Below are 144,179 nucleotides of genomic sequence, written 5' to 3'. Positions count from 1 at the left end.
TTAGGGAAGCACGGCATTCGTTTGTGTCGGCAGCTGTTAAAGGCAATGTGAGCGTCCATTCCCATTGGATAACGGAGAATTGTACACCCGGAAGTAAGTATTCTCCTTACTGTCGATTGATTTGACAGTGATATCTCCATTACTCATCAACTCAAAAACACCAGATTACCTTTGTTAATTAAACGACATTGATAGGTTTAAATTGTGTACAATGCTTTTGTGTTTTTCCCCTTCAATTCTGAGACAACTTGTTTTCTCTGAAATGTGGAGCGCCAAAGAGACTACACTACCCACAATCCCCAGCTATTGTTGTGACGACTTCTGTCCGCTTTGCGACAAAACCTTGTGATAAGTCAACAAGCTCTGTGATTGGATGAAACATAAATAGGTGATATCTGCACTACTCATTAACTCAAAAACACCAGATTATCCTTGTTGATGAAACGACATTGATAGGTTTTAGTGTACAATGCTTTTGTCACGTTTTCCCCTTCAATTCTGAGAAACAAGTAGTTTTGAGTTTTGGATGGCCGAAGACACTACACTACCCACAATCCTCAGCTATCTTCGCGAGGCGAGGTCACGTAGTTCACGTGATACATCGCTCGGAACCTTGAGACACCAGCAAGGTAAGCTGTAATAAACTCGACTGCTCACTTAATTTTCGACAATATTCAAATATAACACAAATAAAATATTTGGGTTATGTATTCAAGTCCCACCCAGGCAGCAGGATTCGTAAGACAGTACGAGAAACTTAAAGAAAATGTAGTCTGTAACAGTTATTTTCTTTTTTGTAATAACGGCTCATTTAGAAGCTAGCATTAGCCACCGTTTGGCTAGCTAGCTGTGTTAGTACAATGTCGTAGTCATCAAAGGAGCTAGCACTGTTAGTTGTATCGCTCATCAAAACAAAGAGGACTCTCTGGAGCGAAAGTATTTGTAATTATTATAATTTATTTATTATTTATTACTTAGCGGGAGTGTTTTACGTGTTCGGTGTAATGACGTAAAATGGCCGAGACAACTTCTGTAGTCCTATTCAGCCACATGTTAACAACCATCGTTTTTCAGACACGTACTGTAAACTCTTCAAAAATCACCAGCGGGGTCACTGCTGATGTATTTAATGTCTTAGAACAAAACGTGATCTGTCTCTTCAATTTGTGTCAAACACAGACCTTATTTGGAGCTATTTTCCAAAATCCTATGGATAAATTGCATCGCTTTTTGTTGAAGGAACCGGACGTGCTAAAAATGCTAACTTACTTCCGGGTTTTAGGACGCGTCACTGCGGTTGCTGGTCATTTGTTTTTTTTACCATAAGCTGTCATCAAGAAGGAATGCCATCATTTAATGTCATGATGTTTATATGTGAACAAATTACACAGTACATTAGAAGTCAGTACACATTAGCCTAATTATTAACAGAATGTTGCTCAATTTTGTTCAAAATGGAGTCACTTAGCATTGGCTAAGTACAAAAACCCCACTTGTCATTTGTGTTTGAATATATTGAATATTCACATACATATGAATATATTAATTTGATTCAAACCATTGGAAGTTTGCGCACTATCTCAAGTATTCACAGCATATTTGTTACGGTTTTGTATTTATGTTTTCATTTTCCACCTTTGTTTTGAAATGTTTTCCTCCTTGTGTCTTCTCTGTTCCTTCTTCCTGTGTTTGCCTTCCTGTCGTTAGTTTCCCTGGTGTGTCTGATTGTGTTCACCTGTTGCCCTTGTGTTTCTGCCTCCCTTACCCCAGCTGTGTCTTGTCTTGTGATTACCCCTCTCTGTATTTAGTCTTGTCTTCCCCTGTGTGCCTTGTCGGTTCATTGTTGGTTTTTCCTGTCTCCCTCCATGTTGGTCACGATCGTTTTTTGGTATTGTATCTTCCTCGTGTTACCTATGTGTTTCATGCCATGTTATTTACGTTCATCAGCTTTTTTTATTAAAGCTCACTTTTGTTTTGAAACCCGCTTCCCTTTTAATCTGCATTTGGGTCCTACCTTTTGCCGAACCTTAACAGAATGAACCGACCAGCTTTGGACTCAGCAGACTCGGATCGTTTTGCTCTACAGGCAGAATGTCTTGGGTACTCTCTGGAGTACATTTTTTATACTTGGAATGGCGCCTCTTCTAGACGTGGTAGAGAGGCTGCGTTGAAGGAGGCACGTCAGGAGGTTGATTGCCAGCCCTGGCTTAGGAGCATGTTGCCTGAGTGGCTACAACTTTTCACAAGTAGTCCTGAGGACTTGTCCGAAGCCTCTAACCCTTTCCTGGGGTATGACCAGGCCTTGGGAGGCCCACAGATCCTCCAAAGAATCTCTAGGAGACGCAAGACCAAGATTCCAGCCCGTGCTCCAGTGGTTCCAGCTCCAGTTCTGGTCCCAGCAGCCATGGTTCCAGCCCCAGTTCTGGCCCCAGCAGCCATGGTTCCAGCTCCAGTTCTGGCCCCAGCAGCCATGGTTCCGGCCCCAGCAGCCATGGTTCCGGCTTCAGTTTCGGCTCCAGTACTGGCTCCCCGGCCGACGCCAGCCCCCCGTGTTTTGTCAGTGGTTCGGCCCACTCCAGCCCCTCGTGTCCTGTTGGTGGTCCGGCCGACTCCAGCACCTCGTCTCCTGTTGGCTCTCCGGCCGACGCCTACCCCATGTCCTGTACCGTTGGAGGTCCCGCCGACTACTCTTCTGCCGGGGGTCCTGCCAACCCTATGTCCTGTGCCGTTGGAGGTTCCGCCGACTACTCTTCTGCCGGGGGTCTTGCCAATCCTATGTCCTGTCCCGTTGGGGGTCCCGCCGACTACTCTTCTGCCGGGGGTCCTGCCAACCCTATGTCCTGTGCTGTTGGAGGTCCCACCGACTACTCTCCTGCCGGGGGTCTTGCCAACCCTATGTCCTGTCCCATTGGGGGTCCCGCCGACTACTCTTCTGCCGGGGGTCCTGCCAACCCTATGTCCTGTGCCGTTGGAGGTCCCGCCGACTACTCTTCTGCCGGGGGTCTTGCCAACCCTATGTCCTGTGCCGTTGGGGGTCCCACCGACTACTGCTCTGCCGGGTTTCCTGCCAACACCAGATCCTGTCCTGTTGGGGGTCCCCCGACACCTGCTCCGCCAGATTTCCTGCCAACACCAGATCCTGTCCTGTTGGGGGTTCCGCCGACACCTGCTCCGCCGGGTTTCCTGCCAACACCAGATCCTGTCTTGTTGGGGGTCCCGCCGACACCTGCTCCGCCGGATTTCCTGCCAACACCAGATCCTGTCCTGTTGGGGGTCCCGCCGACACCTGCTCCGCGGGGTTTCCTGCCTACACCATATCCTGTCCTGTTGGGGGTCCCGCCGACACCTGTCCCGCCGGGGGTCCTGCCAGCTCCATGTTCTGTTCCGTTGGGGGTCCCGCCGACACCTGTCCCGCCGGGGGTCCTGCCAACTCTGTGTCATGTCCTGTTGGAGGTCCCGCCGACACCTGTTCTCCCGGGGGCCCTGCCAACTCCATGTTCTGTTCCGTTGGGGGTCCCGCCGACACCTGTCCTGCCGGGGGTCCTGCCAACTCTGTGTCCTGTCCTGTTGGAGGTCCCGCCGTTGGGGGTCCAGTCGACACCGGCCCTTGCTCCGTCCGGGGTCCCGTTGACACCGGTCCATGTCATGTCCAGGATCCCGTCTACGCCTGTTCCGTCGGCTCCGGTTCCTCTTCGGCCGACAACGGGTCCTGCCCGGCCTCCGGAGTTGTCCCGTCAGCGCCTTCCTGCCCGTCCTCCGGAGCTGTCCCGTCATGGTCTTCCTGCCCGTCCTCCGGAGTTGTCCCGTCAGCACCTTCCTGCCCGGCCTCCGGAGCTGTCCCGTCGGCGCCTTCCTGCCCGTCCTCCGGAGCTGTCCCGTCATGGCCCTCCTGCCCGTCCTCCGGAGTTGTCCCGTCAGCACCTTCCTGCCCGGCCTCCGGAGCTGTCCCGTCAGCACCTTCCTGCCCGTCCTCCGGAGCTGTCCCGTCGGCGCCTTCTTGTTCGCCATCGAGCCCGGCCCCCTGAGTGCCGCGGTCTTCGCCCTCGAGCCCGGCCTCCTGAGTTCCCCAGCCGCGGTCTTCACCCTCGAGCCCGGCCCCCTGACTCTTCCAGCCGCTGCCTTCGCCCTCGAGCCCGGCCTCCTGACTCTTCCAGCCGCTGCCTTCGCTCTCATGCCCGGGCCCCTGAGTTCGCCCGCTGTGACCTTCGCCCCTTTTTGGACTCTGCCTTGCCCCGGGGCCGTCCGCCCGGGACCCCTTCTGGGCCCGTCCTCCGGACCCCCTCCACCCACCCTTTTGGTCCTGGTTGTGCGTCCCTCCTCCGGGCCCCCTCCGCCCACCCTTCTAGAGGTTTTGGACTTTTTGGGGTTTTCTTGGGACGTCTGGAATCCGTCCCTTAAGGGGGGGGGTTCAGTTACGGTTTTGTATTTATGTTTTCATTTTCCACCTTTGTTTTGAAATGTTTTCCTCCTTGTGTCTTCTCTGTTCCTTCTTCCTGTGTTTGCCTTCCTGTCGTTAGTTTCCCTGGTGTGTCTGATTGTGTTCACCTGTTGCCCTTGTGTTTCTGCCTCCCCTACCCCAGCTGTGTCTTGTCTTGTGATTACCCCTCTCTGTATTTAGTCTTGTCTTCCCCTGTGTGCCTTGTCGGTTCATTGTTGGTTTTTCCTGTCTCCCTCCATGTTGGTCACGATCGTTTTTGGTATTGTATCTTCCTCGTGTTACCTATGTGTTTCATGCCATGTTATTTACGTTCATCAGCTTTTTTTTTTATTAAAGCTCACTTTTGTTTTGAAACCCGCTTCCCTTTTAATCTGCATTTGGGTCCTACCTTTTGCCGAACCTTAACAATATTAGACTGTATCTTCTATCTCTCCAATTGCATTTAATATAGAGCATGAACTTAATAACATATTTGTGTATTTGAGAAAAAATTGATCAACTGACAGCAAACATTTTTGAGATAATCCCTCCGTTTAACTTTCATTTGCAGAATGACAAAGCCCAAAACCCAACTGTGCCCCTCCTGCCAGGCAATAGTATGAAGCTGCAGCGTCGGAGGCTGCACTCTCAGGACCGCACTCTCAGGACCCTAGTTGTTTTGCAACATCGCCATCTAGCGGATTGGATGACCGCAAAAGTACAACCAGCGAGTATTGAGTCTCATACACAGCGAGTCTCTTTAGACATTGTAATTACTATTAACCATCTAAAAATGCATGAAAATGTTTTTCTTACTGAAATTAAATTATTAACAAGTTGTTAATATGTTTTTGTTTTTTTAATAACAAATGTATTTTGTATGTCAGGTGTAAAAAGATAGTCTTTTATATTTGTCTTATCAAATTTGACATACAACATAAATATATATATATATTGTAGTAATAATGATATAATTTATTTATAATTGTAAATGTATATTGTATGTAGACATACATTTAGATGTATATTTTGTTAAAACAAAACAGTTAATTTAGTTTTTGGGAGAAGGGGTGGGGTTAAATAAGTGTAAACTCCTTTGAATCAATTTGATACTGCTTATGTTTCTACAGTATCATAATTATCTTGTTTCATTTTATTATTATTATATATATTTTTTTTATTGTATTACACGTTCGAAATAAATCAAATCAAATGTGTCTTTGAAGAGGTGCTAGATTACTCAAAAACAACTTTTATGTGTTTATGCACCAGACTGCAAAAGATAAACATGCAATTTGACGAGAGGCATTTCAGTGCAGAATACATTTGTATTTATTGGGCACAATTTCCACACTGTGGATTCTTCACTGGGGTGAGGCGGGGTCTGCTGTTCCCTCAACCACCAGAAAACAGCTCCAGCTGCAGTACCCCGGGAAGCGTCAGCATTGATTGGCAGTGGAAATGAAATCCTGGTCTGCAATTTAATGCACATCTGTGAATGGTATACCCTTAAACATAAGAACATAGAATTGTAGTATTATTATTTTGTGATCATATTATTTTAAAGTGTAAATTATGAATACCAAACATCTGAATCAAGTAACTGGTCACCACAAACAAATCATAGAAGGACTTGTTTTGATTTATTGCTCAAATGGAACTGATCATAACATTCAGGCTGCTTTTAATGCAGACACATTGCAACTTCATTTGCATTTCACAAGAGAATGTTTGCAAACTTTACCTTCATGGAGAACTGCACGGTTGAAGTGGCTCTCTAAATGGGTTTGGACCTTGCTCAGTTTGGCTGGGTGGAACACATTTGAGGCAGAGAACGGGCAGTGAAAGACTTCGCAACATGTAGTGCATCGTTGTAAGTCGGGCAAGGATCTCCCCTCTTGGATTGAAATATGCATCTTGAAAAAGAGAGAGCCTAATTGGTCAAACTGAACATTTTGAAATACTTTCACAGACAGACATAAATTAGGCCTAATTGTTAGATTCTGACACGACAGATTCTAACCTACAGAATAGGCCGACATAATAACTGACTAAAACACCTCATGCAATATTACAAAACATGTCAAAATGATGAGACTGTCTGATAAACAGTAAACAGGCAGTCAGCACAGTTACGATTATTTACAATGAATTCAAATAGTAATACAATGACTATTAAAGAAGCATTTACACTGAAGACAGAACTTATATTAGGCTACTGCTGATTTAATGTAGCGGACAGACAGATCATATTGACATGCTTTTGTCATCCTTTGAAGTTTAATTAATTAGCTGACTATAATTAATGATCAGGGTTGGGAAGTTTACTTTTTTTAAATGTAGTAGGTTACAGATGACTAATTACCCTGTTAAAAAATGTAATACGTAATGTAACTGACTATGTAACTATTTGTATTGATAATCTAATGTTAATTATGGTTCTTTTATGTTTTTTGTGAGTCACTTTGGATAAAAGCCTCTGCTAAATAACATAACCATAACATACGGTTTCATTGACATTTAGCACGTGTTGCTTGTATTGCTGGCCAATTGAATACACCAGAATAGTTGTTAACTTTAAACAAACAACATGATTCACATTACTCACACTCTTACTGTAATTAGTGATTAAATCAACAATTAATGTAGGACACCTAGTTGGGCTTGCCAAAATCACGCTACAGTTTCATTAAACAAATAATCAAATATGCTAACGAAGCTAATGCTTTTGCTAACAATGCTTTTGCCGAAAGCTATAGCTAACAAATAATTGTTTTTAGTGCCTTTAGACTATCATAGTTAATGTTAGCTAATCACAATTCATTTCAAGACACCGGAATTGTTATTAATGTTAAACAAATAAAACTTTAAAAGCACTTCACACTACTCACACTCTCTGCGTTGTCGTTCATATTCATGTCTCCTGCTCACTAGGTGGCGATGTTGCAAAACAACTAGGGTCCTGAGAGTGCTGTCCCAGGAGTGTGGTCCTGAGACTGCAGCCTCCGACGCTGCAGCTTCATACTACTCCTGCCAGGCCCCAAATTCCCTTGGGCGTAAAACATGCGTGGCGTGTGTCTGCCCCCTTCAAATAAATAAACTTTTTTTTTTTAAAAAGAAGCGCAATTGAAGGACTCTAGCTGGGGGGCTTCTGTGAAGAGCAACAGGAACGCCAGCAGGACCGTTAAGTCGGCCGAGCTATCTGTGAGTTTAAATGACTTATTATTTAAGATGTTTGGCCTCTCAGACGATTACATATCTTATTTGTCAAACAGCCTTGCCCTCAGTGAATGTGAAACCATTTTTCGGGCTTTAACAAACCAAAAGATTTGTATCATTGATCAATGTGCCTGTTACACACACTCACACTTGTCACTTACACTTACGTAATAGGTAATGCATAAAATATAATACAAATATTGTGAAGAATACACAAAGCACCATAGCTGCGAAGAGCTGAGCAAAAAAATACTTGCAAAGCCAGTGAAGTCGAAGCTTTTGAACTGGTCCTAATCAGCCTTGCTTCACTAAACTGTATGCAATCTTTTTCGCTCCAATTCTTGCAGGTTCTTAAACTACCCACCCTTGGCTCCAGCCCGGTCCTTTTCCTCTGCAATAAGGGCCGCAGTGGGGAGATCCGTGGGGATCTGGTCCACCATTTCGGTAACACTGATGGGGTCGAGATCCTACTCAAAATGAGGAAACTCTATGAGTACCTCCTGAAAAGTAAGATCATCCTTGTACTTTATTATCTCATTGTGTAGTCGTCCATGGGCTTTGTGTCAATGCATTCATCAAATTCACACTTCTGTTACATCTATCCCGTTATATCATTAAAATGTCATCCCCCCCCCTGAGCCTTTTTTATATAATACAACCTATGCTGTATTATAGACAACCCGGTATCACGGCAAGACGTGAACATGTGACGATCTACCATGCTGGGAGACGTGAATATGTCACGGTTTCGTCCCTTCAAACGTGACAGTTACACGGTATTGTTAACATGGCCCAACCAGTGGAGAAATACCCGGAATTGCCTAGCAAATGGTCTACCGCGCCTATTGGTCGGTTTTTATTGTCAAAATTAGATGTTTTTAATTTATTTTTTAATCGTCACACTCGATTTTGCCGATTTTCTTGTTGCCCTAGCTGGTCGACACCTCTTTTAGCAGAAACAAAGGCTACATTAATGTATTAAATCGATGTTAATCCATGTGTGTGGAGGTGAGGATGTGGAATTAACGGACTTGACGTTGTGCGATTGCGTTGCCAGGCAACATTGTCGACGGCGAAATACTTTAATGTAAATTAAAATGTAAATGTGAAGGAATGTGTGTAATGTGGTGATTGACATTATTCACCCACGGATCTATGGGTTGGGGGTATTGTTCCGCACAGACATTTTAGTTAACCGGACTCCTGTTGATGTGAAATCCAAAAACATTTAAAAAAAATAAAATACTTTATTCCGAGTTTGCTTGCTTTTCTCTTTGGAGGTCATCACATAACGGCATTGTAATACACGGCTCGGCTGCATTAAATATGACATATCTGCCGTAGTTCTGTATTTATAGAGCCCTGATGAGAAGACTTCTGGACAAACAGGAAGCACTGCCGCCAAAACTGAAAACGTGACGTGGATCATAAATATATCAGCAATTAAACAACATCTTACATTTCTTTTCACACAATACGTCTCCTTGCAGTATCAATACTAATTCGGCTGACTTTTATATTTGATCCAATTGGTAGATAGGCTGTATTTACACCATAACCGTGCACAGCTGATCGAAAGGCACATCTAGTGGTTAAAGCACGTTATTGAATTTTATTATTTTATTATTTTTCACAAAAATGAAACCATCAATAGCAAAAACAGAATTAACTGTCATTAGTAAACCACTCAAATAAAAAGATCATAAGTGGTTTTGTTTTACATATATTTTAAGGATAATAATAGCAAGATCATAAGTGGTTTTGTTTTACATATATTTTAAGGATAATAATAATAGCAATGTAACACTGTCTATGACACTTACTGTATAACACTGATTTGAAAAACATACAGAAAAAACGAATTCACTGCCCTTAATAAAGTATTTAAATATACATTTCAGGTGTGCTGTTTTGTTTAGATCATTAACATCTGGAGCTCTTTTTGATTGATTATTGACCAGGTCTTGTCAAAACCTTTATTCCATATTCAATATCCATTACTAAACAAAACAGCAATTCTACTCCACTACAATTCAGAGGTTAACCTTGTATTTTTACTCCACTACATTTATTTTAGTTACTTTGCAGATTCTGATTGTGAAATATAAACAACCCTTAAATCAGGCTTTAGTTACACCTGAGTAAAATTCAGGGAAAGGTGATTGTCAAGTGCCAACAATCAGGAGAGATATTTGATAGTTGCTGCTTGAAAAGACTAAACATTTATCTGCAGATCCCTATAAAGTATATTCATTACTCGTTATTCTCTACTAATAGTTAATTAAAGACTGTATATAATGGCTATTTTGCATATCCCTTTCAAGATTTCAAGATTTTCTAAGGTTCATTGGCATATCATATACACAACTAATTCAATAACGTGCATTAACCACTAGGCCGTGCACACAAGGTACACACAGCCATAATAACTTTGTATTATTAGTGTAGGACACTTGTGTATGTATAACATCTGAAGATGTGTAGTTTTATTCATGTTTTCACATAATTGTACAGGATATTGCTATATTATTTCACATGTTTTACTTCTAATATCTGATTTGTAAAACATCACAGACAGAAAGGTATATCCGTCATTTAACAGTAAGCTATTGAAATTCTGAATCCATAGATGTGTCTCCCATCACCCAAATCCCCTGACTATTCTCTCAACTCAGTATTTACATTCTTATATTCAAAGAAAATCAGTAATATCTTTAAAAACGACAAGTCCTTTTATATCAGCTGTGCACCGTTATGGTGTAAATATAACCTATCTACCAATTGGATCAAATACAGATACTGCAAGGAGACGTATTGTGTGAAAAGAAATGTAAGATGTTGTTTAATTGCTGATATATTTATGATCCACGTCACGTTTTCAGTTTTGGCGGCAGTGCTTCTCATCAGGGCTCTATAAATACAGAACTGAGGGCTGGACCATTAGCCTTCATCGGAAGTCTGGTGCTGTTTTGACTATTTTCATAGGAGTTACGATAACATCGTGTTTTTTGGCATGGGTTTCCATGGAAACGGCATATGGTGAGATTTCACTTAGAGCTGTTGAGGCATGGACCGGTGACATACAAGTGAAGATTGGGGGACGAACGGACCTTGTCCATTGGAGTTACAGCGACATCGTGTTTTATGGCGAGTAGGGTGCATCAAAATACACTGTTCCAGCATATTGATCTGTCTGGGTGCTAAAAGTGTTACCATCCATGCAAAAACAATAAATGCAAAATATTTGTGCGATACGTGGTGATTTAGAGGTGGAACGGCACATCAGCTTTTACGGCAAAAGGGGGTAACCAGCACCCATTGGGGAGCCATGATAAAGCGGTTCATTTTTTATGTCGTTCTCTGGTGCCATCACTCTGGGCTTTGATTTCAAGAAGATGAAACAGCTGCTCCACCGGCGGAGAACACACCCACCCGCAAGCGTAACCCCTAGATTCCACCGGGTCCATCTGCGCCCGGTAGGGTATGACGCCGGAGGCCGGACCAAAACCGCGGCAAAGCCGTGACGCGACGCAGACGGACCCGGTGGAATCGAGGGGCTGCTACAGGTATTAAGATGGTTTGCTCTATCACAATTTACCAGAGGTGGGAGTAAGTCCTACATGTGCAAGTCATGAGCAAGTCTCAAGTCTTGACCTACAAGTATCAAGCAAGTCCCAAGTCACTGTGGTGAGAGTCAAGCAAGTCAAGTCAAGTCATTGCTCAAGTCAAGTCATACGAAATTCTGATGAATAAGCCCAGTTTCCGCATTTAAATCAGTTAAAAGACAGTGGTTATGAAAATGGATTTAACCCACACTATGATCTTCATTACATACACAGTTAATCATTTGAAATCTGATTTAGACCGATGACAATCATATTAATCCTAGAACTGCAGACAATATAGCTAGGACTCAATCAAAAAGTCTGTTCAAAAAGGCAGAATTCCAGGTAAGAAAATCATATATGGCATTTGCCATTACACATATTTAATTTAAATTTCTGTTAACACTAGAACCGCCAACAGCGTCAGCACCTACATAGATATCATTTTCAAATCATTTAATTTGTTCCTCTTCATAATTACCTCATAAACTAAGTAGGACGATTTAAAACTCAGTTAATTGGGTTAATTTAGAAATTGCTTCAGTTTATCATCATAACGGATCAAAAAGTTCAGATTCATTTTACAATAATTCAAGGAATGATGCACTTCTACAAACAACAACAACATAATTAAAACATTTAAACAAACTACTAAAAGTAGATGAACTACATTATTCAAAAGTTTACAGTAACTTCTGATAATAAACACAGGGGAAATAAACGAGGCATCTCTTTTCCTCTCTCTCTCTCCCTCTCCTGACAGCCCGTCAGTATCAGGGTTAGTCAAAATGAATCCCTTGGCGGTTCTAGTGTTAATTTACCGTTTTGTCTTCTCTTTGCAATGCTTAATCGATTTGAAACCAAGTCTAACGTAGCTTAAACTTAACGTTAGCTTTCTAGCTAACGTAGCTTAAACTTAATCCAACATAACATAATCCTCGAATCCAAACTTCCAAAGGACCAGACAAGAAACAAGGAGGAAAACATGAAACAGGGAGAACAGAACAGCAAAATAAACCCAAACCTAGACATACAAAACTAAAAACGTGACATAACATAAGAATCGTGACAGAACACCCCCCCCCCCAAGGGACGGATCCTAGACAGCCACCATTTCCAAAAGGGTGGGTGGAGGGGGTCCGGAGGACGGGTCTGGGTCGACAGCCCAGAGGCAAGGCAGAGTTCATGGAGGGGGTCTCAGGCGGACAGTCAGGGGGCCGGGCTCGAGGGCGAAGACCACGGCTGGGGAACTCAGGAGGCCGGGCTCGAGGGCGAAGGCCGCTGGGGAACTCAGGAGGCCGGGCAAGAAGGCGGCGACGGGATAGCTCCGGAGGACGACGTACGCCGCAATGGGACCCCTCCAGTGTCAGCTGAATCACCGGAGCACTGGGATCGAGAGCAGGAGCTGGTGGGACCCCTGGCGGGACAGGCGTAGACGGAACTCTGGACGGAACATGGGCTGGTGTCAGTGGGACCCCGGACGGAGCAAGAGCTGGTGTCGACGGGACCTCCAACAGGAGAGGATATGGTGTTTGCAGGAAACCCGGTGGAGCAGGTGTCGGCGGGACCCCCAACAGGACAGGATATGGTGTTGGCAGGAAACCCGGCGGAGCACGTGTCGGCGGAACCCCCAACAGGACAGGATCTGGTGTTGGCAGGAAATCCGGTGGAGCAGGTGTCGGCGGGACCTCCAACAGGACAGGATCAGGTGTTGGCAGGAAATCCAGCGGAACCCCCAACGACACTGGACGTGGAGTTGGCAGGACCCTCAGCGGAACCCCCAGCGCCACAGGACATGGAGTTGGCAGGACCCCCGACGAAACAGGTGTCGGCTGGACCTCCAAAGGCACAGGACATATGGTTGGCAGGACCTCCGGCAGAACAGTAGTCGGCGGGAACTCCAATGGCACAGGACATGGAGTTGGCAGGCCCCCCGGCAGAACAGTTCTGGAGCCGGAACCATGGCTGTATCGGCCGGTTCTGGAGCAGGGACCATGGCTGTTTGGGTCGGTTCTGGAGTCGGAACCATGGCTGTATGGGTCGGTTCTGGAGTCGGAACCATGGCTGTGGGGACCGGAACTGAAGCCTGGATCATGGCTGTGTGGGCCGTTTCTGGAGCCGGAAACATGGCTGTATTGGCCGGTTCTGGAGCTGGAAACATGGTTGTGTGGGCCGGTTCTGGAGCCGGAAACATGGCTGTGTGGGCCGGTTCTGGAGCCGGGATCATGGCTGTGGGGACCGGAACTGAAGCCTGGATCATGGCTGTGTGGGCCGGTTCTGGAGCCGGAAACATGGCTGTGTGGGCCGGTTCTGGAGCCGGAAACATGGCTGTGTGGGCCGGTTCTGGAGCCGGAAACATGGCTGTGTGGGCCGGTATTGGAGCAGGGACCATGGCTGCTGGGCACGGAACCGGAACACGGAACCATGGCTGTGTGGGATGGTACTGGAGCATGGTACCATGACTGTGTGGGCTGGCACTGGAGCACGGAACCATGGCCGTGTGGACCGGTACTGGAGTGCGAGCTGGCTTCCTGACCTTGCGTTTTTTAGAGGTCTTTTGGAGGCTCCGTGGACCTCCAAACGCCAGACGGGATCCCAAAATAGGGTCAGAAAATGGAGACTGGCTCTCAGGGCTACGTGAAAAAACTCTGAGGGTCCTTCTCAGGTCGACTATTTTCATTTCCTCGGTCCTCGGTCCTCGGTATCACCGGAAGTTGATTTGTCTGCGCCATCTCGAGTAGCGTCCCATGACTCTTATTTCTGCCGAGGACCGAGGAGCGAGGAGCGATAATGGAGGAGCGATAACCGAGGAACCACCAGACCATCCTCCGGTGAAATCCTCAGATACTCTCCCCGCCCCCTTACTGTGTATCGCTCACTGATTGGACGATGCAGTGCATGCACTGATCTGATGCTTCTTGACATGAGAGCAGTTTCCCAACGGAGTGAAGAAAACACATGAAACTCACTCCTCAGTTTATACTGTGATTTGTTTCAATGAATGCATCATTTAGTTACACATATGTGATATATCTGAACAACAAAGTGGTCAAAAATTATTTTATTCATTTATTGGAAACATTTTCATGATCGCTTTTTCGTTTTAGATTTTCATTTATTGTCATTTCCATTCAGTCAGTCATTAAGTGCTATTTAACATGTTAATGTGCTACATATCCACACAAACAAAGTGTGCAATCCAATGATTAATGAATGTTAATCTAACTGGGTTTTGATAGATAACATATCTCTTTTTCTTCTCTGAATTATTTTATTTCTATTGTGCACTCTAATCAATATTAATCCAACTATTGTTCGTTTATACATTTTAAGAATGGCGTTTATCTTTTTTGAGATTGAGTTCTAATTTTATTTAATGTATTTGGGTCTACAACAGATGATACAAATGTTTGTGTCAGTAAATGTGTACTAACCTGGTACTAACAGAGGCGGGGGTGTGTGTGAAAATAACGGGGACAGAGCTGCTGTCATACGAACAGCTGTGCGGCGTCATCACAAACGGACGTCGCTTCACGTGACGCTCCGGAGGAAAGGACGTCCCATTGCTCTTAAAACTCATTTCCCTGCTTCTCGTGGTTTCCTTGCGTCTCTCCATGCTTCCCTGGTGGGAGGGACTAAACGCAGGGAAACGACGCAAGTGAGGGACGCAAGGATTCCATTTAATCAACCTGAGAAGGACCCCGAGACATTCAGGCAACGAGCTCCTCAACCATGGCATGTTAAGACACCTCCATTTGTGCCTTTTTGAGGATAGCCTCTTTGTCCCTTCTTGACGAGGTTCCACTCCACTCGGCATAATAACATTGAAGAGAAAAGTCTAGATCGAACAGATCTAACTCAAAATCATCAATATCCGCTGGGTCCATATTTGGTCGGTTCATTCTGTTAAGATCACTGTTACGGATTGCGGAAAAGGTAGGACCCAAAAGCACACTACAAAAAGGTAAAGGTCTATAAACAAAAGCGAGCTTTATTTAAAAGCTGAAAAAACAAAAACATGGCATGAATCAAAAAACATAGAGAGTGCAAGGTAAAACACACAAAACTCACCGTGACCAACATGGAGGGAGACAGGAGAAACAAACAATGAACCGACGAGGAAACACAAGACTAAATACAGGGAGGGGTAATCAAGGAACAAGAAACAGCTGGGTAAAGGAGGGAGAAACACAAGGGCAACAGGTGAACACAATCAGACAATCAGACACACCAGGGAAACTAACGACAGGGAGGAAAACACAGGGAGAAGGACCAGACAAGAAACAAGGAGGAAAACATGAAACAGGGAGAACAGAACAGCAAAATAAACCCAAACCTAGACCTACAAAACTAAAAACGTGACATAACATAAGAATCGTGACAATATGGATGTTAAATTCACAAATTAGTCTGAATAATCTTAAACAAGAACAGGATCTTGAGCCATGATGCCTGTTTTAAAAATCATGTTTTCATGTTATAGTAGACCTACCTTACATGAACCTGTTTGAAACCTTAATGACCCCATGATGTGATTATTTATATCTTAAAACCTTTAACAATTATATTTAGATGTTCATAAATATCTAAATGTATGTATAAATACATGTGTAGCAGTTAGACAAACATAATTAATAGATGATCTCATTAATACCTATTTTATACTTACTAAAAAATAAAAATAAAGTTTACTAAGCCACCTTTTTGTTTTAATTTATTAATTTGACAAAATGCCTCTCTGAAGAACCAGCACCTTACCGTGGTCAAGAGGTTTGTGTGCCCTGACTTTGATGAGTATGATCCAGAATCGGACACTGAAGGAGACAAGGTTTTGGTGGAAGTGCAAATATCTCGGTTGCAGCAGGACCTTTCTGAATGGTTAGTTGACACACTTTTGTCCCTATTTATTTTACGTTAACTCTGTTTGTTGTTACGATGCTTGCTACTTATTCCGTTCATATTTTGGCTAATTAGCAAGAATGAAATGTGTAGTTTGTAACGTAGAGTTTGTAACGCAAAAACAGCAGTAGACTACATATATCATACAATAAACATTTATTCATTTATTGACTTCTTTATACAGGTGTACATGTGGAAATTGCGCCACAATGCCTTCGGAACCTGAGAATGTGTGCTGCATTGAGATACCACAGGTAACATTTGTGATAGCTTCACTAAGTTCTCTGTTTAGAGAATACATTTTTCACATGTCATTCAATATATGTTTATCTCACTAGGTGTCAAGACGGATGCAGGAACTTGAGGACTCGGTGCGTTGTATGGTGGACCATCCTGGTTTGGAGCCTGTGTGCCTAAATGTGTTCTCCCTGCAGAATGCATTGAATATATACAGAGCTGAATATGGAGACTACAGATGAGGCAAATACAGCAGTGAGTGGTTTGTTTCTTTTGATTGAATTTGTAAAACGTATGCTAATATTGTTCATGAAAATAAATACTGGTGTATATGGTTTTATGCAATCTTTCATTTCATTCTGTCATTGTACATGGCGTTACTATTATATTACATATACTACACAGCAATGGCATAACACACCCATTTGTTGATGACAAAAAAAGTCCACACACAACCTTATGCTTTTGAAATCAGCATATACTTTACCCATCCAACATGAATAATCATGACACATTTGATATAAACTGTCGGAACTTTATTGTTAAAAGCAAAGGTTCTTTGAACCCATAAAAATAAAGTAAATGTACTTGTATTTTACATAAATGACATAGGCTTTTCACTAAATATTCTTTGAAATTATTTCAGGCGTCACAGGTATCTAGCCTACAGAACTTTTGTGAGCTGGTGTTGGGGCTTCCTTGGACACAGGATCAGAGTGGTGATTCCGGCCTGCGTTGTCCTCAGGATTCGCAGGGAGTTTCCTGATCCGCAAAATGTCTATGTTGGGTTCAGACAGCAGCCAAATTGAACCGTGAAGCATAACCTGCGATGACCTCCTCCCTGTCAGGTCGCTCATATTGGGAACTATTGATAAATCGTGATCTTCTCGCTCCCAGGAAAGAAACTTAAAATAACGAGACTAATGGAGTCTCTGAAAAGGTTCAAATGGGTAGTTTAATTAAGTAACGTGGTTAAAGAACAAGCATGGGTAATGGAGAGACAAAGCCGGTGTTGTCTTCAGGGTGCTGCAGCGAAGGAAAGAGAGCGAGCTGTCCTCTCATCCCTTTTTATTCTCTCCTCGTTCTCTCCCGCTGTGCAGATAGTGGGACCTCCCTTCTCATCTGCGGGTTCGATATCGCGAGAGAACAGATGATTTCGACATTGGTATTCTCTGCCTACTTCCTTAAGCATTTTCTCCTCCTTATCTCTGTGATGACTTTCTATTTAATACCTTATAAACAGCTGTAATCGTTAGTTTAGAAGTCCTAAAAACACCTCTACGGCACAGTTCTCATTTACGGAAACTCCCTCTGACGTCATAGCTTCTCACGTGTGTGTAAACACTACGATCAACTGTACCTTCATTTAATATTCAGCAGTAATAATATCTCGACGTCTATAGATGTAGTGTTAAAGTCCGTACGTTTTGGTGTGTAACACTTCATGTCATTTTCACTTTACATTCAGAAAACGTAATATTTAGTCACATGCTAACCGGATAAAGGATTTTCAGAATAAAAGCTTGGCATTGATTTCCTGAGAACTTCCGGGTTTTTCCACAATAAAACAGCTTTAAACTGACGATATGTTTTAGACTGAATTATGCTGTTTAACATTGATTTTAATTTCTAACAATCCCTCCTTTCAAGGTGTGAACACAATACTAAAATTAATGACTTCTTCATCTGAACTTTGCATAGTACATAACTCATATTAAAAACATACAATCAGAATGTAATGGTTTAAATAACCATCATCAAAAATACAACAAATACAAAAAATACTTTGGCTGGTCTTCAAACATAAAAGTTTTCCCTTGTGCATAACTTCTAGTTTTAATCATTCAATATAGCAGCAACTTGTGGTATTAGAACATTTCTTACTCCCTCCTTTCACAGAAACCGCTCCCATACCACATTCAGTTGTTAAGGCACTTGTTATACAAAGCATAAAAACATACAATTTAAAAATCGCATCACTAATAACAGTATAAAACATAAAAAAGAAACTATTTTAGAATAGTGGAAAGAAAAAGAAAAAACACAAAACTTGGTGTAGGAATGGTATAAAGTAAATAAAAAGTAAACTATCTTGGAATAGTGTAAAGTAAATTGAAATGGATTCACTCCATTTTAGTATTGCAGCTGGTTCACTTTTTCAAATGATTTCATCATTTAAAATATCAGCTTAGCTGGACATTCATTGAACAATCTCATCTCTGAACATCCCTATCATTTAACATCATTCAAACAAACTCATCATTTTCATCTATATCTGTATATGGGTTGGGTCGTCTTGTTCTGCTAGCAATTGAAACTGTTCCCTTATGAGAAATGTACCCTCCCCCCTTTCATACTTTTTAAAGTATGAAAGTAATATGTTCTCTAGAAAAGGCCGTGGTGATCAATCGGTAAGTTAGGGTGCGGGTACATGGAATGCAACTACAACATCTAGCACTCCCCTGGGCACCCCTATGCTATCCTTGTACACTGTGGAGCCTAAACTCCCTCCTTTGACTGGTCTCTTAGCCCTACTGGTTTTGGGGTGTTTCGCCATGTTGATTAACTGCCCCACTGTCATTGGTACTGCATATAAAACATCACTGCCTGTACAAGTGCACAGGTCCCAGTCCAATCCTGTGGCAAGACTGCGTACAAGGTTTTAGTTCCATGATACCATCAAACATCTACTCTGGGATACGGCATTTCAGACAGTCATTTCTGGGAGAAGATTTTGGTCAGTTACAACAATTGGAGAATTTCATCACTTATGGTTCCTACTTCAGTACCTTTGGGTGGTCTGTTCTAATGCAGTGATAAAGTTCCTTAAATGGTGTGAAAACCGGTGGAATATCAATAACTCATTTCACTAATTTATCTTCAATTCTAGTCTACTTAAAGAACTATGCTAACCCCTTTAACAGTGTGTGGAACCTTGGGTGTCCGAGCATGTAACAGTTACTAATTTTCACTTATGGCGGATATGTTTCTACTTTAAATAACATCTCTAAATTTCAGGTCATCCCTGATTAAATGGATGACCATCAGGAGGTGGTGCCGCTTGTCTTTTAAACTCATAATTTGGTGTCGTGCGCTCCCTGTGAAGCTACAAGTAAGATTTAAAACAACTGCTGGGTGGGTTGAGTGACCCCTTCTCCCTAAACGATATGGGTTGTCAAAAATATGCATCATTGCAATGAGTGATCCAAGGCCCCGCATGTATTACTCCCAATTATATTGCTTTTTCCAAAATTAAATTTGCAATCGCTCTTTGCCCAGTGTCCTTTAAAACTCTACATCTTGGACAAACAAATGTTATTTCCACCTTAACAGTTCTCCTATGGTAATAACTATGCTACAATGGCGAAAACAATACTTTAGATTGGGATACTATATTTGGCTTGGTATTAGCTCTCCCTTTAACATTGTCCAACAAACACAGATTTGTCTGCTCTTATAGAGTGGTCACTAAAACTATCCCTTTAGCTGGAGATCAATATTGTAACACATTAGATCTCTACCAAATTCACCCATGAATAAAATGTCTTAGGGAATAATTTGTTTACATGATGGAAAGATTGAAAAATATGTTCTACTCTGTACTCCTAAGTCCCAAAACACTCACTGCTTAAAGTGTAAAGTGTGGTGAATATTTCCATCATGTCTACCCCTTTATCTCACAGTACCCTCAGTGTGTTTTAGGATTAATTCCTCATTTTACTTTAACAGTTTCTTCTTTATTACTATTTTAATTTGCCAATTTATTAATTCATGGCTAATAAATCTTTTTGTCTTTTCACATTTATCAAATCAATTCAAGTTTGTTTGTGAATAAGTGTGTTTATGTATAAACTCACTCACTCCCGTTTTCCTTTTTCTCCTCCTCTTGTTGTCTCAAGCCACGACCCCCTCACATTCTGTTAGACCATTGCCAACTCCTCTGGTTCTGTCTTCTCAGGTTCTGTCTTCTCCTCAGGTTCTGTCTTCTCCTCAGTCCACCAGCTCTTGTATCCTTCCGCTGGTACTCTTTTCAGTGGCCCAACTGCTTTGCATTTCATCTCCTTCTTTACAGTCTCTTCGCTGTTGTATGGAGGACGTATTCCGCTCTCATGTCCCACACTCTGCTCTTGTGCCAAATCTCGTGGCTCAGCTTGGAACTTCATGTCCTGTCTGGAGGGACTGATGAGAGTATGCCTCTTTATGTCAGCATGCTGTTCTGGTTCTGGATGCCTCGGGTGGAGATGGTTCTGGATGCAGTCTTGTCGTTGTTGGTTCAGCTCTGGTTCTCTGTCTGTTCGATGGAGAAGGAGGAGGAGTCTCCTGTAGTGAGGTCTTTTGTCTGATAGGGGTCGTAGCAGTCTGACAGGCAGAGAGAGAGAGAGAGTCCAGGTCTCGGGACGTATTACCTATAGAAATTCTAACACACTGAGGTAAAGTAAATCCAACCTTCTCCACTCTATTTTCTAATCATAATATCTGTTTTAGTTGTTAAATGCCATCTAAACACAATTAATTGATACTAATAATTTTACTTTATCCCTAAACATTGCTTTCAGCCACTGTAACACATCTACTCCAAATAACTCTTTCAGGAAACCATTTTCTTCTATAAATTGAAATACTTACATGTTTCAAGCACCACATATTTCACACACTATAAAAGGACGTCGAATATTTTAAATCTCACTATTACTTAGAGCAATAGTAACTTTTGTGACTGGATACATCTGTGCACAGTCGCCACAATCTGTTGGGGAATTTTGTTCATAGAGTTTGTACATACAGTTGTCCTCGTGGGTTAGTACCCTGTTTCTACTGTAATAACTTTTCAATAATTGTGCTCAGGTCACCAGTCAGTTGTCCATAGTCTTAACGGGGGGTGTTTCTGGTACAGACTAAAACATGGATCCAGTGTATTTGGAGATTCCCCTAAATTGTAAATCCCCATCACTTAAACCCATCTCATCATTTGGTACAATAACTGCATATAGGGGGGTGAATCATCTTGATTGTAACCTCCTCATCTTTGGGAACGAGTATTTCTAACTCCTCCTCTTGTTGCTCAACTGATCTTTTGGCTCTGGGGATAAGTGAAAATCTCTGAAACACAGCTGGTGTTTTGTTAGTGATGTGGGCATTTTCTACGAGTGAACTAATGGATCCATGTCTTTCATGATATTGTACCAGAAAGGTGCCAAGTGTAATGAGCACAATCAACAATGCTATTCTGACTCTTATCCTTAGGGGACCCCACAATTGCTTTGGCTTTGTTCTTGAAAATAATCTCTATTTTATCCATGGTTTTGTCAGTTACAGAATGTAAATGAGTCCAAAACTAACGTATACAAAAATCGGAACAGAACGTGGTTCTTTTTGGTGTAAAACAAAAAATAAGTTTTCACTTTAGTGTGCAATCTTATACAAATCTAAAGACAATTCGTCTTTCCTGGTTCTATCTTGATCTTATTTCTATTTATTGTTTTGTTCCAGCTCTGCCAAATCAGTCCTAGCTTCCAATACTTCTCTGGAAGTTGCCAGTGAAGGGTGACAATGTGTGAGGTGGTGTCAATTTGCTCCTTTTTCTTTACCTTTAAACCGGAGAGCGTGTGAAGTTCATTACAACTTGTCACGGTTCCGACCACCGGGGATCAGCCCACTCTGTTTTGGGAACTTTCACCCTCACCCAATCACCTGGCCGAACAGGAGTCTCTTCTGATGTCTCGTCTGGTATCTGTGCAGTCTTTCCTAGCCTGTGTAGACAAAAACTTGGATAATATTACTCAGAGCTCTGACATATTCATCCACTTCTATTTGTCTAATATCTAAAACTGGACCACGCCCTCCTTTGAGGAGGCCCAAGCTTTGGTATACCTTTTGTTGTTATGCGACCTATTGTTGACAACATGTTATTATTTATCAACTACAACGTTACCGAAATCCATTATCTGACTAATCATGACCTTCCCTCCTTTGAGCATAAAATGCTCAATTAATATCGCAATGATTACTCTATTATGAATAGGACATGGAAAACCCCTTAACGTCGTAGCAAACACATAAATCCTCTGTGTACCCACAAGGCGTACAAAGATGTTGTGTGATGTATCGTCTTCCAATGGTATAAATGCACATTGACTAAAAATCTGCCATTAGCACACAAATATAGTTTACTTCTTGTTAGTTCAATAATGGCTTTTGTCATGGTACTATGTATCAGTGTTGCTGCGAAAAAACCACACTGGTGTTGCTAATACGTCTTAATAGCTCTAGTATTAGAGATTGGCTGACACTGTTAAACAAACAAATCATGACAAAATAATATGTCTTTAAACTAGTGGGAAATACGAACTACTCTCACAGAGGGTTGCACGCAGAAGAACATGAAGGGCTGATGTCCCTCACTTAAAAATAGATATTGCCTTATGCACTACTTTATAAATCAGCAAATTCACTTGAACATAAATAAATGAAGACTGATTCTTGAAACTGTTGTAAAAAACCCTACAACTTCTTCATCCAAGCTCAGTGTTATGTTATTTAGTTGGCAGCTCATGCCTTAAATCAGAAACTTCAGACCTATTATAAAAATGTGTTTATGAGAGAATGTAATCTGACTCCATATATACCTCAACTTAATAAATGAAGTTCCCCTTTAAACACAGCCCCGGTCTTCTGACGGGGTCTATCTATGTACTGGCTGGTAAATGTTGTGCCAGTTTCTGTCACACTGTCACTGTTCTCCCGCTAACAGTCACTCTCTAGTTCTGCTGGGTTCTTGTTGACTTCTTCACTGGTTTGAGACAAGCGATCTTATTGAAACACCTCCCTTTGTAGCCAGACTTCACCACAGCAGAATCGAGTTTCTGTTTTCAGGTCTCAACAGCTCCACATCAGGTGTAGCCTGAACTGCCCCTTGAACTGCAGTCGATTTAAACAGGAGGACTTGGTAAGGACCCTCCGTCTTGGGCGAGGACTAGGCTTTCATCTTCATCTTTTGGGCGAAAACCCATTGTCTTGACCTCTCTAGCTGTGTGGGCACAATAGTTTTCTGTGTGGGGGAACAACATCACTCGTAATCTCTTTCCTTCTCATAATTACAAAAATAGTCTGCTAAATGTTCTACTATGTTTTAATCTTCTCATACTAATCTGTGGATGATTTATATTTAAATGCAATATGCTACTCACTATTGTTAAATAACATTCAACACATTCATGTTTGGAAATACTATTCCTCTTTGCCATCCCTGAGACCCCCTGCCTCTGTTATAGTCATGGAAACCTCCCCTGGGGTAACTGTGTGGAGGGCCGTTGTTTGGTGCAATGTTCTGCGGACACTCTCTGGACCAATGTGTCAGCTGACCACATTTGAAGCATCCTTCACTTTGGGAACCTCTTGCTGTTGATTGAAAACGTCCTCCTCCTCTGCCCCTTCGTTGTATGGGAGGGTATACCTGTGCTTGCGGCTGTACTTTGGTAGGCAGATATGCAGGTGTTTGCTGTTGAAGATACTGTGGTGCTTGTGGCTGGACTTGGGTAGGAAGATACACAGGTGCTTGCTGTTGAAGATACTGTGGTGCTTGTGGCTGTACTTGGGTAGGAAGATACACAGGTGATTGCTGTTGCTGGAGTTGTGTGGGACATTCATTGGACCAATGTGACGTCTGACCACATGTGTAGCAGCCACCATTCTGGAAACGTCTTCCTCTGAAACTTCCTCCTCCGCTTTGTTGGTTCTGCATTTGATTCTCTGGTTCTTCCTGAGTTTGAACTGTTGGAGGTGTTCGCCCTGCCTTCTCTGGTTATATGGCTATCTCTGAAAGCTTCTCCTCCCTTCTCCTTGTCTTCTTCCTACAAGCCTCAATGTCTTTCTCAGCTACCTGTATCTTCAAAAGTCTTATCTGTAGCGCTTCCCGCTCTGTCTTTTGTGTTTCTCTTTCTCGTCGTCTTTCTTCTGTGATTTCTTCTAATCGTCTTTTCTCTTCCATCAGCTGTTTGGATTTACTGGTTAGCACTCTTACTTCATACTCCAATTCTTTGACACTTTTGTCCGTGGAGACTCCATTGAACTGCAATACTTCTATAAATCCAACATTTGGGGAGGGAGGAGGGACTTCGGCCAGGCTTAGATACAGCTTTGGAGTTTGGATAACTTGAGCGTCTTTAGTTTTTTCTGCTATGTCTTCCCTCACTGGCAGGTCTGCTACTTGGACCACATTTATGCTGTCTGTCAATAGGCTGGCATATTCCAGATGGAGTATTAGACTTGTAACTCTTATAAACCTTTGTTCAGCTTCCCTCCATACATTTAGCTGTTGTAGGCATTGTTCCTGTTCATAGTCGAGTACTGCTCTTCTATGGGCTTTTGTTGGTCCAGGTTGATCATCTGGTGGAATCAACCCTCTTGTTTGCCATTGTTTCAACAATTCCTGTATTTGATTCCCTACTTTCTGTCTTTCATTCGGATGTGTTGTAGCATCTGATCTGATGTTTACCCTTTCCTTGATGTCTGCAGTTGAGCCTGGCATTGCGAATGCTCTTAACTTGGTGTCTTTTGGTGACATATTTCTTAAGTAGTTGGATATAGTTATTAAATGTATCAAAGATGAATCACTAATCTACTGAATAGTACCTTCGCTCCTGATAAAAAATATCCTATGTCATCCGAACTTAACTTCAATATCTGGGATTCTTTTTTTTTTTTTTTTAATTCTTTTTTTTAATTTTTTTTTTAAAAGATTAATAAAGTAAATAAAAAATATGCAAATCTTTTTTTTTTTTTTTTTTTAATTGTACAGTGGCTTGGCTTTGAAATATGCAAATAGAAATCTCGTAAAAATCTAGCTTTATTGTGTATAGTGTATTAGTGCATAAAATTATGCTGATGTCATAAACTATGTTTACTTCAATTGTGTGGTGTTTAGATATTCTACAGTCTAGGTTGAAAGACTATTATGTAAGGTTTCTTATCTTAATATCAGGAACCACCTGTGATTCTATCTATGTGTGATGAAGTACGTGTTCATCTATAACACTTGAAAGTAAACTTTAGCATAATTATAATCAATTGGTGTTGTATTTATACGTTTGTCTTTTTACCCCTATTTTTTGTGCAACAATTCTGTACAACCAGCAGAGTGCGCTGTTGTAATTTTTCAGATTTTTCCACCCTTAGTAGCTCTTCTAAAATCGGACTTCTTTTTAACAAGAAGCTTATTTTCTTAATAACTACCTTTGATATGGGAAAGAAATTCACTTTATGATTAAACAGTCAAACTTAAACCAGCGAATACACTTGCAATCACAATTTTTAGGATTAATGGACAAAGCATAAAACAGCCATCAGCAAACACAATTTTTAGGATTAATCAACAAAACATATCCCAGCCAAACCACATTGCACAGTATAAGCATAAGCAGGTAAAACTCCTTTGCAAGGACTAATATTTCAAAAATCAGATTTGAGCTTTTTAGAAAATACAATAATCCTTTTCTTCAAAAACCAAACTCCAACGGTATAGATAACCTGATTCAGCAAAATGGAATATCTAATTCCAACTTTGACTCAAGAAGAATGATTTTTTCTACACAATATGTAGGTCATGAATATTGAATTAGCCTCATGTGAGTGAAACGGAATGGATTTTAAAAAAAAGACAACAACTGGTCCTCTGAATTTGCATTTCACAGAATGGCGACTGCCATGTAATTGTTTGTCAACATGAGGTCAAAACAAGATGGCAACTGATTTCAAATGCTGACCTGGAGAACAAAGAGTTTTTTGCAAGAAGAATGGCTGTCTCTGAGGTGTTGATCTCAACAAAGAAACCTCATTCCAGGCTAAACTTCAGAGCAGTATAACAGCACGACGCTCTCAATATGCTGAACAATTTAAACAAGTTAATACAAAATAGTTAGAGACCATCAAAACTATTTAGCCTATGGTCGTCTGGGCAACTCTCACGCTATTATGCGACCAAATGGGAAGCCAGTCAAACACTATTAGAAGAATATCGTCTATCTAACGCACGAGTGCCGCATTTCTTTCCGTAATGCACACGCAATGATTAAAGAGTATACTTCAGACTTCCACAGACTCTTATCACCAATTAAACAAGAGACCATCTCACTTATTTGGGACAATGAAACAAGACGATTCCATCTGATCTTGAGACTAAAAACGAGACGATTCCATCAATTCTCTTTAACAAGAAGAGTCCATCTTTAACTTGCTAATAAAAACGAGAAAAGATACTATCTATTTCTCTGTCAAGAAGATACCATCTGTCTTGAGAATATACAAAACGAGAAGAGTCCATCTATAACTCGTCAAACACAATATAATATATAAATACCGGCTTAAAAGCACATTAATATATATCCGGCTTGGAAAACACACACATTATAATCATGCAGTTAATTAATGAACAAAGTAAAAGAATAGAGACTTACCCTTGCTTGGTGTAAAACAACGCCACGTGGTTTGGTTTAAATTTAGATATTTAACATTAAATTAACAGCTGTTCTCAGGATGTCCTGCACGCCACAAAACACACAAATCTAAATGGTTCTATATAAGCTATTGAAGAATTTGATATAACTGGCTTCTTCTTACCGTTTGTATATGGGCCCTTGTGTGTCTTTTGGTTCGCGGAATCTCCGTCGAAACTAGCGGTTTCTCTCCCAGTGTCGATATCACATGTCTGGGGCACCAATTATTGATAAATCGCGATCTTCTCGCTCCCAGGAAAGAAACTTAAAATAACGAGACTAATGGAGTCTCTGAAAAGGTTCAAATGGGTAGTTTAATTAAGTAACGTGGTTAAAGAACAAGCATGGGTAATGGAGAGACAAAGCCGGTGTTGTCTTCAGGGTGCTGCAGCGAAGGAAAGAGAGCGAGCTGTCCTCTCATCCCTTTTTATTCTCTCCTCGTTCTCTCCCGCTGTGCAGATAGTGGGACCTCCCTTCTCATCTGCGGGTTCGATATCGCGAGAGAACAGATGATTTCGACATTGGTATTCTCTGCCTACTTCCTTAAGCATTTTCTCCTCCTTATCTCTGTGATGACTTTCTATTTAATACCTTATAAACAGCTGTAATCGTTAGTTTAGAAGTCCTAAAAACACCTCTACGGCACAGTTCTCATTTACGGAAACTCCCTCTGACGTCATAGCTTCTCACGTGTGTGTATTTATTTAGCCTTTATTTATACAGGTTTAAAATCTCATTGAGACACAAGGTCTCATTTCCAAGAGAGACCTGTCAGTGGTAACACTACCACACAAAGTTACAGACAGACAGGACACCAAACACAGAGACAACAACAAAATACAACATCGTAAAAAAAGCAGTCACCGAAATCCACACAGCAGTCAGTTAAAGCAGGTGCAAACACCCACAGATGATTTCTCCAGCTTTTTTAAAATTAGTTTAAAATCCGTGATGGGTATCAAACTGGTCAGCTTAAGTTCCTGCTGAAGTGTGTTCCAGGTCGAGGGGGCAGAGTATGATATGGCTTTTTTTCCAAGCACCGTGCAAACTGAGGGGACGGACAGAGTGATGTAATGTTGAGATCGTAGGCTATAGCTGTACTGTTTGTGTGATATGTAAGTGGATATGTAGAGGGGCAGCAGTCCAAGCATAGCGGTATAGATGAATTTGTACCAGTGCAGTGATCTGCGCATTGATAATGATGTCCAGTTGACTAAAGAGTACAGCGTGCAATGGTGTGTGAGGGGTTTACAGTTTGTTATGAACCTCAGAGCCCCATGGTAGACAGCGTCCAGCAGATGAAGTGAGTGAGCTGAGGCGTTCATGTACACAACATCCCCGTAGTCCAAGAGCGGCAAAAATGTGGCAGCTACAAGCCGTTTCCTCGCACTTGTGGAGAAGCAGGCCTTATTTCTAAAAAAGAATCCCAGTTTTAATTTCAATTTCCTTAAGAGATTGTCAATATGCTGTTTGAAGCAGAGATTTTCATCTATAGTGATGCCTAAGTATCTGTAGGTGTTAACAGCTTCAATGGGGTTATGCTGTGCAGACATGATGCAGGGAAGAACAGTTGGTAACCTTTTCTTATTGGAAAACAACATGACTTTTGTCTTATCTGAGTTTAACACCAACCTAAGGTGGAACAGATGTGACTGAAAAGTGTCAAAAGCAGACTGCAGACGTTCAAATGCAAGGGCAACAGTGCTAGCACAACAGTACACAACAGTATCATCTGCATATAGATGTACAGAGGCATCAATGCTTTTACCCACATCATTTATATAAATAGTAAAAAGGGTCGGTCCCAAGACCGAACCTTGAGGAACACCTCTGGGCACATTAAGAAAGCTTGAGTGTAAACACTACGATCAACTGTACCTTCATTTAATATTCAGCAGTAATAATATCTCGACGTCTATAGATGTAGTGTTAAAGTCCGTACGTTTTGGTGTGTAACACTTCATGTCATTTTCACTTTACATTCAGAAAACGTAATATTTAGTCACATGCTAACCGGATAAAGGATTTTCAGAATAAAAGCCTGGCATTGATTTCCTGAGAACTTCCGGGTTTTTCCACAATAAAACAGCTTTAAACTGACGATATGTTTTAGACTGAATTATGCTGTTTAACATTGATTTTAATTTCTAACAGAACACAGGTCCTCTGGGATGGGTATCTTCAAAAGCTCCTGTGTGAATGGTGCAGGGTCCACAAAGACTTGGTCGAAGATGAGGTCCATCAAGTTGGCAACGTAGCCTGTGCAATATAAAAAAAAGCAAAACAAATATTTGGTTTAGATTTGTGTATGCATGTGAAAAAAGTGTAAAAGAGTGTACTCTTTTACTTCTGCCATTGTTGTTGTAACGCTGCAGTTTCTTTTGAAAGAGATTTGAAATGTGAAATATCCAATGTAAGGTGTACATTTTGTTGTGTAAATAGTTGTATAATAAATATTTTAAACACTTACGGAATGTGTACGAACAGTACGGTGCTTCGGTGGGTCAGTCTGACATGCAGAATCTATCATCACAGATAATCTGCTGGTAGCATGTGAGGTGCTGGCCTGTAAAGAAGAAAACATAGTTAGAACAAAATCATCTCAACTTAGTATTCAGGATGAGAAAATACTATTTGGATAATTATAGTCTGAAATCCCAAAAGATGGGGGCTAAAACTGTCTATTTAGCAAAGCTCTTTGCTTAGCCTTTTCCAATCTGAGTTAGTTTGGAACCGTAACGTGCATGCTGTGTTTCTGACAGGATACAGATGATGTGTTGGAGAGGGGCTGAGCTCAGTAGACTGACTGTAATGAGTGCTAGCCACTAATTAGCCTGTTGCTGGAGGTAAGGCCCCGTCAACAACAACAACAACAACAAACCAACAGTGCTTTAGCTCGGTTTTACTCGTGGTGTGTCTCCCCCCTCCCCCATAGATCCTAACAGTCGTGCACACACACCCCCATTTAAATTCATGTGCGCTAACAAGTGAACACATAAAAGCTTTTACATATAACGTTGCAAAAAACGGCGTGTCTCATTAGCGTAGCGTAGCTTACAGATCGATGATATCTGATCATTCTTACAGACTACAATCACAAAAGCTTGTACATATAACGCTGCAAAAAAACGGCACTTAGCTACAGAAGATTACGTTTGTTATTATAACTTACTTTATATGATTTTAGAGGATACAAAATACTAATAAATACGAGAATAAATACTTGTGTTATCTGCTATGGCGTGGCTTTACAGCCTTCACACAGATCGCCATTGCGGCAGTATGTCTGAGCATGTTATCAAATGCCTGATAATTAAAATAAAAGCAAAGACAGCGGAGCGTACAAAATAAAATAAAATGTTACAAAAACATATAAACACCTAACCGATTACTGTTCGGGTTTGAGGCGACATTGATACGGTAAAGCTACATGCTACATGCTACATGCTACAAGCTAGAATTGCTTTATCAGGAAAAACACAGCTAAATAAAAACGTACAGCTTCCAAATTGGATGTGGCCTCACTGGCCTGGTCCCGGATGGTGGGTATTGATCCCGGTTGTAGCCTTAGTTTGGAGGCAAATCCTTCTTTGACTTGAGTGAAGTTCATAAACATGTCCGGGGCAAAATGTTGTGAACACACAAGCAGAAATCTGCTGTAGTCTTCTGGCCCATGTCCCTGGAAAATAAACTCTAGCCACAGATTCCTGTCTTTTTCCAGAGATGGCAGTGCATGCAGTACCTTGCCCTTGTCTAGATTATTGCAGCCAACAACAGCACAACGTTTAACTCCCTTGGGCAATGGCCGTGGCCGTGGCCCAACCCCACATTCCCCTGATAGGTGGAGAGTTGGCCCAAGCCGTAGCGCCACCGTCCTGACGTCAGTAAAGTGTTCAAATCTGGATACGTTTTTATCAGATCCGTTGCAGCCCCGTTTTTAGAGATTTGGGTATGGAGGAAAATAGAGAGGGTTGTGTTTTCTGACACTTGGTGAGTTCCCTGGAACACCGGGGACACATATTCATGTATAAAAGACGTACAAAAGTGCATTTTGCATGATAGGTCCCCTTTAACCTGTTAAGCCAGAGAGACCCCGGTGCCGGGGCACTGCCGCAACATCTTGCAGGAAACAGTGTCTGAGGGCATGTTCATTTAATAAACTATGAATGTTTTATATCCATGTAACGGGAAGAAACTCATCTAACTGATAATTTTTTTTTTTTTTTTCAAAATAAAACCCACAATGCTAACGCTGAGCCTCTGAATTAGCAACGAGCGAAAAATGCTAACAGATTACTGCACCAAAATTCACTCACAAAACCTTATTATTTATCTTTTCTGCATATCCATGACATCGTCTCACATCGTGAGGTGACACAGAATCGAAGGGTACCCTCATTATCACTCAATTATACGAACTTGCGACTTTATAAACAAAAACAGACATCAAAACATGTGGCACTAGGTAGCTAAAAATGCTAACATGGTTTACCTTGTGTCGTAGTCTGGTCAAAAGTGGTCTTCAATGGCATTAAAACGATGAAAACGCTGCTGAAGTTAATCCATAGGTTAATCCAATGTGTCCCTTTGAAATGATTTTTGATAATCCATGAGCAATAAAACTGCTTTTCCGTTTCTAGATGTCAGAGCTAGAGTATAGGTTCGCTCTGATGCAAAACTGCATGCGCGAAGCCCCCTGCTTTTTGTGGTACCATGTTAGTGAGTGGGGAGATTCCCCTTCTATTCTATTGGCTCTAACGGTCAGAAAGAGATGTCAATCACCAAAATCGACCAATGGGTTCCAGAGAAACGGTAAAACCCCCATTTCCACCCAAATCACGTCAGAGGTGGAGTTTTGTTTGCTAAACCTCTCTAAAAAGGTCAAATGTCACTTGTTTTGCATCAATCTTGATACAGGGTACTTATTATATGTTGTACTTTGGATTCCTAAAGCTTTTAGTCTACCTTACCATCATCCAAGGGTAGTTTTCACTATAAGTAAAAAAGAATCTTTGGACGGACACTATGATTTACAGTTTTTTACTATGTTCAATCTGAATTTTCTTTAAAATAAAAAACATCTATATTGTTCTGACTTTTCTACATCCAACTCACAGGTTTATCATTACTTTGAGAAAAAATATTATTAATTTAACCCTTTTAGAAGGGAAGATATGGTCATTTGTTCTGGGAATGTCATTTTCTAGCCTGAGACCTGAAAAACAGGCTCAGGGCTAAACAGGTTAACAATAAATAAACAGAGGACTGTGACATACATTCAAATACAAATATAGAAGAAGATATAGAATAAATAAGTTAACTTACAACAGTGATAAGGAAAAGAAAATATATATATATACACATGGTTGGTATTTAACAACAAGGGGTGTTATAGTCTGTGTTGTAGTGTGATATTGGTATTTATGGAAACATTTTACACCTTTCCTTCAAGTATTATACATTTTAGTTACTTGTGGGGTACTTAACATGAATAATCACAGTTACTATTATTTTACTCCATCACATTTCAAAGAGAAATAGGCTATTGTTATTTTAACTCCACCACAGTAATCCATCATCAGCTTTACTTTTTAGATAAAGATTCAACTCATAATTGATCAGAACAGGCTTCAAAATACATACATTTGTATATATTACCAAGTGGTTTCATGTACAACCCACAAAAGTATCATGCTAAATTAAACTCTGTTGCTTGGATATCACTAGATCCTGTTATCAGCGTAATATAAAAGTACATAACAATTAATTTGTAAATTAGCATAATTACTAGCTAGCCGCTAGCTGCTAACTGCCGCGGCCGCCTCGTTAATATCAAATCCATCATAACAATCCAGTACCATGCTGTCATGAACGCACGGTGCTGTTAGGTGTACGCAAATTGACATGCTTGATGTGAACGAGCCTTTTGCTCTATGAGCGCACATACGGGTACTTCTCAGGCATGACGGGTAATCTGTGACGTTTCGCTCTCTCAAAAGTTGGGCCATTTTGTCTTCACGTACCAATGAGCAGCTCTCATAGGAATGAATGAATGATACGCTGTATCCAGTTCTTATTATACATCCATGGGTCCCGTGGGTTAGATCCGCGTTCATAATGCAGAGGAAAATAACTCTCAGAATAACGTTATTAGCACATTTTACAACTTGAGGACCGAATGTTTTTAATAAGGGCTATACAAATGTTCATACTGGGTAGTTTATTTAGTTTAAAAAAAAGTATCCAACGATTTACAGACGTCTCTTTCCCAATGTTAGTCAATATGAAAAAGTCTTTCCGGGCCCAGCGACTGATACGGAAGTGTAGTACCGCCGTTTGGCCACAACGAATATTTTCCTCAGAGTCCGGCGCACTTCCTGGGGGCTTGCTGCAGCTGGGTGATATTGCACCGCTGTGCGCGAGACGTGGAGGGAGGGAGGGAGGGTAGAGAGAGCATCGGAACTTCACAGTCTAATCTCCCGACCTGATCTTTTTATTTTGTATTCAATCAATATATTTTTGGAAAGGGAAACTGTGCGCAAACAGCAGTAGATATATATTCATTTATTTAATAAAGAAAATAAAAATAAGGGCAGTTTCTCTGGAGGAAGAAAAAGGGCAGGGGCTCAAGCACACTTTGATGTCTATGTGTGCACGTGCCTGGTTGGGAGACTCCCTGGTTTAGGGCAGCTTCAGGACCCACAATCCCTAACCCCCTCTTTTGAACCTTAATTATGCCAATTTTAATAATGCAAATATAAAATCAAGCATAGCCAGAGTCAAACACTGATATCACAGCTGTGATATTACAACACAAGCAAAGCACATGTCATATTTCAGCATCAATCAAAACCAAATCAACCAACCATGGTTTCTACTTCCCTTAAACAATTTGAAAGTCCAAATGATCAACTACTGTCAGCCTTTTCCAAGGAAGGGTGTTTACCTTACTCTAAGACCAAGCAGATACCTTCAGAGACCACCAGAGAGACCAGGAATTGGGTCGAAATGTACAAAGTACAAACCGGTTTTATTGGGTTTTTACAAAAATAGAGGATTACAAGATCTAAAAATGTAAAAGAAAAATACAAAGGTTTTGCAAAGACACAAGGTCAAAGGACAAAAAGCATAGAACCCCAAAAAGGACCCAACCTCTCAAAAAGCCCAAGGCCCAAAGGCAAGCCCCAAAAAGCCTTGTTTCTCTTCACTCATCCTCTTTTATAGTTTCCCCCCTCCTCCCTCTCTACATCAGGTGTATTCCCCTTTTTCTATCTTTGAGTAAGAAGGAGGTAACATAGTTTCAGCTTTTACTTAATGAGCAATTAAAAATGTAAAGTTAAAATCAGACAAATGAAGATTATAGTAATGATATGCAATTTTAAATCAGAACACATTGATCATGTCATGTTTAGAATTAGATTTCTCTCAACTCAATTTAAAATATGTACACTTAATTCTTTAGTTTTTTCCCAAAACAAACTTAATAAAACTGTCTCTATTATCTCTAAGTTTTGTTGGTCCAGGATGTTGGTTCAAGTCTTTTAAGCAGTTTATCTGCATCCTGTGTGCGTTGTCTTCCTCAACCGTTTTAACCGCTCTCAAGGTGTCAAAAACCACAAGGCCTTCCTAGAATTGTGGTGGAAACTTTATGCTTGGCTTGTACATTCTAAGATGCACAATGAGCATAGTTCAAAAGTTCAGGATGTTCTATGTCTGCTTTCATATGTCTAGTAAAACATTTCTGAGAATTACTTAACCAAACTAAACCAAACTAAAGCCAATTTAGCATTTATTTATCAATGGTACATTTTATCGAGGTAGTTGAGGTCTATCACGGCCACTTAAACAGCAGGTCAAATAGTTTTTTATAAATGTCAACTGTGGATCTTTGTCTACCCTTCTGGCATTGAGTTATTATAAACTGTCGACTAAAACTTCAGTCTCAGTCACATGACACCAGTGGGCCCAAAAACATATTTTCCCATTGACCTACAATGCGAAAGAGACATCTCTGAATCATAAATGTTTTGGATGAGTTAACATCACAGCACAAACACTTGAAAATCCCTAATTCAGACCATTAGGCCGGATGTGGCACTGCTGTGATGCATCGGATTGGAGGCAGGGCTTAAGGAAAATGCCAATGCGCATTCTCTATTAGCCAAAATGATGGATGATCCAAGTCCTTTTTTCCTCGAGAATCAGGCCATTTTGGCTTTTCATTTCATTTCAAACCTTTATTTATCCAGGTGTATCCCATTGAGATCACTGATCTCTTTTTCAAGGGAGACCTGGCTTCATGTGGCACTGAGCAACTTTCATAGTTATAAGCAGGGTTCTGGGTATCGCTACGTGGGGATACCCAGTAGCCACGCCCAGAGCTATGGCCGCACCCTCTGCCAGCCTTTCAAGAAACAAAAGGCTTGTTTGAGACGAGCTGCGTCTCGCCTCGAAAGTAGACGAGAATAGCCGATCGCAGCCGGGGGAGGTCTCAAAAAGCTTGCCTGAAGTCGGACAGCTCGGAGTCGGCTTCTTCTTCTTCTTCTTCTTCTTCTTCTCTCGGGTTTTGGCGGATTGCAAACAACTTTAAGGTGCATACCGCCACCTACTGTACAAGATTGTGTATCACCATATCATCCTATCACCACTTGTGGAATTATACCACTGTATTTACGTTGTTTTAAATTCTTCCAATCAATCCTGTTTCACTCAAATACTTAAGAATGGCCTTCCTGGTAGCTCTTACCCCCTCACCTTCTGTTCCCAGTATCCCCATCAGGCTCCACTCCCATCCTGCCTCTCTGACCCTGTCTTTTAGTTTTTCCCTCTCTGTTTTGCACATGTTGCAGTGTAATATGATGTGTTCCACATTTTCTTTCACTCCACACCCCCTGCATTCTTCAATTTCGCTTTTTACCATTATAAACATTGTGCCGTTTAATCCATGATCCAGTCTGAGTCTAGTGATGGTGATCTCCTCCCGTCTGTTCCTTTCTGTATAGATCTTTGTTATGACTGATTTCTGTAACTTGTGGTATCTCCTCCCTTTCTGATCTTCCTCCCACCTTTTCTGCCATATTTCCATACCCTTCTTCTTAATTATTGCTTTTCCTTCTCCTTTCCCAAGTGAAACTGGTATTGCTATTTCCTTCTGTAACGCATCTTTTGCTAACTTATCAGCATGCTCATTCCCTTGAACCCCCTCATGTGCAGGCACCCAGCATAACTGCACATCTATTCCCCTCCTCTGAAGTCTCAATAAGCAATGGTTAAGTTCAATAATGAAATCTTCTCTAACAGTTATTGTCGACTGTATGCTTTTCAAAGCAGATAGTGAGTCTGTGCATATCACCACCCTATCAGGTCTGACCTCTTCAACCTATTGTAGCCCAATAATTGCTGCGAGTATTTCTGCTGTATAAAAAGTTATGTGACACTCGTTTTGAGATTGATATTCTGGTATATACACGCCTATCCCCACGCATTCTTGCTTCTTAGATCCATCTGTATACATTTTTAGGTAATTGTAATACTTTTCGTTCAGGTACATACTCGTTTTAATTCCAACTTCATTTATTTGCCACTCTTTTTTCCTTACTATGATACTCACATCTATATTAGCTTCTGGGGAAAGCCATGGGGGAACACGGCTAAATGGGCTTGCTTTGGCAAATGTGATGGTCTCCACTCCATATGTCCTCGTTCTCTCCTTACTTGTCCAGCCAAACCCACGCCCCTGGAACTTTGTATATTCCCAGCAATCCTGTAGTATTCTGTTTGTGATATTTTCCTCTCCACTTCCTTGTAGCCTGACCCAGTAGGCCTCTGACAGAGCAAGTTTCTCTCTTCTAAAGAATGCACAAATGTGTTTAATCGTTAATGTCAGATATGTACTAAGTAAATACATTTGTTCCTGCTCAAGATTAGATTCAACTTTATTGTTATTGCACAGATTACAGGTACTGAGACAACGAAATGCAGTTTAGCTTCTAACCAGGAGTGCAAAAAGCAGTAAAGTGAAAAGTAATGTACACAATCTACAGAATAAAATATAGAATGAATTGAATGATGAATAAACAGTGAGGGGTATGAATACACTAGATATACAGAGTAGCCTATGAGCAGAACAGTATTAACAGTGTGTATGAATATGCTAAAATATATAAAGTATGACAACGGTAAGCAGTGCAAGTATTGTATAAAATATATAGATATTAATTTCATGATGATAAACATTGTGGAACAATGATGAAAAATGTGAATGGAAGTGACGACGTAAAACTGACACAAAACAACAACAAACTTTTGCCGAGCCAATGGAGAGTTTCATCCCCAGCACGGGGTAAAAAACACCAATGAGCGCTCAGCTCGAGATACCAGCGAGCCGTTTCCCATCAAGCATTTCGCTTCCGCAGCCCGTGGAGAGAAACTGCGCCGCCTCGCCGCGCCTCGCTCTCAAGTCTGCGGGCGTCTTTGTCCCGCGAGATTTCAACGTCTCATGTAGGCGAGCCTCCAGAGCAAGTCGGACAAAATGACTAACCATCATGCAACGCACTAGCAAGACGTTGATCGCAATTGCGCAGGTCTGCGCAGGTCTCGCTTGTCTCAAACAAGCCTAAAGCTTCCCAAACGAGGGTGTGTGCGAGGGGGGCGGGGTAGTTTGCACACATGCGGCTGCTGCATGCAACACACACACACACACACACACACACACACACACACACACACACACACACACACACACACACACACACACACACACACACACACACACACACACACACATCTACCACGACTGTTTAAATGGGTAAACGTTTTCCGGACTATTAAATTGGGATCGCGGAGAAATGCTCTCCGCAGACCCATGCTCACAGCGTTATAAACCTTTTTCTTACTCAATAGAGAGGCGAAATCCCTCCCTTTCCAGTGGACCTCCATGGGACCTTATTTCGGAAAAGTTATGCATTGAAGTCAATGGAGAGAGAAAGATTATCTTTCGATCCCGTTTGAATTGTGCCACGAATTACACATATGATGTTTGTCAATTTGAAAGATAATTTTACAAGTCAAAAAAATTAAAATGTGTCGTAAAACTGTGAAGTAACACTTTTTTTTGTGTGAACCGCTCAATGAACTACATCTCCTGTCTCGCACCACACACCAAGACGGCCGTCACGTTGGCACATTTCACTTCTTTCTTTCAGAATGAGGCGAAAAGTATTAAAAGAGGTGAAAATCACTACAAGTCGGGGCATGTTGAGAGCTGTACATACACAAAAGGGGAGTTAGTAGGCTCGTAAGAGCCAGCATGCGGGACCGGGATTCTGGGATTTGTAGTCTTTCTAGTTGCATGTTTTTCATAGTCTTATATTTCAACAGTTTTACGACAAACTGTGACTTTTTTGACATGGAAATTATTATTTAAGATTGACAAACATCATATGTGTAATTCGTGGCACAATTCAAACGGGATCGAAAGATAATCTTTCTCTCCCCATTGACTTCAATGCATAATTTTTCCGAATAAGGTCCCATGGGGCGGAAGTAGAAGGGCGGGACTTCGCCTCTCTATATCAAGCCACACGTATTGTTTTTACTTCGGCTGTGAGTGTTTGTGTGTGCTCAGGATGAGTTTCGCTTGTTCTCGCTGTATTTGTTTCGCCGACACGGAAGCCCTGTCTACTCCTCACAGCAGCTCCTCACGAGCAGCTGCACGTCGCGTGACCAATCAGAGCTCCAACAAGCCTTTTAGGACAGAGAGTGAATACCGGTGAATGCACATACTTTACAGAGATGCTGTATGAGAAACCAATGTGAGTTTGGAAAATTGCACGGTATAAATCTATTTTAGTATACCTCAACAATGGAATTGTGATCAGTAGAAATGGCCATGACATGGGACCTTTAAGCCCCACCTCCAATCTGCTCTTTTACGTCTCAGGTATTTGAAGGAGAGGGAAAATAGCTTTAGATTTAGGCTATTTGCGCATTTCACAACTTTTAAGATCTCATGATTAAGAGCTATTCAAGTGTTCGGTAGTTGATAAGCCCCAGAAAAAATATATGCTGATTTAGAGACGTCTCTCTCAAAGTCAAAGTCAAAGTCAGCTTTATTGTCAATAATTCTACATGTTGTACATCCAGAAATATCGAGATATCGTTTCCCGCAGCCCTACAGTGTGACATATATACATAAAACAAAAAACAAAAAGGGCCTAGATAAACATGGTATACATTAAACAAAACAAAGGGCCTAGATAACCGGGGTATACAGTTTAAAATGTTAATAATACAATTTAAGTGTTCAAAGTACAGTTTCAGTGCAGTGCAGTAGCATGGGAGATGGGCAGAAAAGTGAGTTAGGGGGTTAGAGTCCAGGACCATTTGGGGCAGGGGAGAAAGGTCGGAGGCAGGGTGGAGAGTTCAGGGGAGAGATGTCAGAGGGCGGAAGAGATGGAGGGAGGGGAGAGAGTTCAGCAGCCTGACCGCCTGGTGGAGGAAGCTGTTGCCCAGCCTGGAGGTGCGCGAGCTGAGGCTGAGGAACCTTCTTCCTGAAGGCAGGAGGCTGAAGAGGCTGTTGGAGGGGTGGGTGGAGTCACCCACAATGCTGAGTGCTTTGCGGGTGAGGCGGGTGTTGTCTATGTCCTGTAGTGATGGGAGTGAGGCACCGATGATCCTCTGGGCAGAGTTCACTATGCGCTGCAGGCTCTTGCGGTCGGCGGCGGTGCAGCTTCCGAACCACAGCGTGATGCAGCTGCTGAGGATGCTCTCTGTGGCGCCTCGGTAGAAGGACAGCATGATGGGGGGTGATGCTCTGGCTCGCTTGAGCTTCCGGATGAAGTACAGGCGCTGCTGGGCTTTCCTCACTAGAGCGGTGGTGTTGTTTTTCCAGGTGAGGTCCTCAGTGATGGTCACACCAAGGAATTTGGTGCTGGTCACCTGCGTCACAGCAGCGCCGTTGATGGTCAGGGGGAGTGGGGGTCGACGGTGGGTTCTCCTGAAGTCAACAACTATCTCCTTTGTTTTCTCCAGGTTGAGGAAGAGGTTGTTGTTTTGGCACCACAGGGCCAGCTGGTTCACTTCCTTCCTGTAGTTAGTCTCATCGTTGTTACTGATGAGACCCACCACAGTAGTGTCGTCTGCAAACTTCACGATGTGGTTGGTGCTGAAGGTGGGTTTGCAGTCGTGGGTCAGCAGAGTGAAGAGAAGGGGGCTGAGCACACATCCTTGGGGGGCCCCCGTGCTCAGTATGTATATATGGGTGTCTGAGGTGTTATTGTTGACCCGTACAGCTTGTGGTCTCTCTGTGAGGAAGTCCAGCAACCAGTTGCAGAGAGAGGGGCTGGGGCCCAGGTCTGTAAGTTTTTGTACGAGCTGCTGGGGGATGATGGTGTTGAATGCTGAGCTGAAGTCTATGAATAGCATTCTGACATAAAGGTCCTTAGCCTTAGTGTTAGTGTCCAAGTGTGTGAGGGCTGGGTGGAGAGCGGAGGAGATTGCATCCTCTGTGGACCGTTTAGCTCGGTAGGCAAACTGAAACGGGTCCAGTGATGGGGGGAGGGTGGATTTGATGTGCTTCATGACCAGCCTTTCGAAGCACTTCATGATGGTGGAAGTTAGTGCGACGGGGTGGTAGTCGTTGAAGCCGGAAGGAGATGACTTCTTTGGCACTGGAATGATGGTGGTTTCCTTGAAGCACGAGGGAACAACAGCCTGGCTCAGGGAGGTGTTAAAAATGTCTGTGAGGACATCTGTGAGCTCTTCCGCGCAGTCCTTCAGCACACGACCAGGAATGTTGTCAGGTCCCGCAGCCTGACTGTATGTCAATGGGAAAAAGTATTTTTGGGTCCAATGACTTAACAGACTGACAGGGGAGTTGAGGTGTGAGGTGCATGAGTTGAAACAGACATAGTGGCCTAATTCCAAACCACACCTTACCCACTCCCCCTCCGTGATGGAGTGAACTCCGTCTGTAGTCGCACTCACAGCTGAATGAGGCTCCTTCTTTCAGATGGATGGTGTAAATACAGCAACAAGCTTTGGGACAAACTCCCCTCTCTCTGGCTGAAACAGGAAATGCTGTAACTTTTCGTAACAATGGTTTAAAATCACCATCTCTCGGACAAAAGATAATTAATAATAACTAAAACAAAACTGAAAAAATCTTTAAAGGCGTTCTTTTTTGTAGATCTCTTTTTTTCAAATCTGATGTTTATAAGCTGCTTGGTTTTTGCAACAGTCCCTGTAAATATACACAACTTTATAATTAAATTCACAAGTTTACCGTTTTCTACACTAGACACGGATATATGATCCTGAATAAAATAAAAAACGAGGTAACTTCTGTATCACAGTATTTAATGTGTATCTTCTTTAACCAGGGTCCCCGCGGATCCTTAAAAAGTCTTACATTTATTTTTTGATATTCAAGGTCTAAAGATTTCTTTAAACGTCTGTAATTTTAGGAGGGGAGGTATTACATTTGATCTGGGGCAGAATGAATGAGTGTGTCTATTTCTTGTTAAATTTTGCATGTTTTATTTGACCAGTAACGATATTTTATATCCTGCAACGTCCAATACCTATTTGTTTTGTACGTGAAATAGGTAGGCGAGAGCACACTCCTTAGTAGGTGGCGGTAGAACGCCTCGTGTTAAGGTAGAAGAAGAACGTGTTTATCCAGCTTCAGATTTGAAGGCTGCCGCGGACAAAAAGGAACACAACGCTGAGAACAGGTTTAACAATGGGTAAATGCAAATGTCATGACAAGTGGTTGGGGGACGACAAGTATCGTGGCTGTCTGAAACCGTCCAGCTCCTATGAGGCGCAATGCGAACTTTCTCGGAAAATCTTCAAACTTGGCACAATTAGGATGCAAAGCATTAGATTCGCACATGAGATCGAAAAAACACAAGTGCTATGCTGGTACTCAAAGGAGTATAATGCCCATTGAGTCGTTCGCTAGCGCTACTTCTTGTTTGGCTGTTACAACAACTAATATATCCGCTCTGGCAAAGTCTTCAGTGCCCACTTCCAGTCAGACAGCATTCAACTCTTTTTCACCCACAGCCACGTTGAAGGCAGAAGTGCTGTGGATTTTTCATACAGTTAATCGTCACCAGTCATACATAAAAAATGTTTTTTGTTAATGCGAAAGCAGTCATGTTGGGTAATGTGCACTGAATATTTCTTGTTATTCAAATGCAATAAAACTCAGTAACGGTTTATACTGTTGTCTAAATCATCGATTTTTTTGTATTGGTATTATTTTTCCTTTTAGAGGTCATAAAAAGGTCTTAAAACTCATAAAATGTGTACTTAAAAAATGTGCAGATACGCTGTTTAACACAGTTTACCAGTAGCCTGAATAGAATTTATATTATGTGACGTGATTTTTGAAGACCCCCATCACCCCAGCAACAAACTGTTCTGTATGCTGCCGTCTGGCAGGGGCTACTGCAGCATCCGGACCACCAGACTCAGGGACAGTTTCATCCCACACCTTTTTTTTTAATTAGTTTTATAGTTTTATGTCTTATACAGTATATATGTGCATTGTTGGAGGAGCCTGGGATTTAGGATTTTCATTGGCGTAACTACACTCTTGTCATGTCTAAGAAACTTATTGTGAAAGTTTATTCTTTATGTTAGTTTTTGTCATGTCTTTCTGTCCTGTGCTTTATGTTATGTTGAATAGTAATTCTCCCTCTCATTTCAGACCTCCACGCTCCCCGCCCCCTTCTGTCTCCTGCGTCTGTGATTGTTTTCCCCGCCCTGATTGTTTCCATCTGTTCCCATTTACCCTGTGTATATATTCTGCTAGTTCCCTCCTGTCCATTGTCGGTTCGTTTCCTCATTCAGGACTTTGAGCAAGCGTACTCCACAGACGTGTTACGTATCTCTAAGCTTCAAAGTTATTGTCATTGTTTTTCCTCGAAAGAGAGTTATTGTTTTCCCTGTTTTGTTACTGTGTATATTCCAGTAAAGTCTTTATTTTGAACCTCTCCTGAGTCTGAGTTTGAGTCGTGCATTTGAGTTCATGCCTCAGAGTTCACTCCTTGACAGTACGAACTGACCATTAAAATGAACTCAGCCGACTCAGACCAACTAAAGAACGCCATCCGCTCTCAGGGCCAACGTCTTGGGCAACAAGAGGACCAGATGGCCGCCATACAGCACGGAGTGCAGCACCTAACCAACAGTCAGGCGGAATTACAATCATCGGTGACTACTCAGGTGAATCTGCTGGCAGCTGAGGTTCAGCGTGTGCTCACTCACCTGCAGGCTGCTTCTCCTCCGGTTCCAGCGGCGACCAGATCCGACCCCAACCCGGCTACGGAGTCGCATATTCCTTCCATGCGTCTGGGTCCACCCGAGAGGTATTCCGGGAGTTCGGAAGGCTGCCGGCCGTTCATCGTACAGTGTGAGTTACACTATCGACACCAACCGGCTGCTTTTCCCACGGATGACTCCAAAGTGGCTTTCATGATCTCCCATCTCTCCGGTCGAGCAGCAGCGTGGGCTACGGCAGAGTGGTCCCGAGGCTCTCCCATCTGCGGGTCTCTGGACGACTTCATAGACACGATGAGAAAAACTTTTGATCAAACCACTCCGGGCAGAGAAGCAGCTCGGGCTCTGATTAAGCTGCGGCAAAATCAGCGTAGTGTGGCTAACTACGCTATCGAGTTCCGGACTATTGCAGCCGACAGCGGCTGGAACTCCGCTGCATTGTTTGACGCATTCGTCAGCGGTCTCTCGGATCCTCTACAAGACCAGCTGGCGCCTCTGGATCTGCCCGCTGACTTGGACTCCGTCATATCCATGGCAATAAGAATAGACAATCGTTTGGCAGAGAGGAGAAGGAATAAATTCAAGGATGCGGTTGGTCCGTCTCTCCAGAGGAGACGCTCGCCGCCGGATTCCACTTCTTCTTGGAGGCCCCGTCACCCCTCACCACCTGCGTTCCAGACATCAGCGCCCCCTGGCTCCGTGGAGGAGCCAATGCAGTTGGGCCGTGCTAAGCTGTCTATGGCAGAACGTCAGCGTCGGTTAAAGGAGGGTCTGTGCTTCTACTGCGGTCAGCGCGGACATCCACAAGCTGCTTGTCCGGTAAAAGAGGAGGCTCATCAATAAAGAGGAGGACGTTGGTGAGCCGAATCTCTTCCTCTGATTTTCCTCCTCGCACCCTGACTCGCATCCAGGTAAAAATCAGAGACAATGTTTTTACTCGTGGTGCTCTTATTGACTCAGGGGCAGACGAAAGTCTAATGGATTGGGGTTTAGTATATAAAATGAACATAAAAACTAAACCTCTACCCCAGCCTCTTGAGGCAAGTGCTCTTGATGGACGGCTGTTGTTCAAAGTGACTCACCAAACAGAGCCTTTAGAAATAAGATGTAATGATAACCATCACGAGACAATGTCATTTCACTTATTCAACTCAGCCCAACATCCTCTCATATTGGGTTTTCCCTGGTTGAAACTTCATAACCCTCACATAGATTGGCACTCTGGGAGGGTGGAGGGGTGGGGACAGACTTGCGTTGATCACTGTTTAAAACCGGTTGCAGAGATTGACAGGAGATGTAACACTGGGAGTGTTAGACAGGATACTATCTCTAAAATATATCTTCCTGATGTACTTTCAGTCCCTTCCTGCTATCACGATCTGAGTGAAGTTTTTAGTAAGTCCAAGGCTCTGGCTCTTCCTCCTCACCGCCCCTATGACTGTGCTATTGACTTGATTGCTGGGTCTCCCATTCCTAAGGGTCGACTTTATGCAATTTCAGGACCTGAGAAAGAGGCCATGAAGGATTACATTGATGCCTCTCTCAAAACAGGGCTTATTCGTCCTTCCTCATCCCCAGCAGGTGCAGGTTTTTTTTTTGTTGGCAAAAAGGATGGGTCTCTTAGCCTTGTATTGACTACTCACCTCTCAATGACATTACGGTTAAAAACTGGTACCCCCTTCCTCTCATCTCGTCCGCTTTCGAGCAGCTTCAGGATGCCAAGGTTTTCACCAAGTTAGACCTGCGTAACGCTTACCATTTGATCAGGATCAGGGAGGGCGATGAATGGAAGACGGGGTTTAACACTCCTTCAGGCCACTATGAATACCTCGTCATGCCGTTTGGACTGTCAAACGCTCCTGCAGTTTTCCAGGCTATGATCAACGATGTGTTGAGGGAGTTTCTGAACCGGTTCGTTTTTGTCTATCTGGATGACATTCTGATCTACTCCCCTGACCTTGACACCCACAAACAACATGTCCGCCAGGTTCTACAGAAACTGCTCCTAAATATGTTGTTTGTTAAAGCCGAAAAGTGCGAATTTCATGTCAAGACAGTCACTTTTTTGGGCTTCATCATTTCCCCAGGTCAGGTTAGGATGGACCCAGCGAAGGTTAGCGCAGTAGCCTGCTGGCCTACCCCTGACTCTCGTAAGAAAGTGCAACAGTTTTTAGGCTTTGCTAATTTTTACAGGCGTTTTGTGCGGAGCTTCAGTTCTATTGCAGCCCCTCTTCATGTCCTCACGTCCCCCCAGGTGCCTTTTGTGTGGTCTCCTCAGGCTGAGGAGGCTTTTTCTCGACTCAAGAAGATGTTCACCTCTGCTCCCATACTTACTCTGCCGGATCCCACTCGCCAGTTTGTGGTGGAAGTGGATGCCTCCAACGAGGGGGTGGGAGCGGTACTCTCCCAGCGCCAACAGAAGGACAATAAGCTTCACCCCTGCGCTTTCCTGTCCAGGAAGCTCTCCCCGGCAGAGAGGAATTACGATGTGGGAAACCGTGAGTTGCTGGCTGTGAAGCTAGCGTTGGAAGAGTGGAGGCATTGGTTGGAGGGAGCCGAGCATCTTTTTGTGGTCTGGACTGATCACAAAAATCTGGAATATATAAAGAAGGCCAAAAGACTGAACTCCCGCCAGGCCAGGTGGACTTTGTTTTTTAACCGGTTTGACTTTGTTCTCTCTTACAGGCCGGGGTCTCAGAATGTCAAGCCTGACGCTCTGTCCCGTCTGTTTGACCCTGTGCCTTCAGTCAAGGAGCCAGAACCCATCATTCCGTTAAACCGTGTGGTAGGAGCACTGACTTGGCAAGTGGAGAAGGAGGTGATACGAGCCAACGGGGGAGCTCCTGCACCCAGGGGTTGCCCGCCTAACCGGCTATTCGTTCAGGAAGCCGAGCGACCACAGGTGATCCACTGGGCTCACACGTCGCTACTCACCTGTCACCCCGGAGTCAAGAGAACCATGTTCATTGTTAAACAACGTTTCTGGTGGACATCCATGGAGAAGGAGGTGAAGGAGTATGTGGAGGCGTGCCCTGTCTGCGCTCGCAATAAGACCTCTTCCAGGGCGCGGATGGGATTGTTACAACCACTTCCTATTCCCAACAGACCCTGGTCAGAGATTTCTATGGACTTCGTCACAGGCCTGCCCCTCTCTAGAGGTAACACCACAGTTCTCACGGTAGTGGACCGTTTTTCCAAAATGACACATTTCATTGCTCTGCCCAAATTGCCCTCAGCTAAGGAAATGGCTGAGGTCATGATGCATAATGTTTTTCGTCTGCATGGTTTCCCTAAGGATATTGTCTCCGATCGGGGGCCCCAGTTTGTGTCTCGTTTCTGGAAGGAGTTCTGCAGACTCATCGGTGCCACGGTCAGTCTCTCGTCTGGATACCACCCGGAGTCAAACGGCCAGACAGAGCGCCTGAATCAGGAACTGGAGACTTGCTTGCGCTGCCTGGTGTCCCAGAATCCATCCTCCTGGAGCGAGCACCTCACCTGGGTGGAGTATGCGCACAACATCCTTCCCACGTCTGCCACGGGATTGTCCCCGTTTCATTGTGTTTATGGGTACCAGCCGCCACTGTTCTCAGCCACGGAGAAAGAGGTCACGGTTCCGTCTGCCCACGCTATGGTCAGGCATTGTCATCGCGTGTGGGCTGCGGCAAGAAAAATCCTCTGCAGAAATTCAAAGCTGGTAAAACGAGCAGCAGACCGAAGACGCCGACCAGCTCCTGTATACCAGCCAGGCCAAAAAGTCTGGCTTTCTACGCGGGACCTTCCCCTCCACTTACTCTCCCGCAAGTTGGCTCCCCGGTTTGTGGGTCCTTTTCCCATCACCAAGGTCATCAACCCGGTTTCAGTGAGACTACGGCTTCCCAGGTCCATGAAGGTACATCCCACCTTCCATGTGGGGAAATTGAAACCCCTGAAGGAGAGCGCCATGGTTCCCACCGCCAAACCACCCCCGCCTCCCAGGATGATCGATGGAGGTCCAGTCTATACAGTCAAGACACTCTTGGCTGCAAGGAAACGGGGTAGAGGGCGACAGCTCCTTGTTGACTGGAAGGGTTACGGCCCTGAGGAGCGGTCATGGATTCCTTCCCGTTTCATCATCGATAAGAGCCTCATTGAGGATTTTGACCGCCTCAACTCGGAGGAGCCTGGGCCGTCAGGAGCCGTCCCTAGAAGGGGGGGTACTGTCATGTCTAAGAAACTTATTGTGAAAGTTTATTCTTTATGTTAGTTTTTGTCATGTCTTTCTGTCCTGTGCTTTATGTTATGTTGAATAGTAATTCTCCCTCTCATTTCAGACCTCCACGCTCCCCGCCCCTATCTGTCTCCTGCGTCTGTGATTGTTTTCCCCGCCCTGATTGTTTCCACCTGTTCCCATTTACCCTGTGTATATATTCTGATAGTTGCCTCCTGTCCATTGTCGGTTCGTTTCCTCATTCAGGACTTTGAGCAAGCGTACTCCACAGACGTGTTACGTATCTCTAAGCTTCAAAGTTATTGTCATTGTTTTTCCTCGAAAGAGAGTTATTGTTTTCCCTGTTTTGTTACTGTGTATATTCCAGTAAAGTCTTTATTTTGAACCTCTCCTGAGTCTGAGTTTGAGTCGTGCATTTGAGTTCATGCCTCAGAGTTCACTCCTTGACAACTCTAGCTACTGTGCATATGACAATAAAGCCTTAAGTCTTGAATCACTGACACCAACACCAAGCCAACCATGGTTTGAATTGAGATAAGGGGCTGTTTTTTTTATGAAATTGAATTAATTGATTTAACCATAAGATTCAAGAAAGAATACATGTATTTATTAGAGCCCTGACAACAGAACAACCCTGTATTAGCTTCATGTTTTAAACAAATCAGAGACTCAGGATTTGAAATTTTCAGGAAAACATTCACAAACAATTCTTTAACTTTTCTTTAATAAGTCATTCAAATTCAAAAGTATGTTTATGACAACACATTTTAGTTTGAATACATTTTTTTTTTTTATCTAAAACTGCACCCCAGACATTTTGTTGTCAAACCCTTTTATTTGTTCAGGGTTGTTCAACCACGACTTAATTTAAAATAAGTTGCAAACTTTGTATTTTTTCCTCAGACTGAAGACCTTTCACAATGACAAACGTGTAATGTTTACTGCAGCACGACGTGGATGCTTTGCTGTGACATTATCGGCGGTGTTCAGTCCATGAAGGTAACGAGTTTGCCCGAGTGATTTTAGTAATAGATACGTGGTGAAGGATCATGATAATTCTGATACATTTTACAAAGAAAGCAATGTCCATTCTGAAGCAAACTCTTCAGGAAAAGAATGAACATAACAATTGAATCAAAAATATTTATTTACACAGGACATTCTCAACCTCACCATTATAAAACTAATAATTCAAAACACATAGACGTGTATGCTTATATATATTTCTTTCCAAATGAGAGCATTGAAGCATAACAATCTGTGAGACCATTCAGTGTGTGTATGTGCATATAACAACGTGCTAGAACGCTTATTATGTGTATACTACTCAAATAAACAACTAGGTAAGTGCTCTTAGTACGACTCGTAACTGTTACACATCCATCCCCCAAAAATATATATTTTAATCATCCCAAAATGAAAATAAACTGTCACAATGAAACAAATCAACCAAAAAAAAGTCAGTAGTCAGTGGCGACATCATTCAGTCAAGAAAAACGTTATTCAAATGTTGTAAATCACAGCAACCCTTGTAATTTCTAAGCATAAAGTCATAAATGAGCACAAAGACTATGAGGCTGATTGGTCGGTAGTATGCAACATTAGTAGAAAACCACAGGCATGCACTCACGCAATCAATGCGCTCATAATGATCCACAGGTGGACATAAAAAACAATATATAATATTTGTAAAACCAAGGTCTAAAATTGGTTCCTGTTGTTGCTGTTGTAAATATTTGTTTGTTTTTGTTTGTGAAGTTGTAAAAAGGACGGAACTTGGTGGAGTTGCATGTTCGTCCTGGTCTGAATCACAAGGCTAAAACACAATATACACTTCGCTTTGTTTAACATTTTTAGACATGGGTCGGCACTTCTGAGTGCCATCGTAGTTCATGTAAAACAAGTCTGTTATTGATTTTATTCTTCTTATGCTTCGCCGGCTCTCGGGTATAACTTCAATTTAAATTACGAGAGCCACCAATTTGGCGTTTGCCAGCTAGCTAACATTCGCTAGCTAGCTTGATGGGTAGCCAAGGTAAGCTAGCTAACTAGATAGATATAGTGTACGTTGGCTAGCTTTATTTACAGATATATATATATATAGATAGATAGATAGATAGATCGATAGAGAGTCGGACGGACGGATGGATAGAGAGATAGATTATGTTCACAAGCTAAATAGAAAACGTTCCCTGCTGATATGTTTCGGTACTTTTCATAGTTCCTCATAGCAGGTGCCGTCTATAACACAAGACTCTAAACAGATTTTGGGCCGTTGTCATGCATCATCCGCCAGTCACTAACAGAGGATGGATGTCGAACTGAAAAACCATGCAATCATCGCAGAGTAGCTGTAAATGATCTCTAATCAAATCTATTGTTTTAATGCTGCTAGTGCTAAACCAGAAGAACTAAGACATAAGCATTTGAACCAGATAAAGTCAATAAGTAGTGTGCCCATGTTGAAATCAATCCTTGAAGGGAGACCACATGAGACAATGTGGATAGAGTTTTCCTCATTGGCATCGAGGATAGGGTTCTCAAAGATTGTGCTACGGTTCTCTCCCATCCTTCACTCCAGCACTTAAGAAACCCAGCTTGCCAGAACCCAACTACTACCAACCAATCACACTCCAATAGCCATAAAATGCCTAGAAAAGGCCCAAACTTGTTGTTAGTAAGCAAGATAAAGATTCCTTCTGCTGGTTTTACACTGCTTCACACAACTGGTAGAAGGATCATTTAAGTCACGTATGCCAATTAAAGGCATGAGGAAGAATGTCAGCACCCAACTACAAAATAGATAGATAGATAGATAGATAGTACTTTATTGATCCCAAATTGGGAAATTGTTGTTGTTACAGCAGCATAAAAGGCATGTTACAATAAAACAAAAGTACAAAATATACAAGAATAGAAAGAAAAATAAAATAAAATGTCGAAATAGAAAATATACATGCAGATATTATATATATATATACAAATATATATATATATATATATATTCAAAATATATGGAATATGGAGTATAAATATTGAACAGATTATAGAGTAAAATGTACAACGTGGTTTTATTCCAAGAGAAACTATGGAGCAGAGAGTTCTCTTCCAGCCAGAGGTGATTTATTGTACAGAGTTATTGCAGTGGGCAGGAAAAAAATCTTATGAGGTTAGTAAATGGACACGTTTAATAGGCATCAAAATACAAACTATGTATTTTGCTATGAAAGAGTGAATGTAAACTCCACATGATGACTTAAGAGACTCAAATGTTGTCTTCTTTAACAGACATGCATCATCGATACATACTATCAGGGCCGGTACTGAAGTGTGCCAGTCGGACAATGTGGGCCGGTCGGATAAGTCACTAGCACCCCCGTCCCCCGTCCGTCCCCCTGTCGACAATTTACTAACGGTATTTACTTGCGGTACCGAGGTGGGCCGGCGGTACCGAAGTGGGCCGGTCGAGAGTCCCGGGCTGATTTGTAGTCCCAGTCCGCCCCTGCATACTATATTGACTCATAACATGTCAGGGAAAGGGGCGGACAACGACTTCATTTCTGTCTCATTCAGGGAACGTTCTTCTTTTGTTTTGGGACCAACAGGATCACTAACAGGACGCCACAGCACCAACAGACGCTGTTGAGGACAGAACAAATTGACAAAAGACAAACAGAATAATATTGAAAACCAATAATAAAGCAGAAAAACTGTAAGCGGGTTGTGTTGGTGCTCTTACTTGTCTGAAAGAGCCCTCTGTGAAGTAGATCTTGCTGACAGCCCAGATGGGTATTGTGACCACAGAGGAGATGGCTATGGCCCAGCCCAGGTTGTAGGCCCAGTTTGGGTACACAGAGCCGTCGCTTGTTTTCAGAGGCTGGAAATCCAGAAAGAAGCCGATGAAGCAAACCTTGAAGGAAAAGCAGAGGAAAACAAATCATTGTTCTGTGGAATATTTTGACACAGTCTACCGACATTTAGGTAGGTATTCCTCCTTTTGAAACATACATCCCTGTTTTAACAAATTAGAGGTAGCCCAAATAGGCAGTACGATCCAAGGGGGCTAAGCTAGTCTGCCATACAACAGTGGTGATATATTGTCAAGATTTAGTTGTCATAGAGACATTTCTTATTATTATTATTCAAATATCTTTATTGATTTTCCACATATAACAAACAGCAGCGCTCAACAATCAAAAATGCAGCACACACAGAAAGTTTACAAAATATCAATTGACATCCAGAAGAGCTACAAAATATGCATATAGAAAATAAACATAAATTATTAAATTAAAAACGACATGGTTAAATAACCAAAAGTAAAACATAAATGAATAAAAAACAATGTGGGGTGGGGGGGTTTGGCTACGTTGTTTTAATGTTAGAGAATTTGTTCTCAAAGTAGGACAGAAATGGTTGCCAGACCTTATAGTACTTTGCGATAGAGCCCCGGGAAGTGTGCTTTAGCTGCTCAAGTTTAAGATGGGACATTACTTCCTCTACCCAGCGCTTATGAGACGGCGGTGCAGCCTTCTTCCAACTAAAGAGTATCAGACGTCTAGCAAGTAGGGTAGAGAATGCCACAGCCTCAGCCTGATCAGTTGTTATTCGTGTCTCCTGTGTGACCATGCCAAATAATGCAGTCAATGGGTTTGCATCCACAGCCGTGTTACACATGTACAAAAAGGTTTTAAATATACCAGTCCAAAAAGGGGCCAGTTTTGGACAGAGCCAAAACATGTGACTTAGGCTGGCCGGGTCCCGACTGCACCTGATGCAGGTTGGGTCTAAACCTGGGTAAAATGTGGCCAGTTTACTTGCAGATAGATGTAACCTATGCAAAACCTTAAATTGTAGCAGCCCATGTCTAATGCACATTGAGGATGAGTGGACAAATTGAATTGCTGCCTGCCAAATAGTATCTGATATAGTTATTCCCAGCTCTTCCTCCCATTGCCTCATTAAGTGATTAACCTGTTAAGCACTGAGCCTGTTTTTCAGGTCTCAGGCTCGAAAATGACATTCCCAGAACAAATGACCATATCTTCCCTTCTAAAAGGGTTACATTAATAATCTTTTTTCTCAAAGTAATGATAAACCTGTGAGTTGGATGTAGAAAAGTCAGAATCAATATAGATGTTTTTTATTTGAAAGAAAATTCAGATTCTACATAGTAAAAAACTGTAAATTATAGTGTCCGTCCAAAAATAATTTTTTACTTATAGTGAAAACTACCTTTGGATGATGGGTTAGTAGACTAAGCTTTAGGAACCCAAAGTACAACATATAATAAGTACCCTGTATCAAGATTGATGCAAAACAAGTGAAATTTGACCTTTTTAGACAGTTTTAGCCAAAAAAAAACACTTCTGGGGTCATTTGGGTGGATTTGACCTATCTCTGGCCCTCCTTGGTCGATTTTGATGAATGAAATCTCTTTATAACCGCTAGAGCCAATGGAATCAAGGGAAAGTTCTATACACACCAACACGTTAACAAATAAGGAGTGAGAGTGACGCGTGACCAAAACCGTGGCTACCATTAGCAGCTAACTTTTTCGCTCCGATTTTTACATAAAAATGGAATTATGGATTATAAATAATTTTGTCAAAGGCACAGATACATTATTAACCTATGGATCAACAGTTGTAGCCTTTTTTTTTTTTTTCGTTTTAATGCCATTGAACACGTCTTTTGATCAGATTGACAGCTACGGTGAGACGATCTCCCGTAAAAGCTCCGTAAAGGTACGTGTTGTGATGTCTGTGTTAGCTTCCCCTGCCGCAAGTTCGGATCGCTCAGTGATGATACTATACCTATTATAATCTGTGGAGTCTCAGCTTAAATCGGATATATTGTATGTGCAGCTACGATAAGTAATAAGGGTATCTTTATCTTGAGTTGTGTGCTAAAGTGCGTTAGCATTTTTTCGCTTAGTGCTAATTCAGAGGCTTGGTATTACCCTTGTGTTTTGTTTTGGTAAAAATGGTTCATATCTTCAGTTAGCTGAGATTCTTCCCGTTAATCTGGTGCTACACATTAATAGTTTCATAAATGTTAAGAAGCCCTGAGACATTGTCTCGAAAAAAAAACGGTGGGAGGGGTCCAATGGGGGGAGCGTCGTCCTTAAGAGGTTATTAAGCGACGGAGCGGCGACCCTCTGAATATTTGAATATTGTCATATAATACAGACACCAGACCCCTGTCACAGGGATCCATATTTAAACAGTCATCAATCCAGGTACTCTGTGGGGCTGCTAGAGAGAAGTGGGTCCTGACATAACTACATATCTGCAAATATCTGAAGAAACATGACTGTGGGATATTGAAATCCTTCTTTAACTGTTCAAAAGAAATAAAGTGTCAATTTTTTAAAAGATCTTTAACACACCTAATCCCTCTCCCATGCCATAACCGAAAAGATGGATCAGTGAGAGATGGAGAAACATTTACATTTGCCAGAATTGGGGAAGCAATAAGTGCCTGTTTGTGTTTGAAATGAATTCTAAACTGAGTCCATATCTTTAGAGAGCCTTGGATGACTGGGTTATTCGTCCAGTAGTTTTTACTCAAGGGTAGTGGAGTGCAAAGTAAAGAGCAAAGTGACACTGGATTACTTGAATGCTGCTCCATTACAGACCAAACTGGGGATTCATCCGTCACATCAACCCAAAACATCAGCTTGTGGATGTTGGCAGCCCAATAGTAATACAAATAATTGGGTAAGGACAAACCACCCTCCCCCTTTGGCCTTTCCAAATACTCTTTCCTAATTCGAGGTACAGCTTTATTCCAAATAAAAGTGGAAGTGCATTTATTTAATTCCCTAAAGAAGGATTTAGGGATGAAGATTGGGATTGCCTGAAACAGAAATAAGAACCTGGGCATGATCGTCATTTTAACAGAATGAACCCTGCCAGCTAGTGACAGGGGGAGGGTCGACCATCTCTCCATGTCCAGTTTAGCCTTATTAAGCACTATTTTAAAAATGATTGTCCATCAGATCTTTGTATTTGTAAGTGACACAGACACCTAGGTATGTAAAGCTGTCCTTACACACAGAGAAAGGGAAGTTCTGAAATGACATTTGACGTGCTTTATCATTTATGGGGAATAGAACACTTTTACTCAGGTTCAATTTATAGCCCGACACCCGGCCAAACTCGGCGATAAGTTCCAAGGCAATAGGTATAGTAGCATGGGGATCCGAAAGAAAAAGAAGAAGATCATCCGCATAGAGCGACAATTTATGCAATTCTCCCCCCCTTTGCACTCCAATTAGACTAGCGGTCTCTCTTAACAGTATTGCCAGGGGCTCCATAGCAATATCGAATATCTGGGGGCTCAGTGGACAACCCTGTCGTGTCCCACGAAAAAGTGGGAAATAATGAGATATTATCCTATTAGTTCGAATTGAAGCTTTAGGCGCTGTATAAAGGATCTTGATCAGCCAACAAAAAGTAGGGCCGAAGCCGAACTTCTCGAGCGCAGTGAACAGGTAATTGTATTCAATCCTATCAAACGGCTTTTGTGCATCCAAGGATATAATAAGTTCTGGTTCGACATTGTTGGGCTGGTAGATAACATTGAACACACGGCGGAGGTTGCATGAAAGTTGTCTACCCACAATGAAACCAGTCTGATCTGGATGTATCAATTTAGGCATCATTTTCTCAAGCCTCCTTGCTAGGACCTTGGTTAGAATTTTATAGTCGCAACATAAAAGACTAATCGGGCGATATGATTCACACAACAACGGATCTTTATTCTTTTTGAGTAATAATGAGATAGAGGCCTGCGTCATAGTTGGGGGAAGAGCCTTCCTAACAAGGACCTCCTCGAATACCTATACTAATAGCGGCAGTAGTTTAGGAGCAAATTTCTTAAAAAATTCACTTGGATAACCATCAGGGCCTGGTGCTTTTCCAGGATTCATTTTTTTAATTGCGTTGTCAATCTCTGTTAAAGTTATATTTCTCTCCAGTCCAGATTTGTCTGATTCATCCAAGGAGGGCATTTCAATTTGACTAAAGAAGTCATCTACTAATTCCTTGCTACTTGCCCCCGAGGTGTACAGATTCTCATAGAAAGACTGAAACTGGGCATTAATGTTTTTTTGGTCTGTGACAATATTACCTTCCTAATCTTTTATTGCAGATATAAAACCTGCTGTTGCTGACTGTTTAAGTTGATGGCACAAAAGCTCCCCATGTTCGTAGAAATTAAAGCGTGATTTTAAGTGAAGATCTACTGCGTCCCCATTGGACAGAGAATCAAATTCTGTCTGAAGCGAAATTCTCTCCTTGTAAAGATTCTCCGAAGGAGATATTGAATGTAATCGGTCAATCACTTTAATCCTATCAATCAATTCTGTAGCTCGTTTGAATTTCCTTTTATTTTCACCAGCGTTATAAGATATCACTTGCCCCCTTACATATGCTTTCATGGTTTCCCATAGTGGGAAATAACTTATCTCTGGGGACTCATTGGTTTCGAGAAAGAAATCTATTTGTGTGTTTATAAAGTCAACAAAGTTTTTTTCCGCAAGCAGTCTAGGATTAAGGCGCCATACGCGTTGGCGGAGTATATTTTCCGGAAAACGGAGCTTCAAAAGTACTGGGCAATGGTCTGATATGACTATACTGTTGTTTTCCACCTGTGTAGTTATGGGAAATAGTTTTTGGTCTATTAAAAAACAATCAATTCTAGAGTAGGTTTGGTGTACTGAGGAGAAAAAAGAGAACTGTTTGGAAGTCGGGTATTTAAATCTCCAGGGGTCAATCACTCCGTAGGCTTGAAGAAATGTATTTATGCAGCTTGCTGATTTATTAAGTGTGGTGACCTTACTGCCAGAACGATCTAGTACAGAGTCTAGGACACAATTTAGGTTCCCCCCCTAATATTAATTCATGCGAGTCTAGGCCTGGCAACAGTGAGAAAAGATTCCTGAAGAAATCAACGTCATCCCAATTTGGGGCATACTCATTCGCAAGCACTACTGGCTTATTGAACAGTTTACCTTGAATAATTATGTAACGACCATTTTTGTCCCTTATGGATTTTGACTCTTCAAACTGCACATCTCTGTGCAGGAGAATAGATACCCCCCTGCTCTTGCTATTAAAATCGGAGTGGAAAACCTGTGTAAATCCTGCTCTTTGAAGCATTAGCTGGTCTTTATTTAATAAATGAGTTTCCTGTAAATATGCTATTTCAGTTTTTAATTTGTTTAGATGAGAAAACACCTTGCTTCGCTTAACCGGGTGATTCAATCCCCTTACATTCCAACTCACCACCGTGGTGTCTGCCTTGCCTATACCTTTATCTACAGATGCCATCGATATGGTCCTTCAATTTATGATACTGCATTGAGGAGTCCCTGAGCTTGGTAAAAGGGTTGTAGCCAAAAAACAAAAACAAACAAAAACAAAACAAAAAAGGGTGGGAAGGGGAGGATGAGCACTTGTACACATACATTTTCACAAACATAAAACACAATGACAACACGACAAACATTATGCTTGTCTCCCGTATGGAGACTGCTTGCACTTCCAGTAAACCTCTTCTCCTAAACTGCTTACCATGCGAGCCCCCCATGGGAACTGAACAATTAACTCAATATAGCTCCTTCTCTTCAGCTGACCAGGCAATGCTGAATATAGCGACATCCTAGTTTGAAATATCAGCAATGTAATGTAACAGCCCTGAACATGTTATGCTTCAATGAAATAAAACGTTAATGTCCCATATGGTTACACAATGATATTATTGTCCGTGGCGTGGCTTGCCTCAAATTTTTTCCCAGCAAGAACAATAAAGAAAAAATAAACGTTATCAAATGGGAAATCCTGAGAATTCTAGATAGGGAGAAAGAAAATATTTCCCAAACATAACCACATATATTGTCCGGCCGAGTTGTTTCTCGTCTCCATCTACAGCATATGGAGCTGGAATTTTAGCCCTTGGCCAATACTCACCAGAACATGTCCATTATGAAGCCTTGCGCACCACCTTGTTAAGAACTAACTCCTTTGCCAGTTTTGGATCGCTGAAACTTGCCCCGCGGCCCTCCGATGTTGTGATCATCAGTATGGCAGGGTATTTCAGGCCGTAGCGCACTCCCTCGCAGCCCCGCAGCAGCCCTCTCACCTCGGTAAAGGCTGCCCGCTGTTTACTCACCGCCTGAGTAAAGTCCGGCAGAAGCCGGATCTGGTCACCGTCGGGGGTCGTCACTGATTTCATCTCTATTGCTTTCTTTAGCAGCGATTCTTTTTCGGAGAAATAGTGGCATTTCACAATAAAAGCCCGCGGTGGGAGCCCGTCTTGTGTCGCTCTGCTGCGGAGAGCGCGGTGCGCCCGGTCCAGGGTCGGGGGCTTGTCGAGACCAAGGGAAACTTTTAGCATATCAGCCACAAACTGAGATAGGTGCTTCCCATGCTCCCGTCCTTCCTTCACTCCTATAATGCGGATATTACAGCGACGTGACCTTGCCTCCAAATCTTCGCAACGGTCCCTCAGTGTGGCCAGTTCTTTTTTCATACCAGTAACATCTGATGTAATGCAGGTGATTCGGCCCTCGGTTACTTCAATTATTTTGTTGACACTTCGTAATTCCGTCCGAATCTGGGTAGTCTGTATTTGGAGTTCCGCCGACTGGGCTATGGCCTTTTCTTCAATTTTCGCCACCAGGTCCTGTTTAAGAGACGCAATAGCGTTAAGTACCACGTGTTGGTCGTTGATGTCTGCGTCGTCTGCCAGGTTAGCATTAGCGCTAGCCTCCGCCACCGGCTCCAACTTGTTGTTTCCCTGCCGATATTTCGGCATATTTACTCAGCAATCGTCTGGCTATGGATATAACTTGTGTATCAAGTCGCTTGGAGTCAGTTCAAGTGGTTTTAACCTGTTAAGCCCTGAGCCTGTTTTTCAGGTCTCAGGCTCGAAAATGACATTCCCAGAACAAATGACCATATCTTCCCTTCTAAAAGGGTTAAATTAATAATCTTTTTTCTCAAAGTAATGATAAACCTGTGAGTTGGATGTAGAAAAGTCAGAATCAATATAGATGTTTTTTATTTTAAAGAAAATTCAGATTTTACATAGTAAAAAACTGTAAATTATAGTGTCCGTCCAAAAATTCTTTTTTACTTATAGTGAAAACCACCCTTGGATGATGGGTTAGTAGACTAAAAGCTTTAGGAATCCAAAGTACAACATATAATAAGTACCCTGTATCAAGATTGATGCAAAACAAGTGACATTTGACCTTTTTAGAGAGATTTAGCACAAAAAACCCACTTCTGGGGTAATTTGGGTGGATTTTCCATATCTCTGGCCCCCCTTGCTCGATTTTGATGGTTGACACCTCTTTCTGACTGTTAGAGCCAATAGAATTGAAGGGGGAGTCCCCCACACACACACGTTGTGAAGAGAAAAGGTGGGGGCTTCGCGCATGTAATTTTCAATCAGAGTGAACCTATCTCTAGCTTTAACATCTGGAAACGGAAAAGCAGTTTTAATGCTTATGGATTATCAGAAATCATTTCAAAGGGACACAGACACATTAGATGAACCTATGGATTAACTTCAGCAGCGTTTTTATCGTTTTAATGCCATTGAAGACCACTTTGGAGAAACTACAGAGCCAAGGTAAAAATGTTAGCATTTTTAGCTACCTAGCGTCACCTGTTTTGATGTCAGTTTTTGCTTATAACGTCGCAAATACGTATAATTCAGTGGTAATGTCGGTGTCAATAGATTCTGTGTCACCTCACGATGTGAAAAGATAAATAATAAGGTTTTGTGAGTGATTTTCGGTGCAGTAAGGTGTTAGCATTTTTCGCTCGTTGCTAATTCAGAGGCTCAGTGTTAGCATTGTGGGTTTTCTTTTAAAAAAAAAAAAAAAAGATCAGTTAGATGAGTTTCTTCCCGTTACATGGATATAAAACATTCATAGTTTTATTAAATGAACATGCCCTCAGACACTGTTTCCTGCAAGATGTTGCGGCAGTGCCCTGGTACCGGGGTCTCTCGGGCTTAACAGGTTAAAAGAGCAATATTCTGACATTAGTCGTTCTCATGAGGAGCTCAACAAAACTCCGTCTCTACATGGCGCTGCCCTCACCGGAAGTCTCATAGAAACATTTCTAAAAGCGCTGAGAGTGTTTATTTGGGCCTACAATTGTGTGTGCTAGTCGTGCATGCAGCCTGTTGCAGTTGCTCCTCCTAGACTCTTAATAATTTCAACTTTTCACTTTCTTATTCAATTAAATCTAGTTGACACTTGATATACACAGAGCCTGGATAGACTCTCCCCACCTTCCTAAAATTCACTATAGTTGTATTCATCACAGGTATGCATTCTACTTTCTTTCAGACTTGTGTGTAACTCACAGTGCAGATCAGAGGGGTGACGTAACGCCAGCACACAGTGTAGAAGACCCCCGGCCTCTGTCCCGTCTTGTCTTCAAGTGCATCACATATCCTCTCAGCCCCTGCATTATTAAAACTGTTTGTTAGTAACATTTTAAAAGGACAGGACCTCCTGCTGTAAAATAACGATGTACGTCACACCAATGGATTGGCATTTAACAACTTATTGGAACACAAACATTTTTTATGAAGCCCTAAAACTAACATGAGACAATTTAAGGCTAATAGACCAAATAAAAAAATGATTGTATGGACACATAACTACAACTGGCAAAGGCAGATTTATCTAAAAAATGATCTACTATATCAGGGGTGAGGAACCTCCGGCCTCCGGGTCGTATACGGACCGCGAGCCCATTTGGTACGGCCCTCAAGGTAATTTATGAACACACGCAAAAAAGAAAGAAATTAAAGAAATCTAGACCGCAAAATAATTAAACAAGCGAGTGCCTGTTTTTCCCGGCCAAGGTCAGGGTTCTTGAACACAACACGAGCCTAACGTGTCATCACGTGGTATATGTCTCGTCTGACAGGGGTGCAGTTCTGACGGAGAGCACCAGAATGCAGCTCCGGCACTTCAGAAATTGCAGTACCCATAAGGAGCCGTACACATGCCGCAGTTTTTGCGTGGCTGTGTCTTTAGTTGAAAGCCCAGTGGCGATCTGTTCATCTGTCATACTGATCAGACAGTCAATAACTTTGTTGTTATTAGCATCTGGTTAGCTAGCTATGCTAACGAATATAAGAAGCTTTTTCTACAACCAGTGAGGTAAAGGCACATCTTTATATGATCATTATAGTTGTAAAGAAATAAGAGAATAAAGTAAACAGGTATAAAATACTATATGACAGTAAAAAAAGTTGTTATTAATAAACAATAATACAGTTTAAAAGGAGAGTGATTTGTAAAATATCCATAAAGAAAAAGAAAATCTGCTTACAGGTCTGTTTCATATGGATGTTGAGAGATGTATCCATAGATCTCCTAATGTTGCTCTCAAAGTGCACCAGATTGATGCTTTTAACTTCAACATTTTAAAAAAATCTTCCCGGGGGAGCATGCCCCCGGGACCCCCCTAGAGGAGGTTAGGTCCCCCCTGACTTAAATCATGTTCACATGGATAGGAAACTAAATACATTTGCACACATCTTGTGTCCATATCTTTCTGTTTTGGTGGTCATGCCACAACCGTGCACGTGCATGCATACACGAGTCATGTTAAGATATCTGGATTAACCTGTTAAGCACCAAGCCTGTTTTTCATGTTTCAGGCTCGAAAATGACATGCCCAAAACAAATGACTACAACTCAACTTCTAAAAGGGTTATATGAATAATTTCTTTTATCAAAGCAAGGTTACATCTGTGAGTTGGATGTAGAAGTGTCAGAATCAATATAGATTTTTCTCAGTCAGAATAAATTCAGATGGAACATGGTAAAAAAAGGTAAATTCTTACCTCCGCCTAAAAAAAAAACATTACTTATGCGGCTTTCACACCAGCGCTTTTCCCTTTCTAGCTCCTAGCGAGAGCTTTTCTGGTTCAGCTCCGGTTTCCCTTTTCAGCTCCCGCTCTGTTCACACTGCCCAGAGCTGCCGCTGCTGCGTCATGACGTCACAGTTTACGTCGCTGATTTTCTCCCACAACAACAACGGGCCGGGGACTGCGTCGGGTCGATGATCGTGTTGCTTTTAATCATACGAAGCCAGATTAAATTAAATAACGACTTCTCCAACCTTATACTTTTCTCCAGAGTGCCGTGGTTCATTGTTTATTAATGTGTTTCAGCGGCATTTACCGACCGCTGCAGTGCTGGCTGCACTTCCACGGGAGTTTATTCTCCCGTTAGCTCCGGGTTAGCTCACACGGCTCTAAAGTATTCACTGTCTGACTGTCACACAAGCAGCTGATACATATCCCCAGTTCCCCTTAAGTGAATGTGTGTCAGTCTGAATTGACGCTGTTTGGCATCACAACGCTGTTATGAAAGTTTCTCTGGTATAACATGGGTGATGTTAGCATAGCAACCGAAGCTAAACTGACTACTTGCTAAGCCGTTTTCTACAGGCACATTTTACCGGCGTATTTTTCATTATGATTCTACTTGTGATAGTCGGACATGACAACCTGTACAGCCCATGTATCTCCACAATGATCAATAACAGCGAACGGATGGTCAAAGTAAGGTTTCCTGCACGCCTCGACGTAAGAGACGTAAGCGACGCCGCGTCATAGCTCCGAAGCTCTTGCCTCTGGACCGACAATTTTTTGGAGCTGGAAGTGAACCGCATTCCGGAGCTATGACGCGCCGCCGCTGCGGTGTGAAAGGGGCATTATAGTGAAAACCACCCTTGAATTATGGGATGGTAGACTAAAAGCTTTAGAAATCCAAAGTACAACATATAATAAGTACCCTGTCTCGAGATTGATGCAAAACAAGTGACATTTGACCTTTTTAGCCAGGTTTAGAAAAAAAAACCCACCTCTGGGGTTGATTTGGGTGTAAATGGGTGTTTTTACAGTTTCTCTGGAACCCATTGGTCGATTTTGGTGATTGTAATCTCTTCCTGACCGTTAGAGCCAATAGAATCGAAGGTGGGTTTTCACATAGACACCAACATTAGCACAAAAAGGTGGGGGCTCTGCGCATGCAGGCTTGCATCAGAGTGAAGCGATCTCTCGCTCTGACATCTGGAAACGGAAAAGCAGTTTTATTGCTTATGAATTATCAGAAATCATTTCAAAGAGGACACAGACACATTGGATTAACCTATGGATTAACTGCAGCATCGTTTTTTATCGTTTTAATGCCATTGAAGACCAGTTTTGACCAGACAAAGACCAAGGTAAGCCATGTTAGCGTTTGTAGCTACCTAGCGCCAAATGTTTTGATGTACGTTTTCGTTTATAGAGTCGCGAGTTTGTATCACTGAGTGTTGAAGTGGGCACCCATTGATTCTGTGTCTCCAGACGATGCTAATCGATGGGTTGGCTGTGCATCTAGGATAAGTAATAAGGGAGTTATGAGTGAGTTTCGGTGCAGTGATAGGTTAGCATTTGTTCGCTCGTGGCTAATTCAGAGGCTGAGTGATAGCATTGTGGGGTTTTTTTGGAGAAAAAAAATTAAAAAGATCAGTTAGCTGAGTTTCTTCCCGTTACATGGATATAAAACATTCATAGTTTATTAAATATTAAGATTCCTTAGACGTTGTTTCCTGCAAATGACGCCTTTATCCGCCCGGTACCGGGGGGGCGGTGCATAAGAGGTTAAGAGGTTGCTTTTTCTTTGCACAGCACGAAAGAAAGGCAAAATTAATGGGCTGTGATTTTAGTATTTTTAAGCAGAGGTCAATAATTTGTACGGCCCTCGGAGGATGTTGAAAAAATTGAAATGGCCCTTGAGAGGAAAAAGGTTCCCCACCTCTGTCCTATATAAAGACATTTTCAGGTAGAGAAAAATCAAGTGTCAATGAGCAGCATGTGGTTTATGAAAGGATATGTGCTGGACTATTGGCGTGGGTAAGACACTGTTATCATCAATATGAACCAGCTGAGATTCCAGAAAAGTTTCTCTATCTGCCCTTTCGCATCTCCACATTACAGTTACACTACTTTAAGGGTGGTTCTACATATTGCCTCTGGATGTAAATTATAAGGTGTGTGAAATTAAGACCATTGTTTTTATGGTTAAGAGACAGAAAGGGTTCCTAAAAAGGTTTGGTACTTTTAACAAATGAAACGTTTTAGATATACTGTATAGCTGGATATTAAAATTGCATGTGGTTAACTAAAGCATAACTGAACCTTGGTACTTATAGCACTTACCGAAGGCCCAGCCAACAGCCACACACTGGACCAAAGACACAAATAGCACACATATCCCATTGGCACCATAGTAATCAATCAGCTCGAACTGGTATACTCCTCCCTGGGTGACACAGAAGAGGTAATGTCAATTAAATACTCATCCCATATGAGAACATGCTAAATGTTAGCCAATGTGTTTGGGAGGGGGAATGCCAGCCTGTTTAGTACCTGTGTGGTGAGAGTGATCTGTAACAGGAAGGTGAAAGAGCTGAAGACTACGAGGAGAATTTCTCTGCGCCAAGGTCTGCGCATCTGTCCAGGGAACATGTCAATCATTGATGATGTTAACGTTTCCAAACCTGCAAACTGACACAAACAAGCAGACAGAAAAGTAATGAGCCTAGCTGGGTTTTCACTATCATTCCATACATGGCTAGTTTCATTTCAACTAAAAGATGTAGGAAGTATGGGGCCTTATCTGAATGCTGGAGGTACAATCACCATTGAAGCCTAGGTGTTATGCATGGCATACTCTCAATGTTCTTACCAATGACACAAAGACAAGAAGTATTTTTGGGATAATGGGTCTTGCAAAATGTGGTCACTCCAAATCTAACTCTCCCACAGAAACCAGAAGAAAATTATGTCGCACAATGTCTGGTTCAAAGAATGTGTTACACATGGTGCCTGTCAAGTGAACTGGTGATCTATTGCTTTTGCTAAGAAAACTACAGGACACATGGACCATTTGCTCCAGTGAAGTTGCTGAAAAATGGCTTCCGATCTGGTACTCCCCTCCAACTTCCTCTGAATCTCTTGCGAGGACCAAATACCAGAGAGCTAGCTCGTGTCCTCCGCTGTCCACTGCTGTTGAAGTTTGCATTCATGATTTTGTCGTAGTGTATGCTGCTGAATAAAACGTGTGACTTTTTGTTGTTTTTCTATTTAGACCCGCCCGCCGCCGACATAAACTTGATGTATTCTGTAATTGGTTCTTGATCCTCAGTTTTTGGGTTCAAATAAGAACTATTTTCCAGGGCCGGCTGCTGTGGAAACGATAAGAATTGATTCGCAATCAGGCACTAGCTCCAAACTGGCCCTGGAACCGGTTCGGTGGGAAAGGGGTATCAGTGAGACTAATCTCAACGGAGAGCTGCAGGAGTGGCCCATATGAGAATAAGCTTCCCTCTGAAGCAACCTTCCTTGAGAAAACTTAATTAGTTAGACAATTGTGGTTGGATGATTTTGGATGAACACTAAGACTACTTTTAAACGACAAGCCTGATGGTGCGTTCACATCGGACGCATCGCTTTACTCGCAGAAGTTTGACCAAGGCTGTCAGTTGTGTCTAGTCGCGTCACTCCAACAAGACGCCCGGGTGAGGAGGCGGGGCATACAGAAATGAATAAAGCAGCGACTGTATTCACCATGCCACAGACATTCTGTGATTTGTACATTAATAACTTCTCTCCAGTTTCTGAACAGATATGAGGAGCTGTGAGCTCTGTGTGCTGTCACCCAGAGCCAAAGGCTGCTGTTTTGGTTTTCTGATTCAACGTCAGTGACGAGAGTCAGAGATTCTGAACGCTGATTGGCTTTTTGCGAGACAACATCACGCAAATTTGTCGCTCGAGTTGAAACATTTCAACTCTCGCCAATGACGCGCCATTGGCGCCATTCGCGCCACTGCAGTCTATCCGCGTCTTTGCATTGACTTTACATGTAATCGTGACACACGAAAAAATCGCATCGCGTTTTGTGTCAATGTACCTTTCGAGCTCAATTGTGATTCCTGCTCAGATCCATTTTTCTTTTTAGGCTTTGTTGTCTTCTTTTTCTTACCTTTCTGTTTATTTCTGTGTGAGTGCAGGAGGGTAACGGAACGGTATGTGTACTGGGACAGTTATTCTTCTAAAATAGATGGAGGGTTTCAGCCATATTTCAATATTTTTACGACGACCTCAGTCTTACAGTAGCGTGGCCTAGCAACAGCTAAAGCCTGGTACTGCATGCTATTTAGCTTAAGCTAGTTAGCAGCCAAATGCCTCCATTCTCTACAGATGACTTCCACAAACTTCTACAGAAGATGGCCGTGTTGGAAATGAAAATGCATCGGTTGGAAGTTAACGTGGAAGTGAATGGACTAGGTTTGAATGACACCACTTTACCAGTGTTGCAAAATAATGGACAAAGGCATGCTAACTCACAGCTAGTTAGCAGCTACAAGGATTCCAAGGAACAGGAGGGCTGTGTACCGGGTAATACATCTACAAGTGGTAGTCCTCCCTGGAACTCTCTGGGTGCAAAGCCTAAGAGTAAATCATTTCCATGGGATTTGGGAGGACGAATAACAGGCAGAGCCCAGCGCTCTGAAATCTGGCCTGTATTGTTATCACCGAGGAAGAGCGCCTCTTCAACCCCTATTCATACTAGGAAACAGCCGTGGACAGCTGCTAAAGGGAGAACTACAAACAATCTTCCTAAACCACCAAGTGTGCCAATCCAGAACAGATACGCTCCGCTGACCCAGAAACGGAGATCTCTTTCTGATGACCTGGATAACCTGTCCTCTTCACACAGCAGGGTAAGGACCAATAGCTACTCCAAAAGTAAAAGGCTAGAGGGAAAGCTAACGACTGGGCCTGAAACTCTGATTGTGGGTGATGTCTGTGTAGTAAGAACAACACCAAAGTACTCTGTTTTCCCAAGGATATGGTCTCTGACTTGGCTGAGAAGATCCTGCATATTGGGGCTGAACATCCGACTGTGAAACATTTGGTACTGCACATTGGAACAAATGATGTTGTGAAACAACAGTCAGAAGTGCTGAAAGAAGAATTTAAATGTCTGTTGGAAACTGTCAGATCTCTAAATGCGGAGGTGTTCATCAGTGGCCCTCTACCGCCAGTCAGAAGAGGAGTGGAGAGATTCAGCAGATTGTTTGCACTCACGTGACTTGCAACTGCCTGTACTGACCATTCTGTCCATTTTATTGACAATTGTAACTTTTTCTGGGACCGCAGACATCTTTTTAAGGCAGATGGAGTTTGTCTGAACAAGTCAGGAGTGAAATTGTTTATCTCGAACATATTCAACTGCCTGCGTCATCAATCTGTTCCCTCTGCCAAGGACAAGCAACAAGAGGAATCAAAACAAGAGAAAGACACAACACATCGCGCAGAAAACCTTGAAGAAGTATCACTGCACCGGCCTGAGGAATGTCTTGATTATGGGAGACCTATGACACAAATGGAGGAGTCTCCACCACCCCTCAACCCCCCTATCACCTTTGAGGATACTCTTCCTTCACCCCCCAGCTCTCTCTACTCTCCGTTCACCCTTTCACCCTCGCCCACCCTCCTGGAGTTCGACCACATGAAGGCGATACGCAGGATTGGCAGCATGTCCTTTACCCCCGCCCCTCAACGACGCCCACCACAATCACAGAAGCAGAGACGCGCACCATCTCCCCCGTCTTCATCACCGTGCCTACGTCAACCCCCCCCCCCTTCAAGACAGCATCTGCGGTCTCCGAAGCCTGATAAGAATGTGTGTGTACAAAACGCAGCAAAATCTAACTGATAAGTGCTGGGTCCAGGCTCAAGGGCGTATGGCACTCTCAACTCTTTCCAGGACAAGCCGGGGCCCTGCCTGCCAGTAGCTTTGCCGATATCTGTGTTGATAGGTAATAGATTGAGAGCATTGAATCAGCTTAGAAACAGGAAGCGCTCAAACGTTTGTGTGAGTTTATCAAATTTAGCAGTGATTCCATGTCAGCCACAGCTTGTCACAAAAAATCTGACTGATAGTGTATTTAACGAACTTAAACTAGCTTTATTAAATGTCAGGTCTTTGGCAGGAAAAACGTTTTTAATCAATGATTTTATCACTGAGCACAATCTCAATTTTATGTTTTTAACAGAAACTTGGATTGAACAAAATAACAGTGCAGCTGTTCTTATCAAATCAACACCTCCCAACTTCAGTTTTATAAGTCAGGAAAGAATGCATAAGAAAGGAGGTGGAGTTGCTATTTTGTTCAATGATTCCCTTCAATGCAGAAAGACATCTTATGGGAACTTTGCTTCTTTTTAATATGTGGCCCTTCAGCTGAAATGCTCCTCTCGAGCTCTGTTCCTAATTATCTATAGACCACCCAAATACTGTGCAAGCTTTTTTGATGACTTTACTGAACTGCTGTCTATAGTGTGTATTGACTTTGACCGTCTAGTCATTGTTGGTGATTTTAACATCCATGTTGACAACCCCCAGGACAGAGGGGCTAAAGAACTGTTTTGTGTTCTTGATAAATATGGACTGACTCAGCATGTGACGGAGCCCACACACAATAAGGGACACACTCTGGACTTAATTATCTCAAAGGGTCTTAATATCTCTAATGTTGTGGTGACTGATGTTGCACTCTCTGATCATTCCTGTGTTTTCTTTGAGAGCTCTATTTCTGTTCACAAAAATGTTCAAAAAGAGGTAACCACAAAGCGATATTTAACTGAAAATACTAGGGAAATGATTACTCAGAATTTTTCTTCCACACTTGCCCCTGCTAACATCTCAGTAAATGAGATAGTAGATCATTTTAATTAAAGAAAATATCTCCATGGAGAAAGGCCATGACCGTGAGAACAGAAAAAAGAGAGTGTTGAAAAGCTGAACGCAGGTGGCGAAAAACAAATCTCTAGGTTCATTTTGAAATCTATAAAGAGAGACTTGGCTTTTATAATTTGCAATTGAAAAATGCACGACAGTCTTTCTTCTCTGACATCATTGCCAAAAACCAAAACAACGCACGTGCCTTGTTTGCTACCGTTGACAGACTAACAAACCCCCCAGTGTCAGTAGCCTCTGAATTTCTATCCACCAGGGCCTGCAATGAATTTGCCTCCTTCTTCACTGACAAAATTCAGAAAATTTGACAAGCAGTCAGTGCCTCTGTATCAGGTACAGCAAATGTTTTGTCCCTGTGTCCACTTCAAATCAATTCAAACACCATGACACAATTCCATCAGATTAATGATAAAAACCTAGAGGACATTATTCAACTTCTGAAATCCTCCTCCTGCTGCCTTGATATTATACCTGCAGGATTTTTCAAAAATGTTTTTCATTGCATGGCCTCAGATCTACTTCATATAGTAAACAAATCTCTTCACTCAGGTGTTTTTCCACAGTCCCTAAAAACGGCAGTCATTAAACCGCTCTTAAAAAATAATAATCTAGATGCTTCAGTAATGAACAATTACAGGCCCATATCAAACCTCCCATTTCTAGGTAAAATCATTTTACATCAGTTTTTCAACAGTTGAGTAATTTCTGGCATTTAAATAACTGTTGTGATGTGTTCCAGTCAGGCTTTCGTCCAAACCACAGCACTGAGACTGCTCTGGTAAAGGTCTTCAATGACATCCACTTAAACACAGACAGTGGCAGAACTTCAGTGTTAGTATTATTAGATCTCAGTGCTGCGTTTGACACTGTTGACCACAACATATTACTAGACCGACTGGAAAACTGGGTGGGACTTTCGGCAACAGTTCTAAATTGGTTTGAATCCTACTTAAAGGACAGAAACATCTTTGTTTCTATAGGTAAATACAAATCTGAGTTGACAAATATGACATGTGGGGTTCCTCAAGGCTCCATCTTGGGGCCTCTTCTCTTTAACATCTACGTGCTACCACTGGCTCAGATAATGAAAAAGTACAACATAAGTTACCATAGCTATGCGGATGACACCCACATTTACACAACCATTTCACCAGGAGATTATGCTCCAATTCAGACACTGAGTAAGTGCATTGAACAAATCAATGACTGGATGAACTTTCTCCAATTAAACAAAGATAAAACTGAGGTAATGGTTTTTGGAGCCAAGGCAGAACGTATAAAAGTTAGCGCTGAGCTTCAGTCTGCAATGTTCAAAACAACAGATAAAGCCAGAAATCTAGGTGTAGTCATGGACTCTGACCTGAGTTTCAACAGTCACATTAAAACAGTTACTAAATCAGCCTACTATCACCTAAAGAACATATCTGGATTAAAAGACTAATGTCACAGCAGGATTTGGAAAAACTTGTCCATGCTTTTATCTTTAGTAGACTGGACTACTGTAATGGTGTCTTCACAGGTCTCACTAAAAAATACATTAGAAAGCTGCAGCTGATTCAGAACGCCGCTGCTCGAGTCCTTACCAACACTAAGAAAGTGGATCACATCACTCCTGTTCTGAAGTCTTTACACTGGCTTCCTGTGTGTCAAAGAATAGATTTCAAAATACTGCTGCTGGTTTATAAAGCATTGAATGGTTTAGGCCCAAAATACATTTCTGACCTCCTGCTAAATTATGAACCATCCAGAACTCTCAGGTCCTCTGAGACTGGTCAGCTTTCTGTCCCCAGAGTCAGAACTAAACATGGTAAAGCAGCATTCAGTTATTATGCTCCAAATATCTGGAACAAACTACCAGAAACCTGCAGGTCCGCTGCAACTCTTACTACTTTTAAATCCAGGCTGAAGACTTTTCTTTTTGCCGCTGCTTTTAATTGATATATTCATATCTTAAACTGCACTGTAACTTTTATTATCTTTGCTTTTTATCTTTGCTTTTACATTAGTGTTTTTAAATGTCATTTTATATTTTATAATATGTTTCTTGATGCTCTTAATGTCTTTCATTTTTGTAAAGCACTTTGAATTGCCTTGCCTTGCCTTGCCTCGCCTCGCCTCATTATTTTTGGAAAGTGGAGTTTGATGGCAATCCATCCAACGTTTTTAAAGGTATTTTAGTGTATATTAAAGTGGTCGACTGACTGACCGACTACATTGCCATCATATTATATTAATATTAAATTCTCCAATATTAAATTCTCCAATGTATTTACATGTGTGTTCACTGATACAGTATAAACAGTTGCAGCATATCTTAAAGTGGACCTATCATGCTATATTTAAATGATATATTGTAGGGCCATACCTATATAAGGTATATTTATACGTTTCTGTTTTCAAAATACCAAACAGATCATGCATTTTAGCCATGCCTCATTTCGCTCTATGTGCTGTTTGCTGTCTACGGGTCTGATTCTGCTGACCCCGCCCCCCTGCAGGAGAGGTGAGCCGTGCTCTGATCAGCTGCTGGGCTGTCAGAAGAGGGGGAGAAAAATAGATCTCCGTCCTCTGTGTTTTATTATATCGAGTCGTTATTCATTTGTTTTAAAGCTCAATAAATAACAAAGAAGACCTTTGACCGGCATTTTTCTAATTTTGTCCGGAAGATTTCAACTTTAACGGACATCTTGACCGGCGAAAGAAACTGTAACTGAAACTCTGCCGCACGGTCCCCTCGTTCCTTGGAAGAGGCGGAGAGGTGGGTGTTTGTCATCTGCTGGTGGACTAACCGGAGAGAAATACAGTGCTTGCGCAAGCGTTTGCAGCGGGAGCAACGCTTGCCTCGGGGAGGGAGAAAAAAAAGCCACAGCGGAGAATAAACAGAAAGACCTTTGACCGGCACTTTTCTAATTTTGTCCGGAAGATTTCAACTTTAACGGACATCTTGACCGGCGAAACAAACTGAAACTGAAACTCTGCCGCACGGTCCCCTCGTTCCTTGGCAGAGGCGGAGAGGTGGGTGTTTGTCATCTGCTGGTGGACTAACCGGAGAGAATTACAGTGCTTGCCTCGACGGGGAGGGATTGCATTGCAGCGGGAGCAAACGCTTGCCTGCTTTTGTGGCAGACTACAGCGCCACTTACAGGCCTGGCATATGTACTACAGCATCTCCAGCGCTTTCGAGCGGCAATGGCCGGCCATGGCCCAACCCCACATTCCCCTGATAGGTGGAGAGTTGGCCCAATAGCCGTAGCGCCACCGTCCTGACGTCAGGACAGTGTTCAAATCTGGATCAGTTTTTATCAGATCCGTTGCAGCCCCTTTTTTAGAGATTTGGGTATCGAGGAAAATAGAGAGGGTTGTGTTTTCTGACACTTGGTGAGTTCCCTGGAACACCGGGGACACATATTCATGTATAAAAGACGTACAAAAGTGCATTTTGCATGATAGGTCCCCTTTAAATTAATCCTACGTGAAGGACACCAACCGTTTGTGGTGTATCTTACCACAGTGTCCAGTCCCAACAGAATGAGCATAATGAAGAAGCAGGCGGCCCACAGCTGAGGCACGGGCATCATGGCAACAGCCTGAGGAAAAGCGATGAATGCTAGCCCCGGGCCTGCGAGGACAGAAGAGACATTTTAATTGTTGTGAGGGCACTTTTGATTCTGAGAGAGATGGTAGAGATGGTAACTTTGCAAAATCGTACCTGATGTGACGACCTTTTCGATGGGAATGCCCTGTTTTTCGGCCATGAATCCGAGACATGAGAAGACTGCAAACCCGGAAACTAAGCTGGTGCAACTATTGAGCACACATAACCACACACTGTCCCTGCATACACAAACACAAAGCTCAGCATGCAGAGCAGAACTGAGTGGGAAAATGTACTGACAGTAATAGACTTTATGTTGTTGGGCGGACAATCCGTCCTTAGGTAGTTTTGACGTTCTTATTGCCCCTAGATGTATCTATATATGTAGTTCTAGTTTTCATCTTTGAGATTTATAAATGAAAGCAAAGCTACACTTCATCCGCTATTTCTTAGTATTGTTTGAATGCAGTCATACATTATTATATAACCCAGTACGTGGCAGATACTCAAAGAAAATAAAAACCCAATTAACAAAAGCTCCCAATATATTAATGGAGCTACTGATCACATGACTTACCTGTAACAGTTGTTTGTGACTTTGTTGTAGCTGCTCAATGTGATATGGGTTCCTGATGCGACACCATAGGAGAAGAGGACCTGGGCACAAGCCTCCATCCACACCTCATGAAGAAAGATTGAAAAAACACGTATTTAGGTCATCAGCGTTATATCAGTCACAGGAGGATCTTGTTTCATCTACCTTCTTTTGTGTATTCAATTCAGGTAGGTGTGAAACTGTGCAGGGTCTACCTGAAGGTCCGCCAGGCGAGAAGGATCTGGATACAGGTAGTAGACCACACCCTGCCAGGCCCCCGGCAGCGTCAACCCCCTGACCAGCAAGATGGCCAGCATCACATAGGGGAACACAGCCGTGAAATACACCACCTGAGATGAATAAAAAAAATCCTCTACGTTTATTATGTCACATGTTTGTAGAGGTCTACTTAATATGTTATACTGCACATGAACAATACAACAACATGAACAATGGTAGGAAGCTCATTTGAATTAAGAGGAATCAATTGTACAGCTGCCAGGAGATGCACATCCTGCACCTGCAGAAAGGTTGTAACGGGTAAAAAATACATTTATATAAATCCAAGGGCACAAAAACAGATAGAAAAAATTCATGTCATTGGAGTTCATGTCTAATATTTTAGAGGAGAGTGGACAATGTCTTTAATCCCAATCAAACTTGGAATGTGTACGTTTTCTTTGCAAAACTACAGATGGCATTGTTAGGAAAATATCACTCGTCACCGGCTTGAGCTTCAATAATCAGGATACATGTATTTATTATCCTTGCAAGAATGGAAGTAGTCATCACATCAATCAATTAATAAATCAATCAATCAATGTTTATTTATATAGCCCAATATCACAAATGTTACATTTGTCTCAGTGGACTTCACAGTTTGTACAGAATATCAGTATGACAATACGACACCCTCTGTCCTTAGACCCTCACATCGTACAAGGAAAAACCTCCAGAGAAAAACCCCACAGTTTAAAGGAGAACATGGGAGAAACCTCAGGGAGAGCAACAGAGGAGGGATCCCTCTCCCAGGACAGACAGACGTGCAATAGATGCCGTGTGTAAATCGAAGAGATAATACATTTTACAGCATAGGTAGACCAAATGTTTGGAAATGCATGTGTCTATAATAAGAAGATGAATCCACGAGGATGTCAACAATCCTGTGGGAGCCATCAGGAAAGTAGTATGATGAGAGTCAGGCAGGACCACAGTGACAGGTTCAGCCACGACTCGAAGTCCAGGACTCAGGATAGAGGATCCAGGACACATGATTCAGGATCCAGGACACATGATTCAGGGTCCAGGACACAGGACCGCAGCAACAGGATCAGCCACGACTCAGGATCCCGGCGTAGATAGACACCAAAAAGAAATTTGGGGGAAGCTGGGTTATTCGGAACATGAGAGTACACAGGTACAGACAGACAGAAGGAAGAAGTAAGGTGTCCCCCGACAGTCTAAGCCTATAGCAGCAAAACTAACGTGTCTATGTACATGGACTCCCTTAGGATAGGTTGAGGGAAAAGGGTAGCAAGTAAGAAGTAAGGAACAGAGGTGGAGAGGCACAACGTGTCTACGTACATGCACTTCCTTAGGATAGGGTGAGGGAAAAGAGTAGGAACTAAGATGTATGCGCCACATCTATACCATGAGCGCATTGCTCCTAAAAAGTTATTTTGGCACTGACACCAATCAACAGTTGTGCGTCGACTCGGCAGGGATCAAGGCACGTATATGCCTCTCCCTGCTTCCACCGTCTACACCAGGGGTGTCAAACTCAAATACACAGTGGGCCAAAATTCAAAAATCGGTACTAGTTGAGGGCCGGACTGGTTCAATGTTTATTGCATAACTTATTGAAATGAACTTATTGCACATATTAAACCTGGAACTAACAAAGCTTAAATTGTTGCCTATAAAAACAACATTAAACATTAAATAATCAGTTGCATTCATTTCTTATGGCTCTATCTGCAGATTTTCCGGAGTCATTTCTTATGATTACATTTTCCCACAGACCAACAACAGCTTCAAAAAAACCATTTCCCTCAAAGGAAAACCAAACATGCCCTGTTGTTTGCAAAAAGAAAAGTGCAGAACGAAACATCCATTAAACTCAGTTTGCTGCTCTGTGATGCTAGTTCAAGCCAGATACTTGGCATCTCATCTTGGGTGCAAGTTCATCAATGTTTGGGCTCAGGCTCTGAGCTGAGGAAATCCTCAGGATGGAGTGAAGGTGTGCGTGCAATATATCGGCGGGCCAGATCTAATAGTAATGGCGCGTTTCCACTACACGGCCTCGCTCGGCCCCGCTCGGTATGGCTGGGCCTCGTTAGGACTGGCTCACTTTATGGCGCATTTCCATTACAGTTTAGGAACTGGGGTAGTATCTATAGTAACGCAGTGTAGGCGGAGCCGTGACGTGATCTTCAGAGACCCCCAGAAAAACAACACAGCCGTTAGCTGTTAGCACTCAGAGCTCACAGCTCCTCATATATGTTCAGAAACTAGACAAAAGTTAAACAAGTACAAACCACAGACTGCCTGTGTCATGGTGAATACAGTCGCTGCTTTATTTATGTCTGTATAGGCCGTTGTTGTGAGTGTGGACGGTCGGAGCATATACTGCGTTAGCTTAGCCAATCTCCATTTAGAAAACAAGCATTTTAAAAGGTTTTTCCCCTGCCGTCTGTCTGCAGACTTGACAAAGCATTAATTCATGGTTTTTACTAACCGGTATCAGTATGTTGTTACTTCGGCATCATTTTGAAACGTGTATTACAATTAAATCACGGTCAAATATGTCCATCTTGTTGTAGTTGTAGCCCCCTTGCCAGCGATGCTCTCTCTAGTTTAGCATACTCAGCCCGACTCAGCCTCGTTGTCTCTGGCCCTAGACCCGCGATTTTATGAGGCCAGGAAAACTGTGAATTAGGACCCGCCGGCCGGTACTAGGCCAAGTGGAAACGCAACCAAAGACGGGCCGCTGACGTCACAGCCCTCTTAAACCGTGCTCCGCGCTGTAGTGGAAACGCGCCATAATTCAACATTATCCTGCGAAATTAAATCCACCAAGGGCCTTGAGTTTGACATGTGGTCTACACACACAACCAAATTACATCTATACCATGAGCGCATTGTTCCTAAAAAGTGTTTCTGGCACTGACACCAATCAACAGTTGTGCGTCGTCTCGGCAGGGATCAAGGCACGTATATGCCTCTCCCTGCTTCCACCGTCTACACACACCACCAAATTACATACCATCAGTAAGGAAAAAGAGTAAGAACTAAAATGCAGTGGCGGCCGGCCCATAGGGGCGCCACCCCCCCTCTTCCCACATTAAAAATAAAATAAATAAAAATAAATATTTTTAATTTTAATTTTTAATAAACAAGGTAAATATTATATAATTGGTATCAGTAAAATGTATAATCTACAATAAAATCTCGTTTAAAATTGTGTTACGATGTCTAAAGTTACTGATAAGTCACATGTTTCCTGCCTGGCCTTGCCCGTGTATCATTACCCTCTCTCGTCTGGGCGCTATGCACAGCGCCCAGACGAGAGTGCAGCAAGTGCAGCAGAAGCCAACTGTTGCTATCTTTAAACTATGCCGCCGAAACATAATTTCAGCCAATCAGCGTCGTCAAATCTGATGGTCACAGGGCGCCTACGTCAAGCGCCCGGTGCAGTCTGTGAGTTGTTTGGACTCGTATCCAAGGAGACAAAACAGGAAGCTGTCATACACTCTGGAATCAATAATTTTTTCAAAGTGACAGACACATTGGATTAACCTATGGATTAACCTTCAGCCGCGTTTTTCTCGTTTTTGATCAGAATAACAGCAAAAGGTGAGCATATCTCCGTGTTTTGCTACCTAAAGCTACGTCGTGTGATGTCTGTATTTGCTTCCCCTGTCACGAGTTCTGATTGCTTAGTGATGATACTTATATTTCTAGAATTATATATTCTATGAATGAATTCATAATTAAATCATTTTAAGTAATTTTGAGTGTTCCCAAAGCCCCGGTGTTCTGCAGTTTGTGTGGGCCTACTGTACTGTTGCACAGTTTATGCTGTAGAAACTATGTCCAGGACAAGGTGTTTGGAAGTTTTGGAAGATTCATAGCCAGCCACATTTTACCACTGCTAAAATGTATAGGTGAAGAGGCACAACGTGTCTACGTCAATGCACTCTTATTAGATTATTTTATCAACTATAAGCTTTATCAAAAAGGAAGGTCTTAAGCGTACTCTTAAAAACGGATAGGCTGTCCGCCGCCCGAACACAAACTGGAAGCTGATTCCACAAAAGTGGAGCTTGATAAGAAAAGGCTCTGGCTCCCATTGTACTTTTAGAGACTCTAGGAACAACCAACAACAATGCATTCTTGGAACGCAATGCCCTAGTACAGGGGTGGGGAACCTTTTTCCTCTCAAGGGCCATTTACATTTTTCAACATCCTCCGAGGGCCGTACAAATTATTGACCTCTGCTTAAAAATACTAAAATCACAGCCCATTCATTTGGCCTTTCTTTCATGTTGTGCAAAGAAAAAGCAACCTCTTAATCCAGATATCTTACCATGACTCGCGTATGCATGCACGTGCACGGTTGTGGCATGACCCCCAAAACAGAAAGATATGGACACAAGATGTGTGCAAATGTATTTAGTTTCTTATTCATGTGGACATGATTTAAGTGGGGGGGGACCTAACCTCCTCTAGGGGGGTCCGGGGGCATGCACCCCCGGGAAGATTTTTTTTTAAATGTTGAAGTTAAAAGCATCAATCTGGTGCACTTTGAGAGCAACATTAGGAGATCTATGGATACATCTCTCAACACCCATATGAAACAGACCTGTAAGCAGATTTTCTTTATGGATATTTTACAAATCACCTTTTAAACTGTAAAATTAATAATAACTTTTTTTTACTGTCATATAGTATTTTATACCTGTTTACTTTATTCTCTTGTTTTTTTATAACTATAATGATCATATAAAGATGTGCTTTTACCTCACTGGTTGGAGAAAAAGTTTCTTATATTCGTTAGCATAGCTAGCTAACCAGATGCTAATAACAACAAAGTTATTGACTGTATGATCAGTATGACAGATGAACAGATCGCCAGTGGGCTTACAACTAAGACACAGCCACGCAAAAACTGCGGCATGTGTACGGCTCCTTATGGGTACTGCAATTTGTAAAGTCCCGGCCCGGAGCGGCGTTCTGGTGCTCTCCTGCAGAACTGCACCCCTGTCAGACGGGACATAGACCACGTGATGACACGTTAGGCTCGTGTTGTGTTCAAGGACCCTGACCTAACCCAGGAAAAACAGGCACTCGCTTGTTTAATTTTTTTGCGGTCTAGATTTCTTAATTTTTTTTCTTTTTTGCGTGTGTTTATAAATTACCTCGAGGGCCGTACCAAATGGTCTCGCGGGCTGTATACGGCCCGGGGGCCGGATGTTCCCCACCCCTGCCCTAGTAGGACAGTAGGGTATAATGAGTTCTTTAAGGTAAGATGGTGCCTGTCCATTAAGGGCTTTGTAGGCGAGAAGAATAATTTAAAATTCTATCCTGTGTTCTATAGGGAGCCAGTGTAAGGCAGCCAAAACTGGAGTAATGTGATCCCTTTTCCGAACTCTAGTTAGTAAACGTGCTGCAGCATTTTGAATTAGCTGAAGCGACTTAACTGACTTTTTGGTACACCCTGATAATAAAGAGTTACAATAATCCAGCCTTGAAGTAACAAATGCATGGACTAGTTAATCTCTGCATCATTTTGAGGCAAGATATGCCTGATTTTTGCAATGTTACGTAGATGAAAGTCCTACGAAAGTCCTTGAAATTGATTTTATGTGGGCATTAAAAGATAAATCCTGATCAAATATAACACCAAGATTCCGTACAGTCTCACTGGAGGCCAAATTAATGCCATCCATAGTTAATATATCTTTAGATAGTTTGTTTCGTAGATTCTTTGGGCCGAGTACAATAACTTCAGTTTTGGCCGTGTTTAACATAAAAAAATATATGGTCATCCACGTTTTTAAGTCCTTGAGGCAGTCTTGAATTTTATTTAGATGATTGGACTCATCAGGCTTGATGGATAAATATTGTTGAGTATCATCCGCATAACAATGGAAATGTACAGAATGATTCCTTATAATATTGCCTAACGGAAGCATATATAGTGTGAACACTGGCCGTTTCTCAATCGCGAGGATGCTGGCTTGGTAGCACAGCCGAGCATCTTGCTTCAGAATCAAGGCAAGAATACTTCCTGGCATTCGGAAAACAAAGAGTGGAACAGGCTAGCAAGTGTGCAGTTTGCGTCATATGAGAGGCCCCGTCTTACATCTTCCGCCACAGATTTGGGGAAATTGGTCCATGCGCAAAGCATTGTGGGGATTTTAAGGACGCGAAGTCTACCCATGTGCAGCCTCGAAATTTCCCCCAAACCAAGGACGCGGCCTCGGTGGAATTCCAAGTATGCTGGAGATTGGAACAGTCCTTCGGCGGCACTCTATGACGTAGCATCCTTGAAATATTGGCTTGGAAGCCAATATCCTCGCGATTGAGAAACGGCCACTGTCCTGACGTCAGGACGGTGGCGCTACGGCTATTGGGCCAACTCTCCACCTATCAGGGGAATGTGGGGTTGGGCCACGGCCGGCCATTGCCGCTCGAAAGCGCTGGAGACGCTGTAGTACATATGCCAGGCCTGTAAGTGGCGCTGTAGTCTGCCACAAAAGCAGCGAAGAAGACTTCCCGCCCATAGTTACCATGGTTACCCTTCTGTTTATTCTCCGCTGTGGCTTTTTTTCTCCCTCCCCGAGGCAAGAGTTTGCTCCCGCTGCTTTAATTCAATGCAATCCCTCCCCGTCGAGGCAAGCACTGTAATTATCTCTGGTTAGTCCACCAGCAGATGACAAACACCCACCTCTCCGCCTCTTCCAAGGAACGAGGGGACCGTGCGGCAGAGTTTCAGTTAGGTTTTCTTTCGCCGGTCAAGATGTCCGTTAAAGTTTAAATCTTCCGGACAAAATTAGAAAAGTGCCGATCAAAGGTCTTCTTTGTTATTTATTGAGCTTTAAAACAAATGAATAACGACTCTATATAATAATAGGCTATAATAAAACACGGAGGACGGAGATCTATTTTTCTCCCCCTCTTCTGACTTGATCAGAGCACGCTCCCCTCTCCTGCAGGGGGGCGTGGTCAGCTGCAGCTCACAGAATCAGCCCCCTGCAAAACCAGGGCTGGAGAACAGCAAATAGAGCGAAATGAGGCATGGCTAAAATGCATGATCTGTTTGGTATTTTGAAAACAGAAACGTATAAATATACCTTATATAGGTATGGCCCTACAATATATCATTTAAATATAGCATGATAGGTCCACTTTAAGTAATCACACAACTGTTTTGCGAATGCTTTTTCAAGAACTTTTGAGAGGAACGGAAGATTAGAAATAGGTCTATAATTGGCTAAAACCTCTGGATCGAGGTTTTGCTTTTCAAGAAGAGGTTTTATCACTGCTACTTGAAATGATTGTGGAACATAGCCTGATAATAAAGACATATTCATGATATTTAATAAAGAAGTGTTAATTCATGGAAAAACTTGATTTGATATTAAAGTCACCTACGATAATTACTTTATCTGTTTTAAGTACCAAAGTTGATAAAAACGAGAATTCTAAGGACCTGGTGCACGGTACACTGTAACAAATAAGATTGGCTGCAAAGTTTTCCAGGTCGGATGCGTAAGACTAAAACAAGGCTTTCAAAGGAGGTATAATTTAATTTTGGTTTAGTATTGATAAGTAAACTTGAGTCAAAGATTGCTGCAACTCCACCTCCTCCTCGGCCTGTGCCTCGAGCAATATGAGTATTGATATGGCTGGGTGGAGTGACTTCATTTATGCTGACATATTCTTCATGTCTCAACTAAGTTTCAGTGAGACAGCATATATCAATATTATAATCTGATATTCAATCATTTACCAATATTGCTTTAGATGCTAGAGATCTTATGTTTAAGAGTCCACATTTAATCTTCCTGTTTTGTTGCACTGTAGTAGTTGTTACATTTACTTTTATTAGGTTATTATGTATGACACCTCTATTAGGTTTTACTTTAAATTGTCCTTGGAAAGACACACACACCGTTAATATTGGGTATTTTATTGGAGAGAGCGCAGAGAAGCGTGTAAGACTGCGACTCCGCCTCCTGGTCTCAACTCTAGTTTGTCATGGATTAAGGCAAGGCAAGGCAATTTTATTTATATAGCACCTTTCAGCACGCGACAATTCAAAGTGCTTTACAAAATAAAAACAAAAGACATTTAAGAATAAATACAGCATAAACACATTATTAAATGGCATTTAAAAACAGGCATAAAAAAGCAAAGATAATGAAATAAATAAATACACAGCAGGTACAGAATACATGAATAAAAGGCATACTGCAGTGTGAGTATGAACAGCTCAATTAAAAGCAGCGGCAAATAGATATGTTTTTAGTCTGGATTTGAAAATAGGAAGTGTTTCAGCGGACGTGCACGATTCGGGAAGTTTGTTCCAGATTGTCGGGGCATAATAGCTAAACGCTGCTTTTCCATGTTTAGTTCTTATTCTTGGAACAGAGAGCAGATCCGACCCAGAGGACCTGAGACTCCTGGATGGTTCATAGTTATGCAGGAGATCGTTTATATACCTCGGTCCTAAGCCATTTAGTGATTTAAAAACTAGCAATAGTATTTTAAAATCAATTATTTGGTCGACTGGAAGCCAGTGTAAAGACTTCAGAACCGGACTGATGTGATCCACTCTTTTAGTGTTTGTGAGGACTCGAGCAGCAGCGTTCTGAATCAGCTGCAGCTTTCTGATAGATTTTTTTGTGAGCCCTGTGAATACACTATTGCAGTAGTCGAGTCTACTGAAAATAAAAGCATGGACAAGCTTTTCTAAATCCTGTTGCAACATTAGTTTTTTAATCCTAGATATGTTCTTCAGGTGATAGTATGCAGACCTAATGACTGTTGTAATGTGACTCTTAAAATTCAGGTCTGAGTCCATCACTACACCTTGATTTCTGGCTTTATTAGTGGTTTTGTAGTCTGCCGACTGAAGCTCTGTGATTACTTTTAATCGGTCCTTCTTTGCTCCAAAAACAGTGATCTCAGTTTTTTGTTTGTTGAATTGGAGAAAGTTCTGAGTCATCCAGTCATTGATGTGCTCAATGCACTTGCTCAGTGTTCTAATCGGAGAGTAGTCTCCCGATGTAATTTTAAAATAAATCTGGGTGTCGTCTGCATAGATGTGATAGCTTAGATCGCTGTTTTTAATAATTTGAGCCAGTGGTAGCATATAGATATTAAAAAGCAAAGGTCCTAAGATGGAGCCTTGAGGCATGACATATTTGTCAGGGTTGATTTGTAATTGCCTATTGAGACAAAGTTTGTTCTGTCCTTTAAGTAGGAACTAAACCAATTTAGAGCTGTTGCTGAAACTCCCACCCAGTTTTCTAGACGGTCTAGCAATATGTTGTGGTCAACAGTATCAAAGGCAGCGCTGAGATCTAATAATGCTAACACTGATATTCTGCCACTGTCTGTGTTTAAATGGATGTAATTTAAGACCTTAACAAGAGAAGTCTCAGTGCTGTGGTTTGGTCGAAAGCCCGACTGAAACACATCAAAACCGTCAGTTAAAAACATGAAATTACTCAACTGTTGAAAAACAACTTTTTCAATCAATTTGCTTAAAAAAGGAAGGTTTGATATTGGCCTGTATTTATTCATTACGGTTGCGTCTAGGTTATGCTTTTTTAGGAGCGGTTTAATTACTGCAGTTTTCAGGGCCTATGGAAATACACCCGATTGGAGAGACTTGTTTACTATGTGTAGTATATCTGAGGCCAAGCACTGAAAAACAGTTTTGAAAAATCCTGTCGGGATAATATCGAGGCTACAGGAGGAGGATTTCAGATGTTGAATAATATGAAGGTAGGTAGTAGAAAAAAAATCTGAGCTTGTGTGCATACATTTACACTTGTATAAAATATCCACGCATCTGTGAACCAAATTTGAAGTCACAGAAGAAAAAAAAACTTTTGTAGCTTGTAGAAAAAAAATGAACTTAGTGATGAAATATTCACTATATTTTTTAAATATATTTTCCATTACAACTGCAACTTGGTTATTACAACCTCTCAAATCAGTCATTACAACGTCACAAATCTGCTCTGTGACAGTATAAATCGACGAATCTGCGGCATTGACTTTTGCTACACTTCTTGCGATGAATGTGTCGCTAAAGTAATCTGCTCTGTTATCTGCTGTCCGCTCTGTGCTCCGTGCGCTCTGGGTCCTGCAATAACGGCTTCCTTACGTTGTAAACACTGCGTAGAGTCTACTGTGTAATGTGCTGACGCTGGCTGGCATTCTTTATACTTTACGCAGGACCATATCTCTGGAACCCATTGGTCGATTTGGGTGATTTACACCTTTTTCTTAACCATTAGATCCAATAGAATCGATGGGCAGTTCCCAAATCCACGTAAACATTTCCATTGCGGACGTAATAGAGAAGCAAACGAAGCATATCTGAAAGTACAAGCCTGGACTGCAAAACTTTATACCCAGTATATTGCCATAAATATGATGATGGATTATCAGTAAAAATGTCTACGTGACACAGAGACATTGGATTAACCTTGAGCGGCGTTTTTATTCCGTTGAACACAACTTTTAATCATAAATCAAAAAAGGTAAGACGTAATTATTGTAATATTTTTGAAACCGGATGTTTTCTGGCTGATAGCTCCGAGAATTCTGGGTCGTACAGTTATGACATAACATGTATGGAATCTGTGAAATCTCAGCTTGCTAGTCGATATTTTGTTTGTGCAGTTACGATAAGTAATAAGGGCATTTCTACCGTGAGTTCTGTGAAAAGTCCGTTAGCATTAGTTAGCATTTTTTCGCTCAATGCTAATTCAAAGGCTTGGTATTACTCTTGTGTTTCTTTTAGCTAAGAATTGTTCATATTGTCAGTTAGCGGAGTTTCTTCACGTTAAAAGGGTATGGAACATTAATAGTTTCATAAATGTTAAGAAGCCCTGAGACATAGTCTCGAAAAAAAACCTTGGGGGGGGTCCACTGGGGGAACCGTCGTCCTTAAGAGGTTAATCTGTCGACGGTAGCAAACAAGGCACATGTGTTTCTATTTTTGGTAATGATGTCAGAGAAGAACGATTGTCATGCCTTTCTTATTTCCTGATTATAGACGCAGAGTCTCTCTTTATATATTTCCAAGTGAACCTGGAGATGTGTTTTTCTCCACCTGCGTTCAGCTTTTCTGCACTCAGTTTTTGCTGTTCTCACAGTCATGGTTTTTCAGCGGTTACCTCTTTCTTAGCAGTTGTTTGGACGGAAATAGAGCTCTCAAAGAAAACACAGGAATGATCGGAGAGTGCTACATCAGTCACCACAAGCTTAGAGATGTTCAGACCCTTTGATACAATTAAGTCCAGGGTGTGCCCCTTATTGTGTGTCGGACCCTTCACATGCTGAGTCAGTCCATAATTATCGATAACACAAAACAGTTATTTAGCCCCTCTGTCCTGAGGGTTGTCAACATGGATATTAAAATCGGCAACAATGACTAGACCAGGGGTCGGCAACAGGCGGACCGCGGTCCGGATCCGGACCCAGACGCCGACCTATACGGACCCGGACCTATAATCTACGGTGGCCCGGAAGTGCAAGACACCACAGCATTTCACAAAACACCACAGCATTTCACAAAACACAACAGCATTTCAGAAAACACTACAGCATTTCAGAAAACACCACAGCATTTCAGAAAACGCCGCAGCATTTCACAAAACGCCGCAGCATTTCACAAAACGCCGCAGCATTTCACAAAACGCCACAGCATTTCACAAAACACAACAGCATTTCACAAAACGCCGCAGCATTTCACAAAACGCCACAGCATTTCACAAAACACAACAGCATTTCACAAAACACAACAGCATTTCACAAAACACAACAGCATTTCACAAAACACAACAGCATTTCACAAAACGCTGCAGCATTTCACAAAACGCCGCAGCATTTCACAAAACACAACAGCATTTCAGAAAACACCACAGCATTTCACATTGGACGGAAAGGGTATTCCTTTAGGGAGAACACTTCTTGTTTGTGATTGGACAGAGCCAGCCAGAGAAGCACTGCTGTGATTGGTTGTTTTTGCTGCCAGTCAAGAAATGACGCTTCGTGATCGGTCAGCACCCGACAGCGCAACATGTCCCAAGACATCAACCGTTAGCTGTTAGCACACACTCAGAGCTCACAGCTCCTCATATCTGTTCAGAAACTGGACAAAAGTTAAACAAGTACAAACCACAGACTGTCTATGTCATGGCGAATACAGTCGCTGCTTTATTTATGTCTGTATGACGCTGTTGTGAGTGTGGACGGAGCAGCTACAGGTTAGTTTAGCCTGATCTACCCTGTGGTTTTCCATGGCTCTGCGGGACAATCCGCCCTTGGGGGTGGACGCGTTTGCACACGAGCCATGGCCAAGAAAGCTGATCTACGCCTTTCCACCGGTACGCCTCATTCTCCCTCTCCTGGAGAGGGTGAGACGAGAGCATCTGTCAGTCATCCTAGTGGCCCCAGATCGCCGGTTGGCGCCGTGGTTCGCAGAGGTGACACAGATGATGGTGGGCCAGCCCTGGGCGGTTCCTCAGTTCTGGGGGGCGATGTCTCAGGAGGCAGGTGCAATAGGGGCGTTACCCACTCTGGGCCAACCTCTCCAGGCTTGGCTCCTGAGAGGGACAGGCTGAGACAGGGGGGACTGTCTGACAAGGTTATTCAGACTATCCAGGCAGCAAGAGCAGGATCCACCACAGCCTGTTACAGGCCAAAGTGGTTGGCATTCCAGCGATGGTGTGAAGAGGGGAGTCTAGAGCCCCTGTCGTGTACGGTGGGCTCTATTCTGTCCTACTTGCAGTTACTGGTGGACAGGGGGCTTGCTCATTCCACAATTAAAGTGTATGCAGCAGCCATCTCGTCCTGCCATGAGGGATTTGGCGGCAGGTCAGCCTTCAGTCAGCTGCTTATGTCACGTTTTTACAGGGGGTCAGGAGGCCGCGCCCAGTAGTGCACGCCTCCGCCCCGCAATGGGACCTGCCATTTGTGCTCGAGGCTCTGGTCACAGAACCATTTGAGCCTCTGGAGCTCTCATCCCTGAAAGCATTGTCATGGAAGACAGCGTTGCTACTTGCCTTAACGTCGGCCAAGAGAGTGTCCGAGCTGACCGCTCTGTCGGTGCACCCAATCGGCTGTGGGTCAGCAGGTATCTGACCCCCCCCCCCCCCTGGACATAATGCACTTATGTTTTCCTGTGCTCCTTGGGGACCCGGGAAACGTGGTGCGCAGTAAGCCCCATACAGGGCTGGGGTCAGCAGGTATCTGACCCCCCCTGAGCATAATGCACTTATGTTTTTCGCCGTGCTCCTTGGGGACCCGGGAGGCATGGTGCGCAGTAAGCCCCATACGGGGCCTATGGGCGGGCGGGGAGAGCCCTCCTCACTGTTTTCCAGGCACACTATTCACAAGGTAAGCGTGTCTGAGTGTGCCCTACCAGCCAGGTAAACTGCGGCCCCCACTTCTCCCCGGGCACAACCGGAGGAGAGGAGGTTGCGGTGCAGTGGCTGTTAACCAAAAAAAGCCGCTCAGGGGCAGTGTGATGGGTCGATGTTGTTGGACGATAGGGCGTTTAGGCATCAGGGCTCCACCCACTGTACCCATAGAGTCCAGTAGAGGGCGGAGCCTGTGTGAGTTATAACGGTGGGTTACGTATTGTAACCCTAGTTATATAAGCACAGGCGGAGCCCTCTACTCGGGGCCCTATCTGTCCTATGCTGCTCGCTGAAGAGAAGTGTAGGATGACAGCCAGGAGGCGAGGCCGCCTTATATACGGTGGGCTTGCGCACGCATTCAGGTAGGCCCGCCCCAGGGGGCCGGCTACGGTTATAGATATCTCAGTTGATGAATGCTTGCATAGTATGGTTGAGAAGTAGTACCCATATAGTCCAGTAGAGGGCTCCGCCTGTGCTTATATAACTAGGGTTACAATACGTAACCCACCGTTACATCCACAATGCAACAGTGCCTACCAACCATGACAAAAAAGGTTACGCTACATCGTTAGCCGCACTGTTTAAGTAAATAGGTTGTGATCGCTATCTTGTAAAGATGGCCGACTTGCTGTTGATGACATCACAATCCCATGCCCTGTTGCTCATCTATTGATAATATTGACACATTAGTTTTGTCTTTAAGGTTTTTTCCAAGAAGAAAAGTTCTCAATGGCATTTAACTACAAACCAGGTTGTAGGAGATAGTTTTGGCCCATGAATCCTCACAAAGATATTCACGAACCTTCCCTGTGGAACGGACCCCTTTCCAAACGCAGAAGTAGCAAACGACCCAGACAGCCAGGAGACACAGCAGCACCTCCCACTGCACTCCACCCAACTCCTCTATTCCCCCAGACATAGACAACACGCCTCTCCTGCAAAGGGACACAAGACAGTCAATGATAAGTGCAATAAATCACAATATACTTTAAACATGATCCATTGCTGCTGCTTTACGTAATTTATTATGAGCTTCACAGGACAACATTGACTCACTCCCAGAACTCAGAGACTGAAGACTTGGTGAGATTTCCAGATGTCCAGTTTACTGACTGGTTGCCTCTGTGTGTTTGAGTAGAATTTAAGGAGGTGAGGTCCACACATCTGTCTGTTAGTTGGAAAGCAAATCAAAATGTGGTTAAAGTGAAAATCTTTATATCACAGGTTAGTAAAAATGGTCACTCATTTGGTTATTGTTTTTAGTCATGAAACACAGCAATGTGCCAACAAGGCAAGGTAGAAGGTTGGTACAGCACATTATACAGTATAACAATTTCAAATATTTAAAAAAATATATGCTTTGAAAATCTTGTACAGTATGTGTGAGGAAATGCATTCTACACATCACCCACAGATGACCATGCAGACCCGGTCTTAACTCTGTCACCTTTAAATTACTCAACTATCCCCGCAAATATAAGCTATATATAATAATTAATTCAAATGTTAAACATGTATGCAGTGTTATATCAGAATCATTTGCAGTCTTTGTCTCCAGGACAGTTGATGTGAAGAAGATATCAGTCAGTTAGCAAACAGATCAATACGTTTGCAAACCTTATTCAAAATAATTATTTGCATTTAGTGATTCTATTGTCTAGCTCTCTGCTAACCATGTGTTTCTCTTGGAAGATATTAATATTTTTGACATTCAATTTAATTTCACGGTATAACTTATAAGCTAAATTAGCTTTTGTCTCTCTGTTTCTCAAAGGTTAGCAAATAGGTAGCTCTGGGTGAAAAGTTAAAGTTTTCCAAAGTAGAACACGTTTTGATCAAGTTGCTTTTTCCACATTGTTTCATAGTTTGTTAAATGAATGTAATTACCATAACATTTATGTAAAGGAGACCGTGTCTAAAAAGAGCTCTTGAAGAATAATTTATTTGTCAATAAAGGAAAAGGTAGATGCTTTTGCACCCAGGTGTACATAGTCAACAATGCTATTTGCCCCGTGGCAAACATTAGATTTGGTTTTGAATGCATGTGCAAATGTATAACATTGGTGATGGCACATCTTATATTCAGCACTGTATATGCATCTGTTCTTACATTGTTTGCGATTGCTTGTTTAGGTAATCGGAACATCAGAGATCAGTGCTATATTGGACTTTACAGACCAACCAACCTAACCTAATCTGGGATTGTAGATAGGCACCTATTAGTCAATCATTAATTAGGATGTTTCAGGCATAAAATAAATACAGTTGGTCGGGGTATGGGTGTGAAGATCCGAATAGCTGCTGTGTGACAAATCTTACCTGGGTGCAAATAGACTGTAAAACAACAGCTGACTGGCACTTCTAAAGAAGTAAGTACTTTAGGACCTTTTAACTCGCTGTACGTCCACCCATCCTTCCCCTATACAGACCTGTGTTACAGGGATTGTTGCAGGTGGCCCAGGGCAGAGGGTCTCTGAAGCAATAGATGAGGTAGAGGAGGGCCCAAGCCAGGATAATGGTGTAGACTCGGGAATAAAGTTGGATCACTATATAAGAATAGCCAGTACCTGGAGAGACAGAGAAATCATCCGAAATACCCTCGGTTTAAGCTGTAGAGAATATGTGTAAAGAAGCCAAACTGTGCTGTTGTATTTGCTGTAAAGTGTCCTTACTGCAAGGTAATTATTATATGTACAGCACTTTGGCTCGACCAAAAATCGTTTAAAAATGTGCTATATAAATAAAACTTGATTTGATTTGAAGCCGGATATAAATTAATCACGGCAGCGTTTAGCTGAGTTTCTGCTGGTAGACAGCCTTCTCTTCACATAGCTCACTGCTTGCATGCGGACGCTCCAAAGGGGCGTGGCCAGCAGCAGCTCGGTTACATTTAAAGGGCCAGACCCAGAATCAGCACTTTAGTAACAGGGCTGAAATAGAGTGGTATGAGGCATGCTAGAATGGGTGATCTGTTTCGTGTTTTGATTAAAACACTTCAGAGACATGTTTTGTATAGATATGGCCCTATAATATTGTTCAAATATAGCATAATAGGTGACCTTAAACTCAGAAAACATCAGATTTAAAGGATACAAGCTTGTTGATGTATCTCCCCAAATACAGGCCAGGAAAAATAAACAAGGGTGGATAAACTGCAGCTGCCTTTGATATAATGGGCTTTCATATTAACCGTGATCTACATATCCATCATTTAAATTTGATGAATTGACATTTTCACACGTTTTTCTCATTGATTTCTTGACCAAAGTGTTATTGTTCTAGGTCAGTGACTGTGAGTGTGTATGTAGTATTGGCATCATTCAATCATCAAAGCTGAGGCTTTGTATAAGTGCAACAGGAGTGCAATATTTACATTTTAAGTACTGTACAGGCCTAAATGAGGACCACTATAAAATGGTCACATGTTCCATGAGATTTGTCTTTCCTGAAAAAAATGTCAATGCCAAACAAAACAGAGATTGTACTTCAGAGTTTTTTTGTTTTGTCTCAGAAGTCCACTGTGGCTGAAAACAAGGTTTACAGGAAAAGTCTGTACATTCATTAATATGTATTAATGTGAGTCCATACTGTATGACATACAATATGATATTTGGTTGAATAACAATGCTTTAGGCACATTCTGTATTTTTTGGGCACCATCATATCTGAATCTGTGACAAAGTAAGGGTTTCATGCTTATATGTTCATAGGTTATAAGAGATCAGAATAAAGTAAGACTAAAACAAATGTAGTCTGTATTATATTATTATTCTTAATTCATATACAGCTGTGGAGTCAATGGACCCAAATGAAATGAGAAAGTCAAGGTAATATTAACAAAACACAATGATTATGATTCCTGTTTCATGTATTGGTAGGATGGGGTACGTTCACGAAATATGGCTTCAGGGATTTTCCTTTTAGAAAACTTGGTGTTTCCTGAAATACATTTTCAGTTCTAGCCAGTTTTAAATTACATAATCCCTAATTGTCTAGTTGCCAGCTCATCAGCTGACAATGTCATAAATGGATTCAGTATCGTATTGTCAACATAGGCTATTATGCCATTAAGGCTAATTAACCCATTTTATGCTAATTGTGCAAATTGCCCAACATGTGCAAGTTAGCATCCGGCAGTTTGTGCTGGGGACCAGTACTAAACATTTCTAACATAAAACTTGTGGTTACCCTGTGCCAGGGGGCAGAGCTTGCTCCAGCAGGTCATGGAGCCCTCTTGTGTGTACTGACCAATCGCGGTCTCCATCAGGTAAAGCGGCACGCCACACAGCAGGGCAAAGAAACAATACGGCACCAGAAAGGCACCTGAACACACAGAATATTCACACCTGAGACTATGACATGGATGTTCAGTTTTGATGTTCCCCTACATTTAATAATAACCATGAGAAGGACAGATTCTGCATTAATAAAGTGATAATAAAATGTAGATGTACAACAAATATTACTTTTATGGTGCGTTCACACCGGAAGCGGCTGTCAGCTGTGTTTACTCGCCTCATTCAAACAGGACACGCTGGTGAGGGGGTGGGGCTTATCTCCATGTAAATACTATGGTAGATTAAAGGTGGGGTAGGTAATTTTGGAAAAACCAGCTCGAGTGCGCTAGAATTTGAAAATACACAACCGGAAAAAATCTTCCACTTCCTTACAGAGCCCCTCCTCCAACACACACGAACGCGCACATGACCAATGAGGGCACGAGATAAGTTTGTGCACAGATGGAAGGCTGACAGGCAGGTAGGCCATCCAGTTACTTTAGCCGGGCCGGCTAAAATGATTGGTCGTGCTTTTTACAGTACTACGGCTTCCACAGATGACATTTTTTAATGGATTTTTTGTCAAAGCACTTAAGATATTCATTGCTATCGGGATGTTAAGAGCATTCCATGGAATATAACAAAAAGTGTATCTCGAGCCGGTTTCTCAAACTTACCTACCCCACCTTTAACTAACTACAACAAAATGAACATATTTGACCGTTATTTGATTGTTAATACACGTTTTAAAATGATGCCAAAATAACAACATACTGATACCAGTTTGTAAATACCATGAATGAATGCATGTTTACACAGGCGGCAGGAGAAACCGTTTTATATGTGTGTTTCCTGAATGGAGATCTGTGGCCTGTACTATGAAGCAGGATTTGCGGTTAGCGAGGTAACCGCTGAAAAAGGTTGGGAACCACTGATTTAGAGGAACAAAGAGTTTCACCGGACGAGTAAAACCACACCAGCAGGAGAAAACCCTGCAAAACCACATTCCCTGAAGGCATCCTCGTCAGGTTCCTTGATCACAACTATTCATAGGTAATGTTAAGCAATAATGGAAAGTAACTAAGTACATGAACTAAAGTATTGTACTTGTGTACTTTTTTGACATATTATGTACTTTACTTAAATACGTCCATTTAATGCTACTTTATACCCATACTCCACTACATTTCAGAGGTGAATATCATACTTTTTACTCCACTACATTTATTTGAACACTCACAGTTACTTTGCACATATAATAACACATATATGCCCATATAGTATAATGCAGTACTGCATGCACTACTAAACTACACAGTATCTAAATCTGGTCCAAATTGAACAACGACAACACTGAAATGCTCTTGTGTAAAAACATGATACAATTAAAACCATCATCATATAATACTTTGAAAGATCCATTCTGCATAATGAGTACTTAATTTTTATAAGTAGATATTTTTTAAATCAGGACTTTTACTTCTAGATGAGTATTTTAAGACTATAGTATTTGTACTTTTATTTAAGTAAAGGATCTGAGTACTTCTTCCGGCATTGATGTTAAGTCATGCCAACAGGCTCTACAGTTTCTTGGCTGTTTTACTTAGATAGATAGATAGTCAGGTCTACAAAAAGGACACATACAGAAGCAGATTAATAATAATTGCTACTGAGTGTAATAACTTCCATTATTTTAGCAGCCGTGTATCCATGTGGCTATAAAGTCAATATATATACTTTCAAATGTTATTTTTCATGTAACCTCAAAGTATTTAGATTATTTTCAGTTATTTCTACACACTCCTCATATGCCACATAGATTGAGAGTCCTTCAGCAGCTCTTATGCAGCTTGATGTAACAAGGAAATAATTACTAGAGATTAGGGATTTTCATGAAATCATCTAAAATGTCACAGTTGATTGTATGTACAGCTCACCTCCTCCGTTCTTATAGCATAGGTAGGGGAATCTCCACACATTGCCCAGGCCCACCACATTGCCTGCTGCTGCCAGAATATATTCCCTTTTCCTCGTCCACTGTTCCCTCTTTTCCACTTTGTTCTCCATTTGTGTTCCTCTTTCAGTCCTCTGCTCAGTAGGCTACTGCAGCACACAGCCCTGCACACAGCATACTGATTGTTATCAGGCCTTGGGTGTAGAGCGAGGAGGTGCTTATTATAATAGAAGTATCATGTATTTAGTCTAAAGTTCCCTGAGGTACATTTGTAAACTGTGATATTCTGCCACAAAAATACAATGTGATTAATTGATTAATCAACCTTTCAAAAATGTTGGTGCTGTTTCGAATGTAAAGTGCCATTTCTTTGCGAAATGGTTTAGTTATGAAATCAGAATTACATAATTATAAATAATAAACAAATACAAAAAAATTATATTTATTATTGAAGATAAAAATCTTCTGAGAAAATAACTAAATATATGTTTAGTTTCGATGTGCACTTCAATTCATAATAACGATAGTTTTTATATCGAAAATAAGATTTTAACAAACAAGGTTCAAGGTTCAAGGTTCTTTATTGTCAAACTGACATAGTTACAGAGTAATTATGTTGTTGAAAATCTTATGTCATAGGCTTCTCCAACAATGCAACATAATAACAATACAGATAGCAAGAGCAATACAAAAAGAAAAATAGTTATAAAATAAAGTGAGCATGTGGAATAGTGCAGTACGAGTCTATATACAAGTTATTGGAATGATATATATATATTTTTTTTTTATTCTCTTATTGTCATTTCACAGTACAGGTACCCTGTAACGAAATTGTTCCTCTGCATTTGACCTATCCTAGTGTTAGGAGCAGTGTGCTGCCGTGGACGGCGCCCAGGGAACAGTGTAGGGAACGGTGCCTTGCTCAGGGACACCTCGGTAGTACTTGGTCTTGCCGGGACTCGAACTGGTGACCTTCCAGTTGCCAAGCCAAGTCCCTATCAACTTCGCCACCACCGCCGTCTATATATTAGATATTAGATACATATTACTGAGTAGCAGATGAATGAATGTTTTGAAGTTGTTTCAGCAGTTCAATTGTTTAACAGTCTCACTGCTTCCCGCGGGAAGCAACTGACAGTTACACTTTGAGTTGTCTCTTTTGAGATCCTCAAACAGGGAGTTGTCAAACTTGCTCACTCTTGTTACTCCTTCTCCTGAACCATGACTAACCACACACATTTTGGCACAACTGCTACTTTACACAACTGATATTTAGTGGGAATGCTGATACAGCATTCCAACTATCTGTTCTTCGAATTCTTTATTATTATTCCGCCGGGATTTTGCACCTCTTCTGCTCCCACATTCCACATCGCAGAAACTCCGTTCAAACATCAAAACGTTCAGCTCGGTCGGGAATCAATGGCTATTACTTTTCTCATTCATAACTTTCATAATTCTCGAGATATATCCCATAATTCATCACATTTTTACCATGGAAGTCAATGGAGAAATTCTTCAGACTTCAACAAATCTTCATGCGACTTCAACTGCTAACTGTTCCTTCATACTTTCACTCAGAAACCTCATTCCAACTTTAAAATGTTACACATCTTTCTGACATTATTCGTGTAACACAACTTTTAAATCTGATTCTTTTAGAGATATTAAACATTGTTCAGACCTTGGTAAAGAGGCCTTCTTCAGATTTTAACATTAACTAGAGAATGCAATTCCTGAAGAAATTGCTAGTGGGAATGCTTTATGCTGAAAAGCTGACGCTAAACTGCTATGCTGAAATGTAATGTGTAAGAAGAAAGTGAAGAATTTAGATTGAAATGATACATGAACACTGGGGGCTTGAATGTGTGATGAGTGAAGAAAATAAAGTAAAAAGGCTTGGAAAAGCAGCAGAATATTTGAACTGCAAACTTTTGAACTAACTTGATGGCGAATGATCTGTCGCCATGGCAACGGCATTTGATGACACCCCATAATACGCTTAAATGCGTTGATGGCTGCATCGTTACCAAACCTGTGAAGTTTTGGGCCGTTTGGAAAATGTTCACTGAAGTTATGAGAAAACCGTGTTTCATGGCGAGCATTGTGTTGCCATGGCAACGGCATTTGAAGAAACCCCATAATTGACGTAGAGCTGTTGAGGGCTGGACCGGTGATATACAAGCGAAGTTTGGGGGACGATCGGACCGTTTCCATTGGACTTACATGGCGAGTGGTCTGTCGTCATGGCAACGGCATTTGATGACACCCCCGAGAGAGAGAGAGTGTGAGAGAGAGTGTGAGTATGAAATGAACAGTTAGAACTGACTGCTGTCAGTTGGAGTGATGACATCATCGTGTTCCATTACACAGGTGTTTATAGTTGAGCTAACGAGCTCTGTAGAGATCAAAGGTTTGCATTGTTCTGAATGAGAGATAAACCTCTTACATGTGAACGTTTTGTGGAAGAACCATAACAGATATCTGTGAAATTTCAAAACGTGAAGCATGTCAAGGAAGTTGAGTATCTGAAGTGTAATGTTTGTGTACTTTCGGGTTAATAATGTGGCCTTTTTGGCAGTTTAACTAAAGGTGTGCGGCTGCTGCTGTGAGGAAATATCAGCCTGAAATTACAATGGGTTTTAATGGAGACATGTTGAAAGTTTTTGTCACTTCATGCCCTCAAGAGGCATTTTGTTTAATTATTTTTGCTTAATTATTTGACAGTTTTCAAGCTACGAGATGTTTTCCTACGTTTGTCATGACAAATTATGTCTCAGGAATGTAGGGTTTGGGAATTATGGCAGTTTATAAAAATAATATGAAGGCAAATTTCAAGATTTCCTACCCTCTAGCTGTGACATCACGCACTCTAGTTAAAGGGCCCATGTCATGGCCATTTCCACTGATCATAATTCCATTGTTGAGGTATACTACAATAGATTTATACTGTGCAATTTTCCAAACTCACATTGGTTTCGCATACAGCATCTCTGTAAAGTATGTGTATTCAGCAGTATTCACTCTCTCCACTAAACGGCTCGTGGAGCTCTTGCCCCCCCCTCCCTGTGAGCCTAGTGTGCTCCGATTGGTCAGCTCGGCCACTCTGTTCTGATTAGCCAACCACCAGAGAGGCTCCGCCCATGTCTAACAGTGCTTTTTTCGGCTCGCTCTCAGCGGAACAACAGTCTTATAATGGCCTCGGTACAGCCGTATATTGTATACGCTAACTCAGTGGTTCCCAAACTTTTTGTGCCCAAGGCACACCAAAGGACAAGTAAAAATCTCAAGGAACACCTATTGTGCAAAATAGCCCTTATAACACGTGTTATCACTCATATCATGTAAAATATCTGTAAATGTGCATAATTATTTACTAATGCCAAATAAAATGTGACAAAGACAACTATATTACTCACGAAATATTTCAGAAATTAATTTGAAACTTTATCAAATTAGGCTTCATCAAAGCAGCAACACACTCATTTAAACCAGACAGGTCACAACATTAAAAATTGTGGAGGATCAGGCTTTGGTGGTTGGCTCCCATCACGGCGCACAGCTGGGAGAAGAGGCGAGATTTCAGGGGCCTTGATTTGATGTAATTCACCATCTGCACAGCCTGATTCAGCACCTCAGTCAACTCCGGGGGCATGGTTTTGGCAACTAATGCCTCTCTATGCAAAATGCAGTGGTTTGTCACGATATGTGGGTTTTGTGCTCTCACCTTAGCAATAAATCCTTTCACTCTCCCCGTCATGCTTGCCGCACAATCTGTGCAAAGACTGACGCACATATTCCAGGTCAGACTGTTCTCTTTTAACACTAGAACCGCCAGAGGTCGCTGTATACCTAAAACCGCCAACGGGTAACATTTACCCGCTATTGATTTTCAAGGTACAATGTTCTTTTAATTATCATGCAGAACAGTGAGTTTTGATCGCACAGGGATGAAACTTATACCAATAGAATATGTGGACTCTCAGCTTTTCATATGATATAGTTTGTGCAGATAGGATGAAGTATAAAATATCGCTACCAGTGCTGATTTAAACACTTGGTGTTAGACTTGTGTTTTGTTTAGGTACAAATCTCTCTCTATCTCTCTCTATCTATCTATAACTATCTATCGATCTATCTGTAATGTTCTGTTCTATGGACATATAATTGTCTACATAAACAGACGACGCGGACTACTTCTCTCATTCCAAGTGTCCATCTTTATTAAGCTGGCACGTAACCTGCACACATGCATTACGTCCTCAACGTGAGCTCAGTTATCCAAGATCTTGTATTCGCCAAGATGTTACACTATCTATAACTATATATCTGTCTATCTCTCTCTATCTATCTATCTATCAATATATCTATCTATCTATCTATCTATCTCTCTATCTATAAGGAACCGCAGTAGACAAAAGGCGTTGCTATAGCAACACGTCATGTTTACGCTGCATTTTCTATGAGGTAAATATTACCCGCTGGCGGATATAGGTATAAATGGCAAATTTTTGGGCGATTTTTTCAATCTGACTTCATATTGACAATTTTTAACAACAGAGGGTGCTACATAACACACTTTCAGGAAAAGTCACGGACTGGGAGACTTTAATATTTTATTGAAAAAAAGTTACATACAATCAAAAAACAGCTGCGGGTAAAATTTACCCGTTGGCGGTTCTAGTGTTAAATAGTTATTAGTTACCCTGAATATTTCTTCTCCCGTAGTATGGCTTTCCATTTCTTTGCAAAAGAAAAACGTCTCTTTGATAGAGTCAGCATCAACATATCTAACGTTTGCCAGAAGTTGGGCAGCCCCACTTATGTCAGTAGATTCGTCTATTTGTAGGGAAAATCTGCCGCTCGCCTGCAGTGCCATAAGACAGGTAACTTTCATGATACTGTCTGCTGACAGTTTTTTTCCTCTTTTCTTTCGGTGGTGGGTTGTCGGCAGTCTCTGCACTGGTGGTTGGTGGTTTGCTCCGCACAAGAAATCGCTCCATTTTCCCTCTTGCGTGTTTCTCTGTTTTAATGTTGTCCTTCAGCCTTCGATGTGACACGGTCTTATAATTCCCACCTGCAACTGCGTTAACAGCGAAATATGGGGTTCTGTGAGGATTTTTTTTTAAAGAATTGTTTTTAGGTATAGAGTTTGCCTCTGTATTATGAAATGAGTGCATACAAAGTACTGATATAGTAAATAAAAAAATAATTATTTTTGTGTAGTTGTATATTGCAATAATAACGTATGGTTGTCACAAAATCCCACGGCACACCCGGACTTGCCTCACGGCACACCAGTGTGCCGCGGCACACCGTTTGGGAACCACTGCGCTAACTAACCGAACTGTACCTACAACTGTTGTTATAGAAGAGTAAGTTATTTTTACCTGTAATAAACTACTACTGTTTGATGAGAAATCAAATCATGGTTTGCTATATATGAATGATATGTTATAGGAGCAAATAATTCAGGGAAGAAAGGATAGGCCTACTAAGTATTTCCATCAAACTTTATTTTTAGAAATGTACAAAATGAACATGCGTAAATATACATATATACACTGTATATCATCCATTCCTCCCCTTATAGACGTTTTCGGCATCTTGCCTATCGCAGCTTTGTAAGCGGCTGCCGGGGCTTTTTAGGACGAGGCATCAGAGTGGGTCATCCCGTGTGTGTGTTGTTTAGCTATGTAGCATACACGCTATGAACGGTAGCTTGGTAGCATACACGCCAGGAACGCCAACTATAATGTACTGACCGTACGGTAAATCACCCGGAGTATACTGTCTATGAGTATTTCGTGTGTGAATGCAGACATTCTCCTGCTATGAGATACATGTATGTAAGGCCATCTGCTGATATTAGAGTTGATATATGGAAACGCTAGCAACTTAGTTAGCACAGTGTCAATGGCTTAGCAGTCCGACACACGTTTACACATTTAAACAGTCGTGGTAGATACCTTGTTTGGGAGACATTCCTAACGAAATGAAGTGCCAATCACAAAATATTATTGAAACTTAGTCGTTTTATGTTCGTCAGCTTGCCAGCTGGATTACAATGCTAACCTACGTTTGCTAGTTGTTCAGTGTAATATGCTATAGGCTACTATACTATACTATACTATACTATCAACAACAGATAGTGGTTCATATTAGGCTATCAAGAACATGTTTACAATTGCAATCTTATACGGGTAGTCTGCTACATTCATTGTAGCTGGCATAACAACGTTTTCCCAAGCAAACTCATGTCTAGCTCCGTTGTTTAGCTCGGTAGCATACACGCTAGGAACGCCAGCTATAATGTAATTACGTTTCGCGACTGACCGTACGGTAAATCACCCGGAGTATACTGTCTATCAGAGGTGGGGACTCGAGTCACATGACTTGACTCGAGTCAGACTCGAGTCCCATATTTTTTGACTTGAGACTTGCTTGACTAACATTGATAAAAGACTTGACTTGACTTTGACTTGGTATTCATGACTTGAGACTTGACTTAAGCTTGAGACAGATGACTTGAAAGGACTTGACTGTTTAAAATTAAATATTTGCGTTTGTTTTTGTAGTGAGATATTACGTTTAGTTTTTTCAAAAAACGTGATTGGGTGATTATAGCGCAGTGCGCGCAAACCTGGCAACCCACTACGGCAGGAGTGTCAGTTAACATGGCAGCGGCTAGCGTTACTCCAAAAATAGTGAAGTTTGGATTCAAGGATTATGTTGTCGATGACGCTAATAAGAAGAGAACAGCGGTATGAAGGGTCTGCAGCATAAAGATCAGTGACACGACCACCACAACATCCAACTTCATTCGTCACTACAAAAAACCCACAGAGAAAGGTGCGTGAATGTGTTGTGTTAGCTAGAAAGCTAACGTTAAGTTTAAGCTACGTTAGACTTGGTTTCAAATCGATTAAGCATTGCAAAGAGAAGACAAAACGGTAAATGAACACTAGAACCTCCAAGGGATTCATTTTGACTAACCCCGATACTGACGGGCTGTCATTTCCCCTGTGTTATCAGAAGTTACTGTAATCTGTTGAATAATGTAGTTCATCTACTTTTAGTAGTTTGTTTAAATGTTTTAATTATGTTGTTTTTGTTTGTAGAAGTGCATCATTCCTTGATTTATTGTAAAAATGTATCTGAACTTTTTGATCTGTTATGATGATAAACTGAAGCAATTTCTAAATTAACCCAATTAAGTGAGTTTTAAATCGTCCTACTTTTAGTTTATAAGGAAATTATGAAGAGGAACAAATTAAATGATTTGAAAATGATATATATGTAGGTGCTGATGCTGTTGGCGGTTCTAGTGTTAACAGACATTTAAATTAAATATGTGTAATGGCAAATGCCATATATGATTTTCTTACCTGGAATTCTGCCTTTTTGAACAGACTTTTTGATTGAGTCCTAGCTATATTGTCTGCAGTTCTAGGGTTAATATGAATCTAATATGATTGCCATCGGTCTAAATTAGATTTCAAATGATTAACTGTGTATGTAATGAAGATCATAGTGTGGGTTGAATCCATTTTCATAACCACTGTCATGATTTAAATGCAGAAACTGGGCTTATTCATCAGAATTTCGTATGACTTGACTTGACTTGCTTGCCCTGAGCAATGACTTGACTTGACTTGCTTGACTCTCACCACAGTGACTTGGGACTTGCTTGATACTTGTAGGTCAAGACTTGAGACTTGCTCATGACTTGCACATGTAGGACTTACTCCCACCTCTGCTGTCTATGAGTATTTCGTGTGTGAATGCAGACATTCTCCTGCTATGAGATACATGTATGTAAGGCCATCTGCTGATATTAGAGTTGATATATGGAAACGCTAGCAGTCCGACACACGTTTACACATTTAAACAGTCGTGGTAGATACCTTGTTTGATAAATACACAAATAACAATGCAAACTTACAGGTTGTGTACCCGAATCTTCCCCTGCTCCAAACGGTCCAAACAAACTAGGAATAGCATCGTCCTTCAGTTTCAAATGCTGTCCCCGAACTCTTTAGTCCCCGGAACTGTCCTAGTAGATTGCGTTCTCACCGGAATAAGTCGATGAGGGAGGATTACGCAAATGGAGGCGCTGACGTCATATTTGCCATATCTCTGGAACCCATTGGTCGATTTTGGTGATTGATACCTCTTTTTCACCGTTAGGGCCAATAGAATCGAGGGGAAGTTCATAAATCCATTTTAACATTACCATTGAGGATTGAGAGTGATGCGCACGCAGTTTGCCCAAAACCGGAAGCTCTGTTACACTCTATATGAAAAATACGTTTATTGACATAAATGTTATGATGGATTATCAGTAATCATTTCAAAGTGACACAAAGATATTGGATTAACCTTCAGCAGCGTTTATATGTGTTTTAACACTAGAACCGCCAATCGGGTCAATTTGACCCAGAGCTGTTTTTTATTGTATATAACTTTTTTTCAATAAAATATTAAAGTCTCCCAGTCCGTGACTTTTCCTGAAAGTGTGTTATGTAGCACCCTATGTTGTTAAAAATGGTCAATATGAAGTCAGATTGAAGAAATCGCCAAAAAAATTGCCATTTATACCTATTTCCGCCCAGCGAGTCATATTGACCCCACCCCTTTTCATAAAAATATGACGTGTTGCTATAGCAACGCCTTTTGTCTACTGCGGTTCCTTATAGATTGAGAGATAGATTGAGAGAGAGAGAGATAGATGGATAGATATATTGATAGATAGTTATAGATAGAGAGAGAGAGAGAGATAGACAGTCTGTAGTGAAGGAGTGCGCTCCCGCTCACGGGAGACTGCTCGCGCTGCGCTCCGCAGCAAACAGCTGTGGGGCGAGTTGAAAGTACGTTATGCTGGCCTGGGTGTCTAAATAATGCTTCCGGGCCAGCGGGCCATTTATAATGTTGAGCCCTGTCATATGAAAAGCTGAGAGTCCACAGATTCTATTGGTATAAGTAGTTATACAAATACTGTTTCAATCACATTAGTATGCATAAAAAGTGACAGGTCACATCCCCCACTACTTATGCTAATGAGCCCCTTTGATATGCTAATGAGCCCCTTTGTTCGAGGTGTTACCACGTGTAGGTGTGATATCACAGATAGCTGTGATATCCTTTGATGTGAGGAGTGAGGTGTTGTAACATGTAGGTGTGATATTCCCCCTTGTAGTAGATCCTTTGTTGTCTAATCTAATTAGCCTTTGATGTCTGCCCCTTTGTTGTCTAATCGAATTACCCTTTGATGTCTATCCTTTGATGTGAGGGGTGAGGTGTTGTAACATGTAGGTGTGATATTCCCCCTTGTAGTAGATCCTTTGTTGTCTAATCTAATTAGCCTTTGATGTCTGCCCTTTGTTGTCTAATCTAATTACCCTTTGATGTCTGTCCTTTTATGTGAGGGTGGTGAGGTGTTGTAACATGTAGGTGTGATATCACACCGACGTGTTATAAGCCGTCTTTCTCATAAAAAAGTCCCCTTGATCTCTTCTCCATCATAATCTTTGAGTTTGTAAACAGATGGTTGACGAGGTATGCGTTCGGACGCCGTAAATAATTCGTCGGTATAACTCTGTTCATATTTTTTATCAAAGACCCCTCTCGCCTTGGAAATTCTTACAAGTTCCCCCTCCTCAAAGTTCATTTTCGTAGCACCTTTCCCCTACTGATGCTAGTGACCCCCCTTTGTATACTAATTACCCCTTTGTTCGAGGTGTTATCACATGTAGGTGTGTTCAGTTAAACACTGAGATTTTCAACATACTACTCTACAAAATGATTTTTTCATATTCTTTTGACAAACTATACTTGACTTTTTTACGGAAAATCATGACAAACTTTAACGTGACTTATTCTTAAATTTTCCATACTAAAGTAAGACTTGAAAATACTATATCGTTGTTTTTTAAATTATATTTCAACATATAAAACAGAACTTTTGTTTGTGTTAACATAACATTGACTGGCTTTTCCTTGATCATTTCAACATGAAATACTATGAGTTTTTTTTTTTTTTAAATGATATTTTAATATACCATATTGGCGGAGATAATATTTACGGGCCCTTTGAGTAGAATGTTAAAAAGTAAGCTAGTCCCTGACTGTAGTGCCCACTCCTTAGGTTGGCTCCACTTTGGTTAAATTACTTTAGTTAAAATGAGGACATTCTAAATATAGTTAAAGTGGAGTAATTTGAGTTGTCTGATGCACACAAGCCTGTTTTTTGTTTGTTTGCACTGTTGTGTGCACTTAAATTGATGTTGATGGTTAAATTAGTTATTGGTTCAAATGTACTGAGTTCTGAACATGTCATCTAAATGTAGAAATGCCTTGGGCATATGGTTCTTGTTTCAAAAACAATGCAGCATTTTATTTATTTGTTTGTCCTGCTTTTACAACATACAGTATAAGCACTCCTATGTTGTTGTTGTTGTAGTACTTTACCGTATCTGTAGCTATTAACATGATTGCTCATATTTCAAGCCATATTATTCCTGACCCCTTATTTTGGATCAGTTTTCATCAACCAGCCACCATTCAAAACCGCATACATACATCTGTTTTTTCCCCCTCACAACACGCCTTTTCAGAATTTTAAAAACCCTAAATCTAATTTAGAGAGGACAAATAAAAGTAGTAGGTGACTTTTTTATAGATCAAGGCTAATTAGATTGACAACAAAGGGTCTGAGAGTCTCACAGTCTTGTCCTCACAACAGTGTAAAATAAATTTGATGCAGCAGTGAGCCAGAGTCATTGCAGTTCATTATGTGTTTGAATATATCAAAATGTTCTAAGAAATGTTTTAAAGCACCCAGGACTCTCATTTTTGCCTAGACATGACTTAATACACGATACAAGTTTTAAAGCTTTGCCTGGAAGTAGCAGATTAAGTGATTTAATGGTGGAGCAGGATTGTTAAGAAACCCAATTCCTTACAAAGTACTTTATATTCTACCAAGAAAACGAATTCCTTACAAAGTACTATTCTATCAGTTGTAAAGTGTTGCACACTTCTAAGTGTATCTAAAAGTATCTTAGTAACACAAACAAAAGCAAGGAAGAAAAAAGCAAAAATCAGTAAAGTCATCTAACAAAACATATATTTAAAAAAGTAATGTTAGTCAAGTGAAGTTATCAAAACTGCATTGTTTCATCGAAACAGTGTTAAACTCACAAACTCTCCATTTAGAGTTTGATTCTTTAAGAATCTCAATTCATTACAAATTAATGAATATTTTACCAAGTTATAAAGTTTTGCATCCATTAAAGTGTAACTATAAGTATCTTTGTAGGAGAAAAACAAAAATCATTTAAGTTATTTCCAGAAAACTGGATTGTCTTACTAAAGTCCCAAAGTGCCTTTAAGAGTCACAATCTTAAAGAAAATCTGTTCGTCTTAGTGGGGGTCCTTAGTTTTGGATGATTTGCTGATTGGGGTGGGACTTATTGCGTTGAGTGTCTGTATATTCAAAAATATAATGGAAAAAGGTGAGAAAAAACAAATATCACAGTATGTTGAAAAATATGAAAAAAGTAATGTTGTGTTAAAATAACATGAAAGAAATCAAAAGTAAAGCATCTAAAAACATATATTTAAAAAAAGTAATGTTAGTCAAGTAATTCATTACAAATGAATGAATATTTTACCAAGTTATAAAGTTTTCCATACATAAACGTGTATCTTACAGTTCCTTTGTGAGAGAATTACGCACAAATCTGTCATATCAAAACACTCTATTGCAGTATTTTATCTGTTTTATGTGCTCTATATGTATATATATATATATATATATATATATATATATATATATTTGTTGCACTGTTGAAGGAGCCTGTGACCTGTGTTTTTCATTGACATATCGACACTGTAGCTAATGGGCATATGCCATAAAGCCTTGAAACTTAAAAACTTAAAATGATCAGAAACTGCATTGTCTCACTGAAAACAGCTCTAAAAGAAAACCCAATTCCATACAAAGTACTTAACTTTCTACCAGTTGTAAAGTATTGCTCACTTCAAAAGTGTATCTAAAAAGTATCTTAGTAACAAAAACAAAAGCAAAAAGCATTAATGTTAACAACGCCTCAAAGGGCGGACTCCTGAGTTCCGTAATGTCCCCCTAACACGGCACTTGGACTATTTACATCATCTAGGGAAGCATACCAGTAAATCTTCCTTATAGTTAATAAAGTAATTAAACAATAAAAAGACAAGATCAAGGGGTCATTAAGATCTTTAAATTATTATTTTCCTCTCAAAGAGACTTTGTTGTAGTTAGTAAAATAATTAAACATTAGTTCACAAGCCCTACAACTTAAGAGAACATCCATAGTTAACACAAATCATATTAAAACTAATCTAATTTAGAGAGGACAATAAAAGTTTTAGGTGACTTGGTGAGTGAAAATTAATGGCTGATAGCCAAATCAGGAGGTGACCGGCTGGGGGAGGGGAGGGGGTGGGAGGGTGTGTGAGGGGAGACAGTCTCACACATCCAGACTCCATTTTTCATGAAGAGCCTCAGACGGAGGGTCTGAACCCGGCACAGATACTGCATCCGTTTCTTGACTGGCGCTCCCGACGGATGGCGGTAAGTTGTCACAGGCGTCTCGCTGATTAAACCCATATCGATGCGTCTCTTTGCCATTTTCGTTTTTGAAAGTTTAGGTGACTTGGTGAGTGGCTTTTTATTTAGTTTGCACGGATTTCTTTTTTATCTAACTCCACCCCCACCTCTATCTTCTGACATCACAGCAAAAGGAATGGGGAAGGGGTGGGAGGGGGACGGGGACGGGGTGGGAGGAGGACGGGGTGCGAGACAGTCTCACACAACTTCAAAGAGACTGTCTTAATACTAGTTACAAACACTGATCAAAGGACATACATCAAAGGGCTAATTAGATTGACTTCAAGGGCTAATTAGATTGACATCAAAGGCTTATAACACGCCGGTGCGATATCATGTTATAACACCTCACCCCCCTTACATCAAAGGACTGACATCAAAGGGCTAATTAGATTGACATCAAAGGCTTATAACACGTCGGTGTGATATCACACCTACATGTTACAACACCTCACCACCCTCACATAAAAGGACAGACATCAAAGGGTAATTAGATTAGACAACAAAGGGCAGACATCAAAGGCTAATTAGATTAGACAACAAAGGATCTACTACAAGGGGGAATATCACACCTACATGTTACAACACCTCACCCCTCACATCAAAGGATAGACATCAAAGGGTAATTCGATTAGACAACAAAGGGGCAGACATCAAAGGCTAATTAGATTAGACAACAAAGGATCTACTACAAGGGGGAATATCACACCTACATGTTACAACACCTCACCCCTCACATCAAAGGATATCACAGCTATCTGTGATATCACACCTACACGTGGTAACACCTCGAACAAAGGGGCTCATTAGCATATCAAAGGGGCTCATTAGCATAAGTAGTGGGGGATGTGACCTGTCACTTTTTATGCATACTAATGTGATTGAAACAGTATTTGTATAACTACTTATACCAATAGAATCTGTGGACTCTCAGCTTTTCATATGACAGGGCTCAACATTATAAATGGCCCGCTGGCCCGGAAGCATTATTTAGACACCCAGGCCAGCATAACGTACTTTCAACTCGCCCCACAGCTGTTTGCTGCGGAGCGCAGCGCGAGCAGTCTCCCGTGAGCGGGAGCGCACTCCTTCACTACAGACTGTCTTTATCTCTCTCTCTCTCTCTATCTATAACTATCTATCAATATATCTATCCATCTATCTCTCTCTCTCTCAATCTATCTCTCAATCTATAAGGAACCGCAGTAGACAAAAGGCGTTGCTATAGCAACACGTCATATTTTTATGAAAAGGGGTGGGGTCAATATGACTCGCTGGGCGGAAATAGGTATAAATGGCAATTTTTTTGGCGATTTCTTCAATCTGACTTCATATTGACCATTTTTAACAACATAGGGTGCTACATAACACACTTTCAGGAAAAGTCACGGACTGGGAGACTTTAATATTTTATTGAAAAAAAGTTATATACAATAAAAAACAGCTCTGGGTCAAATTGACCCGATTGGCGGTTCTAGTGTTAAAACACATATAAACGCTGCTGAAGGTTAATCCAATATCTTTGTGTCACTTTGAAATGATTACTGATAATCCATCATAACATTTATGTCAATAAACGTATTTTTCATATAGAGTGTAACAGAGCTTCCGGTTTTGGGCAAACTGCGTGCGCATCACTCTCAATCCTCAATGGTAATGTTAAAATGGATTTATGAACTTCCCCTCGATTCTATTGGCCCTAACGGTGAAAAAGAGGTATCAATCACCAAAATCGACCAATGGGTTCCAGAGATATGGCAAATATGACGTCAGCGCCTCCATTTGCGTAATCCTCCCTCATCGACTTATTCCGGTGAGAACGCAATCTACTAGGACAGTTCCGGGGACTAAAGAGTTCGGGGACAGCATTTGAAACTGAAGGACGATGCTATTCCTAGTTTGTTTGGACCGTTTGGAGCAGGGGAAGATTCGGGTACACAACCTGTAAGTTTGCATTGTTATTTGTGTATTTATCAAACAAGGTATCTACCACGACTGTTTAAATGTGTAAACGTGTGTCGGACTGCTAGCGTTTCCATATATCAACTCTAATATCAGCAGATGGCCTTACATACATGTATCTCATAGCAGGAGAATGTCTGCATTCACACACGAAATACTCATAGACAGCAGAGGTGGGAGTAAGTCCTACATGTGCAAGTCATGAGCAAGTCTCAAGTCTTGACCTACAAGTATCAAGCAAGTCCCAAGTCACTGTGGTGAGAGTCAAGCAAGTCAAGTCAAGTCATTGCTCAGGGCAAGCAAGTCAAGTCAAGTCATACGAAATTCTGATGAATAAGCCCAGTTTCTGCATTTAAATCATGACAGTGGTTATGAAAATGGATTCAACCCACACTATGATCTTCATTACATACACAGTTAATCATTTGAAATCTAATTTAGACCGATGGCAATTATATTAGATTCATATTAACCCTAGAACTGCAGACAATATAGCTAGGACTCAATCAAAAAGTCTGTTCAAAAAGGCAGAATTCCAGGTAAGAAAATCATATATGGCATTTGCCATTACACATATTTAATTTAAATGTCTGTTAACACTAGAACCGCCAACAGCATCAGCACCTACATATATATCATTTTCAAATCATTTAATTTGTTCCTCTTCATAATTTCCTTATAAACTAAAAGTAGGACGATTTAAAACTCACTTAATTGGGTTAATTTAGAAATTGCTTCAGTTTATCATCATAACAGATCAAAAAGTTCAGATACATTTTTACAATAAATCAAGGAATGATGCACTTCTACAAACAAAAACAACATAATTAAAACATTTAAACAAACTACTAAAAGTAGATGAACTACATTATTCAACAGATTACAGTAACTTCTGATAACACAGGGGAAATGACAGCCCGTCAGTATCGGGGTTAGTCAAAATGAATCCCTTGGAGGTTCTAGTGTTCATTTACCGTTTTGTCTTCTCTTTGCAATGCTTAATCGATTTGAAACCAAGTCTAACGTAGCTTAAACTTAACGTTAGCTTTCTAGCTAACACAACACATTCACGCACCTTTCTCTGTGGGTTTTTTGTAGTGACGAATGAAGTTGGATGTTGTGGTGGTCGTGTCACTGATCTTTATGCTGCAGACCCTTCATACCACTGTTCTCTTCTTATTAGCGTCATCGACAACATAATCCTTGAATCCAAACTTCACTATTTTTGGAGTAACGCTAGCCGCTGCCATGTTAACTGACACTCCTGCCGTAGTGGGTTGCCAGGTTTGCGCGCACTGCGCTATAATCACCCAATCACGTTTTTTGAAAAAACTAAACGTAATATCTCACTACAAAAACAAACGCAAATATTTAATTTTAAACAGTCAAGTCCTTTCAAGTCATCTGTCTCAAGCTTAAGTCAAGTCTCAAGTCATGAATACCAAGTCAAAGTCAAGTCAAGTCTTTTATCAATGTTAGTCAAGCAAGTCTCAAGTCAAAAAATATGGGACTCGAGTCTGACTTGAGTCAAGTCATGTGACTCGAGTCCCCACCTCTGATAGACAGTATACTCCGGGTGATTTACCGTACGGTCAGTCGCGAAACGTAATTACATTATAGCTGGCGTTCCTAGCGTGTATGCTACCGAGCTAAACAACGGAGCTAGACATGAGTTTGCTTGGGAAAACGTTGTTATGCCAGCTACAATGAATGTAGCAGACTACCCGTATAAGATTGCAATTGTAAACATGTTCTTGATAGCCTAATATGAACCACTATCTGTTGTTGATAGTATAGTATAGTATAGTATAGTAGCCTATAGCATATTACACTGAACAACTAGCAAACGTAGGTTAGCATTGTAATCCAGCTGGCAAGCTGACGAACATAAAACGACTAAGTTTCAATAATATTTTGTGATTGGCACTTCATTTCGTTAGGAATGTCTCCCAAACAAGGTATCTACCACGACTGTTTAAATGTGTAAACGTGTGTCGGACTGCTAAGCCATTGACACTGTGCTAACTAAGTTGCTAGCGTTTCCATATATCAACTCTAATATCAGCAGATGGCCTTACATACATGTATCTCATAGCAGGAGAATGTCTGCATTCACACACGAAATACTCATAGACAGTATACTCCGGGTGATTTACCGTACGGTCAGTACATTATAGTTGGCGTTCCTGGCGTGTATGCTACCAAGCTACCGTTCATAGCGTGTATGCTACATAGCTAAACAACACACACACGGGATGACCCACTCTGATGCCTCGTCCTAAAAAGCCCCGGCAGCCGCTTACAAAGCTGCGATAGGCAAGATGCCGAAAACGTCTATAAGGGGAGGAATGGATGATATACAGTGTATATATGTATATTTACGCATGTTCATTTTGTACATTTCTAAAAATAAAGTTTGATGGAAATACTTAGTAGGCCTATCCTTTCTTCCCTGAATTATTTGCTCCTATAACATATCATTCATATATAGCAAACCATGATTTGATTTCTCATCAAACAGTAGTAGTTTATTACAGGTAAAAATAACTTACTCTTCTATAACAACAGTTGTAGGTACAGTTCGGTTAGTTAGCGCAGTGGTTCCCAAACGGTGTGCCGCGGCACACTGGTGTGCCGTGAGGCAAGTCCGGGTGTGCCGTGGGATTTTGTGACAACCATACGTTATTATTGCAATATACAACTACACAAAAATAATTATTTTTTTATTTACTATATCAGTACTTTGTATGCACTCATTTCATAATACAGAGGCAAACTCTATACCTAAAAACAATTCTTTAAAAAAAAATCCTCACAGAACCCCATATTTCGCTGTTAACGCAGTTGCAGGTGGGAATTATAAGACCGTGTCACATCGAAGGCTGAAGGACAACATTAAAACAGAGAAACACGCAAGAGGGAAAATGGAGCGATTTCTTGTGCGGAGCAAACCACCAACCACCAGTGCAGAGACTGCCGACAACCCACCACCGAAAGAAAAGAGGAAAAAAACTGTCAGCAGACAGTATCATGAAAGTTACCTGTCTTATGGCACTGCAGGCGAGCGGCAGATTTTCCCTACAAATAGACGAATCTACTGACATAAGTGGGGCTGCCCAACTTCTGGCAAACGTCAGATATGTTGATGCTGACTCTATCAAAGAGATGTTTTTCTTTTGCAAAGAAATGGAAAGCCATACTACGGGAGAAGAAATATTCAGGGTAACTAATAACTATTTAACACTAGAACCGCCAACGGGTAAATTTTACCCGCAGCTGTTTTTTGATTGTATGTAACTTTTTTTCAATAAAATATTAAAGTCTCCCAGTCCGTGACTTTTCCTGAAAGTGTGTTATGTAGCACCCTCTGTTGTTAAAAATTGTCAATATGAAGTCAGATTGAAAAAATCGCCCAAAAATTTGCCATTTATACCTATATCCGCCAGTGGGTAATATTTACCTCATAGAAAATGCAGCGTAAACATGACGTGTTGCTATAGCAACGCCTTTTGTCTACTGCGGTTCCTTATAGATAGAGAGATAGATAGATAGATAGATATATTGATAGATAGATAGAGAGAGAGAGAGAGATAGACAGATATATAGTTATAGATAGTGTAACATCTTGGCGAATACAAGATCTTGGATGACTGAGCTCACGTTGAGGACCAACCCAGTCTCACGGCATTTCGTGTTATAGTCACGTTATTTAATCTATTGATTCGTGTGCACCACCACGATTATCCCCTTATTTTCGTGTCACACAGAACGATTTTAAAAGCAATGTATTTCTATTGGTAATGTGTTTCGTGCCTGCAACACGTCTTTTTCTCGGTCTGGTCGTGGAAGACCGGAAGCTGTGTGGTTCATAAAAACATGTTCTTACTCAATATCAAGCCACGATTATTGCTTTTATTTAAAATCGTATCATTTCGGACTTTTGTTGCCGTCTGTGAGGAAAAGAAATGGGGCTCAGAGCCTCAGGATACTGAAATCTGTATTTTTAAAATCTTTTTTTCCTTCTAATTTGTTATTCTTTTCAAAATAACACACTGTTATTTACTCAACAATAACACACAATTATCCTTGTTTTTATTTATTGGTTTAATTCGATAATCTCGGGCTATTTTGACGTCCGTCAGGAACTAAATTTCAAAATAAAGTCAACACGTCTTTTTCTCGGTCTGGTCGTGGAAAACCGGAAGCTGTGTGGTTCATAAAAACATGTTCTTACTCAATATCAAGCCACGATTATTGCTTTTATTTAAAATCGTATCATTTCGGACTTTTGTTTGTTGCCGTCTGAACTGAATTTCAAAATAAAGTCCGAAACAATACCAGAAACAGATTTAGGACTTTTCAATAATCCTCAGCGGTGATTGGATGTTTTAGCCGCAATGCATGTAGGGATATGGTGTTTATGCACACGTTTCTTTCGTGTCAGAAAGCACGATTTTCAAAGTAATGCATTTTAAGTGGAAGAATTGTTCGTGTCTCCTCTTCGTGTCTCGGGAAGCCGGAAGCTGTATTATTTTCTAATGTTTATTTTTTTTAACCATAACGGGTACTTTACATAACATTGAGTCAAACTTATCCTTGTTTTGTTTATGTTAAATTGTTATTGTCGATCAATTGTCCATTTTATTTATTAAGGTTTAGGATATTTGCCAGGAGAAGGGAGACCGTCGGAAACCGGAAGCTGTATTATTTTCAATGTTTTTTTTTTTTTTTTATTAATTTTTTAACCATAACGGGTACTTTACACAACATTGAGTCAAACTTATCCTTGTTTTAATCCTTGTTTTATTTATGTTAAATTGTTGTTGTCGGTTAATTTTCCATTTTATTTATTAAGGTTTAAGATATCATTAGTCTTTTATTTTATTATTATCATGCTTGGTGTTTACACTTTTCTGCATTTTATAAGGCAATATATACTTTTTTGTTTTTGTCTGTAGGCTACTTAGGTTATTAAATAGTTATTGTGTCAAAATATAGGAAATGTATTAATATTTTATTGTATAATCGGTACAGGAAATGACATAATTCAGAGCACCACCTATTGGCCAAAGACCGCTGCCATCGGCATTGCGATCCATCCTCCGACAAAGTAAGTTGTGTCACTAAAGTCTGATGCATGATTTAATAATTGGGGCTTTTTTTTAAGCCTTTTCTCGCATAGTTCATCATACATAATGAACTGTTCTAAGTCTGAGAAATGCTTCCGCCATAATCAGCAAAGCAACATTAATGTGAAATTATTCTTGCGGGCGGCTAGCTAGCTAGCTCACGTTCAACATAAGCTTAAACTAGTTTAGCTACATTTATATCAGCTCATAAGTGGTGTGTGGAAAATATTTGTCTTAATTACGGCTACATACGTCGGTGTTAAAGTGTGAGTTATACGTTATCTTAATCGCTTTTGTTTGACACATGACAGTGCTGCCGAGCGGACATTTAACATATGTTTGGGGGGGAGGGGCATAGTTCATGTGCACGGCCATGTGCTTGTTACGAGTCTGAAACAGGAAACACGTAAATTAACTCACTCAGTCTGTCTAAAGTAGTTAAACCGTCACAATGTGCATTTAAAAAAGCTAGTTTCACTACATAATTCACTTTTTCTGTTCTCTCCTGCAGCTCCTGTACCCACACCACAAACCCATACACTGATCTACACCATCATAAAACCAACGGCACTTTTAAGAGCCAAACTCTCCCTATCTCCCTATCTAGCTCTCTTATATCTATCATCTATTTCTTTATTCACCCTTCTATCTATTCTGTGTACTTCTCTACTTTCCTGTGTTTGTCAGTCTGTCTGTTTGTAATCCTGTGTTAATCATGCCAGGTGGGTCTACAAAAAAGACATGTCCCTTCTGTCAGAACATTTTATTTTGTGCACAGAAGATCTGTGCACATTGCCTTAAGGAGCAGCCAAAAAAGCTGCGCCTTGAGAAGAAGCTCAAGCGGTTTGATGAGAAGCGAGAGGATTGGGTGTCTGGGCGGAAGAAGAACCACAACATTGCTTCCATCAAGGATGAAGCCATTGTCTTGGTATGTACACTTTTTACTGTATGTTAATGCCCGGACACACCAAGCTGACACCAAAGAACTGACACAGACGGACCCCCGACTGTTTGCCAATATATTGGGCCAGGATAAAGTTGAATGTTGTTTTTATATACATTTATTTCTTAATGATGTTTGTATCTTATTAACCAATATACACTTTGATATCAACTTCAAATATAGATATTATTGCAAAGGTATTATTTAATATTCTCTTTTCTTTCAATTTTAAAACTACTCTTATCTTAACTTTCACAGCCAAGGGACACTATTTTAATTTAACTTTCACATTTAAATAAACAGAGCACTTCCTTCACTTCCATGTTGTGTTCCATTCTTGCTTATGTACACACTTTTAGACATTAAAGGTAGGGTAGGTAAGTTTGAGAAACCAGCTTGAGTGCGCTAGAATTTGAAAATACACAACCGGAGAAAATCTGCCACTTCCTCACAGAGCCCCTCCTCCAACACACACGAACGCGCACATGACCAATGAGGGCACGAGATAAGTTTGTGCACAGATGGAAGGCTGACAGGCAGGTAGGCCATCCAGTTATTTTAGCCGGGCCGGCTAAAATGATTGGTCGTGCTTTTTACAGTATTACGGCTTCCACAGATGACATTTTTTTATGGATTTTTTGTCAAAGCACTTAAGATATTCATTGCTATCGGGATGTTAAGAGCATTCCATGGAATATAACAAAAAGTGTATCTCAAGCCGGTTTCTCAAACTTACCTACCCCACCTTTAATAAGACTACATCATTGTATGTTACTACTCTATATTACTCTTACGACTGCAGCCACAACATACGGGAACGTTTTACATTGCAGCACGCAATTTCAATTTCAACAGTGTCAAGCTATGCTTGGATTGTGTTACATTTTTAATTATGCAATACTCATTGTGTACACAAGTGTTAACTGTTAATTGTTGAGTGGTCACACATTTGCATCTTATTGTACTTTAACTTTAAGATTATCAGGGTTTGAACTGGGACTCAGGATACTGATTTATTTGTATTTTGTGTTTGTCTATAAAATATTTTTCTGCTTCTACTGTGTAACCCTTCCTGGTAAATACATGATTCTGCAAAAGCTAAACTCAGCATCTAGGTTTATGAATGGCATACAACTAGATGCTGTCATCAGTAATGTTATAGTTGTAGTTATATAGTTGTTTCCTTTCCATTTCTTTAAACAGTAAATATATTATTTTGTCATTACAGCTTGAGAAACTCCATGCCATTGGCTTTAAACCAGTGCTGCTTCTTGGCAAGGAGACCAGGAAGAAGGAGGTCAAATGTGAAATCCTAACCCCTCGCTGCACACTGACCGCCTATGCCCAGGATTACCTTGACAAGATAGGCACTTTTTATGAGTTCCTTTGTGAAGGTGAGATGCTTGCACTATATCTTCACAGTTCACAGTATTGTGTACACAAAATGTTTGTATCAATGTTAAACTCTTCTAGGGATGGTTCACCCCTAAAACATGTTCAGTCAACGAGTCCTTACCTCCCTGACAGTATAAACGTTGGAGAGCTTAACATTTCCTTATAACCAACACAGTTATATGGAATGAGTTTGGATCAACTCATTTAATAAAGTCAGTTAAGTTAACAACTTACAGCGACTGTTTTCAATCCATCCAAATCTTGTGGGACAACAACTTGATCCAGTATTTATCCTTTGATACAGCCAGAAAGCAGTCATTCGAGCCATTTATTTGGGTTTGGCAAACTATATTTTTGTGAGACAACTAACACACATCCTTTCTACCTGTTAACTGTCACTATTTTTAGCTGCAAAGTATTACAAAAGTTGCAAAGCAAAAAGCAAAATATTTAGGGATATGGACAACGTTTGACTGTTCATTATTTTAGCAAACTACATACAATAAATACATTTTTAAACACTGAGTATGTAGCCTAATGAGACATGGCTTACTCTGCAGAGGGGACTTGTGGACATTTAACTGTTATTTATCAGGAAATAGGTAGGCAAGTTTACTTGAATTTGAAAAACCATTTTGGGGTATTGTGCTACCACTTGCGCATTCATTGTATACAAATTAAAAGTTGTTAATGTCAAGGTAGTTGGGTTTGATGACTGAAATGTAGTTTTAGGCTTGAGCCATCTCTTAAGCAATTTCCTTTTAGCAAACCGTTCCTAAACTGTTTGCTTTATCAACGCCCAAAAGGGAGAAATGTTTTGAGGTTAATGGTAAGAGCACAATACATGAAGACGATCCCAGTTGACCACATATTCAGTTTGGCAGTTCTGTATTAAGGTCATGTTTCTCGGGTTGTAAACAAAAGCAGTTATCCAGTGCATCCAGAGGTCCCTTTATATTACATTTAGCAGACGTTTTTATCCAAAGCGACTTGCTACTTATTTGATTGCACTTATGCAAAACACGTTTGCGTCAGTCTTATAAATTCTGAACAAAATGTGTGGATGTAAATAATGTAAGGGAACATACATGCACACGTCTATATGTTGTCTACCGACAAATTGACATGTCACATCACATGGAATGTAGACACAAATCGGAAGAATAATATCGCAAAAACAAAACCATAAATGGTTGACTGGATAAATACCACTATTACTGCTATTAACTTTGACTGCACACAGTCCTATGACATGACGAGTATATTTTTGACCCTGTCTGGAAACATACCTTAAGCACGCTGTATTTCTTATTTCTAGATATATGAGTTAACCTCTTTGTCTTAAGCAAATCAAGACCAACATTTGTTTAACTTGCACAGGTTGGACACAGGACTCCACTGGCCAGGGGGTTGCGGAAGATCCTAACCCCTAGATTCCACCGGGTCCGTCTGCGCCGCGGTTTTGGTCCGGCCTCCTCCGGCGTCATACCCTACCAGGCGCGTTTCAGAAGCATTTCAGAAGCGGAGAGTCTTGCCTGCCGGCTCGCAGTTTTTGTTGATTTGGGCATATTTCCTGGACAGGCTACTTTGTACAGACAAAGTTAATAATAACTGTAATATTCCAGTTATAAACGACATGAATCAAAGATGTGTTGCTGTATTTTAGTGGTAAAAAAAATGCATTCATCATCATAATTATTCTATATATATAATGTACACAGTGCCTGTAAACCGGAGGAGAACGCTGGCATTTCTCCTCCTACTTGAAAGACTACGGAGGGATAGGGTCTGCAAAATTAGTTTGTGTGTGTGTATATATATAGGTCTATATAGCTCTGAACGTTCCACTTCCTGCCTGCCCGACCTTACGTTACGGCTGCGCTGCGACAAAAATAGGATTCGATCCTAATTTTAGAAAAGCCCTGCGCCGAGCCGCTTCTGGGACGCTTCTGAGCCGTAACGCGCCGCGTGTGGTGGAATAGCACCCATTGACTAGAGTGGCCGCGATCACCTTGAGCACCGCGGCGCAGCCGTAACGCGTCCGTAACGCGCCGCAGACGGACCCGGTGGAATCTAGGGGTGAGGAAGAGACAGTCACGCTGAACCTCACACCCTGTGACCCATCTGAACCAGAAAACAACTGGCAGGAGGCAGGGACGTCAGAGACAAGCACTGTGCAGGTGGAGGTGCTGAAGCCCCCCCCCCGTGAAGCAGTGTACCACCAAAGAGGTAGGGCAGGAGGCAGGGACGTCAGAGAGCCAGGTGCCAGAGACAAGCACCGTGCAGGTGGAGGTGCTGAAGACCCCCCCCGTGAAGCAGTGTACCACCAAAGAGGTAGGGCAGGAGGCAGGGACGTCAGAGAGCCAGGTGCCAGAGACAAGCACCGTGCAGGTGGAGGTGCTGAAGACCCCCCCCGTGAAGCAGTGCACCATCATAGAGGTGGGGCAGGAGGAGCAGCCCCAGCGGGATGATCTGAGACAGGCTACCACCACGGAGGGGCCAGGTAATAAAATAGATAGATCGAATCGGAGGGATGAAACCCTCTTTAATGGTCACACATGCAGAGCACACAGCACACACAGTGACATGTGTTCTCTGAGATTTGCAGCTTTTATATTTATAAAAGTCAAGAGTGTTTTCCGATATCTTCCTAAAAGATTATTGGAGGTAACTTGTTGACAAGTCATGCTTCTACAATATCTCAAAACACCTAATTGCACTTCTTGCATTTTTGGGAATAATGATTGTTCCAATAGGTAAATAATAATAACAACAATAGCTTAATCTAAATAACAATTTCACCTACAACTTCATAAATATGAAAGGAAAATGGGATACTTGGGTATGTTTATATCCTTAGGTACTTGGATATAAATAAATATTAAACATTTAGAAAAATACATTCTTTCATTCCTGAACAGACATGTGGTTACTATATGGTTATACCTTTTTCACACAAAAATGCAAAGCAACAGCAGGCTTACTATACATTTGATAAATCACAAAATAAAACTCATGTCATTTTGTTTACACACAGAAAGGGTCTTACATTGTAGCGTTGGGCAGTAGGTCGATTACATCAAAATGATTTGGCTCATGTCCATATATTGTACGAGAGGTTGATATCATTAATATTGTGGTCTACCTAAAGCAATCCCTGACCCTAGGGGTAAACTTTGAAGCAACTCATGCAACAACGTCATGCAGCATATTTAAACTTTATACTCAAGAACTGCATTTAGATATGACACTGTCCCATAATGAATATACGGGGAATAAACTTAGGTTTTTGAATCAAAGTTAAATTCATTTAACGTTACAGCACAACATGTTAATATTTATCAAACTATTCCTTACACATAAAGTATGGAGTCAATTATATAGGCAAGACAACAAAACACCTAGACTTCATAGATCAACCTCAATTAAATCGCAATAACAAAAAGATATCTGTACCTAACACCTATTGCATCATGTGATGCTGCATTTGTGGGATGTATTTTGAAACTTGAGTTTAAGCTTAACTTGGTATACTGTATGTATATAGTAATATTTCTTCTTCAACCCACAGCTGTCAGGACAGGGTCCGTGAGGGACACAGTACTTGGTCCTAGACGCAAAAAGAAAAAGTCAGGTATGTTAACAGTATTAAGTATTTTGACTGATTATAAACATGTGCATGAGTCGAATTGATTGGTATTCTAATAAATCTATCGACATGTACTTTAGCAAAGTGCATATAAACGCAGTGATTGATGCTTCTTCAGTGAGTTAACAACGCTATATTGTGACTAATAACTATAACTGATACATTATCCAAAAATCATTATCCAAAAATCCAAAGGGCTTTAATTGTCTAATTAGACTAAAATACATACAGTCATAGTTGATAAGGTGGTGATGAGAATGCTAGGCAGTAAAGGAAGCAGCAGTGCAGTATTTTCTTTGGTCATCTCAGGCTCAGCAGTGGTATGGCCATTCAAACAAGCATCCCATTATAGGACTGAGAGCAGCTTGGTTCCATTTCAATGATGTATACAGTAACTTTTGACCAGTGATAACAGTGTGATCACTATTCATCGTACAAGTCTGGTTGCTACTTAAGTGTTCATAGTTGTATTTATTTTATTTCTAATATGACTAATACTGTATGTGGAATCTGCTTTGATGTTCACAGATTGCTCCTACCACACTCGCCTAGAAACTTTCCCCATCAGGAGTTTAATAAGAGAAAGAATGAGAAAGGTTAGACAGGAATAAAAGTAATGCATAGGGTGTGCTTTATGATTTATGTGATTTCCACCACAATTGTTTGCTAAATAGCTAATATGCGTTTGGTCTTTCCGAAATTAGAGATTTGTTTTCTTCTCTTGATAGGGAAAAGCAGAAATGTTGGTGGAGTGGGAGCCCTGTCCAGTATGGTATATATATCTTCCAGTTACTTGGCTTCATGTCATCTGATGTCCCATGTTGGAGAACAAACACATGATATTTAACAAATGCAAAACATCCAGATCTACCACCAGTCCTCTTATATATTTCACTGCTGTTATTCTGAAGCAGCTGAAGTAGTGTAGGAACAAATGATTGTTTAACTTCATTGTTGTTAATGTATGTATTTTGGTTTGTTTTTATTGTTTGTTTGAAAATGTGTTTTCATTTCTATGTTCACTTTTTCTAAATGGTGGTGGTCGTTAATAAATGGAAAATGAAATATTTACTTATATAAATTGAGTTATAAGATGTTTGCTTCACACATGTTTTATGCTTTTCGGAAAGACGAAACCAGTACCTGTAACTAACATTATTCCATTCTGTTTTCAGTGGCAAGGAGTGGGCTCATTCCTGGCAGCCGAAGAATTCTCCGGGATAATGCATAAAAATAAAAACTGTTATTTGAACTCCAGTTTTGTTTTTGCACGTTTATTCTCTTGTTTATATGCTCCATTTGAGTCGTATTTAATATGTTTCTATTAGAAATAAGATGAAAACCTCCACCAAAATGCATTTGACTTTTTAGGAAATTACAGTTGAAATACTACATGATTTCATTGTCAGTGATAGGAACACCATAACCTATATTAAGCATATTCATGTGTGAAATCTGGTACGTTGCCATCCACTGCCTTATCTAATTTGTTTAACTTCCGAAGTATAACGCTTTGGAGGTAGGCTTGCATATCATTTAATTATAGGCCTAATTAAAATGATCCTGATCTGGATCACTGTGGTTTTGCTACTACATTTGAAAGCTTTTGGGGACATATTTAAATGCTTGAGATATTAAAATGGTAGTGATTACTTTGAATTTTCTTTTTCACTTATTGAAAACCACAACTCGAGTATCAGGATGGTCTTTATCTGGAAAGTTATCCACATCTCATCCCCACGTTGTCATGGCGACCCTTTGTCACGTCACAGATACGGTACCCGAACTCAGATCGCCACCCGGAAGTACTAGACAAACGATACTGCCGTTGCAAAGGAGGCAAAAGTGCACATTTGTATTGTATATTTTTTTAAACACAGGCTTTGGTTTCGGATCGCGCCCGATTGACGGCTTTCTGAAAGGGAATGGAGCCTATACGGCCGTCAACGCAAGACAAGTCGAACGAGTCCACGCACACACGCCGGAAGAACTACAAATATGTCAGCTCTGTGTACTTCGTAACGATGTTTGGGCGCGTATCTAATGGGAATTGTAGTTTGTAGCGCTGCTCTCATATCATTTCAATGGGTTAACTTTCTATTCTTCTGTGTTTTTGTATGTTTTGAGCTGAGGTGCCAACTCAACATACAATGTTAAAAAAAACATATAAAGCCAGAAATGTAGGTGTAGCCATGGACTCTGACCTGAGCTTCAACAGTCACATTAAAACAGTTACTAAATCAGCCTACTATCACCTAAAGAACATATCTAGGATTAAAAGACTAATGTCACAGCAGGATTTGGAAAGACTTGTCCATGCTTTTATCTTCGGTAGACTATTCTTATGTTTATTTTTCTTATTCTAGAAGTAAAATAAAATGTATATGTAATTGCACATTATTATTTATAGAAGCCTGTTTCCCCAATAAAAAAGACTTTCCCAATGAAAAGTCATAATTATGAGATAAAAAAGTCATAATCTTTTGAGATAGAAAAGTAGAAATAATTAGATAAAAAGTCTGTGCTGGAGATTTGACAAATGACAGAAGCACAAACACTGTTTGTTTGAGTTCAGAGCTTTGTGCCCAGCTCTCCGCCACCATCAACTCTGAAGATTCTCTCCCTGCCCGGCTGATTTAACCTACTCAACAAAGATACATGTACACAGTGGCATAACAAGGTTATGAGTGGCACCGGTGCAAATATTGTTTTGGACTTAATTAATTTAGGTTGCTTGGTTACTTTGAAGACTGCGTGAACCCGCCATGCCATTGGGCCCCTGGCCGGCCCTGGGCCCCGGTGCGTTGCACCGGCTGCACCGTCGATAGTTACACCACTGCATGTACATCTATCAACATGAGGAGGCAAGTGATGTCTCTCATAGTGGAATCTGGTTCTCTCATAGTGGAATCTGGTTCTCTCATAGTGGAATCTGGTTCTCACTAGGTCTGAGGTCACCTGGACGTACTCAAGAATGACGCAGGAGCACAAAGTACCAATGAACTGGCCAGATGTATGGAGAACCGGGATGACTGGAAGCGACGATGGAGGGCTCGTCTGAGGACGACCTAGAGAGAGGTCTGGTCAGGCAAGGAGAAGCCATAGATCTCGTCTCAGGTATTCTGACCCTGATATATCCACTATGCTGTTATTATCTCAAAGAATGGAGGCTTATTTCCATGGTTTCCTGGGCATCGCTGTTATAGGCCCGAAAGAGACGGAGGGAGAGTTTACATATTGTACAGAACCGTGTGACAGCCCCTGCTGCCTGTTCCTCTCAGAGAGAGAAGAGGTCAACAATCCAGCAAAGAAATACAAATCAAATTCAAGTTAAAGTAATTCCCCAACAACAGCCGCCTCATATATGACCTCATATGACCTCATTTCATGCTGGACAGCTGCGAGGTGATCAGGGGGTCTTTTATGGCAGCACGACTGTAGCGCATGCACACTTGTAAAAAAGAAAGTAAAAGAAAAATAGTTTATTTTTTTAATATGAAATAACAGTCCATTCTAAGCACAGTAGCCTACAGTATGTAGCATAGCTATGCTTTTAACCCTCCTGTTGTGTTTGGTTCAAATTTGACCGATTTACTACTTTCATCAATCATAACTTTTTTGTTTTACATTCGATTGCATTAAGGCATAATGATATCCTCCACAGTAGACATTTGAACATATTAAATTGCTGATCACCACTTTCATTGCATTTTGGATGATTTAGTCAACTTTGAAACACCCATGGTGTTCCCGCCATAAAGACAAGGAATTAGTAACTATCCGGATCAGATCAAACACACACACACACACACACACACACACACACACACCAATTTGAAACATTTCCCGCTCTTATGTGCCCATCCCCCCGGCACACCCAATACATGTTCAGTGTCTATTCTTTGTATATTTACTGCAGTTGTTCATGTATACCAGTAGTCTGATACAATATTTACAGTTTGAAAGGGTGTTAAATTACATTTGGTGATGATTAACGGTTTTTGTGTTAATGTAATAGCAGTTAAAACAGGACCGGTCAAATTTGACCGCGAACACCAAAGTAAGGGGGGGAAACGAATACAATAGGAGGGTTTTAATGTAACCATTGCTTATGACAGTGATGATATTTTAAATCAAAAAACATATTCCCTAAAATGTGGAAGCTCTGGGTGCCATACAAATGAATAGTTGATATTTTTTTAGGGCCACAACTTTGGCACTAGAGCACCTAGTGTTATCAAACGCATTTCAATGGTGAAACTATCCAAAAATATTCCATATGACAATATTTTCCACTACGATGAAAGGCGTGTAAGCCAACAAACCTTATTCTGGTTCCATCATGGGTAACCCCACCCATCCTCTCCACCTGCAGCTGGACAGACAGATAACCCCACCCCACCCCTCTCCACCTGGACAGACAGGAGCTCCTTCTCCAACAGACTGCTGCAGCTCCGCTGTCACAGGAACCGATACAAGAAAACATTCCTGCCCACTGCAATAACTCTGTACAACAAATCACCTCTGGCTGGAAGAGAACTCTCTGCTCCATAGCTTCTCTCTTCACAGTACATTTGACATATTCAGTGTAATATTTAATATTCCATCTGTCACATACTTATGTAAATATAATACCTTGCTTTATATCTTGTTATTGCTCATTTGTAAATTCAACATGTATATTTTCTTCTTTATTTCTTGTCTTTTTATTGTATAATGCGATGTGTTTTAATGCTGCTGCAACGCAAAGATTTCCCAAATTGGGATCAATAAAGTTCTATCTTATCTTAAACTAACAATCAGTGTTCCAGATGAGGATCATCTCTTTACAAAAATATTCAAGTGCTAACCCATATTGTTACTTCTAAATGAATTTATTTCCAAACGCATTATAATGCAGTGTGATGTAAACAACAAAAAGTACCACAGAAGTATGCTTAATTTATATTTATTCATCAAACAACCACATCAATAACATTGTTTTTAAAACAATAAAATGGTCCTCTCTGGCAATGATTTACTTATGTGTTTCACCACAATACAAGTAAAAGGCCACCATAAGGGTGTATGTTGACTCTAGAGCGTTGGGGTTAGTCTAACATGAAAAGCATGGACAACAGAACATAAAATCAAGTTATGCAAAAGGTTATAACATACAGTATTAAGAAATCATACAACACAACCATTTTTTTAGGATTTAACTATGTATATTAAACATGTACATTCTATGTGTAAATCAAATATAACAATTTATAACAATGTATTATTTGGTTTTGAGAACAACAATGAGGTGATTCACCAAATAAACTATTTGTTGTTTATCTCAATGTCCCTAATTATACATCCTAAAAGATTGTGCATTGTACATGTTGATTGAAGTACTTCAATCAATCAGGTTAATAGCTGGAGATCAAAAAGGAAATATAACTGACAAAGCAATAAAAGCAAGTAACGCAAAAGAAACAAAAATGAACAATTAGAGCAAAGCTGTCATTGGCCTGCAGTGTAACAGGTGCAGTCATATAAAGTTAATGACAGGTAAATCCTATAAGAGATCGAAAATAATAATGCATAGGCATCCCGTTCTGGGAAAAAAGGGAAAGACCTCCTGCTCTTGGACAATGATGTGCTCACCAAGTTGTTTGGTAACCAGCAAGATATACTTGGACATGTGTGTTTCAAAAAGGATCAAAAGTGAATGGTTCATTGCTCAGGATGCATTCCAGGGACGCTGAGCATTTTGTTCAATAACATTTAAGTTGTGTACAAGTGAAATGTTTGGCCTGATGCTGCGGCATAGGGAAAAGTCATATGGTCAACATATTCAAGGGTGATCTTCCATTGAGGAGTATGAATACAATCTCTAAATATAAAGTCAGTAAAGTATTTACATTTCTGATAGCACATCAAGTCTTGGCGGATATTCGTGCTTGAGAGCAGCAGCAATCTGGGGAAATACAGAGAAACAAAAAAGAGGGGCAGATCAGAACCCACATTTGAGGTTTTTGAATACACAATGTATGTTTAGCATTAATGAATACAAAAGTAACAGCAACATGTCTAGGTTGAGGCTAAATCAACAAAGATACTGTACATTAATTCCTAAGTAAATTACCTAAATGATGTTTCCTTCTTCATCCTCACTGGTGTCTGGACTGCTTAGGCCACTTTGACTTTCCTCTTCATGTTGAAGGAAAGAAGCATCAGGACCTAAAGCAGTCTTGTACTGCTGCAGTACCACCTGCAACCTCTCCGACGCCTCAGCATGCTTCCTTCTTAGGGTGCACCCAAGTCCTACATTCCCCTTGTCTACATCTGAAAATACACAAAATATTGTTATATGGACATACTATACAGTAAGATTGCTTCACGAGGCCAGAGCACTTCAATGGAGTATATTCTCTCCCATGTACATAAAGATGATTGTCACTGTCAAGGGACTTCATTATGTAAAATGGCCGGGTCGAATGGGCAAAGGCCATTATACTCCATCCAATTTCTGTGACCAAGAATGATTTGGGCTGACTTTTTTCCTTTAAAACTTATACTTTACAAGGTAGGTTAAGTTTTGCTTTCAACTTACCTTCCTCAGCCACCTTATTTTTTAGAGCAACTGCCATGTTCTGCAACCATGTGCAATGCTGCGCCATCTCCAACAATAGGATGCCTTTCTCCTCTTGCAGTCTCCGTGTAAGCATCACTTGATCCAGTATCTTTTTCTTGGCTGTAAAGTTAGCTAAAATCCAATCACAGTTATGTATACATGAGTCACATTTTCATTATAGCATAACAATATGTTTAAAACTCCAAACATGTACTTTCAAAATAATCAAATGTATACACAATAAGAAAACTTAAGATATACCCTTAAACTAAATGAACGTTTTAACACTCTACATGATATGTGCATAACTCAGCAAGGTATACCTTCATATAACAGAACTTCAAATTAATTATTATGAAATATCTGAAAACTGACCCATGCCATGAACTTCCCACGGCCACAGCGCGGACATGATGCTCCCTCCAGAGAGGGAATGCTCCACCGCAGCAACATCTATGCCTCTGGCAGAGTCGTGTACCAGCTGGTTGTACTTCAGTATCTCCTGGTTAAGGCGCTTTTTGTCGTCTGCAAGCTTCCTTCGAAGTCGATGGCGGAGCTTGCTGCTGTCTGAAAAATACATGAGGTAGAGGGATAGGGATATGTGACAAACTATATTTGCAAGTGCAAAAAATATATATAATTCAGTAGGTTGAATCTGCAACCTAAAACATTATATTGTTATACCATTCTGTCGGTAAAGGGATTGCTTCCGCTGCCTCACACTTAGGTAAAGCCCCTCAATGCTTTGCTGCAGTGCTGTTTGAAGGATGTCTTCAGAAGTACCCGATGTTTCTGATGTTCCTGTAGAAATAATAGTGGCAGTAAAATGTACTGTTACACAACACGTAACGGTTTTGAGAAACAAAGTTGTGTAACACCTTTTAACACAAATTGATGGTACAACTATGGAAACTGGAACATATCAGAGATAAACATGGACACATAGTTGGCTTGCTGTTGCTTGAAGATTATGTCCCCGTCTACTGAAATCCAGTGAGGGTCCCATTACGTGGCATGAAAAATCCGCCTTATATCATTGGCTGCTCTTTAGGATCAAATCTGTAAATTCAAACAGTCATGGACAATGATATGTAGCTGGTGTTATCTCGTCGTGCTTACCAGATGCCCATTCCTTCACGTCGGAAATCCACGTCGACACCATGTCATCTGAGACACAATGTAGCTCCGTCTTGAGTTCCTCAAGACTTGCAGTCTCTTCCAGGAGCCTCTTACTAGTCTGATAAACAGTAGACGATGGACATTTATCAAGATTAAAACTTGCTATGATTAACAACAAGCCATGTGCAAATGACAAAGGACACAACACCTTTAATAGGAGGCTCACCTTCACATATCTTGTGGAAAGTGCCTTATGAAGGGAGTCACCTTTTTTCCTGTTCCATCCCATAGCATGCACTGTGAGCATGTCCAGTCGTGCTTTTGAACGCAATAATGAGGTTATGATGTGTCATCTAAAAAAGTATGCAATAATAGGGCAAAACCTTCCACTCACCTGCTTTGGACATGTATTTGGTTGTCAGGGCACAACGGGACAGGTAGCTGTTGACCTGCTCCACCTCTTCCCCGGCGGTCATCCCTGCTCCCTCCTGGTTCTTCCCACTCCATATAATCTGATGGTAAAAGGTTGCTGGAATTGTTGTGCAAAGAGGCTACATACTACTATACTAAACAGTATATCTTAGATATTTACTACTTCAGTATTATAAATATAAAAAATATAAATGTACGTGATACAAAAATATTTCACATACCTCGCATTTGGTAGCATGGGCTCGAGCATGCATTACACTGAGGAATGGCTTCATGGTGGTCAGCTCCTGGAGAGCAGGAAGGACACTTGCAGCTTTCTCCATGTACGGCCAGTACTTGCAAGCCACATCCATGGCGAAGAACTTGGCTTTGGCTGGCATGAGTTCCTTTTGAAGATACAGGGGGTAGGCGAATATCTCCCCCCTGTACATATTTAAGGCCTTCAAAAGAAACCCATGGCGACATACAGCCACCTCCATCCCTTCTTCATCCAGCTTAGAAGCCCTCCTTGACGTCTCCCTCGCTGCTGTCCACTGGGAGTCCCCACATGTGCCTCTTCCCTGGGTCTAAGACACACATTACATTATGACAAATCAGTTAAAAGCAATGGAATCACAATCTACACCATTTGTTCTAATTATCTGATTTTGGAGTAGATGGTAAGGAGAAGTAGCTGAATTTGAAGAAAGTCTAGGTCGGATATACATGGCTATTTTTGTGATATACCTATAAGGTAAAATGACGAATAAAAACTTGCATTTTTCAGTGATCTCTGTATTTTGTCGACAAATGCAGCCACCGCGCTGTCTTCTGCTACAAAGAGCCCATTAAAAAAGGCGCTGCCATCAGAACTAAGGAAAAAAAGATTAGCAAATATATCCATGAAATATAAACAGTAATCAAAAAAGTTAAATAACAACATTGTAAAAACAGCACCTTCCACTTCGCCGAAAGCGATAGAGCTTCCTGTTTCCATCGGCAGAAACAGCCAACATCTCCGGCGTGCAGGCAGGGCAGATGAAAGGAGCACCACAGCAGAGCTGGTCTTCCTCATACGAGGCATAGGAGAACTCCAGAAAGCTGCGCTGCAGTGCATCTCCGTTGACAGGTCCAGACTGGAAGATAATTACATAATTGCTGTGATTTTGTCTATTTACGGAAATGTTATAATGTATAATATGGTAACGAATATTTATACTTACTCTTCCTCCACACTTTGTGCGATGCTCCAGCAGCTTTGCAAAGGCCTGTCTGGAGAATCCCGGAGAGATGACCTTGAGCTCTTCAAAGGAGCTCATGAGGTCCAAGGTGTAAAGTGTTGAAATACTGACCGAAGCTGGCCAGTATCCACTCTTAAGGAGGACTTTCAAGTCGGGGGTCCACTGCTGCTGGCAAGTTTGACAGACATATAGTGGCAGATGCAAGTCATAACGCCCTTGGAACAAGTAAATAAACATAATTAAGACACATTTTACAACAGTTCCATCTACAAATAGTCAAAGATTAACAGATATTACATGAAGGTTTTACTCCAATTGGAAGCACAATGCCTCAGCCCACAACAGTAAAAATATAACAATTCAATAGAAATCCAAATATATATATATATATATTTGTTTACCATTGATGGTAATTAAAATCACTGGTTTGCCTGGTACCACAGTGAAGTTTTTGCCTTTACAGGAGCAGTTGGGTGCCTTCACAGTTGGCAATATGCAAGCTGTCAAAAAAAAAAAAAAAAGCACTAATTACCATTATCTGCTGGCCGAAGAGACATGTGAACATCAAAATGCAAGTTTGAGAGAGCATACCTTGGTCATGGGTGTCATATCCACCTTCCACTCTAACAACACACGTTGTTGGACTAATTGGTTTAAAAAACCCATTCATTAAACTGTCCCTGTTGTGGAGTGGCTGTTTCTTGTGATGAAGTACATCACAGTCTCCACAGAACCACTCCTCGGGGAGACACTCTCTACACCTTGGGAGGAAATACAAAATGATTATAATATCCTAGAATTACTTTCATTTTCATGTGGGTTTTCTCTAGGTATCCAGTTTTCTAACATCCCAAAAGTCATGCATGCTAGCTGAAATAGCAGAGCACTGAGCATTAATACTGAAAAATTACAATTAGGTAAAGTAATTTAAATAAAGGTAAATGTTATCTCACCTAATAACAGCCGGCTCGTGGCAGAGGCCACACAGGGGATGACCAACAGCCTCTTTTTCTAGAAGGCATTGTAGGTGGTGTGGTCTCGCTTCTTTCCAGCGCTCTGAGGCTTTCTGCTGCCGAAAAGACCAGGATGAGGCAGAGCTTCTTTGAGGCTCAGGAGGAGGACATGAGGAAAGAATGTCAGAGAGTCTCTCCATATTCTTTTCTGTGAACAGAATGGGAAACTTTAACTGTAAATGACTATATTTAAGATGAACACTAAAAATCAAGGATCATTTCTTTGCTCAGTATGGAACTGGCCAATATCTTTACTGAATTATTCCTCGTTCGAGTCCTGAACTGTCAGTTGTGTATAAGGTTATTTTCTCTCACTAACACAATTTATTTAAAAATTGATTTTAGTTTTAAACTTAAAGCCATTTTTGTGATTTACCAAATTCATGTTGTGCTGAAGGTTCAGTACGCAGAACCTCCACACTGGATGACTGGAAGCCCTCAGTCAGTCAGGATGTGACTGTAAAACATCACACAGAGGGTTAACAACAGATAACTGATGATTTGTATTATCTACCTATTGTTTAAAAGCTTGTGAAATTAAATAAAGCATAGTTCTTATGACACCACAGTGGGAATGTCTCCGACTGTAGTGTCACTATGCGTTTACATATTGGAATTATTGTAGACCCTCAACAAGCAATTACTGTGTTTTAATTAGATTTTCCAACCATTTACTTAGTAAATTCATAAAAATGTAAAATAATTGGGATTTCAACCTGTAGCTGAGCCTTGGCGTCGCCCTCCACGCCTCCCTCTCGGCTTGCCACGTCCCTTTTAGGGGACTGTAAAGTGTCTCCTACAGAGCGTGCCCGTTTCCTCTCCTCAGCTGCTTTCTGTGACCAAGTAACAACTCATGTAAGGTTGATGTTGCTGATAAACTGATACCATATGACAGTGGGCAAATAAAAGGAAATTCATTCACTTGAAGAACATTTTTGCTTCAAGTTTTTCCTACCATATCCAACTAATCAAGTAAAACAAGTTGAACAAGCTTTATTTAGTAAGCCTCTGCCCCCCATGTTGTAATGATGAACTGTTTTGCAAAGGCCCTATACATTGATCCAAAATCCAGTTACTCTTGGCCTGTTCAGCATTTTTTGGATAAGAGATAGTGCCACATTCAAGTAGGAAATGAATGAGGTCATATGGGTTAAAACACCAACCTTAGCTTCAGCTAGCATGTGTTCATGCTTCAGCTCAAGAGCCATGCGTTTCCCTTCTTTGGATGTGGGATTATTGGGGTCTGGGTTGTGTTTTGTTGCCATTGCAACACAGCCAGCCAGCCAGCCAGCCAGCCAGCCAGCCAGCCAGCCAGCCAGACACAACAGATATGCAAACAAACAGCTGCTGTATGAGACAGACAGAGATAGTGAGACAGATTGTAAGATTGAGATAGATAGATGAAGAAATAGATAATGAATGATAGAAAAAGATAGAGACAATAACTATAAGAAAGCTAGGTAGATAGACAGAGAGATAGGTTGAGTTTGGCTCTTAAAAGTGCCGTTGGTTTTATGATGGTGTAGATCAGTGTATGGGTTTGTGGTGTGGGTACAGGAGCTGCAGGAGAGAACAGAAAAAGTGAATTATGTAGTGAAACTAGCTTTTTTAAATGCACATTGTGACGGTTTAACTACTTTAGACAGACTGAGTGAGTTCATGTACGTGTTTCCTGTTTCAGACTCGTAACAAGCACATGGCCGTGCACATGGACTATGCCCCTCCCCCCCAAACATATGTTAAATGTCCACTCGGCAGCGTTAGTACTGTCATGTGTAAAACAAAAGCGATTAAGATAACGTATAACTCACACTTTAACACCGGAGTATGTAGCCGTAATTAAGACAAATATTTTCCACACACCACTTATGAGCTGATATAAATGTAGCTAAACTAGATTAAGCTTATGTTGAACGTGAGCTAGCTAGCTAGCCGCCCGCAAGAATAATTTCACATTAATGTTGCTTTGCTGATTATGGCGAAAGCATTTCTCAGACTTAGAACAGTTCATTATGTATGATGAACTATGCGAGAAAAGGCTTAAAAAAAGCCCCAATTATTAAATCATGCATCAGACTTTAGTGACACAACTTACTTTGTCAGAAGATGGATAGCAATGCCGGACCGGTGGTGGTGCTCTGAATTATGTCATTTCCTGTACCGATTATACAATAAAATATTAATACATTTCCTATATTTTGACACAATAACTATTTAATAACCTAAGTAGCCTACAGACAAAAACAAAAAAGTATATATTGCCTTATAAAATGCAGAAAAGTGTAAACACCAAGCATGATAATAATAAAATAAAAGACTAATGATATCTTAAACCTTAATAAATAAAATGGAAAATTAACCGACAACAACAATTTAACATAAATAAAACAAGGATTAAAACAAGGATAAGTTTGACTCAATGTTGTGTAAAGTACCCGTTATGGTTAAAAAATTAATAAAAAAAAACAAAAAACATTGAAAATAATACAGCTTCCGGTTTCCGACGGTCTCCCTTCTCCTGGCAAATATCCTAAACCTTAATAAATAAAATGGACAATTGATTGACAATAACAATTTAACATAAACAAAACAAGGATAAGTTTGACTCAATGTTATGTAAAGTACCCGTTATGGTTAAAAAAAATAAACATTAGAAAATAATACAGCTTCCGGCTTCCCGAGACACGAAGAGGAGACACGAACAATTCTTCCACTTAAAATGCATTACTTTGAAAATCGTGCTTTCTGACACGAAAGAAACGTGTGCATAAACACCATATCCCTACGTGCATTGCGGCTAAAACATCCAATCACCGCTGAGGATTATTGAAAAGTCCTAAATCTGTTTCTGGTATTGTTTCGGACTTTATTTTGAAATTCAGTTCAGACGGCAACAAACAAAAGTCCGAAATGATACGATTTTAAATAAAAGCAATAATCGTGGCTTGATATTGAGTAAGAACATGTTTTTATGAACCACACAGCTTCCGGTCTTCCACGACCAGACCGAGAAAAAGACGTGTTGACTTTATTTTGAAATTCAGTTCCTGACGGACGTCAAAATAGCCCGAGATTATCGAATTAAACCAATAAATAAAAACAAGGATAATTGTGTGTTATTGTTGAGTAAATAACAGTGTGTTATTTTGAAAAGAATAACAAATTAGAAGGAAAAAAAGATTTTAAAAATACAGATTTCAGTATCCTGAGGCTCTGAGCCCCATTTCTTTTCCTCACAGACGGCAACAAAAGTCCGAAATGATACGATTTTAAATAAAAGCAATAATCGTGGCTTGATATTGAGTAAGAACATGTTTTTATGAACCACACAGCTTCCGGTCTTCCACGACCAGACCGAGAAAAAGACGTGTTGCAGGCACGAAACACATTACCAATAGAAATACATTGCTTTTAAAATCGTTCTGTGTGACACGAAAATAAGGGGATAATCGTGGTGGTGCACACGAATCAATAGATTAAATAACGTGACTATAACACGAAATGCCGTGAGACTGGGTTGAAATATGAACGGAATAAGTAGCAAGCATCGTAACAACAAACAGAGTTAACGTAAAATAAATAGGGACAAAAGTGTGTCAACTAACCATTCAGAAAGGTCCTGCTGCAACCGAGATATTTGCACTTCCACCAAAACCTCGTCTCCTTCAGTGTCCGATTCTGGATCATACTCATCAAAATACGCTTGAACGCACGCATTTCTCTGGGAGGACATGTTTCTTCTCGTCTAGTTTTCAAAACAAGCATGGTAACATGACGCTCGTGCCGGGGGCCGTGACCCCCTGGTCAGCTGCAGCTCAAGCTAAGTCACAGAATCAGCCCTTGCAAAAACAGGCCTGGAGAACAGCAAATAGAGCGAAATGAGGCATGGCTAAAATGCATGATCTGTTTGGTATTTTGAAAAAAGAAACGTATAAATATACCTTATATAGGTATGGCCCTACAATATATCATTTAAATATAGCATGATAGGTCCACTTTAAGCAACGCAACACATGGTTTTCAACAGTGGAACGATTTATGTGAATGTCAACAGCAACATCCCAAGCTTCTTTCTAGCCAATATTCATTATGTTGTATCTGTACCTTCAACTGTAACTGAAAGTTCAATTTGGTGTATTTTGTTTGCAAGTCTGTGTTCAACATACTACTTGGAGTACGCTTAACGCGGCACAAGTCTGTACTGAACATGGACACGCAAAACTCTAAACAAGTATTTTTTCATATCTGATACCAAATCTTGCAGCAATATTGCCACACTGGAGATGTATAGTGTATGTAGTTAAAGAGTTTAGTTATTGTATATTTCAATTGTGTTATTTGTGTTAAATGTATTCCAAGTATTCAATGTATTCAATGTGTTAAATGTATTCAACGTATTCAATGTGTTAAATGTATTCAACGTATTCAATGTATTCAATGTATTAAAATAACTACCCAAACATTTTATTTTTTGTTCATTGTACATGTATATGTAAGTTATGTATATGTATGTACGTTTTGTCTCCTGCAATTACAGAATTGAATGATAGTGGTTATATATGTTCATGTCTTGCTGACATTATTTGTTATCCTTTTCCACATAGCCTCTCAGATGGATTCCTGTTTCATCTGTTGGTTTGCCACTGTCCAGTGTCTGCCAGCTGGCTCCCTCTCAGAAAAGTGCCATCTTCTGTCAACAGGAAGAACTGAGCCTCCCAACCAGCAGTCTGACCATGAGTCTGACTCACTATATGAAGCTCAGCGCAAGTTCTTTCAGGAAGACTGGGTATATATATACATTCACTCTGCAGCTGCATATAATCAGCTCATCATGGGCATTCTCTTTAACCTATTACATTTCACCTCAATCTCCAGCAGCCAATCATCGTACTGCAGCCAAACTTTCAAATGGTTCTCCTCTCTCCTGCAGTCAGCTGTGATTTCAGGTTTCATGCTGCCGCCCGCCTCCTCCCCATCCACCTCCTTTCATCATATCCAGTGCCAGGAGAGCTAATCCAAAGACCTCATCACACCTCCTCTTCATCCCATCTCCTCATCAAATCCAGATCTTCAGCATCATCACCAGTGTCTAGACCCCGGGGGGTTCCCTATATGCTCACGGCTGCATTTCCCCCAATACATGACTAGCACAGAAGTCCAGTAACAAACCACCACTCCGGTTCAGATCAGGGGGGCCGTTCCTCCCAATCACGCCCCTCCAAGTGTCTCCATCATTGCCCACATGTGTGTTGAAGTCTCCCAGCAAGATTAAAGAGTCCCCTTCAGGAGCCCCATACAGGACTCTTTCCAGGGTCTCCAAGAAGGCTGTATACTCTGAACTGCTGTTTGGTGCATAAGCACACGCAACAGTCAGAGTTTTCCCCCCCATAACCCGCAGGCGTAGGGAGGCGACCCTCTCGTCCACTGGGGTAAACTCCAACAACTAAGCACTCAACCGGGGGCTTGTGAGTATCCCCACACCCGCCCGGCGCCTCACACCTTGAGCAACTCCGGAGAAGAATAGAGTCCAACCCCTATCCAGAAGTAAGGTTCCAGAGCCGACGCTGTGCGTAGAGGTGAGCCCAACCAGATCCAACTGGTAACGCTCCACCTCCCGCACAAGCTCCGGCTCCTTCCCCCCCAGAGAGGTGACGTTCCACGTCCCCAAAGCCAGCTTCTGTCGCTCGGGTCTGGTCCGTCGAGACCCTCTGCTTTCACTGCCACCCTTCTGGCAGCGCACCCAACCCCATCGCTGTTTCCCGTAGGTGGTGGGCCCACGGGATGGAGAAGCGGAGGTGTTGCCCACGTTGCCTTTTCGGGCTGTGCCCGGCCGGGCTCCGTGGCAAGCCCGGCCACCAGACGCTCGCCGACGAGTCCTCCTTCTGGGCCTGGCTCCAGAAGGGGACTTCCTCCGGGCCCGGTATCCTCACTTCCTGTGTCGTCTTTCATGAGGTATTTTGAACCAATCTTAGTCTGGCCCCTTGCCTGAGACCAATTTGCCATGGGAGACCCTACCAGGAATACAAGGTTCCAGACAACATAGCCCCCAGGTTCATCAGGGCACACAAACCTCTTGACCACGGTAAGGTGCTGGTTCTTCAGAGAGGCATTTTGTCAAATTAATAAATTAAAACAAAAAGGTGGCTTAGTAAACTTTATTTTTATTTTTTAGTAAGTATAAAATAGGTATTAATGAGATCATCTATTAATTATGTTTGTCTAACTGCTACACATGTATTTATACATACATTTAGATATTTATGAACATCTAAATATAATTGTTCAAGGTTTTAAGATATAAATAATCACATCATGGGGTCATTAAGGTTTCAAACAGGTTCATGTAAGGTAGGCCTATAACATGAAAACATGATTTTTAAAACAAATTTCTGAATCTCACATTAGCCTGTAGTTTGGTATATTATTGATATGGGCTGGACACCCCTTCATAATGATCATCATTGACTTTTTTTTAAACGAAATTAGGAGGGCAGGTCAGGCCACTAATTGAGCTCAATCATTCACATTTATTATTATTACTTTATAAATTAAGAGTATTAGGGGTCCATTACAAAACCTTTGCAGGAATCGTAATGCATTCTGAATGTTTCTGTACTTTAAAAACAGGCATCATGGCTCAAGATCCTGTTCTTGTTTAAGATTATTCAGACTAATTTGTGAATTTAACATCCATATTGTCACGATTCTTATGTTATGTCACGTTTTTAGTTTTGTATGTCTAGGTTTGGGTTTATTTTGCTGTTCTGTTCTCCCTGTTTCATGTTTTCCTCCTTGTTTCTTGTCTGGTCCTTCTCCCTGGCTGCGTTTTACTTCTCTTATTTTTCATTTCCTCGCTCCTCGGTCTCGGTCTCACCGGAAGTTGATTTGTCTGCGCCATCTTGAGTAGCGTCCCAATGGCCTTATTTTTGCCGGAGGAGCGAGGAGCGAGGAGCGATAATGGAGGAGCTATAATCGAGGAACCACCAGACCATCCTTCGATGAAATCCTCAGACACTCGCCCCGCCCCCTTACTGTGTATCGCTCACTGATTGGACGATGCAGCGCATGCACTGATCTGATGCTTCTTGACATGAGAGCAGAGTTTCCCAGCGGAGTGAAGAAAACACATGAAACTCACGGGACTCACTCCTCAGTTTATACTGTGTTTTGTTTCAATGAATGCATCATTCAGTTACAAATATGTGATATATCTGAACAACAAAGTGGTCAAAAATCCTTTTATTCATTTATTGGAAACATTTTCATTATCGCTTTTTTCGTTTTACATTTTCATTTATTGTCATTTCCATTCAGTCAGTCATTAAGTGCTATTTAAAATGTTGATTTGCTACATATCCACACAAACAAACAAAGTGTGCAATCCAATGAATGTTAATCTAACTGGGTTTTGATAGATAACATATCTCTTTTTCTTCTCTCAATTATTTTATTTCTATTGTGCACTCTAATCAATATTAATCAAACTATTGTTCGTTTATACATTTTAAGAATGGCGTTTATCTTTTTTGAGAATGAGTTCTTATTTGATTTAATTTATTTGGGTCTACAACAGATGATACAAATGTTTGTGTCAGTAAATGTGCAGAGGCGGGGGTGTTTGTGAAAATAACGGGGACAGAGCTGCTGTCAGACGAACAGCTGTGCAGCGTCATCACAAACGGACGTCGCTTCACGAGGAAAGGACGTCCCATTGCTCTTAAAACTCATTTCCCTGCTTCTCGTGGTTTCCTTGCGTCTCTCCATGCTTCCCTGGTGGGAGGGACTAGTCGCAGGGAAACGACGCAAGTGAGGGATGCAAGGAATCCATTTAACCGAAGTGAAACGCAGCCCCTGTGTTTTCCTCCCTGTCGTCAGTTTCCCTGGTGTGTCTGATTGTCTGATTGTGTTCACCTGTTGCCCTTGTGTTTCTCCCTCCTTTACCCAGCTGTTTCTTGTTCCTTGATTACCCCTCCCTGTATTTAGTCTTGTCTTTTCCTGTGTTTCCTCGTCGGTTCATTGTTTGTTTCTCCTGTCTCCCTCCATGTTGGTCACGGTCAGTTTTGTGTGTTTTACCTTGCACTACCTATGTTTTTTGATTCATGCCATGTTTTTGTTTTTTCAGCTTTTAAATAAAGCTCGCTTTTGTTTATAGACCTTTACCTTTTTTGTGGTGTGCTTTTGGGTCCTACAGATGAAGCGTCTTATTTTGGACAGTTTAAAGTGCGAGGGTCGTGATCGGTTCGTGCACGTTCCGTGATGGCCGGCCGGCCCCCAGTCTGACTTGATACCGCCCCCATGATAAATACATTTAATTATTGTGAAGCCAGCTGCAATGGATCATTGATCCACCAGGGGGTGCAGTGGGGTTCCACACTGGAGTCATGTGAAATCAACTTCTTTGTTGTTAATAATGTTGTTTAGTCGGAAAAAACGAACGAGCCGGCTCTCCCGATTTTTAATCCTAATTTAATCATCATCATTGATGTTTATGTTCGCCGAATTGACATGAAATCACTGACAAATATGAATATTCTGTATTCAACTTCATTGAAACGATCAGGATGGGTGTTATTTTTCCCCACAATGACCAAGTCGCTGCAAATGATCCCATGTATTACATGTACATGACCATATTCTCAACAAAGTTACGTAACGAAACATTCTGTATTCCTTGCTTACTTTTTATTTAATGCTTTATAACAGCTGGAATAGTTCGTTTAGAACAGGCACCTCACTCGCAATCTGCTCCTCCGCAACGCCTACCACCTACCTCCGGCTGAAATTATGAATGTACAGTAAGGCATAGTAATCATAGATAACACGGCAGGGCCCGTTACAGTTTGTTTTCATCTGATTTCAAATATTTTAAATGTCTGAAGTTAATAAATACATTCTCAGTGTTCAAGTCAATAATAGTCATATAAGAAAAGTACTGATCTAATAACAGAGATTTTATAAGGACTTTTCAATGTTCGACATCGCTCATGTGAAATACAGTAAACTGGATGTTGTGGTGCCGAGAGGCGGGGTATCAAAAGTACAAGCTAAACTTTTATTTAGCATCTGAACACACTTGTAAACAACGTGATGCCCGGGAAGCGAAGACCCGGCGGAAACAGCTGGTCTGGTTCACTAAAATGTCCGTGTACAGTATATCTGGTACTAATGTATAGCGGACCTTTGTTAAGATCCATATGTCAGTAGAGATGGGATGGCAGAAGGTGCTATATATATATAATTCCAAAGCTGGTAAAGACCTTTCAAATTTAGCAATAATAGTCATATAAGAAAAGTACTGATTTGTTCTTGAATCAACTTTTTTATGGAAAATGTTTTATGTAATTTTATTTCATTTTAAATAAAATGAAAGACATTCACAGTTAATGTAATTAGATATACATTATTAATGCCATACATTTTTAAATGTAATTAGATATACATTATTAATGCCATACATTTTTGCATAAATATTTATTCAGTATGATAGCTGTCTAACAGAAGTTAAATCCATTTCTCACTTATTCTGACAATGTACTTAACCCCAAATAAAAGAACCCAATAAAAATAGTTGTTAAATAATAGTGAAGTCACGTTGTAATAACAATAACTCATCTCTCTCGGTTTTTTTTGTTTTCTTTGTGTGCTTTGCCAAAAGCCACTGTGTCAAGTGTCCTAGTTGGGTTGCCGTAACGAACAGCAGCCGGCTCTCGATTTTTAATCCTAATTTAATCGTTTATGTTCGCCGAATTGACATGAAATCACTGACAAATATGAATATACTGTATTCAACTTCATTAAAATGTTATTAACGTGCCTAAACTCAGTAATTCACTAAAAATTACTGATCCCTCCGCGTCGCGTCGCGGAGGGATCTTGATCCCTGGGTGTTATTTTTCCCCATAATGACCATCCAATCATCCAATGACTGTTTCCACTCGGACTTCAATACAGCAACACCATTGTTTGGTTTCCATGGTAGCGTGTCTCTTTAGTAGCGTGCACTCCTTTCCTGTAAATTACAGATCCAGCCAGGCAAAACAGTAATATGAAATATGAACGTTAGTTTTTAACTGAAATGATCAAATAAAGTCAAAATGTCACAGTGTTTACAAACATTGACCATACCGTTCACCAGCCCCCACCCCACTATGTCAGGGTTGCCAACTCTCACGCATCTGGCGTGTGACACACGCTTTCACTCTCAATATCACGCTCTCACGCTGCCCAAACTATTCTCACGCCAAAAACAAGAATACGAAGACTAGAAACGGTTTTGAAAACTTTTGTCACGTAGTGATCGTCTTCTCAATAGAACGTCTTTGATAATGTCTTCTGGCCAATCAGAATCACGATAACGGCGTGGTGTTGTTGCAGGAAGTCCCGACGGAGAATACTTTTGCGGTAGTACATCTCTATACATCGATACAACATTACGTGTTGATTTCCATCAACACGTAATGTTGTATCGATGTATAGAGATGAAATAAGACCCCACGGTTTGATGATTGATAGGTGTGTGGGCTGTCTTTCATTTTGACACACAGAACAATGGGGGCTATCCACCCTTATCCACAATGTAAAGTAATTCACACAGCCTCTTCCCTCTTCTCTCTGTGAGGAGCAGCACTGCTGCAGCAGGTTCAGCTTTCAGAACAAAGTAACAAAAAACTAATATGGCATTCATTTTTTTAAATGTGTAGTAATAGATTTATTTATTTTTCTTCTCAAGAGAGTACCAGAATGTGTATTTTATGTTAGTATTTTAAAAAATCTCCTGGGGGAGAATCCCCCCAGACCCCCCTGCAGGGGTTGGGTTTTCAGCATGTCAACTCTTTCACCTGTGGGGAAATTGCAGGATTGGCTCCAGGTCGCCCTTTTTATTTACAAGACAAATGTGCCTTTTTATTTCATACAGTTCAATTTGGATTGAGACAGGGAAGTAATCTGTCGGGGGAGCGTGTATGTAATTACATTGCAAATACTGACTTGAGCCCCACCACTGTATGGGTTAGCCCTACCATAGATTACCCAACAAAAATACTCTGGAGCGCATGCGCAGATCTAAGATCCAGTAGAAATGATAAAAAAGTAAAAGTCTGCTGCTTATTGTTCTACTATAGCCAAAATAGAGTCAAAGAGTATATGAGAGTGAGAGTGTGTTAATTAATATATTTGGCAGTTTGGAGTAAGTCTGTAGATTTGTTTGTGTGTGTGTTTCATGTATAGGCTTCTCACGATAATTAATTTTGTTGGATACATTTTCCCGGAAATTATTGCGATAAACGATAATATTGTCGGCACCGTTGTATGACCATTTTAGACCACTGAAATGATAATATATAATAATAATTCAAGTACATCCTTTCAAACTGCTAGTCACATCCTCATGTAAATGGCAATTTATCGAGGTCAGAAAAGTTATCGAGTTCATTTTTATTTATCGTACGATAAGTCAATTAATTGCTTATCGCGACAGGCACACAATAAAACAGTGGAAACAAACATGTTTGACTTTCATTAGTGAATGAAACTGTGCCCTTTATAGTCTGTGTCCATTATTGTGTATTTGTATATATTGTATATATATCCTATATATATGCTAAGGTCCCGCTGCTGACACGATAGCAGTCATTTCGTGTGCATATGTGTAATTAAACCGAATTAAACCCATGATATCAAAATCTCACTCCAGCCAGGTACCCAAAGTTGGCAACCCTGCACTATGTTGAGTATAGCCTACTCTTTGTTTAAAACGAATTGGCCATCGGAATGTGTGTGTCCCAACCCCCCCCTGTGATATCTCTTCACAGGGGGGAGAGAGTTAGACGCTCGTGAATTGTCAACGGGGGGGGGCCTCTCTGCACGGAGGAGCCGCGGAGAAGTGAATCACAGTGATCTGCTATTTTAAAGTAAATTCAACACATATCGACCCTAAATATAGCATATATTAAGAACGAGAAAGTGTTAACATCGTTTTTTGTAAACATATGACCAATGTGCGAGGGTGATGACATCAGAGCATCGTCCTATGGGCTTAGCCCCGGACAGGTACAACAGGTATTCACTCAGAGGGGGGTAGTTACTCATTTACATGTCAAAAAGCAACATACAGTAGGCGGGTGGGGGATGGTGAACGTTTACATTTCTCTACAGCAGTGGTTCCCAAACTTTTTGTGCCCAAGGCACACCAAAGGACAAGTAAAAATCTCAAGGCACACCTATTGTGCGAAATAGCCCTTATAACACGTGTTATCACTCATATCATGTAAAATATCTGTAAATGTGCATAATTATTTACTAATGTCAAATAAAATGTGACAAAGACAACTATATTACTCATGAAATATTTATTAACGAAATATTTCAGAAATTAATTTGAAACTTTATCAAATTAGGCTTCATCAAAGCACAGGGATGAAACGTATACCAATATAATCTCAGGGCTCGACATTATAAATGGCCCGCTGGCCCGGAAGCATTATTTAGACACCGCGGCCAGCATAACGTACTTTCAACTCGCCCCACAGCTGTTTGCTGCGGAGCGCAGCGCGAGCAGTCTCCCGTGAGCGGGAGCGCACTCCTTCACTACAGACTGTCTCTCTCTCTCTCTCTCTCTCTCTCTCTCTCTCTCTCTCTCTCTCTCTCTCTCTCTCTCTCTCTCTCTCTCTCTCTCTCTCTCTCTCTCTCTCTCTCTCTCTCTCTCTCTCTCTATAACTATCTATCAATATATCTATCCATCTATCTCTCTCTCTCTCAATCTATAAGGAACCGCAGTAGACAAAAGGCGTTGCTATAGCAACACGTCATGTTTATATGAAAAGGGGTGGGGTCAATATGACCCGCTGGGCGGAAATAGGTATAAATTGACAATTTTTAACAACATAGGGTGCTACATAACACACTTTCAGGAAAAGTCACGGACTGGAAGACTTTAATATTTTATTGAAAAAAAGTTACACAGTTCTAGTGTTGTCCTTCAGCCTTCGATGTGTCACGGTCTTATAATTCCCACCTGCAACTGCGTTAACAGCGAAATATGGGGTTCTGTGAGGATTTTTTTTTAAATAATTATTTTTAGGTATAGAGTTTGCCTCTGTATTATGAAATGAGTGCATACAAAGTACTGATATAGTAAATTAAAAAATTATTATTTTTGTGTAGTTGTATATTGCAATAATAAGCATTGCCCTTCTCCTATTCAAACAAAAGAGAAAATGCAGATATTACACTCTGAAAAGAAAGGGTAGACATATCTGTACTCTTAGTGCCAAGTAGCTAAGCTATTCATTTGCAGAAATGTAAAGTGATCTATCTAAGTTCTATTCATATTCTTGACGGGAAGAGTTAGTATACAATAGAGTTAGAGTTAGTATAGCCTACTTTAAAAGCCTTCTCCAAATCAAACCAAGATATCTTGGGTATTCACTCAGAGGGGGGTCGGTGAACCGGGCAGAGTTTTTAAACATTTAAACATTTATAACTAGTTTAGGTTGTTTGAGAGGTACAGCTACCATTCTTTAATTAGATGTTTGATAAGTGCAGATCACATAGTAAAACACGTACACAGATACATTATTTTGTATTTTTATTAAATTCGACAATGTCAATTTCACTTTCCACTATGTCCACCGTTGTTTTTCACAACCAATGGCAGAACTTTATTGAGGCCTGTAATTAGTCAACTACAGGTCTCTTGGGTCAGTCTTTTTCTTCCAAAAAGCTTGTGACAAGATGTTATTGCTCTTGGGGCATTAAAAACAAGATTTTAACTTTAGTTTTTTATATAATATCTGCATTTTCTATTGTGAAAAACTAAGTCTTAGTTATTTAATATATAGCGCCATCTCCTGGTTAAACCCTGAAATTGGAGAATAGTGGGAGGGCCTAACATTCCTGAATACTGGTCTTTGGCAGGCAACTGGCTGGCAGTCGGCAGGAAGCTGTATGCTGGGGTCCAAAATAAGAGGCTCCATCTGTACCTTTTCCGTAACAGTGATCTTAACAGAATGAACCGACCAAATATGGACCCAGCGGATATTGATGATTTTGAGTTAGATCTGTTCGATCTAGACTTTTCCCTTCAATGTTATTATGCCGAGTGGAGTGGAACCTCGTCAAGAAGGGACAAAGAGGCTATCCTCAAAAAGACACAAATGGAGGTGTCTAACATGCCATGGTTGAGGAGCTCGTTGCCTTGAATGGCTCAGAGTTTTTTCACGTAGCCCTGAGAGCCAGTCTCCATTTTCTGACCCTATTTTGGAATCCCGTCTGGCGTTTGGAGGTCCACGGAGCCTCCAAAAGACCTCTAAAAAACGCAAGGTCAGGAAGCCAGCTCGCACTCCAGTACCGGTCCACACAGCCATGGTTCCGTGCTCCAGTGCCGGCCCACACAGTCATGGTACCATGCTCCAGTACCATCCCACACAGCCATGGTTCCGTGTTCCGGTTCCGTGCCCAGCAGCCATCCCTGCTCCAATACCGGCCCACACAGCCATGTTTCCGGCTCCAGAACCGGCCCACACAGCCATGTTTCCGGCTCCAGAACCGGCCCACACAGCCATGTTTCCGGCTCCAGAACCGGCCCACACAGCCATGTTTCCGGCTCCAGAACTGGCCCACACAACCATGTTTCCGGCTCCAGAACCGGCCAATACAGCCATGTTTCCGGCTCCAGAACCGGCCCACACAGCCATGATCCAGGCTTCAGTTCCGGTCCCCACAGCCATGGTTCCGACTCCAGAACCGACCCATACAGCCATGGTCCCTGCTCCAGAACCGGCCCATACAGCCATGGTTCCGGCTCCAGAACTGTTCTGCCGGGGGTCCTGCCAACTCCATGTCCTGTGCCATTGGAGGTCCTGCCGACTACTGTTCTGCCGGAGGTCCTGCCAACCCTATGTCCTGTGCCGTTGGAGGTCCAGCCGACACCTGTTTCGTCGGGGGTCCTGCCAACTCCATGTCCTGTGGCGTTGGGGGTTCCGCTGAGGGTCCTGCCAACTCCACGTCCAGTGTCGTTGGGGGTTCCGCTGAGGGTCCTGCCAACTCCACGTCCAGTGTCGTTGGGGGTTCCGCTGAGGGTCCTGCCTACTCCATGTCCTGTTTCGTTGGGGGTTCCACCGGATTTCCTGCCAACACCTGATCCTGTCCCGCCAGCGGTCCCACCAGCTCCTGCTCTCGATCCCAGTGCTCCGGTGATCCAGCTGACACTGGAGGGGTCCCATTTCGGCGTACGTCGTCCTCCGGAGCTATCCCGTCGCCGCCTTCTTGCCCGGCCTCCTGAGTTCCCCAGCGGCCTTCGCCCTCGAGCCCGGCCTCCTGAGTTCCCCAGCCATGGTCTTCGCCCTCGAGCCCGGCCCCCTGACTTTTCGAACTCTGCCTTGCCCCTGGGCTGTCCGCCTGAGACCCCCTCCATGAACTCTGCCTTGCCCCCGGGTCGTCCGCCCGAGACCACCTTCTGTTCCTCTGCCTTGCCTCTGGGCTGTCGACCCAGACCCGTCCTCCGGACCCCCTCCACCCACCCTTTTGGAAATGGTCTAGGATCCGTCCCTTGAGGGGGGGTGTTCTGTCACGATTCTTATGTTATGTCACGTTTTTAGTTTTGTATGTTTGGGTTTATTTTGCTGTTTTGTTCTCCCTGTTTCATGTTTTCCTCCTTGTTTCTTGTCTGGTCCTTCTCCCTGTGTTTTCCTCCCTGTCGTTAGTTTCCCTGGTGTGTCTGATTGTGTTCACCTGTTGCCCTT

The 144,179-nt window shown here is 41.3% G+C and overlaps 3 protein-coding genes and 1 long non-coding RNA gene across 4 annotated transcripts; 2 read left to right on the top strand and 2 right to left on the bottom strand.

Moving 5' to 3' along the window:
• The first annotated feature begins 16,097 nt into the window (after positions 1-16,097).
• LOC117469178 lies at positions 16,098-16,596 on the top strand. Its single transcript, XR_004554567.1, has 3 exons — positions 16,098-16,119; positions 16,325-16,394; positions 16,479-16,596. It is a non-coding gene; the product is annotated as an uncharacterized LOC117469178 (long non-coding RNA).
• Positions 16,597-50,446: 33,850 nt separating this feature from the next.
• Positions 50,447-92,481, bottom strand: LOC117469341 (sodium- and chloride-dependent betaine transporter-like). Its single transcript, XM_034113772.1, has 14 exons — positions 92,302-92,481; positions 90,276-90,410; positions 88,517-88,654; positions 87,144-87,255; positions 86,890-87,022; positions 72,633-72,767; positions 72,400-72,503; positions 71,937-72,061; positions 71,734-71,846; positions 63,829-63,966; positions 63,619-63,721; positions 59,755-59,855; positions 51,104-51,274; positions 50,447-51,003 (listed from the first exon to the last, which is right to left on the bottom strand). The coding sequence occupies exons 1-14, from the start codon at positions 92,429-92,431 to the stop codon at positions 50,884-50,886; spliced, it is 1,758 nt and encodes a 585-aa protein (XP_033969663.1). The 5' UTR covers positions 92,432-92,481; the 3' UTR covers positions 50,447-50,883.
• A 20,298-nt stretch (positions 92,482-112,779) lies between these two features.
• On the top strand, positions 112,780-119,282 carry LOC117469218. The gene is made up of 6 exons (XM_034113599.1): positions 112,780-112,992; positions 114,236-114,401; positions 114,811-114,817; positions 116,598-116,905; positions 117,974-118,036; positions 119,227-119,282. The coding sequence occupies exons 1-6, from the start codon at positions 112,780-112,782 to the stop codon at positions 119,280-119,282; spliced, it is 813 nt and encodes a 270-aa protein (XP_033969490.1).
• A 3,701-nt stretch (positions 119,283-122,983) lies between these two features.
• On the bottom strand, positions 122,984-128,869 carry LOC117469217. The gene is made up of 16 exons (XM_034113598.1): positions 128,816-128,869; positions 128,380-128,587; positions 128,018-128,187; positions 127,828-127,926; positions 127,409-127,641; positions 127,143-127,321; positions 126,964-127,057; positions 126,428-126,772; positions 126,169-126,286; positions 126,001-126,092; positions 125,775-125,892; positions 125,340-125,456; positions 125,031-125,222; positions 124,635-124,787; positions 124,167-124,366; positions 122,984-123,998 (listed from the first exon to the last, which is right to left on the bottom strand). The coding sequence occupies exons 2-15, from the start codon at positions 128,577-128,579 to the stop codon at positions 124,167-124,169; spliced, it is 2,310 nt and encodes a 769-aa protein (XP_033969489.1). The 5' UTR covers positions 128,580-128,587; positions 128,816-128,869; the 3' UTR covers positions 122,984-123,998.
• Positions 128,870-144,179: the final 15,310 nt, after the last annotated feature.

This window comes from Trematomus bernacchii, unplaced genomic scaffold (assembly GCF_902827165.1).
Source record: "Trematomus bernacchii unplaced genomic scaffold, fTreBer1.1, whole genome shotgun sequence".
NCBI classification, from domain to species: domain Eukaryota; kingdom Metazoa; phylum Chordata; class Actinopteri; order Perciformes; family Nototheniidae; genus Trematomus; species Trematomus bernacchii.
Note: the sequence above shows the minus strand (reverse complement) of the source record. Positions and strands in the feature narration are given on the sequence as shown.

Excerpts from the sequence above, each read along its gene's own strand:
- LOC117469341 (XM_034113772.1), bottom strand. The coding sequence starts at position 92,431 with ATGGAGAACAAAGTGGAAAAGAGGGAACAGTGGACGAGGAAAAGGGAA. Across the intron at positions 90,411-92,301 it reads ATGCTATAAGAACGGAGGAG|GTGCCTTTCTGGTGCCGTAT; the intron begins GTGAGCTGTACA and ends CTGTGTGTTCAG. Across the intron at positions 72,062-72,399 it reads GTCACAAACAACTGTTACAG|GGACAGTGTGTGGTTATGTG; the intron begins GTAAGTCATGTG and ends TTGTGTATGCAG.
- LOC117469218 (XM_034113599.1), top strand. The coding sequence starts at position 112,780 with ATGCCAGGTGGGTCTACAAAAAAGACATGTCCCTTCTGTCAGAACATT. Across the intron at positions 112,993-114,235 it reads AGGATGAAGCCATTGTCTTG|CTTGAGAAACTCCATGCCAT; the intron begins GTATGTACACTT and ends TTGTCATTACAG. Across the intron at positions 118,037-119,226 it reads ACGCAAAAAGAAAAAGTCAG|TGGCAAGGAGTGGGCTCATT; the intron begins GTATGTTAACAG and ends TTCTGTTTTCAG.
- LOC117469217 (XM_034113598.1), bottom strand. The coding sequence starts at position 128,579 with ATGGAGAGACTCTCTGACATTCTTTCCTCATGTCCTCCTCCTGAGCCT. Across the intron at positions 128,188-128,379 it reads CACGAGCCGGCTGTTATTAG|GTGTAGAGAGTGTCTCCCCG; the intron begins GTGAGATAACAT and ends TTTCCTCCCAAG. Across the intron at positions 124,788-125,030 it reads GTGGGAAGTTCATGGCATGG|CTAACTTTACAGCCAAGAAA; the intron begins GTCAGTTTTCAG and ends ATTGGATTTTAG.